This window comes from Aedes aegypti, chromosome 3 (assembly GCF_002204515.2).
Source record: "Aedes aegypti strain LVP_AGWG chromosome 3, AaegL5.0 Primary Assembly, whole genome shotgun sequence".
In the NCBI taxonomy this organism is placed as follows: domain Eukaryota; kingdom Metazoa; phylum Arthropoda; class Insecta; order Diptera; family Culicidae; genus Aedes; species Aedes aegypti.
This window is the reverse complement of record NC_035109.1, coordinates 137467460-137591880: the sequence shown is the minus strand read 5'-3', so window position 1 is coordinate 137591880 and position 124421 is coordinate 137467460. Positions and strand designations below refer to the sequence as shown.

Here is a 124421-nt window from a genome sequence, read left to right as displayed (position 1 = left end):
TTCGCATGCTGCGGCCAAAATTTTCAATTAGGATTTTCAAATTAAGACTGTCTGTGGGTGTTACACGTATAACTACGATGGGACGACTGTCATGCAATGTAGCTAAAACAGCTTTACTGTATTATGGCGAGACCCCTTGGTTGGGCTCGAAAGGGGCACCCCCTAAGGGTCCTCTTCTATTTTTAAGAGACACCGTTCCGGTGACCTCTCCTGACGAGTGTTGAACTAGCTGTAAGTTAAAAAACACTAAAATAAAGAAAAAAAAAAAAAAAAATCAATACATACACACTGCACCGTTGTCAACTATCGAAATCGCACCTTCGGGCAAACGCGCGTGGCTTTTCGTTTACCCCGAACGCCCCGAACACAATAAGAACCCTTACAGTACAGGGTTGTTCAAAAATATTTTAATTTTATTCAACATGCTTAAACTTCGCTATTCTTGTTTCGCTATTATTATATCGCAATTACCACAAAACCATTATCTACTACATGTGCCATAAAATTTAGGGCAACTGCAAGGAACATGGAATTCTTTATTTCATCTTTGAAATAACCACCGGAACCCTAAAGAGCGATTCACCACAATCTCCACTGCTCCTTTTTTTATCGATTTGTAGGTATATAACTTTGATCAAATTGACAGCCCGCTAGTTGATATCGACTCATGGACTTTTGACTATAATTTAGGGACAATTTGAAGTACATCATGACTGTTTTTAAATTCAACTCTCCATAACTCGATATTGAAAGAACCATTGAGATAGGGAGGTATCGTTTTATAAAACACAAAACCATTGCAAATGCGATCCAAGGGACCATCGTGCTAGCTATGTATGCCAACTTTTACTATGGTTCTCTAACTAGGCATCGAGATATGAAATATCGTAAGGGAAAGTTGATTCCAATTTTTTCAATTTTCTGCACGTGTTTCCAACTGAGATACATGCACTCATTTGCTACTCACCACATAATAAAGCACATGCGCTAGTGTCTAAGCACAAAAAATCGCTAAGAAAGACTTGGTCTTGTTGGCCGTATGCTTCGGGTCGTTGTTCTGCTGAAATATGAATTTCTCTTCAAGGCCTGTCTGGATCGGCGAAACCTTCAAATTTTCCCGCAAGATGTTGATGTAGGAATCTGCCGTCATTATTCTGTCGATTTTCACGAGGCTTCCAACTCCACCCCATAAAAAACACCTCCAGACCTGGGAGGGAGAAACCGATACAAAATTTTTCTACGTCAAAGTGAGCCGAGATTCACGGACTGTCACTGTGAGCCAAGATCTTAAACAATGGACAAACAGTGCAACTTTAAAAGAATATCAAAAATAAAATATCAATAAAGATTTAAGTGTGTTAGCTTTAATTTGAACCAAATCAATGAGAGAAATTCAAAAACTGGTAAGGTGGGCACTTTATTTTGCCTATCAGTGTAAGATGCCTTTCCACATACAAAAAAAAAAACATTGAACCTCTGCTGATGAACTGTTAGCAAAAGCAAATTACTAATCGCCATTGCTGAGAAATGTTCATTAAGTTTTTCAAAACAAAATGTCAAACAAAGTTTTTTTTTTGTACAAGGTCAAAGTAATGTTCATGAAAATTTATCATTCTCTAATTCACTGAGTACCTATTTCTCTAATTTTGAACTAAAAAAACTAATTTTTTAATGTTTGATGATTCCAGATGACTGATAATGAGTTCTTGAGTCTTGAACATGTACAGTCATGAACAAACTGAGTTGTAGGATAGAAAATGTTTTTTAAACAGATCGTTACGCGCACATAATTTTACAATTTACAGCAAAATTAAATGAAAATTGTATCCAGCTTTTTAAAACCGCTAATGGCTGCCGAAAGCAGGCTCGCTTTCTGGTAGGGATCGGTCAATTTAACGTTTGGCTTGGGTCGTTTATATGGAACGAACCCAAGCCAAACGTCATATCATTTGATCCCTACCAGAAAGCGAACCTTTTTATGGCAGCCATTAGCGCTCATAAAAAGCTGGATAAGCGTAACGGTCTGTCTAATTTACTTCAAATACCTTAATATCTTCAGGACTACAATTTATCATAACACCGTAGCTTGAAAATTTCGAACAAGCTTCACTGTCTGGCAGGGATTCTGCTCGAACTTCCTTTGACACAACAAACTGTCTGTCAGTGACACATGACAGATTTCTCTCGTTACTTCAAAAACAAATTCTCTCTCGCATTAATGGATGCGTTACCACCTAACGGCGCGTTTGAAGGAAAATATAATTCAATTTGATCTTACATTATAATTAAGGCACAAAAATGTTGGAGTTAGGCACATTATACAGGTGCTGCGCTAGTTTAACGATCAACGCTCCATCATCGTAATCATCGTAATCATCGTCATCATCGAAACTTACAAAGCAGTTTTTCTGTTCAAAACTAAAAATTATACGATGCAAATGTGTTCACTGTGTTTCGGTTGGAGAACAGAATACAGTGAACACATTTTCCTGTACATTTTCTTGGTTCTGAACGAAAAAACTGCTTTTGAAAATTCCGAAATCAATGACGGACCCTGCCCCTCAAGAAAATGAAAAACCAGTTTTTTCGTTCAAATTTAAATAACTCCTTATGAAAATCTAAAATTTAATTACATACATGAAATACAACGCAATGATAGATTTTGCTTAGAGCAAAAAAAAAAAAACTGGTTTCGCAAATTTGTAAATCGATGATGGCTACTACAAGCATTGTTTTTTTTTTTCAATTAGGTAGGTCGTAGTCGTATTTTATATTTTTTCCTTTGATAAAAAATTTTGTTAAATCTCAAATCTTTGCACATTTAAGATGCATAGAATCTGAAAAACTTGGTCCTCAAGTTTAAACTACCACAATTTTCAGCTTCGGCGGTGGCGCGTGCCGCAGAGAGAGCGGTCTATTTTTTGCCGATTCTGTCTTGGCCGCGAGCTTCGTCCGTTGCGCTCTGTACTTGTGTCTGTGCCGTCGGTCCCAACGGACGTATCTTGGGACGTATTCTATCCATTTCGTCGTCGGTTTAGTGTTTCATTCCCTATCTGTATCTTTACTGAACTCTGGTGTGTTGGGTTGTTTTACCTCGTCTGGTCTGTCAGTTTGTTCGTGCTGCTTTGTATGCGCCGCGTTTTGATTCTTGTCCATTTTTGATTCCGCTAGCTCTGGGCTGGATTCTTTTTTGTGCAACAACCTAGCCCTGATACCTGACAGTGTTTGTAGACTGTGAATCGATGTGGTGTTCTGAAATGTTGTGTTAAAAATTAATGTCTCACAGTGTGCTGATCTTGTTCATGAGAATTTATAATTGAAAAGTGGGTTGCTTTCTGTGAGGAAAGAGGCTCAAGTGTCCGGAAAAGTGATATGACCATCGTTTGAAGGTAGTGCAAAAAAAACAGCATGAAGCGAAAATGAGCTGTCAAAGGGGAAATTTCTTTTATCAACATAGCAGTCATTGCTTGCGTCGTCATGAAGCCCAAAAATGAATACCAACAACAGCAACAGCATCATCAGGTGTAAATTTCGATTCTAATTTGAACTGCCAGTGTTCTTACTAATCCATTGGAAATAAGTGAAGTCATCGTCCGGAAATTGGAAATTAGTTTGATATTTTTACGGCCGTCAACGTTGAAGATAAAACAAGGTAAATGTTCTTCTTCTTCATATTCCTATAATTTTCAGGGCTGGTAGCGGTCGAATAGCAAAATAATAGTGAATAAAATACCCGGATAAAAACGCACTATTAAGTGAATGGAATAAACCATTAATGTGCAATATAACGTATTGGATTACTGCGTATAGTAATTGAATGTCAAAGCAAAATTTTTCTTGTTTGATTATACAATTCAATTGTTAATAATTGACTTGTATTATTTTTATACCTTATAATTTTGGCAAAATTTGTATTAACGTGTAAAACAACTGTTGTTTCTATTTGTTTTACAGTGTAGCTTGACTGACAGAAGTAAACAAAATAAGTTCAGAAAGCAAAAAAATATTGTGTGAAAAATATTTAAAACGTAGAAATAAGTCTAGAAAGATTCGCGAACTAGGCGAAACTGACAAAATGTACACAATTCAAGAAAATATAGCGTTGAAATTGTAGCTTGGTTGTCTATTCACTGCACTTGAACTTTTCCCCTATCAATAATTTGATTATTCAAAAAACGCAAATTTGTAGAAGACGCAACTTTACCTCGTACAAAACCACACACTTTGTTGATTACGTCTGTGTTTTTGTTTATCAAAGTGATGGGCGCATCTGAAATCGAAATCAAAACACGGCGAGAGTAAACGGCGACACTGCAAACAAAAAATAAACAAGGCGTACATGGCGGGCTTAATTGAAACCAGAATAGACTTATCCACGGTCTTCTTTTATTGTCGATTTTCTTTGTCTTTTCCGCTCTAAATGCGGTGTTTACATAAAACGACATCCGGACCAACATCCAGTGAAGCAATGTTCACCGAATGAACATGAAGTGGATGAATGTGTAGCGAAATCGTTCATTTTCTGTAAACACGCAGTAAAGGTTTTCTTCCCGCTGTAAGTTGCAGCGTGACGTCATCGTAGATTAGTTCATGTAAACACGGCGCAAAAGTAATAGGCGACACTGAAAATAATATCGATTACAGGCTCATAACATTGGGCGATACTGGCATTCTCAAATACGTTTTTGGCGAAACCTTGTAATATTTTGTTAGTTCAAAATAGCTAGAGGAACTGTAGGAGATGTGTGTAATATTGATGAGCATTTTAAAACTAGGTTTATGATATGTGTATTAAAGTGATAAGGTCAAAGTTTGAGTGTATTTTCTCCAGTTGGGATTATGACTTCACATGAGCATTTCATTGATTATTTTCTCATTGTTATTGATTTGTCAGATAGGCCCTTATCGCGAATCCCTCTCGAAGTAGTTTTGTTAAAGGCTTCTTTATGGGTTAAAACTCTGTTGTTACTGTTAGCACCAATATTAGGTAAGTTAGGGGACAATCCTTACAAAATACAAATTCTTTTCTTTTCACCACCAATTGAAATACTGTTCGTTGAATTGTTTATGCATTGTACAACAATACACAAATTGTCTAACGATACTTAACAACACGGTGCTCCCCTGACCGTTATTATCAGAAAAAAATCTCCATCAAATCTGTGCTCACCAGTCGTTTTCTATAGCTATGGTGCATGACTGGGCAAAATTTCAAAAAAATCGTAGGGCCCGTTTTGAAATTACGCCCTTTTGATTGTATAAGTCCACAAATTCAAAGGATATTTGAGATATTTCAACGGGTTTTTATCAGCCGTGATAATCAGAAGTAATAAACTGTCAAAATTTGATTCAAAGTAAATGTTTTTAGTTAATTGTAACCTCTGGGTAAAGTTTTGAATGAGAAAATCGTCGAATTTTTGAGTTACGCCCTTTTTGAAGTGTATCTAAATATTAAAATCACCAATTTTGAATAGATAAATTAGGCATTCTAATTCTGGTAAGCATGTTCAAATGTTCTCAATGACACATTGCACTTACATGGCGTCAAAGTCTTTCACAATGGACTGATTTTTCATAGGCTCAAGCGATATAAGGCATTACGGAGCCAATTTTATAATGTAACCAAATTAGTTTCTATTCAACAATATTCTGGATAGTTGAGCAATGAACTCACGATTCAGATTATTTAACATGTAATTCATGTTGTACATCGAAGCGCAATTTGACGTCAAAAAATACTTTCGGACTTGAGTTTTCGGTTATGAGTAGCAGGGTATGGAATTAAATTAAATCAACGATGTAGAGGCAACGATACAAAATGAAAAAAAAATGCAAAGTACAGAATATCCTTTATTATAATGGAATTTATTGAAATATAATGGAATTCAAAATCGTAGTACTTACAGAGCTTAATTTTAGATGTTTGTCTTTGTCATCTATGAAAGGTTTGTTTAGCAAAGTATGATTTGTTTTCGTTTGTCTTCACTTATTATAGCAGCGCGTGAGTCTTTAATTCACAGGCACAGTTTGCGATGGAAATAATGGAAGTTTACAGATAAATCATCAATTTGTGTAGAATTATGGTAGATAGATTAGCAGGTAATCAACTCGGCCACAGAATAATAAAAGATTTTCCGGTAACAAAAACTGGAGGTTAAGTATTCTTTAAATTATACCTTTCTCAATTCCATTACCCCGAATATCATGAACCTGAAGAGCATAACCTCGAGTTCCAGTTCCTAGAATGGCTTTACTTCGAATTCCATTATCACGACAATAGCATTCAGCATACTGGTGCGCTTATGGTGATGATTTTCGAGTAAATGACATTCGGGGAAATGAAACTCGGGGTGATGGGGTGGAGTCTTTTCAAGAGAGGTTTGATTTGAGTATTGATTTTTACGGAAGACATGTGAAATTAAGCTCTGCAAGCGTTATGATTTTAAAATCAATGAATCCAAACAATACCGAATATTTCTTACTCTTCTTAAACGTATTTCAAGTATTGATGCTTACTCTTTACGATTTGGCTTGAGAATGGGTTGATTGATTTAATCAATTCTTTCACTATTGAATTCTAGAATCCAGGACCCTTACGTGTTTGTGAGATCGAAAAGACCGGGTATTTATAGATTTGTGAAAAATCTAAATCTTACAATGTATGCTATAAATGATTACAAAAGTATTGATAGTGGACTAGAGTGCCATAATTTGGCCAATAGTGCATAACTCAGCAATTGAGTGGATGTATGCATAGTTTCCACAGAGTGGATACGAGTAACTGACACTGAAGAAGACTGCAAGTGGTAGTCGAAATACGCGTATCTGTCAAAGATAAGCATTTAGGAGCGGAATTAAAAGGTACACGGTACTCCATCTACTTTTAAGTTTCTCCAATATCAAATAGATTAATTAGGCATTCTAATACCGGTAAGCATGCAATTCAATGCTACATTGCACTTACATGCCGTCAAAATCTTTTACATTTGCCGATTTTTCATAGGCTCAAGCGATATAAAGCACTATGGAGCCTATTTTATATTGTTATTAATAGTCATAAAATATTGTTATAACCCAAATAGCTGCCCCGGCTGTACTAGCTAACTTCGTACCGCCCCAGAACTTAAACCTCAATTGCTGAGTTATGCACTATTGGCCAAATTATGGCACTCTAGTCCACTATCAATACTTTTGTAATCATTTATAGCATACATTGTAAGATTTAGATTTTTCACAAATCTATAAATACCCGGTCTTTCCGATCTCACAAACACGTAAGGGTCCTGGATTCTAGAATTCAATAGTGAAAGAATTGATTAAATCAATCAACCCATTCTCAAGCCAAATCGTAAAGAGTAAGCATCAATACTTGAAATACGTTTAAGAAGAGTAAGAAATATTCGGAATTGTTTGGATTCATTGATTATAAAATCATAACGCTTGCAGAGCTTAATTTCACATGTCTTCCGTAAAAATCAATACTCAAATCAAACCTCTCTTGAAAAGACTCCACCCCATCACCCCGAGTTTCATTTCCCCGAATGTCATTTACTCGAAAATCATCACCATAAGCGCACCAGTATGCTGAATGCTATTGTCGTGATAATGGAATTCGAAGTAAAGCCATTCTAGGAACTGGAACTCGAAGTTATGCTCTTCAGGTTCATGATATTCGGGGTAATGGAATTGAGAAAGGTATAATTTAAAGAATACTTAACCTCCAGTTTTTGTTACCGGAAAATCTTTTATTATTCTGTGGCCGAGTTGATTACCTGCTAATCTATCTACCATAATTCTACACAAATTGATGATTTATCTGTAAAATTCCATTATTTCCATCGCAAACTGTGCCTGTGAAGTAAAGACTCACGCGCTGCTATAATAAGTGAAGACAAACGAAAACAAATCATACTTTGCTAAACAAACCTTTCATAGATGACAAAGACAAACATCTAAAATTAAGCTCTGTAAGTACTACGATTTTGAATTCCATTATATTTCAATAAATTCCATTATAATAACGGATATTCTGTAATTTGCATTTTTTTTTTCATTTTGTATCGTTGCCTCTACATCGTTGATTTAATTTAATTCCATACCCTGCTACTCATAACCGAAAACCCAAGTCCGAAAGTATTTTTTGACGTCAAATTACGCTTCGATATACAACATGAATTACATGTTAAATAATCTGAATCGTGAGTTCATTGCTCAACTATCCAGAATATTGTTGAATAGAAACTAATTTGGTTACATTATAAAATTGGCTCCGTAATGCCTTATATCGCTTGAGCCTATGAAAAATCAGTCCATTGTGAAAGACTTTGACGCCATGTAAGTGCAATGTGTCATTGAGAACATTTGAATATGCTTACCAGAATTAGAATGCCTAATTTATCTATTCAAAATTGGTGATTTTAATATTTAGATACACTTCAAAAAGGGCGTAACTCAAAAATTCGACGATTTTCTCATTCAAAACTTTACCCAGAGGTTACAAGTAACTGAAAACATTTACTTTGAACCAAATTTTGACAGTTTATTACTTCTGATTATCACGGCTGATAAAAACCCGTTGAAATATCTCAAATATCCTTTGAATTTGTGGACTTATACAATCAAAAGGGCGTAACTTCAAAACGGGCCCTACGATTTTTTTGAAATTTTGCCCAGACATGCACCATAGCTATAGAAAACGACTGGTGAGCACAGATTTGATGGAGATTTTTTTCTGATAATAACGGTCAGGGGAGCACCGTGAACAAGCTATATATTTTAAAACCCACCATACAGTGAACTATTCAAAACAATATAGTGCACCGTAATTGTATTTTATGTTACAATAAACTGTGTTGTTTTGTCAATGTTTTGAATACTACTGTTACAATACGTTATATTGTTTTTGTGTGTTTTTTTTTCTATCCGGATAGTCAAAATATAGTGAACAAATCTCGAAAATTTATTCAAACAGTCATGTCAGAAAAGTAAACAAATTTACTTCATCAATCCTACGTGTTCGGCAGACGAAATTCTACACGTTCCGCTCTAAACCAACTCGAGTTTTCACTTTTAGAACGTTTTCCGGATTTACAAAACGGTGTAAATAAGATTCTCAACTTCCGCAACCTAACCATTACTTTCACCGCTCCGTTGTTTGGAGAGAAAAAATGGTTTAACCGTGAATCAAAACAAAACAGTACTTGAGTCGACTTTTTCACTGGTTGTACGTCGTAAAGTACTGAATAAAACGGCTCATGATTTTTCATACAATTATTGTGAGAAATAATAAAAACTATCTAGTGTTTGAATGTGAGCTGATAGTATGCAAAATTTAGGCGATGAACGCGGCTGGAAAATGTGTTTCAAGTTGATTATTTTAAATAGTTTTAAGGACAGGTTGTGATTCTTCTAAATTAGTTTTCTCAAACCAATATGAAAATTGCTTACGTCGATTTGAAAAAGTAATCGAGAAATAATGAATTAATAGTGACTTCAAAACCACAAATATTTCATAAAAAAAATTCACTGTGGAACATATTTTTTGTCACAAGTATCAAAATTCCGCTCGATTTGGGGTTGCTCAAACCATGGGGCTTTGCGCAAAAAACTTTCTCGCTTTTTCATGACTTCATGAAATTTGTAAACAACAAGGCCAGTAGAAGTAAAAATCCCACACAAAATCTAAACAATGCCATTACGCATTGCCGTTTTCATTCAACTTCCATGTCAAAAGTTATTTTTTGATGCTTTAGACAAGTATTGTATCTTGCCATTTAAAAGAAACGTCGAATTTTGTATGGAGACTGCACTACCGTGAATCGCAAGGCAGTCCCATCAGTAAAAAGTAGGCATTAAAAATGGGCTATGAAGTTAGCGAATTCCATCCATTTGTTGGGACGACTGACAACTGGTGAAAATGCTCTAGGCTCGCGCATCTGAAGAGCAAATCGTTACGAAATGCATATATACAGCTTAGTGACATTTGAACACACGTAGACTAGCATACGCTCGTCATACACAGTTTGTTTTTGTTTTCCTCAAAGCAACTTGCACACGTTTTCCAGACTCATCAAAATGCATATGGAAATATTACCCAATTTGAAAAATTTATACCCGGATTCTGGGTGTTTTTCGAGACAGAGTGCATATTGTTTTCCTCTAAGGTTCACAACTACATCTACACTAGGGCACCCATACCATTGGACGTGATAACCACTATTGAGCCATAAATGCGACAGTGCTCAGACGTCAAAGTCAGTTTGACATCTATTCATGACACTCGAGTGTCTTTTAGTGGAATATTTTCCAGCCAGATAATATTCACATGGATCGTAGTCTATCTATGTTATGCTATGCTTGGATCTGAAGTGAATCTCAAGCACTGCCTTTCATTAAAGTTTTTCAGGAATTCTCGAAAACTTATTCAAACAGGCTCAAGTTAAAAAAGTATACAAACTTACTTTTTCGATTCTACGTGTTTCGCAGACAAAATTCTACAGGTTTCGCTCTGAACCAACTTGATTTTTCACTTTTGGAACGTTTAATTTCCGGATTTACAAAACGACGAAAGTAAGATTTTCAACTTCTGCAACCTAACCACTACTTTCGCCGCTCCGCTGCGTGGAAAGACAAAGTGACTTAACCACGAATCAAAACAAAACACTACTTGAGTCGATTTTACACTGGTACAAAAACGTCGCAAGTAACTGGATAAAACGGCTTATCATTTTGTCATGATTTTTTTGTGGAAATTAATAGGAACTCCCTCATGGGGTAAGACACTCATTAATATTGGTATTAATATCCGTTAATACGGATTAATATATATATATTATTTTTGTGATATCTACGAGATAGCCACGATTTTCCTAAAGACATCTGACAGAAGTATCTTGAATTTAAGTCAATGTAGGGGGCGGATCTGACATACCGGAGACAAATTGTATCAGATTCGAGTTGCGGAATGGCCCGGAAATCGTAGAAAGATGTGGGGCAATGATGACAATGAAGCTTCACCGAATGTGATGCATCGTACAAGGTGCCAGTCTCTTTCTAGCCAGAAAAACAGTGTGGTCTATGTTGCATTTCTCATATATTTTGCTCAATATAGAGAATGGAGGTGAGGATATTCTAATCACTGAATTTATTAGTGGTAGTATGGGGATTATGCCGGTCAGATAAAGATTCTGATATTACTCTAACACATATTATGCTTCAGGGGCATCTTTTCTTTTCTCAATCTTCCTCTTATTGTCGAACATTTCCGTTGAACATTTACTCTTGTGAATTAAGCCCTACCTATCGCTATAATTAGTGCACTTGGGTCAATGTTCATCCGTTTTGGCTATTTTTACTAAGAATACAAAGCTTCCATTTGGTTATGCATGATTTCAATGAATACGGAATTTGTTTGAGTGGAGAAAATCAATGCGGGCTTCTTACGGCGGTATCTAGATTTAGTTAGTATGTACATGAAACTCCCATAACATATTGAACATATTTTGGCTGAAAGGTAATTCTGATCCAATCACTCAAATGGATCTGAGACAAACTGACAATAAACACAACATGTTTTTTTTTATAAAAATAATCAATTTGCCTTGGCAACTCCAGCAACAGGCAAACAGCAAAACTCCATGCATACTTTATAATCTTCTCAATATCAATATTAATATCATTAATAAATATTAACATTTTAATACTGGATCTAGTGTCCTGCCCCATGAACTCCCTAGTTTTTGAACACAAGCTTATTGTGCGCAAAATTTGAACAATGTACACCGCGAAAAAATGTTAAAAAGGTGATTCATTTTAAAACAGTTTTAGAAGACAGGTTGTGATAGTTCTGAATTAATTTTCTCAAAACCGTATGGAAGTTTCTTACGTCGATTTGAAAAAGTAATCGAGAATTGTTAAAACATTATAGGAGATGCAAGCTTGAACCATTTAATAGTTTATTTTCGTGTTTTCGATTTAGTATTTCTAATTTAATGCCTTTCACTCCCGCAGCTTGGTTCAACTATTGGACTAATGCAAAATGACATTTTTAAAAAAAGGCGTGAACAAAATCTGTTGCGAATATTTCAAAACCACTTCAATAATTTTAAGCTGAAAATATTCAGTTGATTGTATAATAGCTTAATAATGTTATTATAGACAATATTGGTCGCTTATTTCTAAATTTAGTGAGATTTATGAGAGTATAAATACTTTCTAAATATTATTATGCTAATCCAACCAATTTTTTTTCAGCATTTATTTCTTAAATATTTGGATCTTCTGTTTTAGTGGACACGGTCTGGTTTCCTAGAAAGATTATTTTATTTGCTCGGCAATTGTCAATGATAACCAGAAAAGAGTACAGTTGAGCCCATTTAGCAAAAAGGGTACATAAATTTATAAGGCAATAAAGAGTATGTACTCTAAAAAGAGTACGTCTGGCATCCCTAAATATATTATACACGAAAGTAAGATAAGATCGTTATAAAATAAAAAAAACATACGTAAACATTAATGAAACTAGTATTTTATACAGCTTTGTCGTCATGAAGTTCGACACTGTGACGTGCTGGAACATTCCTGAAAGTGGCGGCGGATATAGCATCGGATTCAGCAACCCAAATATACTAGAGACGCATGATTTGCTCCTAGAGACACGCAAAAATATATTTTTTGTTACGCTGTATTGTCAAATAAACGGTGTCCTAACCAAGTAAAGAATCTCAGTTGATTGACAAAAAAACGATTATCAACATAAATCAACAAAGAAAGTGTTAAAACAGAAACATCAACAATGTGAGACGAAAACAAAAATAGAATTTAAAGAAGACAAATAGGTAAGAAAGAGAGCAGGAGGGCGGGAAGAGAGAGAGAGAGATATTTTTTTGCTTTACGTTACGATCTAGAAGTTATCATTTTTGACAGCCGGATACGAAATTTCTGAAGGCCTAGCAATTCAGCAGCCGTATATCGGGCCAAAACCTGCATTTTGCTAGCATTTAAGGCGCATATACGGCTTGCTAGCATTTAACTACCTGCAGTAAAGGTACTGCTAAATAAATGCTTTATTAAGTGCTTACTGGTTACCTGGGTTGTAAAAAAATATAAACCTTAGAGGCTTTAGAATTTCCGATTGAAAATGGTTAATAATTTACTGAGAAAAACAAAGAAACAAATCTCGCAAGCTATTTCCCGTTAGAAAGAAACAACAATCGTTGGTAAAAATCAAGGTACAGTACTGTTGTACAGAATAAAGTAGGCAGTTTCAGTTTCACTCAAGTTTGCAAGCATTATCGAATGCAATGAGACAGTTTACATTAATTATCGTTGAATGTTCAGTTGCAACTCGTTTTACATGATTATAAGAAAAAATTACGTGCCATGTAAATTTGAGAATTTTTTGCTGTGTAGCATTCACTACAAAGCATTTTAATCCGTGACACCTACCGTACAGCACAGTGTGGTTCAATCAAGTTTGTTTCTAGTCTGCCTAGTGAGCGAAGTGCAGGATTGGTAATTCAAACATATCGAGGTTGATTCCGACATTCTGACATAGAATCTTTTCATGTTGGGAAATTTCTCGACTTCCTGGGAATAACAACAAACTTCATATAAATGCTACAACAGCATAAATAATTACTTTGCAATAATAAAAACAAAACATAGTGGAAAACAGGACCTTCCAAAGCCTTCGTTAGTAGGCGGCTACAAAGCAAATCCATGCTGAAGGTGTCTGAGTTCGGTTCAGGATATTTTCGTAATGTTTCGTAATTTTCGTAATTTTTCTTTGATTTCCTTGTTCATGAAGTATCATCGTGCCTGCTACCCGGTATACGACTGTAAAAATGGCAACTTATGTAAAGAATCCTTTTAGTTCATGACTGTTGAAGTGCTCTTTGAAAATTAAGCTGAGCGTCCCAGTGTGGACGTAATGCCAAGAAGAAGCCAGTGGCAATAGACAGGATAAGTACCAGTAAAGATGAAAAGTGAGAAAAACAATAAGTACTTGATTAATCTATCGAAAACCTGTACTTCAATGAATGGGAGCGAAGATTAGATCATGGGTGGGGCGAAGATTGAATTTGGGGGTACGAATATTAAAGCACACCAATAATTCAAAAATTATACATTTTTCAATGGTAAAACTTCATTTTGGATAACTCTGCAGCTTGATCATCGTAAAATAATAGATGAATAGTTGCATAAACCCAATAACATTATTTGATATTGGTTAATAGAGTCAGAAATAAACTATTTCTGCAATTACATGGTTTAGGGGGGCGAAATCTAGTGCTTCTACCCTATCTGTCACTTATCGCTCTCTTGTAACAATCATGATCCGCAACACATCATAAGAGTGTGTTAATCGTCTACTGCTTCAACTCTGATTATATCGATTATCGGTTTTATTATATGATTAAATTATGTGAGAACGACTTACGGATTGTATTGCAGAAAACGGTTTAGATGGAGTTCCTGACAAAATCCAGAAACCCTCGTTAACCTTCCAGTCGTCGCGCGGTTTGCCACCGTCAAAACCCCCACGCTGCTGTTGTGAACGAAAAGCGAGGTTTTTTCAACAGTGTTGTACAAAATACAACAGCGCGACGACTGAAGTGTTAAAGTTTAAGTAAGTAATGTTCAACGTGTATTGATGAATACCTTTCAGAGTATCCTTCAGTGGTGATATCTCTAAGTGACTTTAGTGACAATTTTTTCTCAGTTACCAAATCGAAAATAGTGACTAAGCCACTAAAAGGTGACTCGCTACCAGCCCTGCGAGTTTTTTTTTCTTTTTCAATGAGTGGGGGAGTACAATGCTCGCAAACTATGCGGCATGGGCGGGGACGTCAGGTGGAAGTAGATTCAAATCAATCTTCGATGCATATAATAATATTCAAACGCCGAATAAGGCGAAATAGCCGTACCGAAGTCTGTTATAATTGATTCAACAGTTCCAGGCAGTCACGGCAACGATGACGACGGCAAACGGTTTAAGGTGCGAGCGATCGATCGACCAGGTCGTGTGCACGAGAACTCAGAACTTTGATTCTGTTAGCTGGATTGCTTTTTTTTCGAGCTTAGTTTGGTTGGAAGCTGTGGAGGTCGACCACTTCCGATCGCTCGCCTCTCGGCGACTTCGTTATAGGTACTGGAATTATTGAGCTGATCGCTCTCAGCCCGAGACATCAAATTCGAGCTGTTTTTTCCTAATTTTTCCGAACAAATCATATTATCTCATTAAGGCAACTGAAAGAGCATTGGAAGATATGTTAAAAACTGAACTCAACTCAATTTTGACGAAAATGCGGATGGGACTGACTTGAGATTCACGGCAGCTTAGGTATGCTAAAAACTTCAGCATTCCAGCGAAAAATAAAAATCTGAGTGAGGTACTCTCTCTCTCTCGGATTTGGACCTTGACGAATCAATCCTTTGGAAATTGATACAGGGATTGTTTCAGAATTAAAAAAAATAATAAGTAATTTTTCTAGGCATTCATTGGAGAATTTTCCCATGGATTTCCCTAGAAATTACAATAAGGATTAAATTAAATTTTCCTTTGCTCCAGAGAAATCTCAAAAAAATTGTCTGGGAATTCTTTCATGAAATCCTTCGAAGATTTATTAAGAAATCTTACCAGGGATACTATCACGTATAACTTTAGGGCTTTTTCAAGGGAAATTTTCTTGGAGTTCTACCGCGAATTCACTTATTTATTTCTCAAGAAATTTCTGCAGGGTTTCTTCCAAGAATGCCCATTATAGATTTCTTCAGGGATGCTCCTCTAGATATAAGGAATATAAAAAAATTCCTTCGAGGATTTTTTCAAAGAATTCATCCGAAGATTTCCTCCAGAAATTACTCTGGAGATTTGCAACAGGAGTTTCCTTCAAGGAATTCTCCGGGATTTTCAAGGATTCCTCCGGATATATTCCTCAAGAACTCGTTCGGGGATTTTGTCCACAAATTCTTCTGGGGATTTCGTCCAGAAATTAAACCGTGGCTTTCTTCTAGGAGTTGCTCCTGTGATTTTCTCCAGAAATTCTTCTGGTGATTTGGTTGAAAAAATCCTCCACAAACTCCTCTGGCAATTTGCTCCAGAGATTTTTTCCGGGATTTTTTTCCAGAAATTTCAGGAACTGGGTATTTTATCCAGAATTTCTTCCAGGCTTTCCTCCAGAAATTGCTCGGGAATTTCCTCTGAAATCCCTCCAGGAATTCCTTTCGTCTAGAAATTGTTTTGGAGTTACTCTAGCAATTCATCCAGCAATTCCTCGGAAGTTCCTCCGGAGGTCCATCGGAAATCTCTCCGAAGTTCTTCCGGAGTTCTCCTCTAATAATCGCTCCGGACCACCAGAGTTTCTCTAGGATTTTTTTAAATTCTTTCGGAGTTACCCCAGAATTTATTTCTCCAGAAGTTCCTCTAGAAATTCCTCCAGGAATTCTTTCAAAATTTTTGCCTGGAATTCCTTTGAATTTTCTCCATGGAACTTCTTTCGGAGATCCTCCAAAAATTCTCCAGAGTTCCTTCGGAATTTCCTCCAAAATTCCTGTAGGAATTTTTCCGGATTTTCTCTAAAAAAAAGGCCGCAGTTCCTCCTACAAATCCTTAAAGTTCTTCCAGGAATTCATTTGGAGTTCCTTCAGAGTTCCTCCGGAAGTCCTTCGGAGCTTCACCTTCAGATTTTCTTCATGATTCTTCCAGCAATTCTTTGGGAGTTCCTCCAAGAATTCTTCCGGGGTTCCTTCAGGAGTTTCTCTGATAATTCCTTCAGATTTCCTCCGGGAAATCTTCTATAATTGATCTGGGAGTTCCTCCAGGAATTCCCTCGCAGTTCCCCCAGCAATTCCTCCGAAGATCCTCTGGAGGTCCACCGGAAATTTGTCAGCAGTTCTTCCCGGAAAGTCTCTGGAGCTCCGCCGCTAATTCCTTTGAAATTCATCCAGGTACTTCTTCGGAGTTGTTTCTTGCCATAAACTAAACGATTCTGTTGGTTCTTTCCACTATTTCTTTGTTTTATCGATCACATTCGACATGGATTGAAAAAAAATACAGCAACGGTTGCAAGCGCGAGCGCTTTGGTCTACTTTTACTGGTCTATTTAATTTTGACAGGTCCATTTTTGGCACAAATTTGGACCAAAATCGTTAATATCATGTCTACCTGTCTCAAGTGATATTCTATCTTATGACTCTGGTACCTTTTACTTGCTTGTACCTACGGGATTTCTGAGCTATAAATACTGGCTGCTGTAGGCGCAGAGGTTGCTTTTTTAGGAGTTATTAGAAAGTTTCTTCCCGAACTGTGGACGGATTAACATATTATTTTATTTTTATTTGCAGGATATAAAAGTTAACAACTGTTGTGTTGTGGACGAAACATATTGAAACTCAATAGTGTTGATGTAAAACATAGAAAACGCAAAATTTATCCGTATTAAACATTTTCACGCAATTATTAATCTATTTATCCGGAAAACTTCAGCGCTCTGCTAGAAGGTAAGCGATGCTCTAGAAAAAAAGAGCAATTATTGAATGTCAATTTGTTTTTGGTAGAATACTATTTTTCCACTAGCAGGGGTTGAATTCAGAGAAATGGACCGATACACGAGTTCACTATCTGACGTTTGAGCGGTGCCGCGTTATTTACGTGACCATGGCAACGAGTGAATTCGGCACCGCTCAAACGTCAAATTCGTGAACTCGTGCATCGGTCCATTGAGAATTGAAAGTATCTCTCACTTATCGCTCTCTGTAACAATCATGATCCGCAACACATCACTGCTACAGCTCTGATTGTATGGGGAGATCACAGTGCATAAGCTCCAAACCTAGGAGGCACTATGGACCAATGCATGAGTTCTCGAATTTAACGCTTGAGCTGTGCCGAATTCACTCGTTGCTATGGTTACATAAATAACACGGCACCGCTCAAGCGTCAAATAATGAACTCGTGCCAAGACTCGTGCATCCGTCCATTGTTATTGAATTTCGGGGATTGATTATAATGCCAGTAGGATAGAGCACTCACCCCCAATGGTAAATAAGTGAGAAAAATGAGTTTTATCATCGCTCTCTCTTTGGGGCTCTCTATTGCTGCTGTTATTTATCAAGCTTGTTACAACTTGCAATCAGCATTAAAACCTTTGAAATCAATTGAGAACGAATTATCCAATGGCTGTCCACTATTTAGTGGGCTTATGTTTTGTCGACCTTTTCTGCAAAACTTTTCATGTTCATGCTTTCCTGCTAAGTATTTTTGCTTTTGTTAGGGTAATTACGGTTTAGTGAGTAAGTTAAAACCTGGGAGGGAGGCACCGATACTACACACGAAATTTGACACAAAGTTTTTTCAAACTGCAAGAAAACTCCAGCTTTCCAACGACAATCAAGGCAGACTCGATGAAAATCGCTCGTTTTCTTTTATTGTGTACCTTCGATCTATACGGTCATACATAAGAAAAGGGCCAAAATTTTATATGCTTTTCATTTCCGTTTTTATTGGAAAAAGTAAAATTACGCGTATTTGAATACTTTATATTCAATCAGAATAGAAGGTGCTATCGTGACATTACTTTTGAATGAGCATGACTAGCTTCTTGATCGATTTTTAGTCACATTTGATAAAATGCAAAAATACGGTTTGATCAATTACGCGCTGATATGATGTTAGTCCATTGTTTAAGATCTGGGCTCACGGTGACAGTTCGTGACAGCATAATCTCGGCTCACTATGACGTACATAAATTTCGTGTTGGTTTCTCCCTCCCAGATTAAAACCAGGAGAAACCAATAGCGGAATTTGGGGCAAGTGAGCCACCTTAAGCAAATTGATCTCTAACTTTGTCTAAAACTTATAAAATCCACCAATTTAGCCTCATGATGTTAGTTTCACATCTTTTCATAACCACTATGCCATTTAAAAAGAAAATTATTTCAAAAAGTATTAGTTTTGGAGCTTCTCAAATATCATCCAAAATAACCTATTTTTCGACACTATGGGGCAAGTGTGCCACCCATATGGGGCAAGACGGCCACCGAATGAACATCGCATATAATTCTATATGTAATGAAATTGTCTTTATTTTTTTATTAATATTACTTACAAAGCAGACGCTAATCGATAGTTTAAAAAATAATTTTAAGTTTACCGTAATAAGGGGATGCTTTATAACAAGGTTCAAAACATGCGTAACTCCCGATTACTCAATTCGAATAATTAAAATGGTTATTTTTGTATCCATTTAATACAATATATGTTTTACCATAATATTACGGCGAACATGTATAATATTAAACTAGATCAGCACTAAATATCGGTAAAATATCAATGAAGTTATGTAAAACGGTACTTAATAAGCCGAAAAACATGTTATTATTGAATATTTTGAGAATAAATCACTTTAGGGGCTAAAATGTCAGTTTCCCCTACTTTACTTCAGAAACTACTACTGATGCCTCATTTTGGTTTATTATTATGACATTTACATTTTTATAAATTTCACTCCAACAATTTTTGCTTACCAAATAGGTGGCACACTTGCCCCAATAAGTATATATTTCAACCAAACTGGATTTCGTATGTAATACCAAATAATTTTTTCGTTCAAATGCCACAATAACTTACACATTTGAATAGTTTCACGATGTACAGAACGTTAGAAAAATCTGGTAATTATTTACCCTCCACCATGCTATTTTGAAACAACGAAATCTTATAAAAATTCACTCAAATTTGGTTGTCTATGGACAAGTCGATGTAAATACGTGAAAAATAGAGCAATTTTCATCATATTTTTATCATTGTATTGTGAACTATAAGGGAACATATTGTTAAGCTCAAAGAGAAAATAAATATTATAGTTTTTATAAAAAGCAGGGGTGGCACACTTGCCCCTATGGCACACTTTCCCCAAAGTCCGCTACAAAATTTCTGTACGTCATAGTGAGCCGAGATTCCGCTGTCACGAACTGTCACTGTGAGCCCAGATCTCAAACATTGGAGTAACATGAAAAAAGCGCGTAACTGATTAAAACACATTTTCGTATTTCTTCAAAAGTGATAAAAATCGAATGAAAATCAATTTATGCACATAATGCAAGTACTGTCACGTAAGCACCATTTAATCCAATTGAACATAAAGCATTGAAAAACGCATCGTTCTACTTTTTCCAATGAAAATGAATATTTAGTGCATAGAAAACTGCGGCCCTTTTTTCATGTTTGTCAGGAAAGTAGAAGCATTAACCTAAGAATGCTAATGTCGCTGCTGTTCGTGTTACCAACATCTAGTTTGTCACGAACTGACAGCTTGAGTACCGGGCCTCAAAGTGTCAGATTAATTTCAGAAACCAAAATAACGACATGGTATTGAACAAACAAAGGAAATCTATAATTTAAGGTAATAATAATTGAAGTCAGTTTTGTGACTACAACGCCATTAGCGTTCTACTATTAATATTTCTATTGTCAGGAAAGATCGAAGGTGCACTACAAAAGGAAACTACCGATTTTCTCGAAGCCTGCCTTGATTGTTGTTGGCAAGCTGGAGTTATCTTGCAGTTCAAAATAACGTTGTCTTATATTTCGTGTGTAGTATCGGTGCCTCCCTCCCAGGTTGAAACCATGAAGTAGAACCCTAAGACGAAAGGTGATCGTGCCGAACGAAATCTCCCAGTATCTTTCTAAAGCACTTATCTTTTACATACCACGGAAACCACCTAATGCAAGTAGTAGAAGCTTCCAAGAAGCAAGTCATTCACGTGATATTGACGAAGTTTTCACTATACGAAAACGTTTCGATACTTATACCGTGATGTATCATTACCCGGACACTTACGCAACACCAAAAGTTCGAACGCTACTTTAAATATGTCTCTGCCAGACCTAGTATAAGTGTTATTATTATTCACATAGATACACGTCTAAACTTTGAATCATGGACAAAAAATATAATTAAAAATGCAAGTTTAACACGAAAAACGTTAAATTAATGAAGCATGTCGTGTTCTTAAATCCGGACACATGCACCAAAATGCCGGACGCTTTTGAATCGAAATCCGGACAGAAGCGTTTGGGTAGACAATACATATGAAAAACTAATAAAAGACACATAACTTAAACCTACAATCTTCAATATAATAGAATTTGATGTATTCGTATGCTTGAACATACATGGAAGGCCAAAACGTTGAGTAAATTACTATTGTTTTACCTGCACTCCATGCCAACAGCCTGCATTTTGGGTTCACTGAAATGATCCTCAATATTTATACTTTTCCTGCGTAAATCTTTTGTCTGGTAATTAGTTACACTTTTTGTTCTGTTATTATACAGTTTTGTTTCAAGTCACAATAAAATGTTTTCCAAAAGCTCGATAAAAATAAGGTTTTTACGAAACGTCCGGGTTTATGATCACTGGCCTATAAATCCGGACAGCGTTCGAGGCAGCCTATTTTCACATCACAAATGCTTTTTTGCACAAATGTTCCCACTTTTTCGTGCACTACATATTAAAACTATTATTCCGAACACTTTTCAGACACGGACAATATTAAAATTATATGATTGATTAGCTTTAACGTCAGTCGAGAGTAGCTAACGTTCTTGTCGAAAACTCTTCACTAATGGATTCGATGCTCTGGAGAAACGACGTTCAACTGGTGCTGCTTATTTGTTTTTATTTTTGAAATTTAATTGCAAAGGATTACTAGATGGAACAATGAATTAAAATGAAGAGCAATATTGAAAGCTATGGATGTAAATTACAAGCCTACATTTATTGTTTGATTTCATATTTAATTTGATAAATACAATCAGAGTGACCGGATATTGGTACCGTCCGGATTTTGATTCACCACGGTACCAACGACAACACGAACACGTCGATGTAAGCTCAGAGCAGTAGTGAGTAGACGTGGACGTGATGTGGGTGGTGACGGGCGGGAAGCTTTCTTCACGATTTACAACCTTTTCCCGTTTCATTCATAGAAACTACACTAAAACGTGCCCAAACTCGACATCGCATTGCACGAGGGGCCTGTGTCAAATTGAATAACACTAATTAGCCGTTTTTTTTCGCTGAGGATGAATACGTTCGTCATCAAAGGTAAGCATCATATTACATACAAAAGCAGCTTTGAAACAACTGCTATCCGTAGGGAATCGGATGTCAATTGCTACCATGTTTCTGGAACCAGAAGAGAGAAATATACGTATTGTGTAGGCTTCCGTGTTGAACCCCTCTATTGACAACGGATTTTTAATCCTTTAACTTTTTTATTTGGTAATTCTAAAGAAAAAAGGAGCCCTAACAGCCGTAGCAGTAAACATGCAGCTATTTATCAAGACCATGTTGAGGGTTGCAAGTTCGAATCTTGCCGGTCTATGAACTTTTCGTAATGGAAATTTGCATAAAAACGATCAATTGGCGAGGAAAACTTTCAGTTTGTTACCGTAAGTGCTCATAAGAAAACTGACAAGCAGGCACTGCACAAGTTGGGAAGTAACGCCAGAAAGATGAAGAACAAATCACATGGTGGAGTATTTTACTTAGTAGTTTAAGATTACAAAATCTATAACATCTTTTTAATGTGTTTACCGTGATGTCAACATGAGTAGTCATAGCTGAAAGTTTGTTAGCGTGCAAGTATCTGAAAAGACAAAGAGCAACGTTGACATATGTTCAATTCTGGGGATCATATAACGAAATCCGAACCAGTATGCTCGCATACTACGCTCTATTTGGGTTGTAATTGTCGGATTAATTCACTGTCAGATCCCGGTAACGGTACTATTCTTAGCCAGGCCGTAAACTTTGCGCCGCGCAGTCAAATAAAATTAAATAGCCATCATAAGCCCAAACCCAACCCGGAGTCGCGAATGGTGATGCACAGTGAAGTCAACCCGGATAACAAACAAATGACAAATTTTGATATTAATTTGTTTAATTGAAAAAAGAGTTAAAATAACAAAAAAAATAATAGCTCAGTTTGTATGGCACAAAAATTTAAGAATGACTTCTTTTCCATTACAATGACAAACCAATAACAAAAATTTAGACTAAAGGACACAACAGAATAGGATATCATTGAGATATCGATGACAAAATAAAAAAATAAGTTCTTCATGTATGGAGCTAGACAGGAGGGTAGTGTAAGCAGTAAAATATCTCATTCTTCATAATTTTGTTATTCACCTTTACCCGGGAGGTGACTAACAACGAAAGGAACAAAAGAAGCGGTTTCATAGTGGGCTTACAGTTACCGACAACGGTTACCGGCGTTGAAGGCCGTTTCGTCTTTCTTCAATTTCTTTCATACACCTCAACTCTAGCAGTTGTCCCATGTGCTGGTGCTGGTTGAATGAACTGCATCAGGAACGCTTCCTGCTTCCTCAATCGAGCAGCTCACTTCTAAATGTGCATCTCAGCCCGCACATCTCGGCACGAGCATGATCTATTGTCACGACTTGAAACTCCTCTCGAGTCTCGGAGTCTTGAGAATCTTTATTTTTAAACCCATTTCAAATGACACAGTTTGCATCGCCACCGCCACCGACTGCGAATGGATAAAGACGGGTGGCCCCAAAGGCAGCGTGGGTAATTCCGGAGGAAGGCTCGGTAGGTAAGCTCCGGCCCGCTGCGCTCCTCCCAAATTCATTGGCCAAATACTTGCGTCTTGGGTCGTTACGGTACTGCACCAGCCAGGCAACAAAAACACACGGTGCTTCTCAGACCGTTATTATCATCCTAAAAATTCTTTGAAAATATGGTATAATATTGGCCCCAAAATGCTGCCTTGAGGAACACTAGCTCTTACAGAAAGTCTTTCCGAATAGGAGCTCTGAGAATTAACCTGATGTGTACGATTTGACAGATAAATTTGGATTATTCTAACAATGTATGTTGGAAAATTAAAGCATTTTAATTTTACAATCAAGTCTTCATGCCAAACGCTGTTGAATGCTTTTTCTATGTCTAGAAAAGCAAGACCAGTAGAATAGCCTTCTGATTTGTTGGAACGGATCAAATTTGTTACACGTAAAAGTTGATGAGTGGTCGAATGTCCATGGCGGAATCCGAACTGTTCATAGCATAGCATAGCATAGCATAGACTGACTGTACATGTCAATGGTTGCTACTCCGTGATTGATCGGAACTGGTAAGAATTGCACTACGATCCAAATGAATAAGGGATGGGAGTTTCCGCTTACTCTCGAAGTGCAATTTTAGCAGATCTAATATTATTGATCAATAACGGCGCCGGCCAAGTCCTTACAGTCAGTTGGGATGGGGAAGGTATGTTAGGGTGTAATGATTGTTGCTTCTAGAGACCGAGAATACCTCTGCATCTCCACAATCACCACGGGAAGGGTGTTTATTAGTGAGGGAGGAAAAGATCTGGGGGTCACCTCTGGTCGGTGATGCGATCCATGGACAAGGGGGAAATATACAACTTATATTTAAAACTAGTTTTGTATTTTTGTCTCGAGAAGTTTTTGGGAGAAGCTTAAAAAATACGTCAACATCTATAATGTCGAACAATTCAAAAGACGTTTTTATTAATGACGAAAACTGAAAATTACATGTATATATTTTAAATTATATGAAACAGGAATAATGCCGACACTTGTAGTGACGAACGTTTGTTTGAAAATGACATATGAGTATTACTGTGCATTTTGTCTCGATATGGTAGAAGTTTTAAAAAATACGTCAACATTCACAATGTCGAACAATTCAAAAGATAATTTTTAATAATGTCAAAAAGAGAAAAATATATGTATATTGAAATTGTATAAGAAAAAAGCATAATGCCGACACTTATAGTGACGAACCATACAAAGTTTGTTTCAATATTACATAAAAGTTACGCTTTCAAGAAAAAATGTGTTATCATAAGCATGAAACGAACTCACCAGTTGGTAATCCATTCTCGACTGAACACAAAACTGACACTGGCAGCACAACTTCTTGGAAAACAAACCGTCTTGCTTGGGCCTTCCCAATCCATTCTCGACTGAACACAAAACTGACACTGGCAGCAAAACTTCTTGGAAAACAAACCGTCTTGCTTGGGCCTTCCCAAATACCTACCCAGCAAGACGCTCCAAAACAGGAAAAAAAATAAAATAAAATCTCCGGCGCCGAAAACACGCGCGGAACCGTGAGCAAAATCTATCGGACGACGCAAAACCGAACTGTCCTGCTTGGGCTTCACGAAGCACTACCCAGCAAGACGCTCCAAAACAGGGAAAACAAATTCTCCGGCGACGAAAACGCGCGAAATCGCGAGCAAAATCTATCGGACGACGCAAAGCCGAACTGTCCTGCTTGGGCTTCACGAAGCACTGTTCACCATGGCGGAATCCGAACTGTTCATGGGCAAAAATTGAATTTTCGTTGATGTGGGCCATCATTCTGTTCAAAAAAACCTTTTCAAGTTTACTGATGGAGGAAAGCAAACTGATTAGATGCTTCTGCATCCTTAGCATTTTTTCATTTGTCAGGAAAATATGCTAATTGAAAACATCTGTTAAATATATCAACTAAGAATGATAAGCTACTTTCGGGAAGTTTCTTGATGAAGATGTAGAAAATGCCATCTTCGCCAGGAGCTTTCATATTTTTGAATTTTTTTATAATAGTTCTCACTTCTTCCAAATCAGTCTCACAGGAATTTTCGAAAACGTTCTCTTGATTGATATTAATTTCGAAGTCCTGAGTAACTTGATTTTCAATTGGTAAGTGCGAACTTTCAAACTGCATAGCAAGTTTTTGAGCTTTTTCGCAATTAGTAAATAATAAATTGTTTTCCTCTTTTAATGCCGGTATTGGCTTCTGAGGTTTTTTCAAAATTTTAGATAATTTCCAAACGGGCTTAGAGCCAGGGTCCAACTGAGAAATCTTATTTTCAAAATTTTTGTTTTTTAATTGTGCAAAACGTTTCTTGATTTCTTTCTGCAAATCTTGCCATATAATTTTCATAGCAGGATCGCGAGTGCGTTGAAATTGCATTCTCCTCACGTTTTTAAGCCGGATCAAGAGTTTAAGATCATCTTCTATAATCACGGATTCGAATTTTACTTCACATTTTGGAATTGCAATGCTCCTGGCTTCAACAATGGACTTTGTTAAAGTTTCAAGAGCATTGTCAATATCAAGTTCCCTGGCCACGATCACAGGGTTTGACGGTGCCAAAGTAGAAGGTGCACCATAATAATACCCGTCTGTGAAACATATCACCTTCCCAATACTTTGGCACACCTCCAACGGTTCATGATTTATCATGAAACGGCTGCATTCAGGCGGAGGATCTGTTAATATGTTTCGGCATATTATCAGGTCCTCTTCGAACGAAGGGACCGCCAGGGCTCATTAGTTACTTATAAACCAGTGCTGGTTGTTTGATGTTTCAATTCATTTACACGAGCTGTAGCATCCTTTGTACTAATCAGCAATGGTGGTTAAGTTTCGAAGCCAACGTGTGATCAATTGTTTTATAATGCAACATAAGAATGGGTGTTTGGTGGACCTGTGCGTTACACTCGTCGTTATTAAATTTAGTGATTGTGAAGGTGCTAATAGTGATTTTATAATTAAATCTATAGTGATGAAAATTTGAAAATTAAGGTGGAAGTGATTCTGATAGTTTTGTTAAAAATATAATAATAATGATGTGAACTCTACTAATTTAATAATGGCCATAATACATTGTGCAATCATTTTTCTGAATATAAACTTTATTGCGTAGTTCTTCAAACGTGCATGATAAAAGTGTTAATACATAATAACAGTGAGTGCAGAAGAATGGATCGAAGTGATTTTTTTTAATGTAACTTTCTTGATCATAGTGCTAAATCGTAGTTTGAATAGTAATGACTCTACAGCAACAAAAATAATGATACATTTAAATTGAATATTTTTAAATTACTTAGTAATGCTACCAGATGGTAATGCTAACAGATTTATATGAAAATGGTGTGATGTGAAAAGTGATATAATAGAAAGTATATCTGAAGTGTATTACGAAAGTTGATGAGTGATAATCGGTGATATACGTGATAGTGTTGAAAATAAAAGTGACGATAGTGAGTGATGAAATGAAATGGGGAATGAGGACCTTTTAATAAAACTATTTCGTTCTTCACTTTAACCACTCTAGTAGCATTTCAGGCCTTATCATAGTTTGATAGTAGTCGGAACTAATAGACTGCAAAACTACAGCAAGGGCTGATTGCTGCTAGCGTACACAGTGACCATTTGAGCAACATTGCTTAGGAACGTCTGTGTGATGAACGCAATAGAGGTTTATAAAAGCAAATGCTGGGAAGGAGCTTAGGGCAGATTAAGAGTGCCAGTACTACACCTATCGCTACCGAAAAAAAAAAAAAAAAAAAGAGCATTGTCAATATCAAGTTTTGTTTGTAAAGAAATATTAACATCAAGATTAGAGTCAATATATGTTTCATATATATTCCAGTCGGCTCGAAAATAATTGAAAATGGAGCTGATAGGATTGAGAATCGCTTCATGGGATATTTGAAACGTTACAGGGACATGATCAGAATCAAAATCAGCACGAGTAACTAATTGGTTACAAAGATGACTAGAGTCGATTAAGACCAAATCAATCGTGGATGGATTTCTAGAAGTGGAAAAACATGTAGGGCTTTCAGGATATTGAATTGAGAAATATCCTGAAGAGCACTCATCAAATAAAATTCTGCCGTTGGAATTACTTTGAGAATGATGATTGTTGACCGATGATCGATGTTTGGCATTAAAGGCACCAATGACAAAACATTTTGATTTATTGCGAGTCAATTTTCGCAATTCAGTTTGGAGCAAATTGACTTACTGTCGAGAGCATTGAAAAGGCAAATAGGCAGCTATGAAAGTATATTTACCAAGCTGTGTTTAAACTGAAACACCTAAAGTTTCAAAAACTTTAGTTTCAAATGACGAAAACAGTTGATGTTCTATACGCCTATGAATGATGATTGCAACTACACCACATGCCCCATCAAGTCGATCATTACGAAAATCAAAAAAGTTAGGATCTCTTTTGAGTTTAGATCCAGGTTTTAAATACGTTTCGGTAATAACTGCTTTATGCACGTTATTAGCTGTAAGAAAATAAAACAGATCGTCCTCTTTACCATTCCAGGAACAAGCATTCCAATTTAAAATATTTAAATTATTATTTATTGGATCCATAAGAAAAACGTAATACAATAACAATTTGATTTGTAAATTTTACACCAACTTGGACTGCTTCAGTCATAGTAGTGGCTTTGAACATTGCATCAATCATTAGATTCAATTGTTCAGTTAGAAAATTAAAATCAGAGGCAGACATATCTCTTGAAGTGGGTACATTATCTGATGATTTTCCGTTAGAATTGTCGGTAGACGAAGAAGCGGAGTAGAAGTTTCCTGTGGCGGCAAGGTTTTTTTTCCATTTGATTTTAAACAATTGGCATGGTTACTCAAAGTATGCTAAGGGAAGTAGTTCAAATTACCTGCTACAATATCGGCAATGGATTTTCCTTGGGTAGATACATTCGAAATTACAAGATTGGAATGACGCGAAGGGCAAGCCCAAAAATTTAACTTATGATTAGCCCCCGCAATTTGCGCATATGAACTTATCGGTATCATCCTTCGCTGAACAGATGTCCTTAGCGTGAGAAGCATCCATGCGGCAATTTTTTGTTCCATGACCCCACTTTTGGCACCGACGGCACTGAATGGGGGTTTGGAAATTTCCTCCAGGTTTCTGGAAATGTTTTTTCTTAAGCTTTAATATTATTTAGATCTGTTTTGTTAACCTTCCAGTCGTCGCGTGGTTGACCACCGTCAGAAGCACCACGCTGAAGTTGTGACCAAAAAGCGAGGTTTTTTCACCAGTGTTGTACAAAATACAACAGCGCGATGACTGAAGTGTTAAAGTGAACTAAATAATATTCTTGAGAAACAATGCCAGATTTGGTTTTCGTTTTTATAATGATTACTTGGACTGGCGAAAATCCAAGTAAATCATTTATTCCACTTTTGATCTCTTCAGATGACCTATAGTCACTTGAGAGACCTTTCAAGACGACCTTGAACAAACGTTCAGTTTTGTCGTCATAAGTAAAAAAAATGTGCTTCTCCTCTTCAAGATGTTTGAGAAGAAGTTCGCGATCTTTAAGGCGAAGTAGGCCGCCATTGAAATTTGTACGCGTTCTTGATGATTGTTGCTAATTCATGTCACGATTTCGAATCAAACAAAATCAGTTGGTTTTGCACTGACACAACTGAAAAAGTATCAGCATACTTTATGCACGTTAGCGCGTACAGTGATATTTTTTCAAGTCAATATAAACTATCAAGACTGAGTTTTATCACTTTGAAATGCAAGCTGAAAAGTCATCATTGTAGCTAAAACGAATGACGGGCTATTTAGCCTTAAGAGTTTCCGGCAAAACGCGACAGTCTCCTTTCTTTGCGATTTGGAAGGAAACCTTGATTCCGAAATCGGAACAACTGACCACGATAGGCGGCATTCTTTGCTTCCTCACTTGAATCAAACAGCCTGGGCTAGAGACTGCTTCGATTTTATATTTGATGTTCAGAAAATTTGTCTAGAGTATCAAACTGATTGCTCATTTCGATGCAATTATCAACATTATCCATTTCACCCTTGGAAGAAAGTTCGCATTCCGGAGAAACGTCCTTTCTTCCATTCTTGCCACGTTTAGTGACGGTTTTAAATCCCACTTTTTTGGAAGGAAGTTGAGAATTTGGAGATTCACCCTTCCTTTTGTTTGTTGTTGCAACCATGTTTAGTGAATGAACGAAAGAAGACGTGACCTTCGAGAGGTTTCTACCCGAGACGGTGTCCAAGAAGGATTTCCACCGCTAGCTTTCGCCAAAGGGTCCAACGAAAAATTGAAGGCACAGGTCCAAACAAGGATCGTAAAGGGATCAATAGTAGAAAAAATAGTAACTGAAAAGTACCGTTTTTAATTTTAGCATTGAAAAGTACTGTTTTTGTAGCACTGAAAAGTGCAGAGAAAATTACGAAGGTACGATGCGCACTGTGCTGCCAAGTGCATTGAAAAAGCAAATAGGCTGCTATGAAAGTATATTTACCAAGCTATGAATGATGATAGCATGCTTCATCCAGTCGATAATTACGTTAAAAAAAAGTTTGGAACTATTTTGACTTGAGATTCAGGTTTCAAATGAGTTTCAGTTATAACTGCTATATGTAATACCACACACAGCTGTTAGAAAATCAGACAGCTCGTCCTCTTTACCTTTCAAAGTACGAGCATTCCAGTTCAAAATATATAAAACATTATTCAGATCCATTAGAGAAACGTAATCCAATAACAATTTTATTAGTAAGTTTTACACCAGCTTGGACTGCTTCAGCCATAGTGGTGGTTTTGAACATTGCATCAATCATTAGATTCAATTGTTCAGTTAAAAAAACAAAATCAGAGGCAGACATATCACTAGAAGTAAGTACATCTTCTGATTATTTTCTATTGGATTTTTTCCGTTGATAGAGAGAAAGAATAGAAGTAACACGTATCTTCAAAACGTGTTCCTTTTTTTCAGAATCGAAGCTACTGGGGAGCACCGTGCCAACAACTATAGCAACCGCCACATGACAAAGACGAAGACAACAAGAACGGTTGAAATTACGCATGGGAAGGTCGTTCGTTTGTTGGCTCCACTATTTCATTTTATCGTCACCATCATTGTCGAGTCGCACCTCACGGCTGCGTAGAGCTCTATCAATCATGCACATCCAAATGAGTAGGTAATCGTGCGTCGTCTCCGCCGCAGAAAAAGACACTGCGAAACTGGTGGTCTCTGTCGTCGTACCGTTTAGCAAATTGTGCAAAACCGCTTTCGGGAGATTACTGGTGTAGAACTTGTAAACGAGCGCAAACAAATGATGTCACTTCGTTTTAAGTGTATTCCGATGGTTTGGACCGGGTCCGATTTACTGAGGAATGTGAATTTTAGCATACAATGTTACATATGAAATTGGCCAATCCGGAGGAACAGCGTTTCGGTTTGTAGATTGAACCGATGACGCCCACGGTATCCCACAATTCTCGCCTAACTTTTCAAAAGGAGCTAACATTGAGAGGCTCTCTTTGTTTACTTTTTCTTTAATCAATAACTGAGCCACATTAACCACCAGTTGCATTTTTATAAGAAACGCTAGCCTATAGTAAAAAACTTCCCAGAAGCAGTATTGCACTGTTATAATCGAAAGAGTGTAAGAAAACAGAGAAGCTCTCATTGGTACTATGTACTTTGGTAAAATTCAGCTAGAAATATTGTTTGGTGTGATTAACCCCTACAGAACAAAACATTTTGAACCATTTTTTGGCATGGAACTTTTTTTAATTGAAAACAAACATAACATTTCAACAATCAATTTGTCCTGATCAGCGCTCTAAATGTAGATTCTGTTTTATTTTTCAGAGAGACGCACTCAGCTCCTGGATAAAGTGGCGTCCTGTACACCTCGGTAAGTTGTTAAATGGATTCCAAAGAAGTTTTGTTGAAAAAAATCAATGTCATGCTGCAGATAAAAAGACAAAGTTATTAGATTTCACACTTCTCACCATTAGGGGCGCGTATCGTTTTCATTACCATCTGCAGTTTGTGTTGCACGTACGCGTATTTCGTGAATTATAGTTACATAAAAAGAGAAACCTCAAAGTTTGAGCCAAAAATATTGAGGTGGCGCAAGTGACTTGATAGCGAATTTCCAAGTTATAAATTATGACTTTCAGTGAAATCTTCATACCTTTGCTATTTTCCAAACAGTTTACAGTGACCACTTTTGGGACCACCGGAATTTCCCGGAGGAACCTGTCATTGGGGTCATTTCTGTTTTTTCACCAAAACATATCATGCGACGGCTCTTTCTTCATGCCTTGTCGTAAATAAAGTAACTGTAGACTCAAAATAGGAATTTCATTGAATTGGCCACTTTTGGGACCACCGGGTGTCCCCTAGAGAACCTATGATTGGGGACAATTGGAATTGAGCTCCAATACTCATCGTGCAACGGCTCATTCTTCATGTCTAGTCATGAATAGGTCAACTTTAGACCGAAAATGGATATTTAACTAGAATGGCCACTCTGGGGACCTCCTATAGTTCCCTAAGGAACCTATCATTGGGGACATTTCGATTTTTACACCAAAACATATCATGCGACAGTTCGTTCTTCATGTCTTGTCGTAAATAGGGCAACTGTAGACTCAATGTGTATATTTGAATATTGTGACCACATTTGAGACCACCGGATGTTCCAGAGGGAACCTGTAATTAGGGACAATTCAAATTGAACTCCAATACATATCGTGCGATGGTTCATTTTTTTATGTCTCGTGCTAAATAGGGCTATTGTAGACCTTAAGTGGATATTTGAGTACAGTGGTCACTTTTGGGACCACCGGAATTTCCCGCAGGTATCTGTCATTGGGGACATCACAGCCTCCCTCAGGGATATCCGGTGGTCACAAAAATGGCCACTGTAGTCAAATATCTACTTAAGGTCTACAATAGCCCTATTTAGCACGAGACATGAAAAATGAACCGTCGCACGATATGTATTGGAGTTCAATTTCAATTGTGCCTAATTACAGGTTCCCTCTGGAACATCGGGTGGTCCCGAAAGTAGTCACTGTAGTCAACTATCCATTTTGAGTCCACAGTTGCCCTATTTACGACAAGACATGAAGAATGAGCCGTCGCATAATATGCTTTGGTGTCAAAATCGAAATGTCCCCTATGCAAGGTTCCCCCGGGGCACTTGGCGGCGCCATGAGTGGCCAAATCTGTACAAGACTCATTTTCAACTTATAATAGGGTATTTTATTATAAGCTAGGGAGAAAACAATATTGCGCGACATATTTTGAGTGAAAAAATTGTTTGATCCCGATTCGGATCCACTACCGGCACCGATTCCGGAGAAATGGCTATATCTTGGTTGTTTCTGCACCGATCTTAATACTTGGCGCACCAATCGCTTCAGAATTTGATCTTCTATCTTCATGTGTAGTAAAATTTCGATTTTTTAGCCGAGACTTTTGCTAAAAACACGTCATAATTTTACTGCATAAGACATGCTTCCGGAAATCCGGATTATCACCGGTATCCGGTGGTCATAGTTCATCTCCGTAGATGCACCTCAAAACAAGATTAGTTGACCCGTCCATTACTTCTTAAATAATTGAAATCGGTCAATTTTTGTCAAAGTTACAGCATTCCAAAGTTGGCCCAATTTTTGCAAGTCTCAGTTATTTTGACAACCCCCTGTATATCAAATATTCCATCATTTGCGATACTTTAAAAATGGGGAAGGTACAAAAAAAGGGGGAGGGCTCCATGCAAATCTTATTACAACTCTTCATATTGTATTTAAAGTTGAAAACATTATATGGCACATGAATTCCGCTGTCCTGAATATAAAACACTGTGACGGTTTATTGATTAGATTAGATTTTTAAATAAAAAATGCAAAAAGTTCAAGTGTATTTTAAAAATGACCTGGGGCAGAGACGAACATTCTGAAAACGCCATTATTTTTGTTTATTTTTATACTTTCAAGCCCGGGGTGTCCGGTCTCTGTGCATTCAGATCGACTTTTTTTGTCGAACAGTGTAAGTGTGTAGTCTCGTTGGATTTCCAACAGTGAAATAACGAGTAACGTTTTTAGTTATTCCTCTAAATCGCTGAATGAATTTCTTCTTGGTATTACGTCCTCACTGCGACAGAGCCTGCTTCTCAGCTTAGTGTTCAATGAGCACTTAAACAGTTATTACTTGAGAGCTTTCTTTGCCAAGGTTGCCATTTTCGCATTCGTATATCATGTTGCAGGTACGATGATATTCTATGCCCAGGGAAGTCAAGGAAATTTCCATTACGAAAAGATCCTGGACCGACCGGAAATCGAACCCAGACACCTTCAGCATGGCTTTGCTTTATAGACGCAAACTATAATGACTCGGATAAAGAATGCGCATCACGGTGTGTTTCGTAGAACAAGTTTATTACAAAAAAATAGATAAGTCTGAAACTTCTCCACAATAAAGTCTAGGTTTCTCGCGTTCATTCGCTGCTAAAACCAAAATAATCGGTCGGGGGGTCCAGAGTAATTTTTTTTGTTTGATTTCGAGAGACTTGCACATATGTTTGAATTAGCCTATCTATGTGTTTATGTACATTAGGGCGGTTCACAATTAAAAAATGTTTGAGAATTCAATCTCACATATGTTCCTTACTATCCTTACTATAAAAATAGTGTTTTGTGAAATTCGCAGCTTTCTAGGTGGTGATTTAAGGTGGCCCAAAGACAATGTAGGTTTATATGGAAATTACTATGAAGAAATTTTAAGGTATGTTCCAAACACGCTTGTACTGTAATGTAAGTACAAACTTATTATCCCATTGTAAAAGCTCATTCTTCAAACCATAATAAAGAAATTTGCTGAAGAGAGAAATTCAATTCGACAGATAGCAGAAGAGATATTCATGAGTTTGTTTGCTATTATTTAGCTTAACCCCTCTACCGGCAGCTTCATTTCAAATATATTTGAATCGCGATAACTTTTTTGTTTCTCTATATTTTTCCACCATTTTTTCACAACTTCTCAAAAAACTCTTCTACTTTTGGAATCTATGTCGGTATTGACCATTGGTCAACTGGTTTTAAAAATATTTCGGTGTTCCTTGGGGGACCGGCACTTCCCATATAAAATTTCAGTATGATGTTTTAAGAAGTTTTCAAGATCTCGTTACGGCTAGAGTGGTACCAAAAACATAAAAGCTCATTGCTCAACAACAGTTACAACGATTTGTTTAATTTCTTCACAATAGACTTTCATCAAAGTTTAGTTTTGAAAAGTGAATAATTGAATATGAGAAAAAATCTGTAGCCAGAGATAATTACGAAAGTTATGGCTATGCGTCGGTCCCCCAAGGAATTTTGGAATATTTCCGAATATAGAAGATCAATGTTCAAAACCGATACAGATTCTGAAAATAAGAGAGTTTTTTGAGAAGTTGTGGAAATTTTTTTCAAAAATATTGAGAAACAAAAAAGTTATCGCGATTTGAATATTTTGAAAAAATGAAGCTGCCGGTAGAGGGGTTAATATGGGGTTATAGTACTGCAAACAAGTACAAAAATCCCAAACCCATTTTAGCCTTATGATGTTAGTTTCTGATCTTTTCATAAGCACTGTGCCATTAAGAAAATTACATAAAAAATATAAGATTTGATACTTCTCAAATACCATCAAAATTAGCGTATTTTTCAGCACCATGGGGCAATATATTACATGCCTTATAACAAGGTTTATCACATGCGAAGCCCTCTACTAGTTAATTCGAATAACTGAAATTGTGTTGTTTGAAAGGCGGATAAGTCACTTTTGTATCTAGGGGTCATGCACAAATTACGTCACACTCCAAGGGGGGGGGGGGGGTTTAGCCATGCGTGGCGAGCCTTACAATATTATCGGAGGACTCATACAGAAAGTGTGACAAAGAGGGGGAGGGGGTCGAAAAAAATGAAATTTAGCGTGACATAATTTGTGTACCATCCCCTACGAGTAAAAAGAGAAATCTCGCATAATTTATGATTTCGTCCTAAAAGCCATAGCTTGTTATTACTGAGCAAACGAATGGATTTACACTTTATTTCACAATGCTACGACGAAGAGAAGATCCTCCTCTGTCTCCCAGCGGTGACAGTTTTTATTTTGGTCCGTTTATGTGCTTAAGGTAAAACTCCGTTGAATCCACAAATTTCTGTATACAAGTAGTTTTTTTTTTTTTTTTTTTTTAATATCTTTATTAGTATCATTCCAAACATTACATTCATTTCTTATATCTAGGTGTTCTGTGTTATTAGACAACACTATCATCCTAATTTGGTAAAACAAATTTAAGATTTCATTAACATTTTGTTAACAACATATTACATTTCATTTGCCGTAGCAGTTCAGTTTTTTTTACAGGTGAGTTGATTTCACCTGCTTATAAGAGAAAAAAAAAAACGTTTTTAATATACTTAACCTAACTTAACCTAAACATATAACTCATTAATCGTGGCAATAGAAGATTGTAACGATTTTTGCCTGAAATTATTTATTATTTTATTTGACATTTGTTCCAATGTTTCAGCATTGGATATTCTATGTAACTCATTGGTACTATACCAGGGAGGAAGCCTCAGAATCATTTTCAAAATTTTATTTTGAATTCTCTGCAGAGCTTTCTTCCTGGTATTACAACAGCTAGTCCATATTGGTACAGCATACAACATAGCTGGCCTGAAAATTTGTTTGAATACCAAAAGCTTGTTCTTAAGACAAAGTTTTGATTTTCTATTAATAAGGGGATAGAGACATTTTACATATTTATTACATTTGGCTTGAATGCCCTCAATGTGATTTTTGAAAGTTAAATTCTTATCTAGCATGAGCCCTAGATACTTAACTTCATCTGACCAATTTATTGGAACCCCTCTCATCGTGACGACATGTCTACTTGAAGGTTTCAAATAAAGAGCTTTTGGTTTATGTGGGAATATTATTAGTTGAGTTTTGGAAGCATTAGGAGAAATCTTCCATTTTTGCAAGTATGAAGAAAAAATATCCAAACTTTTTTGCAATCGACTACAGATGACACGCAGGCTTCGACCTTTGGCGGAGAGGCCTGTGTCATCCGCAAACAAAGATTTTTGACATCCCTGAGGTAGCTCAGGTAAGTCAGATGTGAAAATATTGTATAATATTGGTCCCAAAATGCTGCCTTGGGGAACACCAGCTCTTACAGGAAGTTTTTCAGATCTGGAGTTCTGATAATTAACCTGAAGTGTACGATTTGACAGATAACTTTGAATTATTCTAACAATGTATGTTGGAAAATTAAAGTTTTTCAATTTTACAATCAAACCTTCATGCCAAACACTGTCGAATGCTTTTTCTATGTCTAGAAGAGCAAGACCAGTAGAGTAGCCTTCAGATTTGTTGGAACGGATCAAATTTGTGACACGTAAAAGTTGATGAGTGGTCGAATGTCCATGGCGGAATCCGAACTGTTCATTGGCAAAAATTGAATTTTCGTTGATGTGAGCCATCATTCTGTTCAAAATAACCTTTTCAAAAAGTTTACTGATGGAGGAAAGCAAACTGATTGGACGATAGCTAGAAGCTTCTGCAGGATTTTTGTCTGGTTTTAAAATTGGAACAACCTTAGCATTTTTCCATTTGTCAGGAAAATATGCTAATTGAAAACATTTGTTAAATATATCAACTAAAAATGATAAGCTACTTTCTGGAAGTTTCTTGATGAGGATGTAGAAAATTCCATCATCGCCAGGAGCTTTCATATTTTTGAATTTTTTAATAATAGTTCTCACTTCTTCCAAATCAGTCTCCCAGGCATTTTCGAAAACGTTCTCTTGATTGAGAATATTTTCGAACTCCTGAGTAACTTCATTTTCAATTGGACTAGTAAGTCCTGAATTAAAATTGTGCGCACTTTCAAACTGCATAGCAAGTTTTTGAGCTTTTCCGCAATTAGTTAGTAATAATTTGTTTTCCTCTTTCAATGCCGGTATTGGCTTCTGAGGTTTTTTCAAGATTTTAGATAATTTCCAAAAGGGCTTAGAGCCAGGGTCCAATTGAGAAATCTTATTTTCAAAATTTTTGTTTCTTAATTGAGCAAAACGTTTCTTGATTTCTTTCTGCAAATCCTGCCATATAATTTTCATAGCAGGATCGCGAGTGCGTTGAAATTGCCTTCTCCTCACGTTTTTAAGACGGATCAAAAGTTTAAGATCATCGTCTATAATCACGGATTCAAATTTTACTTCACATTTTGGAATTGCAATGCTCCGGGCTTCAACAATGGAATTTGTTAAAGTTTCAAGAGCATTGTCAATATCAAGTTTAGTTTCTAAAGAAATGTTAACATCAAGATTAGAGTCAACATACGTTGTATATATATTCCAGTCAGCTCGTAAATAATTGAAAGTGGAGCTGATAGGATTGAGAATCGCTTCTTGGGATATTTGAAATGTAACAGGGACATGATCAGAATCAAAATCAGCATGAGTAATCAGTTGGCTACAAAGATGACTAGAGTCGGTTAAGACCAAATCAATCGTAGATGGATTTCTAGAAGAGGAAAAACATGTAGGGCTATCAGGGTATTGAATTGAGAAATATCCTGAAGAGCACTCATCAAATAAAATTCTGCCGTTGGAATTACTTTGAGAATTATTCCATGACCGATGTTTGGCATTAAAGTCACCAATGACAAAAAATTTTGACTTATTGCGAGTCAATTTACGCAGGTCAGTTTGGAGCAAATTAACTTGCTGCCCAGAGCATTGAAAAGGCAAATAGGCAGCTATGAAAGTATATTTACCAAACTGTGTTTCAACAGAAACACCTAAAGTTTCAAAAACTTTAGTTTCAAATGATGAAAACAGTTGATGTTTGATACGCCTATGAATGATGATTGCAACTCCCCCACATGCCCCATCAAGTCGATCATTACGATAAACAAAAAAGTTAGGATCTCTTTTGAGTTTAGATCCAGGTTTTAAATACGTTTCGGTAATAACTGCTATATGCACGTTATTAATCGTAAGAAAATTAAACAGCTCGTCCTCTTTACCATTCAGAGAACGAGCATTCCAATTTAAAATATTTAAATTATTATTTGGATCCATTAGAAAAACGTAATCCAATAACAATTTGATTTGTAAATTTTACACCTACTTGGACTGCTTCAGTCATAGTGGTGGCTTTGAACATTGCATCAATCATTAGATTCAATTGTTCAGTTAGAAAATTAAAATCAGAGGCAGACATGTCATGTGATTTCCCATTGGAATTTCCGGTAGACGAAGAAGCGGAGTTACCTGTGGCGGTAGGGTTTTTTCCATTTGATTTGAAACAAGTAGAATGGGTACCCATGGATCGAACAGGGGAAGAGTTCGAATTTCCTGCTACGACATCGGCAAAGGATTTACCGTGGGTAGATACATTCGAAATTGAAAGATTCGAACGGCTACCCGACGGATTAAAATTAGTTTGTGAATGAGCATGATTATGATCTTCCTGATGGGTATGATTCATGATCAAGCGATCGTTAACTGAAAAATGAGCATTGTTCGATACTCTACCAGGCAAATTCCGGAAACGACCGTTATCGTAACGGATATTATCTTTCATCTGCCTGGCACGAGCCTCAATGACCCTTTTGCGTGAAGGGCAATTCCAAAAATTGGACTTATGGTTAGCCCCGCAATTACAGCATATGAATTTGGTGGTGTCTTCCTTCACTGGACAGACGTCTTTGGCGTGAGAAGAACCTCCGCAAATCATGCATTTAGCATCCATGCGACAATTTTTTGTACCATGACCCCACTTTTGGCACCGACGGCACTGAGTGGGGTTCTGGTAATTTCCTCCAGGTTTCTGGAAATGTTCCCATGTCACACGGACATCAAACAAAAGTTTTGCTTTTTCTAAAGCTTTAATATTATTTAGTTCTTTTTTGTTAAAGTGAACTAAATAAAATTCTTGAGAAAGCCCTTTCCGAACAATGCCAGATTGGGTTCTCTTTTTCATAATGATTACTTGGACTGGGGAAAATCCAAGTAAATCATATATTCCATTTTTGATCTCTTCAGGTGACTTATAGTCACTTGAGAGACCTTTCAAGACAACTTTGAACAAACGTTCAGTTTTGTCGTCATAAGTAAAAAATTTGTGCTTCTTCTCTTCAAGATGTTTGAGAAGAAGTTCACGATCTTTAAGAGTTTCCGGCAAAACGCGACAGTCTCCTTTCTTTGCGATTTGGAAGGAAACCTTGATTCCCCTAATGGAGCTCAAGATCTCCTGCCTAAATCCCGCAAATTCGGAACAACTGACCACGATAGGCGGCACTCTTTGCTTCCTCACTTGAATCAAAGAGCCCGGGCTAGAGGCTGCTTCGATTTGGTGTTCGGAAAATTTGTCTAGAGCATCGAACTGATTGCTCATTTCGATACAATTATTCATTTCACCCTTGGAAGAAAGTTCGCATTCCGGAGAAACGTCCTTTCTTCCATTCTTGCCACGTGTAGTGACAGTTTTAAAACCCACTTTTTTGGAAGGAAGTAGTGAATTCAGAGATTCACCCTTCCTTTTGTTTGTTGTTGATACCATGTTTAGTTAATAAAAGAAAGAAGACGTGACCTTCGAAAGGTTTTTTCCCTAGACGGTGTCCAAGAAGGATTACCACCGCTAGCTTTCGCCAACGGGTCCAACGAAAAATCGAAGGCACGGGTCCAAACAAGGATCGTAAAGGGATCAATAGTAGAAAAAATAGTACTGAAAAGTACTGTTTTAGTAGCACTGAAAAGTACCGTTTTTAATTTTAGCACTGAAAAGTACTGTTTTTGTAGCACTGAAAAGTACTGTTTTATTGCTTTAGGTAGTTTTTAAGAAAACTTCCAAGAGCAGAGAGAATTCGTGTACGCACAGCACGAAGGTACGATGCGCACTGTATACAAGTAGTTGTACACATCAAATAATCTCATATTTCGTGGTAATAGTGAAAATATTATAAACAAGACATCGTTGTCAGTAATCATTGCACCAACTTGAGTCTTTGTCACGCCAGTTGAAAAATGTTGGTTGATGTCGTACGCAACCTTCAACACTTCTGACAGCACTGCAAACGAGCGGCTGACTTGAAATTAGAAAAAAAAAGCGAAAACTGGTAATCGGGTGATCGTTTTAAGCACGGTTTTGTCAAGTTTTAAGTTGTTACCAGCAGACATCAACTAGAAGATGTTTTTCAATGAACATGTAGTGGAGGTAAATTGTGTTGGAAGTTCTGCGTGTAGCGGAAATGATGTAATTAGACGAAAAGTGTTCTTCGTTCGCGGGTGAATACATGTAGGCAAACATAGGCTAGTTTGTCGTTCGTTTTGAATATTAGCACGGTTTGTGAAGTTTTGACTAGCTACTAGCTATCGAACTATGGAAATGTGAAGTCAATAGTGTTCTGATGTCCTGTTAGCAATTTGGGAGTGATTACTTCTAGGTAAGTGCAATATTTTGATAAATAATGTGAACCGCCAGCAAAAGTGTATGTATGTGTGAGGAAGCCATCTTCACTGCCATGACAGGGATTCCATCCTATATGTCCTTAATAATAATGAGCTACACACTCGGTTATCAATGGTTTAGAGGGTGAATATACATAGAAGCCAAACCTCGAGTTTTCAAAAGCACAAGTCTAGAGAAGCAGACAACCGGTAACTCACTGGTCACTCGCTGGTGGCGACTAATCAATAAAATGTTCAACGCAAAAGGTTGTCAGGTTCTCAAGATACAACTCTACAAACAACCCAAGTAACCATGGAGCATTATATCATTGCATATATAATGCAGCTGCATTGCCGTAAGCCTACCATTAAAGTAGTTTAAAAGTGGAAAAGGGCACTTTTACAGTTAAATCAATGCAAGAAGGACGATGAAGCAATGAAGCAACTTATAAAGTAATATTAATGCACCAGTACAATTTATAAGGTGATGTTAGTGCATTGATACATTTGTAATGTAGGGTTAATGCTTTATTGCTTGACAGCTCTTGAAATTTGTTGAATAAAAGCAATGTTGCATCAATGTTGTTGATATGCAGTAGAATACGTGCAATGTTATAATGCTTGTGGTTACTTGGGAAGCTCTTAAAAATTCTAGGTTTGATATCGATGCATCTTCACCTATTAAAAATATTTCCTAATAACTTCTTACATCATTATGACCAATTTAAGTACGATTTTCAAGGTTTTTCGTGGACAATAACTAAAATGACGTTTGAGACAGTTTTGCAATTCTGCGTATATCATATGTAATATATCCTTATTACAGCTCTTTTGAGCAAGAACAACTTTACCTTCCAAGCCAAGGTGTTCAAATGGTTTGATCTTGCAGTTTGTCCCGCAATGTGTGTCGGTAAAAAAAAAATATCCATGAATACTTCACACAAAATAAAAAAAATTGTTCTGGACCCCCCGACCGATTATTTTGATTTTGGTCGCAAATGAAAGAGCAAAGTCTAATTGTTTTCATGTTCGAAATTTCAGACTTACCTATTTTTTTGTAATAAAGTTACTCCACAAAGACACCGTGGCATATTTATCGAGGAATCTGAAAAGGAATACCTGGAGTCTCTGAAGGATTCTCTGGAATCTCTAGAATCATCTATAATCACTGGAATCCACTGCAAGGAGAAAGAAGAATAATGAGTTTAGACATCATTTTGCTTAAAAATGAGACTTTGAAGACCTTCGATTTAAAATAGACCTTTTAGAGACTTCCATTAAAATAGACAACAAGTCTCTAGAAACAGATTTGCTACCAGCCCTCTATGTAGAATTGATGGCGAACTGAAAAAAAACGATGAGACGCCATGAAAGGACAATCAACTCTAAACCGATTTAAAAATTTCAAAGCCATTGAATAATCACGGAATAAAACGAATCAAAACAGAACGAAATTTGGAACTTGTTCCAGTTCTGTGACATTTAATATTCAATGTGTGTCTCCAAATTAATTATTGAAATCAGGTGATAATGATATTACCATTCAGGAAAACCCACGTGATCATCCTTCAGTGGCAAAATCTGCACTCCCCCCATGAAGCCCCACCGTAATTAATTCCCAGAGAGCAGCACCGGTAAACTAATTAAATCGCTCACTCAATCCAGCCGGTCCGAAACTCAAAACAATTACCGTCAGTCACCAAAGCTAGTTGCCGCCATTCGGATCGGTCCCGATATGGATGAACAAATAGTCTGAAGAAAAAAAAAACACGAAATCCGTTACACAGTAATGACCGTTCGAAACACAATTCGGGTTCCATGGGGTTACCAAAACAAAACTAAGCTAGACTCAAAAAAATAAAAATCTACAAAGGCGGAGATCCGTTCCGGATCCTTCAATTTGGGGTAATTTCACGTTCAAGTTTTTTTTTGTCTGCTACTTGGCATGCTAAATGAACCCACACGCGTCTCCCTGGCGTCTGTTGGGGCCTCAGTTAGGTCGGCTTACATGGGCGTAGCCAAGGGGGAACAGGGGGGTCACTATACCGCTGTATTTAAAAAATATCATTATAGCCACGAATTGATACGTTTTTAAAACGTATTAAATCAAAAAAATATTTTGCCTCTGAAAAAAAATCAAGCAGACTTTGTAAATCAAATCAAATTTATGAAATTTATTTGATAGCATCTAAACTTCATGCGCTACACTCAGGCAAATGGACTATCGATAAACACAGGAACCCCTTATGAAAATTCGCCACAAGGAATCGGGTTGAAATTCATAAATTTGCCTTATGAAACCGAAATTTGAAAACAAAAATAGCTTTCGCGGCAACCTGGAATCGAACCAAGGACCTTGCGATCGATAGGCTCGTGCGTACACCCCGCGCCTATCGACGCCTTGGTTTGGAGTGATGCTAAAACGATACAAAAAGCGTTTATATTGCGATAATCGTTCCATCTTTCATAAGTCAAAATGTATGAATTTCGATAGTCCAGTTCGCTGCGTGTAAGGACTGTTCATTTTATAAAGTGGACACCTTGTGCATGCTGTATCTATCTAATTAATCAATGAAATTTCAATCGGTTTTTTGCACATCGTTCGGCTAGTATTGTACAATGTTGTAATAATAAAAATTCTCCAAAATAATGAAATTTCACACGAATATGGAACAACGATTAGAACGGTCGATTTTTGGAGGTTATCAAAATCAATGATTGTTAGAAATTGGCTGAAAAATTCGATAATTTATATTTTTTATTTTAAAAAAAGGCTTGTTCTTCGAAAGCATCATCAATCAGAAGCCTGATGGAAAAAAGCAAGTTATTTTTGGAGCAACAATTTTACATATATAATAAAATCAATTTTCCCGTGTATTTTTAAATAATTTTTTTTAAATTTGAAGGGAATTGATAGGAGTAGAATTTTTTGATTAAAAGTACGTCCTGACGGAAGTGCTAATATAGTATTAACATGAAAAATAACTTACGCCTTCATAGAGTTACTTAGTAAGTCCCCACGTCACATTTGAATCACAATAGAAACACAATTGCTTTATACTTAGAAGACCTATCAAAGTACATCGACAATCATCAAAATTGGCAACACTGCTGTAATAAAATCGATTTTATTTTCCACATATTATTTTCAAAGTATGTTATTCTGAGATTACCAATTGAAAAATTCGGAGAAAACCGTTTACAATTTGCTATAGATCGATAAATATGCGTACATGATTTTAAAAGTATGAGACTTTTTAGTTAAACTATCATAAACAGTAAAATTTATACTTAAGACTGTGATTTAAACTCATGGTTTGGCTCTCGTTTATACTAATATAGTTTCTTTAGTAATCCAAGCTAGTTTTGAACTCGCTTTTTACTTTTCTCTTTTGCTGGAAGTGAAAGGATGGTGTATCAGCAAATTTGACCATAAATGGATAAATCACTAAAGTTACTTAATGCCAGAGAATGGTGGAATATAATTGTTTTTTTTAAAGCTATACCTTTAGTAGAATAGTAAAGGATACAAACATACAATTTGTTCATAAAAATTAGGATTTTTGTTTTGCGAAAAATAATGTTAAACTTTGACGGACAGCTTTTTTTAGGAGTCTTTGGAAAAACTATCTAGCTCTTCAACCAAAAGCATGTTCTATGATTTTATATTTTCATAGCATTGTAGAATAATAGTTAAACGATACACAGAAAACCGATTACGATTTTATCAATAAATAAAAAAGATATAGCATAAACAAAGTGTCCACTTTATAAAATGAACAGTCCTTAATTCAAAAGTTAAAGGGATACAATAGGGCGATGTGTATCCATCGTATTAGGCTTTTATCAGTGAGAACCTGCAATTTTCCCAGTATTACGATGACTGATGCTGATACAAACCGATGCCAAACAATTCTTTCGCCATGACGGCTTTCGCGTTGTGCGATAAGATTTTGATAAATCTGGATCGTTTATTGAAAATAATACAATGAAATTATTACTTACCGTTGCCTCTATTCGTCGTATCCATTCTCATTTCGGTCGCAAGCAGTTTTCGGATTCGTCTCGCAACTAACGACTCACTGTGATATAGTAAGGGGTCAGAAAATATCACTTCAATGATATTATAAAATGTTTAAGAATAATATTAAGATCTACGGGCATCCCCATCCATTCCTACAGCATGATGAAATATGTTGATTTCCCTTAAAATTCATTGGTCCCATTAAAATACAACCCAAACGTATAGGGTGATGTGCTAGTATCCATCGTATTAAGCATTGGTCAGTGAGAACTGCAATTTTCCCAGTATTGCAGTGAATGATGCTGATACAAACCGATGCCAAACAATTCTTTCTCAAACCGGTTTTAGCATTGTTCAATAACATTTTGATAAATCTTGATCTCTTTTTGGAAATAATGCAAAAAAAATGCATCTTACCGTATTCTCAGTCCGTCGTATCGTTTTCAACTCCGTCGCAATTAGTTTCCAGATTCGTCTCACAGCATACGGCTCACTGTGTGTATTGAATGGTTAAAACACAACATATCAACGCTATAATAAAATGATTTACTAGAATATATAGATCTACGGGCATATCCCTCTTTTCCTTCAGCATGATGGAATATACTAATTTCCTTTAAAATTAATTGTTCGTCATCAAAATTCAGTCCAAACATATGAACACAATTCCTTTTGACCATACAATATTGGCATTTGCTCACAGTACAGCGAAAACAACACAATCAAAGGAACCGTATTTTTACATCGAGCGTCGCGCACAAGCTTTTTTTCTCAATACGACGGATTGAACTTTGTTTTCGTTCTCAATTATACGCGGCGGTTGAGGAAATTTCGTAAAATTTGGTGATTTGTTGAAGTTTGACGGTGTGTGATTGGAATGAAATCCTTCAGTAAAGAAGTACGAAGGTTTTCCATAGTGAAAATAAGTGCCCGGCGAAGAAGTCACCCACGGGGGCGGGAAGAAACTTGTGTGGTGTGGCTCAGTCGATCGCTAAGCATTTCTCTCAAATCGTGTTCGTCCATGCGATTTCGGTGAAAAAGTGCAAAGTGGATAATTGAACTGAAGTTATTTACCGAAATACAGTAGTTTTATTGCATTTTTGGTGTACTAATGTACAAACCATAACAGCTTTTACAAAATTACACTTAGATAATGAATCTATGTTACAGGTAAGTTTGAATATCCGCCGTAGTGGAACATTTAAAGTTTGATACGACGAATAGTAGCGCATACGACGAAGTAAAACAAAACCCTAAGCACAACTCCTTTTGATCGTTTCTCACAGTGCAGCGAAAACAATATTTCACACCACAATCAAAGGAACCGTTTTACGCCGAACATCACGCACACATTGAAGCGCACAAATATTTTACTCTCAATCCGGACGATTCTTTGTTTGCGTTCTCATTCATCTGCGATCGTTGGGAGATTTTTTTTTTAATTTCATGAATGAACGTGCCATAAATCTTTTGACTTTTACTGTGCGCCGTGTGTTGGTGCTGTCTTGCTCTCTCTCACGGGCAACTTGAAAACAGCGCGCACAGTAAAAGTCAGACGTTTTATAGCATGCATTTTATAGAAGTTTGACGGCGTGGGATTCGAATAAAATCCTTCAGTGAAGATGTACGAAGTTTACGATATAGTGTAAATAAGTATCCGGTGAAGCAAGTCACACAGAGGGGCGGGAAGAAATATGAATCGTAATGTGGCATGGCTCAGTCGATCACCGATCAGATTTCGATGAAAACGACGAAAAAGTACAAAGTGGATTATTGAACTGAAGTTGTTTATCGAAATACGGTAGTTTTATTGCATTTTTGTTAAACATACTTAATACTTAACGCTACGCAAATCCTTAGTACCGAAAATAGCCGAATTTCTTTCTGAAAAATAAAAGATAAAAATTGGTCATAGATTTCTTGACGGATTCGCACCCAAATTTCTGCATGAATTGCTCTATAAATTCTTCAGTAATGATTAGTACAGAAATGGCTCCAAGGATACCTATCGAAATTGCTCATAGAATATTCTTAAAATTGGTGTTCAGATTTCTTGATAAATTCAACCATGTATTTCAACATTTATTTCTTTTTGAGTACCTACAAATTTTTCTGAGTCGATTACTACGATTCATACAGACAATTCTTAAAAGATTTTTTTTTAAATTTATTTCAAAATTTCATCATTTTTTTTTCTAGTGAAATATTAAATCTTGGGTGGATCGAGAAATTACCAAAAAAAATGACTTCAAAATTTAACCCTACAATTAATTTCTTTGAAAGCTCTATAAAACATTCTAAAAGAGTAAATGAATACAATAGGATTAAAGAATTCTTTAGATTCTAGATCAATCTATGGAAAAAAATATGGAAAAACTTTCAAAATAATTTAATAAATGTGTAGAGACATATTTCAAAAAAAAATCTGAGTTGCTCAAAAATAATAAGCACAAGATTATCTTAAGGTGAAGATGAATCACCAACTTAATCGATTGGTCACTAGCTGGTACTGACCAATCGATTAAGTTTTCAGCTCAAACGGGTGTTCGGTTCTCCAGATTTGTGCTCTTGAAAATTTCAATTTTGGCTTCGATTCATCTTCACCTTAAGTATGCCCCTAAAAATGACTTAAGAAATTACTATTTTTAAATATCTTCTAGACGAATCCTTCAGGAAATCTTCGGAAAAAATTTGGTTTGTTAATTCAAATTATTTCTAAAGAATTTCTGTAGGAACCCTTAGAGGTTTAAATTTAACAAAGGAAATTATAAAAATAATCCTGTAGCAAAAATTCTAAGAATATGTAGTTTTTTACAGGAGAGAAATGTTTACGGGTATTCTAAAACAAACAAACTAAAAAACATAGAGAAATAGTAGAGTGCGACTTATTTTTCAAAAGATCTTAAAACCAAAAATGCGAGTGCACTTATGAACTCAAATCACACAAAAAGACAAACCTCAAAGTTTGAGCTAAATATTTTAAAATTTAGTGCGCTACCTCTTGAAAATAATTTTCAAGTTATAAAAAATGACTATCATTGAAGTCACCACCATTCTCTTCAATATTTTATTTATGAAAACTTTATTGAACATCAAATTTGTCTAACATCAAAACTAGTCTCATTTAAAAATAATTTTCCTAAAATGTTTGATCATTTTACTGGAAAAAACCTCTTTGTTTTATCATAGCTTTTTGAATACTCAACCGATTCCTAATCATTTAACACTATTTTAGAGCTATAATTTAGTTGTTTTCAAACAATGTACAACTTATTTCAGTAAATCAGGGTTTGGACTTTGCTTTTCAACAAAAACTACCCAAAAAAAATGATTTATTTTAAACATTCATTTTTTTTTGGATGATTTAAGTTTTTCTATCGGAAATTGGATTTTTACTATGAAGGTAAAGTTTTTCATGCAACTTGTGTTAATCACGAGCCCAATAGTGCATATATTTTAAACACATGCAAAATTTCGTTTGTCACAAAATTATTTAAAAATTGTAGCAAAGACCTTCCCAAAGGTTAAACAAATGAGAATAACTAAAACTGGTTTAGAGATTAGATTCAACTGCCAACAATTTGAAAAAAAAACTTTATCGCTAAAAACTATCATGTTTTTGTACAGTCTTGGTCAAAACAATTTTCAATTGAAATGTTTTGTATGTACAGTTTAAATACAGCTAAATTAGCATTCAAAGTGCGTATAAAATTCGGTTGAGTATTCATGAAGTTATGGTAAAACATAGATGATATTTTTAGTAAAATGAGAAAAAATTGTTGTACTTTATTTTTAACTTAGATAAGTTTGATTTAAAACAAACTTGATGTTCTACAAAGTTTTCATAAATTAAATTTTGAAGAGAATGATGCTAAAATTTTACAAATTGATTGAAAAGAAAACAATGGTATGTATACTTCACCGAAGGTCATTTTTTAAAACTTAAAAATTCACCTTCAAGTCGCTTGTGTTGTTAATATTTTTGGCTCAAATTTTGAAGTTCCACTTTTTATGTGATTTGAATTCAGAAGAGTGCATGAATTTTAAATTTTCAGAACTTTTGAAAAATAAGTCGAACTCTATGGAATAGATATAACTACAATTAGGATAATATCTGGAGAAATTTTATGTAATATTGTACAGAATAATTCCATAAGGAACTTTTGAAGAATTGTCTGACTGATTTTAAGAAGAATTAGGAAAAATCCAGGAGAAATGCCTTCATGAGTATCTTTAATCATAATTGAAGAAAATTTCTTGTGAGATTTCCAGCAGAACATCTATAAGAAACCTCTTTAAATAAACTTAAAGAAACTCCTCAAGAAATAGCTGGAGAAGTTTCAGACATTCAGAATGTTCAGTGATTTTTGAAGAATCCTTCATAAAAATCAATTTAATCATGAAAGAAGGAATTATTGGATAATAAACGGGTCTAGTACACGACACTGAAGACGGCCTTACAGTTGAGGTCAAAATACGCATATCTGTCCTAAATTCGGTATTCATTGATTTTTGGATAATATGGAGTATTTCTACTTCAGCAATTTTTCTCGGAATCATTAGAGAGATACATTAAGTTATTCCTTTGGTATTCGATATAACTGATCAATAGTCCTGTTCCAATCAAGTAATCTGCGGACGCGCCTCCGTTACCAACGACCCCACAAAGACTCGTCGTCTCTGGCTCAGCTAAGCGTAACCGAAAGAGCGGAGAAACGTCATCTACATGATATCAAAACCCAGACAAAAACAAACAAATAAAGAGCTGTTTAAGGACATATAGGAAGGAATCCCTGTCATGGCAGTGAAAATGGCTTCCTCACATATACAAACACATTTCTGGAAGTCCACATTATTTCTCAAAATATTTCACTTACCTACACTAAGTTCACTCCCAAATTGCTAACGAGACATCAGAACACTATTGCCTCACGATTTCCGTAGTTTTAACACTAGTAGCTGGTGGAAATTTCATGAACCGTGCTAATTTCCAACGCGGACGTTTAATTTTGCTACTATTGTTTACACTTATCCGCCTGCGAACGAAGAACACTTTTCGCCGAATTTTACCACTTTCACTAAACGTAGAACCTCCAACACAGTTTACTTTTACTACCTGTTAATTGAAGAACAATTACTGGTGGACTTCTGATGAAAACAACTTAAAATTTCACCAAACCGTGCTAAAAACAATCACTTGATCACAGCATTTCGCTTTTTTTATTTTTCTAATTTTAAGCCGGCTGCTCGCTTGCAGGGCTGTCAGATACGTTGATGGTTACGTACGACATCAAGCAATCTTATTTAGTCGAAGGGGAAAAGACTCAAATTGAGGTCGCGATTACTGGCAACAACATCTTATCAATTATAATTTCACTATCACCAACAAATAGGAGAATATTTTTTGTGTACCACTACTTTTGTACAGTTATTAGTGGATTCAAAGGAGTTTCACCTTAAAAAGATTGTCTCAAATCTAAATTTCATAGTGATTACTAAGTTGTGTTCCACTGTACTTAAGACCCGAACTAAATTAGTAAGAAGTGCGGCCAGTGAATACTATAAGCAAAAATGAATTCAGAAGCATGAATTCTTAAAAAAACGTCTTAAAAAACACGGAAAAATTTTCGCAAAACAAACCAAGAATTAAGCCGAAAGTACATAAGTGTTGCATTTTGATTTTATTCAGGAATAAATTTACCTGAACCATCTCGTATTGATTTCTCCGCGAATTGTTCCTGTAATTTCCCAATGAAGTTTCTTCTTCTTGGAATCACGTCCCTACTGGGAAAGAGCCAGTTCCTCAGCTTAGTGTTCTAAGAGCACTTCAACAGCTATTAACTGAGAGTTTTGTTTGCCAAGGTTGCCATTTTTGCATCCGTATATCCGAGACCGTGTTCTACGGAAAACTATTTACAGCTTGAAACTAAAAGCCCAAAAGCATATAATTGATTTGAAGCATACTTTGCACGATTATTCTATCATCGAGTTACAATGCGGTCTTTCGGCATGTTTTGTTAATAATTCCAGAAACTAACATGTAATCTGTGAATACTTTATGAATTCAAAGTTTTATTTTGATTAATTCCCGTCGATTTGGGCCTAAATGATATGATTTTAATACCAAATATATTCAGAAAACTGTGATTTAGGTACTTCAAAAAATAAATCTTGATCGAACAATGTTCAAACTTACTTAAATGTCTTTAGTGTGTTCGACCAACTTTTGTAGAATAAAATAAGCTTTTTCAAATGCTCTAATAGCCGGATACTTTGATTTTTCGTATGATAGTTATTTCCAAACCCTTAAATAAGTCTAAAACACATTATTACCTTGAAGCACATTGTAATTTCTATTAAATGAGCTTCCTTAGCCGAGTGGTTAGAGACCGCGGCTACAAAGCAAAGCCATACTGAAGGCGTCTGGGTTCGATTCCCGGTCGGTCCAGGATCTTCCCTTTTTTTTTTTTTTTTATATAGTGGGGTATCAAAAAAGTTTCAAAAACCTGGCCTGTTAATTTATTGGCACTGTGTGGTATTCACTTGCGTGCCTATCCACTAAAACCTAGTCCTCACTTTCGGCGGTAGCCTGGATCCCCCCGGATTCCACTAGATGCGACTTCTTCGGGGGGGGGCTGTGCATCAGCACGTCTCTTACGTTCTTGACGTTTTCCCGCTCTGTGCTCTTGCACTCCGCGCAGTCTGCCAGTGGTTTGCTCTTGCATGTTGAGCAGACTGCCGTTCCATCTTCTTCCGCTTTTCTGCCTCCTCTCATCGTTCATCTCTTCTCGCTTCCTTCTCCTTCTGACTTCCCCCGGCGTCGGAGGTTGTCACCAGTACCGGTTGGGGAGACGTCCGCACTGATGGTGCCCCGACTACCGGCGGCTATCGCAGGGGAGATCTTCGGCTTCTTTCTTCGTCAGGCTGACTCGAGTGCCGAGGTCGGTCAAACGATTCCGGTTGGGGGTTGACTTCCGGTTCATTAGCGCCCCGACGACCCGATGCCAGGCACTGCTCTCTGCCTCTCGCTTCGCTGTTCTTCCCGCCAGTTTCTCTGCAAGATAGATGTTATCTCCACCACCATTTTTTCCACCAGATTCCAAAGATTAGCATCGCCTATCATTTTGCTTACAATTCTGTCTGCATTGAAGTACTGTCCAAAAGCAGCCACCGCCGCGCTTCGTTCCATGTTGAACCTCGGGCAGTCGAAAACAACATGTTCCGGCGTTTCCTCTCTTTCACTACACACAGGACAGAACGGTGACGGCGCGTGGCCGAACCGATGTAAATACTGTTTGAAGCAACCGTGACCCGACAGGAACTGTGTCAGGTGGAAGTTTACTTCGCCATGCTTCCTGTTTACCCAAGTCGACACATTCGGGATGAGTCTGTGGGTCCATCTACCTTTCTCAGAGGTATTCCATTCTTGCTGCCACTTGTCCAGCGAGCCGATCCTCGCCGATTTCCTCACCTGTCTAGTGCCTCTCCGCTGATAACACTCGATGTCTTCTCCCAGGGTGATGCAAATCGGAGTCATCCCGGTGATCACAAATACCGCCTCCGACGATATTGTTCTGTATGCGCTTGCTACTCTCATAGCCATGAGCCGGAACGTGCTGTTGAGCTTGTCCCGATTGCGCTTGGTTTGCAGTGCTGCACCCCAGGCCGGAATTCCGTATCTCAGTATCGACGATAATACGCTAGCCTAAAGACGCCTCCTACTGCTTCTCGGACCATGAGCGTTCAGCATGATCCTTGTGAGTGCGTTGGTCGCCCTTGCCGCCTTCTCACATGCATATTCGACGTGGCTGTTGAAATTTAGCCGATCGTCTATCATCACGCCCAGGTGTCTGAGTGACCGCTGTGATGCTATGACATGTCCCCCGACGGTAATCTCAGCGTGTTGAACCACTTTGCGATTACTGACTAGTAGCACCTCCGTTTTGTGGTGGGCTATTTTCAGCTTGACTGCGTTCATCCAGTTCTCAACCGTACCCATTGCCTCCGTGGTTAGCACTTCCACTTCTTCCAGCGTTTCGCCTATTACAGTTAGGACGACGTCATCAGCGAAGCCGACGATCTCGACGCCCATGGGTAACTCCAATGATAGGACCCCGTCGTACATCCCATTCCACAGCGTCGGACCCAGTATGGACCCTTGCGGAACTCCCGCCGTTACTCTTAACTCCTTTCGGCCGGCTTCGGTTGCATACACCAACACCCGATTCTCGAAGTAACTCTGCAGAATTCGGCACAGATAGTCAGGAACCCGCATTCTATGCAGCGCTGTGGCGATGGCCTCCCAACTGGCACTATTGAACGCGTTCTTAACGTCTATCGTAACTACGGCGCAGTAACGATTTCCTCTTCGCTTTTGCTTCGATGCCTTCTCGGCCCTCTCCAGGACCGTCCGAATTGCGTCTACCGTCGATTTTCCCTTCCGGAATCCGAACTGCCTTTCTGATAGTCCGTTCGCGCTCTCCGTACATTTAGCCACCCTGTTTAGGATGACCCGTTCCAAGAGTTTGCCCAGTGTATCCAGCAAGCATATAGGCCTGTATGATGAAGGATCACCGGGTGGTTTTCCTGGCTTCGGTAGCAGCACCAGCTTCTGGATCTTCCATATATCTGGGAAAACACCTTCGTCCAGGCATTTCTGCATCACTTTCCGGAACATATCCGGGTACGCTAGGATCGCCGCTTTAAGTGCCACATTCGGTATTCCATCCGGTCCAGGGGCCTTTTTCACCTTCAATGCTTTTGCCGCTGTTACAAGCTCGTTATTGGAAACCTGGCGATCTTCAGTGATTGCTTCTTCCTCGTCGACATACGGCGTGGGTGGCCACGGTGTCGGATCATGCGTAGGGAAGAGACCCTCGACAATAACCCTCAGCTTTTCAGCACACGATTCAACCGGAATTGATGGACCCTTGACTTTTGCCATGACCACTCGATAAGCGTCCCCCCATGGGTTGGCGTCAGCTTCTCGGCACAGCTGCTTGTAGCACTCAGACTTGCTCAGTGTTATCTCGCGTTTGAAAGCAGCTCTGGCTGCTTGGAAAACGACCTTTCGCTCTTCTTTGATTTCTACGTTCGTTGCTCTCTGGTAACGCCTCCTGGCTTTAAGGCAAGCAGCTCGGAGTTCGTTGAGTGCCTCGTTCCATCAGTACGCGGGACGTCGATCGTTGCGGGGCTGCCGTTTCCGTGGCATCGTTGTATCACATGCCCTTGCCATCGCTGTTGTCAGCCCTACCGCATCCAAGTTCAGGGCATCGCTGTCGGTGCGAAGTGCCTCAACAAAGAGATCTTTGTCGAAAGCCTTAGTCTTCCACTGCCGGTCGCCAATTGTGTTCCTCTGCACTGCCGCAGTGTTCCGCCGGCCAATACTGTAGCGTATCGCCAGGTGATCGCTATGGGTGTACTCTTCGCTTACCCTCCAGTTCATGTTGCCCGCCAGTGATGGGCTACAAAATGTTAGATCAATGATCGACTCCCGTCCGTCTTTCCGAAATGTGCTAACGGTGCCTTCGTTGCACAATACTACGTCTTGGTTTGCTAAGGCCTCCAGTAGGTTGTAACCTCTGGCATTGGTTACCCTGCTACCCCACTCCACGGCCCATGCATTGAAGTCACCTCCAATCAGCACTGGTTTTCGACCAGCTAGCTCGTCGGTCAACTCCTCCAACATATGACCAAATTCTTCGAGCGGCCATCTTGGAGGAGCGTAGCAGCTGCAAAAGTAGATTCCGTTGATTTTGGCGATCACGAACCCCGCGTTTGAGCTGCCAACCACTTCCTGGATAGGAAACCTACCCGTCAGGGGCCGTTCATAAATGACGTAGCATTTTTTCGATGATTTTTTACACCCCCCTCCCCCCTCGTAGCATTTCGTCACAAATGCTGGTACTCCCCCCTGGAAAATACGTAGCATATCGAGCACCCCCCCCCCCCCCCTATATTTTTTTATTTGTTTTTCTTAGCGACTGGGTTAAAACAAAAAAATGGAATTGAGAAGTTCAATACAAAGTTTGATATTAATTACTGACTGAAATGAAAGGATAATCTATTCTAACAGTTTGATATACAGTAGCGCTCAAAAGTAATTTGGAAAAGTTTTAAATAAACATTTTCCTTGGTTTTGGTGTCCAGTTTCTTATAGACTAAATTATATTACTATTGCTGTTCTTACCATAAAAAACAAGTTTACTATAAAAAATGTGAAAAAAAAATTGATTGAATTGATGAAGCTCGTTACTGTCGAGTTAGGGTCCATATATTGAACAAAAATTTCGTTATATTAGAGGATTGTTTTTTTTTAATATTCGTTGTTAAGAAATAGATTTCAGTAAAGATGATCAAGAAAATATATTTATTTGAAATAAATCATCGTTAATATTATAAAATTTCAAATCATTTTAGCAAGCAGTGGCCAGATACATTAAAGATTACAGTTGAAATATTTGGAATGTTTAGAAAATTTTAGCGATTATTATACAAATACAATAATCTCTATTAATATTTCAATTGATTTTCATTATCGTTTCCATACTGAAATAATCTTACACAGCCTATAATGAAACCGTTAAATAATCAAAATTCTTCAAATTACCTAGTTATTAGCAAAATTTAATGATAGGGCCATTTTGTTAACACCCGAATCTATTATCCTCATCAATATTCAGGCTATTCCATCAAGAGCATTAATATATCAAAAAAAATGATGAGTTGATTGGGTGGAGATCTCCTGCAACATTGGAGGCATAATTCACGGAATAAATATCTTGCTTTAAATGTAATATTTGCCAAGAAGAGCATATTGTATTTTCTTGAAGAAATAAAGCCCCAACACAAAATATGGATAAAACTAAAACGTCTGACTTTATGTCATGTAAACAAATGACAAAAAAATGTACTCCAAGTAGATAGAGCATTGATTTTTAATCAATTCATTAAACTTATTTTGTTTATTTATAAATGTATCAATTTGGACACGAATATAATATAATATTCACATAATTATTTAAAGCTTCAAAACATCTGTTTGATTGCATTTATCAAGAAAATCTAAAGTTTCATAGATATTTTTTCAATCTTGTCATATGAATGTTTTCAATAACCTAAGTTTATAGGTAAAAAAAAAGTTTCATAAATAATAATTGTATGCAATTTTTTTCAGCGCCTTTTTTACGGACTTGGTTCAAAATGCTACGTCCACTAGCTAGGACCCCTCCCTCCCCCTCGTCACACTTCGTCACAAATTCGTGAAGACCCCCCTCCCCCCTAAAAAGCTACGTCATTTATGGACGACCCCTCACTTGTATCGCCGCAGCGCCTGTACTATCCGCCACCCAATTGGCGTTATTGAGTGGTACTCGATACGGTTCAGCTATTATCGCTACGTCGCACTTAGTTTCTGTTGTCGACTGCCAAAACAGTTGCTGTGCGGTGTCGCAGTGATTCAGGTTGATCTGCGTTACCTCCGTTACTGTTGGGCTGCGATCGCCTTTTGGTACGCGCGGCAATTGAAGCTACCCGTCGAATGGGTGTTTCCTTCCTCTGATGAGCAGAGCAAACACCTTGGTCGATTCTTGCAGTCTTTCCCAAAGTGACCTCTATCACCACATTTCCTGCACAGTTCGGTTCTGTCTGGGCCTTTACAGCTCGCCGCCGGGTGTCCGAAGTCCATGCACTTGAACGCATCGGTGGCCTATCTGATCGCGTGACAAGTCTCAGTGGGCATATCGACCAGCCAATTCTTATCTTGCCTTTCTCCACCAGTTTGTTCGCCGTGTCAACTGGTAGCCGAATTGTCGCTGACAGTGTGCCGTCGTACGACTTCCTCAGACGGATTGCCATGGCCTCCTCACCAAGGCTGCATTGCTTACGCAGCTCCTCACTCACTTCGTCCACAGTTGTAATCTCGTCCAGGTATCTGCACTCAACAACAGCTTCCCGAGTAAGTGCTCTAACGGCCGCCTCGTTCGCCAAAGATTTCGCGACTAGCTCCTGATAGGCCGAGCTCTTGATCGCTGGGTCACTCTTCAGCTCAAACAGCATTTCCCCTTTCTGGGTGCGCCGCGTCCTAACCACGTTTTCTCCGAGGTCCTTCAAGTTCGGATCGTCCTTAACTTTTCGAAGGATATCTGCGTACGTTGTTTGGTCGTTTGCCTTAACAAGTATGGCATCCCCTTTCGACCACTGCGGACGTCGCTTCGCTTTTTTCTTCCCGTCCTTTTTCTTCTCCACCTTCTCATTCTGTTTCCTTTTATTATCTTTGGCGTTTACGACGGTTTGCCATCCATCACCATTCCCGTCTTTTTTCGGCACATTTTTTCCTTGATCGTTGCGCTGCTTTTTTGGGTCTTCCTCTTCTCCTGGTGACTCTCTATCTCGCTTCTTCGTAGGCTTGTCACTACGTACCTTTGGGGTCCTAAGCTTGTCAGCCGCTGCTTGCTCCGTAACCTTCTTCAGTGTTTTTTCGGCAGACTCTGCCCTCATCATCAACGCTTCCTGCTCCTTCATGGCAGCGTTGACAGCGGATTTGATGCTCGTCAGCTTGCTCTTGATCACAGTATGCACATTGTGCCGGTCCTTAACGAACTGGATGAGTTCATCGACCTTATTCTTTACCTCAGTCAACCTCAAGTTTTCAGGTAGTTGGCCTCCTTGAGTGTTATTGCTCGATTTCGGTGTGAACACTGGACTCTGAATCCCTAATCCTCCTTGTGGTCCTTGTGTTTCACATTGCTTCGAGCTACTGCTGGCCGTCGGTATATTCTCCGAGGTATGCACCGGCGAACGCGGCACCTTTCCGCTTTTCTGAAACGCGCTAGCGTTCTCGACTCCTGCTGCATTAAACTCCATTGTTTCGGCATTGTTTTGGAAATTCTCCGTTTTAGTGGGTCCCCCCTCTAAGCCGCTATCCTCGCCCGTCGTAAGTAGTCGCCTTCGTGATCCCATGGTGATGTTTGCCAGCAGTGACGCCATGCTAGGGTTGACCCGGCCCCTTATGGGGTGCCAAGTTCAGAGCCAGATCGGCGCAAGTCAGGAAAGGTTCAACTGAGCCTACTTCCACCAGCTAAGGTGGCGGGTTTGGAACGTACTTGGAGGCCTGCCAAGGTTTTAACGGAACGGGGGCAACCGTACCATTAACCCACTCGCCGTTTCAGGGAGGTGTCATCCATCCTTACTAAGGGTGTAGAATAGTACGACTGTCAGCTCTGTAGCGTAGTTCCTATGCGTGGTCCATAGTCGTGTCCATGTTCTTATGCTGCCAGTCTTCCATAATCAGGATCTCGCTGGCCTGGATCCTAATGCGCCGGGTGGCGCTCCTGGTGATGGGCTAAAGTACTTTGAAAGCGGTACGGGTCGCTTGTATGGAGGTGTGATTGCGGACCTGTGGGTTTTTGTAGGAGTTCAACAGAGCCCTGCATTGAACCCCCGCCACGCCCTAGACAACCTCCCCTTGGGCTGACTGGAAACCGGTAAACCGGAACCAGGGCCCGGTCAAGCCAACTGGTGGTTTTTCATTGGCGCTAGGGAACAAGTCCCTAGCTCCCACCGCAGGATCTTCCCTGTGGAAGTGCACATTGAACACTAAGCTGAGAAGTAGGTTCTATCCCAGTGAGGGCGTAATGCCAAGAAGAAAAAGAACTGGAAAGTTCATCAGACATTGTTCTTAGCATGAGAATAATGAGTATTGCTTAACAAGGACATTTCTATACTTGTTTTCAAATATGAACTGGTTTACAGCAGAGGTTGTGTATGATGATTGTTTTTGCGTGAAATTCGGGATCGTACGCCCCCCATGATGGAAAAATTGGCTACGCCCATGTAGGCTTATATGTAGCCATTAAAAGTTCCTGTGCAAAAAAAAGCAGTGAAAAATTTCTATGCGTCATCTCTTGAACGGGAACGAAACGGAAAGGTGACTCAAAAACTTTAAATATTTATATGGTCACAATTAGTATCTACTAAAACAAGAGGTTCGAATCAAATTGCAATCCGACACAAATGATTCCTTCGAACAGATATATTCGCTGATTGTCGGAACTTTTTGATCGAAACGGATTTATGATATACTTGTCCATATACATTCATATGACAAAATCACAATGACTAATGTTTGTTTATTATTATTACTATTTATTATTGAAGCATTGAACTAAACCGGGCTGCCTCATATAAATAGTTCATATAAACTAATGATAAATTTTTAAAAAATGTTCAAAAATTCAACTCACAAATTCTGCGAGATTTTTTTTAAAGCGATTTATTATAAGTATTCAATGTTTGAACCATTTAAAACTACTTTCGAAGGAACATTAGAAGTAATCCATAACATGTAAGAATGTATTGTAATTATTGCATGTAGTCTACCTATGCTTGACGAAAGAAATGAAAATTAAATAAGCACAAATTATCATTTTCAACATATTCAGATCCATACTTATTAGTCAGAGAATCGGCCGATACCACATCATAACGCTTACAATGATCTTTAAAAATGATTTGAAAAAAAAAACAGAAATCTGCGTAGGAGAGTACGAACTCTAATGACCGCCAAGCTCGGCTTTGTCAACCGGTGCGTACCTGCCGATTGAATTTCAATGAGCTTGACATAGAGGTGAGACGTTGGTTGTGTCGCAGTGAGGGAAGATGTTAATCGCGTCGATGATGGAAGGAAAATTACAACTACGACGTGCAATTTTTTTCTGCTCTGAAAATGACAAGTTTGTGAAACAAGATGGATACTCTAAAGAACTACAGTATGGCCCATGAAAAATGCATAAATCGTCATACCATGTTTTATGGTAGTTTGTTTTCCATGGAAAATGAAAACAAAACAAAACTTTTTTTAATATTCGTATTGTTTGGTCTAATTAGGCTCTGTTTTAAGCCTTGGACATTATTTGTAACTGTTACTTTTTCCTCACTAAAGAGAAATTGGAAGCATAAAGACGGGGTTGGTGGTCTAATGGCTAGCGCTTCTGCTTCATAAGCAGAAAGTCATTGGTTCAATCCCAGGCCCATCCCTTTTCTCGTACTTTGTAGCTGTATCTTTCACTTTCTTCTATCTTGTACTCTCAATCTATTACAGTTGATCTATTCGTTCATAGCATGTGCTAGAACCAGAGACAGACAAAAAGAACCGTTTCCCCTCGCCTTTTTTCCATAATTATAGCACGCCTTTCCTTATGCCTGATACATAGCAAACAACAAGCTTCTCTGCCATAAAATTACTTTTCCCCTATACCTTTCCGCATTAACTGGCGAAAATGCAGGGGTATATCCGGTCTACCGTGGGCCAGTTTTAAATGCATCATCAATTTCTCCCCCTTTCTCTTATTGAACTGCATTTTGACGTGGCAGGCGCCATTGTTGTCTAAAAATTGAAGATCATCAGCACTTATACACTGAGGGTGTCTGTTAGTGCCAAGCTGTCATCTGGTTGGTTCCTTGTGTAAGTGCAGCTAATCTGGCGATACTGGAGTAGCAACTACGGCCGGCCAATCAAGCTCATTCACTTACAGATAGTCCACGAGCAAGGTTAAAGATTCATTATCCGATTTGGGGTAAATAATGTTTTATGATCAATCCCTTATCGGAATCAGGGATTTATTTCATTTATTTAGTTAACATCTATACAGATACCACTGAATAAACAATTTCACGCCACAATACTCGATTCGTGGCCGCATCTCTCCATCCCCGGTTCTGCCCTAAGTTCGCCAAATCGATACGACTTGATCCGCCCCCTAGCTCGCTGCGCTCCTCGCATTCTTGTACCAACCGAATCCGATGCGAACATCATTTTTTCAGGTTTGCTGTCCATTATTCTTGCAACATACCCTGCCCATCGTAGCCTTCCAGCTTCGGCCACCTTCTACACGGATACTGGGTTCGCACACCACAAAAGATCGTCCTAAGCACCCGATGATCGAAGACTCTAAGTGCTTGTAAGTCCTCCTCGAGCATCGTCCACGTTTCATGCCCGTAGAGGACTACCAACCTTATGAGCGTTTTGTACATGGTACATATGGTGCGGCTGTGAATCTTTTTTGACCGCAGCCTCTTGTGGACGCCTTCTTCTTCTTCTTCTTCTTGGCATTAACGTCCCTACTGGGACAGAGCCGGCTTCTCAGCTTAGTGTTCTTATAATCACTTCCACAGTTATTAACTGAGAGCTTTCTTTGCCAAAGTTGCCATTTTCGCATTCGTATATCATGTGGCAGGCACGATGATACTCAATGCCCAGGGAAGTCAATGAAATTTTCTTTACGAAAAGATCCTGGACCGACCGGGAATTGAACCCAGACACATTCAGCATGGCTTTGCTTTGTAGCCGCGGACTCTAACCACTCGGCTAAGGAGGCCATAGTAGGCCCGATTTTAACTGATGATGCGCTTCCGTATTTCACGGCAAACGTTATTGTGATGGTAGAAGAACTCGTCGACCACCTCGAACGTATCCGCGTCTATCGTAACATTTCTGCCTAGGCGAGCCCTGTCGCGCTCGGCTCCACCTAATAGCATGTTCTTTGTCTTGGTCGCATTCACCACCAGTCCAACTTTCGCTGCCTCGCGTTTCAGGTGGGTGTACTGGTCTGCCACCGTTTCAAATGTTCGACCGACAATGTTAATATTATCCGCGAAGAAAACAAAATGACTGGATCTCGTAAAAGTCGTGCCCAGCCTGTTAAGCCTGGTTCTTCGCATAACGCCTTCTAGCGCAATATTGAACAACAGGCTCGAAAACTCATCATCTTATCGTATTCCCGGCAAGATCCAAACGAACTGGAATGTTCGCCTGAAACCTTGCACATCGTTTTCAGAGGCGTCTGGTCAGCCTGTTCAACCTGTTCATTGAACAGGTAGACCATTTGAATCAAATTCGTACAACTAATTTAAAAAAGTAAATCAAATTCAACAAATTTTAAAATAGCATGAGTGTGGGTTCATACGTACTACATAGAAAGTAGCATAACAATTGTCCCAAGGCACCAAGAACGATCGCGTAGTGTGCTGAGTTCACGCACCATGTAAAAAGCTCGCTTGACATCCACAGCACAAGCGTGGTATTTCACCAAAGACAGCAGCGCAAAAGTTGAAGAGAAACTTCTGTGCCTGTTCAACTGCTGCTGTTGAACCAAATCCCATATAACTAAGGTCCCACATACATTCACAGCTTAGTAATCTGTACACGCTCAAAAACATACATGTGTGGAAACAATCCGTTCAACAAAAGAAGTTGAACAGGTTTTACTTTTTCTCCTTCCGAAATATTGGTGCACGCTAAGCAGTTTCCTAATAGAATGCATTTTGTTCGGAATAGATCGGATGTCCAATGTCCATCCAGACATATTTACATCAACTTAGAAGGATATCCACATTATAAAATGAGAGGTTTTAATAATTAAAATCAAATTTATAACAATTCGAATGCATACCAAGCATACGTAAATTCGATTAATCCAATGTTAAACTAATCATTTCTGGTCTTTGGTGAAGTTAGCGCAGTCAATATGGAAACAGAGTGTTCTTAGAGTGCAAATTGCATGCTTTACGGTGCTAACTTTCATGCAATACGAAATCGGTTTCTCTCGACAGGTTCAACCAGCCGATTTGAACAAGCTGAAGAAGATGATAAAAACTTAACCCTCTAATACCCAAATTTTTGTTTTCGATCTAAATATTATTTTTCGTTATCTAAAATCGTTCTAAACACGGTTTGGGCAATGATTTATTTTTCTTCGCAAATTTATGAATTTTGGTTTTTGATTTTTATTATTTTTATTTTTGAACATCCCTATCCTTTTAATTTTTTCCTTGAAGCCTCTTCTGGATACTGATTTTTGACAATAATAAAAATTTGAGTTTTTACTATACTTTTGAAAATATGATTTTTTAAATATTTTTCTGGAACATTTTTTATTTTCCGTGTAAATAACGGAAAAACAGATTTGAAATCATTTCAATATCATCAGGCTCTTCTTCTGTGATAGGTTGATCGTAGAAAAATATAAAAGGTACGATTTTTTATAATACACGTTAAATGAATCCCAGGCATTTGTAGGTTATATAAGAATACAATTTTTCAAACAATTTTTAATAATACAAATAAGTTTTAAAAATCATAAAAAACTTTTCTTATATGCGTGTTATGAGTTAAGGTTTAAGCCAAAAATAAAATCATTTTAATTTCCGAGCTATGAAAAAATACACAAAATTCCAAAGTGTACCCCGTCTAAAGGCGGGGTTGGGTATTAGAGGGTTAAGAAGAATGTATTATCAATGGAATTAGCGCATTTATTTTTGCTCTGTAGACTGCTCCAATTTCCATATTTTAATAATAGATGATTCCATATCTGTTTTCTCTATAGTTTATTGTTGTTTTTAAAGTTTTTAAAGAAGGATTAACCTTTCTAACGGGATTTTCGGCTCGCCACCGAAGCGGACAGCGTACAAATCATTCGCGATGTGTTCTTACGCTGCATTCATACAATTCAAGTACCGCCGTGTGGGGTGACATTGGTCCTAGGGGGTGACTTTGACCGCCCTTTTCGATGCATCTCTTGAATTGCACGGGAGGCAAAAAACTAATCCATGACCATCTAGTGGCTATTTATAACGTATTCTCGAAGCTTGCCACATTGTTTTCATTATTCTGGTTATAGTTTGCTGTAAAAATCTTGGCCCAAAGTCACCCTTATGGACCAAAGACGACGGTATTGCTCATTTTAAATCCACATCCAGCGGCGGCGATAACGCGCAGATATGCGCGCAACGTCAACATTCAAGTATGTTTGAATTTTTTCGTTCTTCAAGTACGCGAATGTTTGTAATTATCTAAATCTGAAACATTTGGTGATTTTTATTATCACTGCGACGATATATCACCATTTTCTGTTAATCGCATTCCGTGGATTTTTTTGCAGAGCACAATACGCACATATTCACATATTAGTTGTAATGCCTAAGGGACCAAGAAAATTATTTAAAAAAATAGTGTTTTTTTTTTTCTATATTTCTGCCGGATACACGAGAATCATATGCAGATGAAAACATTTGCAAATCAAGTAAAACGTACCAATAAATCGTAAAAAAAATGCACACTGCAGTTATTTTACTAAATGCAAGAATATATACAAATACGCGCACATTGATACATTTTGTTGTTTCTGATATGTTTTGTAACTGAAACGTGCAAAATCCAGTTAATCACCGGTTTACCGTTTACATAGGCGTTATTTACCCAATTAAAAAAATATATTTTCCTTGTTGTTGCACAGGTGGCTAATTTGAGCACGCGACGCCTCTGATCGTTTTATTTATCAGTCTCGTGAGCTTTCCGGGAAAGCTGTTCTTGTCCATGATTTTCCATAGCTCTGCGCGGTCGATACTATCGTATGCCGTCTTAAAATCGATGAAAAGGTGATGTGTTGGGACCTGGTGTTCACGTCATTTTTTTGAGAATTTGTCGTACAGTAAAGATCTGGTCCGTTGTCGATCGGCCGTCAACGAAGCCGGTTTGATACTTTCCACGAACTCGTTTACTACAGATGACAGACGACGGTAGATGATCTGGGATAACACTTTGTAGGCCGCATTTAGAATGGTGATCGCTCGAAAGTTCTCACAATCTAACTTGTCGCCTTTCTTGTAGATGGGGAATATTACCCCTTCCTTCCACTCCTCCGGTAGCTGTTCTGTCTCCAAGATTGTGCCTTTCAGCTGGTGCAGACAAATGATCAGCCTCTCTGGGCCCATCTTTATGAGTTCAGCTCCGATACCATTCTTCCCAGCAGCTTTATTGTTCTTGAGCTGGTGAGTGAATCCTTAACCTCCCTCAAAGTGGGGCTGGTTGATTTCCATCGCCCGCAGTACTGACGAAGGCATTTCCTCCGTTGTCCCGTCCTTCATTTCAGTGCTCCCAGCGCCATTCAGGTGTCCGTCGAAGTAGTACTTCCATCCTTCGATCACCACCGCTCGTCCGTCAAAATGCTCCCATCCTTATCCCTGCACATCTCGGCTCGCGGCACGAAGCCGTTACGGGATGCGTTGAGCTTCTAATAGAACTTACGTGTTTCTTGCGACTGGCACAGCTGTTCAATCTCCTCGCACTCCGTCTCCTCCAGGCGGCGTTATCATCCGAAAGTGGCGGGTCTGCTGTTGCCGTTGCCGTCTATAACGTTCCACGTTCTGTCGGATCCCTTCCTCGTCGAACCAATCGTTCCGTCGACTCCGTCCCACGTACCCGACGTGGCTCTCAGCTGCATTGTTAATGGCTGCTTTTACTGGTCTCTAGCAGTTCGCAAGAGCGGCTTCATCCAGCTCACCCTCTTCCAGTAATGCAGCCTCGAGGTGCTGCGCGTTTGCAGCTGCGACATCCGGTTGCTTAAGCCGCTCAAGGTCATATCGGGGCGACCGTCGGTACCGTACGTTATTAACGACGGAGAGTTTTGGGCGCAGTTTAACCATCACCAGAGTCGATGTGTGCTCCACGATAAATCCTGATGTCGATAATGTCGGAGAAGTGCCGTCCATCATTCAGAACGTGGTCGATTTGTGATTCTATCTGCTGTGGTGATCTCCAGTTGTATTGGTATGGAAGGCTGTGCTGGAAGTAGGTGCTAAGAATGGCCATATTCTTGGAGGCGGCGAAATCAATTAGTCGTAGCAATGGTACGCCATGGCCAGTCATGCTTCGATAAATTGTCTGGACAAATAACTGAAAGAAATCATTGAGTCAATATTCATCCTAAAAAATCGATCAAGCTGAAAACTTCGAACCGTTGTCTTGTTCCCTAGGTTTGTAATCTTGAAGATCTGGTATATATTTGTATGGCTTACATTCATTACCGTTGCCAATTCAACTTTATTACACATCTAAAGACGGGAATGATTGGTTCATTTTCGTCACTGCTATCCAATCTAATATCGCATTCAAATTATTCTTTGACTGGTTGCATCTCGCAAAGATTGTGAAACCAAACAGACTCCACCTTTATTGTTCGCATACCTACCTATTTTGTAATTACTCATCACCAGGTTAGCCACATCGGCAAACCAGCAGCACCTTCTCAGCGTGACGATGGAAGAAGAGGTGGTTCTGTGTTCTCATTTGACGAAACAAATAAATCACTGCAACCTTTGTTTGCTGCCGAGCGATTCGTTTTCTTCTGGGTGTATAGGGGTAGAAAGGGCAAGATGAGCACTGAGATTGATGCAAATTTTGAAGTTTAGGCTCTCCTATGCTTAAACGATGTCAATTGTGATAAATATCACACTTGCAACATTCATTGTTAGATAATCCTAAGTTATCGGTCAAATCATACACATCAGGTCAAGTATCAGAAGTCCAAGTCTGATAGACTTCCTGTACGAGCTGGTGTTCCTCAAGACAGCACTTTGGGACCAATATTATACAATATTTTCACATGTAAGCTACCTGAGTTACATCAGGGATGTCAAAAATCTTTGGATCTACGGATGACACATGCCTCTCCGCCAAAGGACGAAGCCTGGGTGTCATCTGTACTGTTCATAACTGCATATTTGTAACATTCCAAAAATGTAGGCATAGAGTAAATGGAATACCAAGTGTGCATTTTATGGCAGTATGAGAAAGAAGTAAAATTTCTAAAAAGAACTCAAAAACTCTTATTGGAATGAAATGGATGAAATTTTGTACAGTTCATATCGCAAAATAATTCTGAGAGAAATTTCATTGCTACTACATGTATAATCCCAATGTGACTATTATGCGGTTACAATTACCATATTTTGAACAACGAGTGCACACTTACATATTGATTTATTGATCGGTAAAGGGTGATCATCTTGCCCCGGGTGGCCATCTGGCTCCGCCTACCCCTACGTTTAGTCCGAGAAAACCCTTCACCGACGATTATAACCCTCTGGTCGTGTGCTAGATCGCCCTGAAAGTGTGCTCATCGCGGGCAGCCCTCTCTTCCTCGTAAAATGTTGAAAATGTCCGAAACAATTCAATCCACTTCCCGTCGTCCACGAGCGCCTATCTATTCTTTGCTCTCTCGCAATTTGCGGGATGTACAGTACTGAACAGAATTAAGTACGCATTAGCCGGGTGGCATACAAAATGGTCTTGGCGATCTGGAGCTTGGCTTCTAGCGGTCCAAATGGTCTGAAATTAATACTGAAATAAACTGAAAAATCACAATATTGGAAACACAAACTGTAAAATAATTGAAAAGCTTTCATTTTGAAAAAAATGAATTATTTTGTTTTGGAAATATTCCGAAAACAATCAGTTTTACTGAAAAATGTTATTCTACAAGCTCGCGTGTCTTATCAAATTAAACAATTTTGTAGAAAATCTTGTTGCTCTAAGGATTTCTATTTCAAAATTATTCATAATTGAAAATTTTATCATTATTATCAAATTGTTAGACCATTTAGTATGGAAAAACGGCCAACGCGTACTTTATTCTGTCTAATACTGTAGGTACTAAGATTCAACAACGACTAGCCCAGTTCGATTCGTGTCTGCCGGCGACTACCAACTGCAACGAAATCGAAACACAAAAGAAGAAAAATAAGTGCAGTTATACTTCGATTGTCTCGCGGGTGTACCTTCATAGCCGTTAGAAGTGGATCTCAAGAAGAACAGCGGCGATCAATAAGAAGATTTTACTTACCCAGAGAAAAGCTTTGTGAAATCAACAATATTTGCAAAACAGATCTCATGTTGTTTCAACAATACAGGATAGCTGTTTTATAAAAAGAATTTATAAATTGAACAAAACATATTTTTGAAAATATATCTTTACAAACATTCGAGAAGGGCACTAAAAGTCTTGAGCCCACAAACGCAAAATAACACCACAATTTTGAATAGTTGAATTGGGCTCGGCTGCGCCTTGCAAAGCCATTGTTTCCCAATGTCGATATGCCCTTTTCAAATGTAAATGCAATACGAGTTGTCACAGTGCTCTCAATTTTGACAGCTTGATAATTTCCCGCGTAACTTTTCAAAATGAGCTTTCTAACATTGAGAGACAATCAAATTAATTAACTCATTACGCGTGGTAAAGATGGATAAAGGGATAAATTATGGGTGAAATTATGAAAAAAAACACATGCTCGGCTTCGAACCCAGGACTCTTGAATGTTAGACGAGCGCTTTATCAACTAAGCTACCACTAAGCCACTTGGTGACCTAATAACTCAAATGGTTACAAGTTTCAAATTCAAATCCCCACAGATCACGCAGACTCTTTTCGCGCTCGTCTAGCATACAAGAGTTCTGGGTTTTTTATCCCAGCCGAGTACAGTTTTTTTTCAAAATTTGACACACAATTTATCCATCTTTACCACGCGTAATGAGTTAATTAATTTAACAACCATGCGGATTGGATTACCGAACATCTCAATATACGTTTCAATATAACATTGAGAGGTTCCGCCATAAATGACTTCAAAGATTCTTTAACAAAATTCTCAATCAATGTTTTCAGTGTTTTCAAGTACATAATTTAGGGGCCTTCCGCGGGTTAGAGTCCGCGGCTACAAAGCAAAGTCATGCTGAAGGTGTCTGGGTTCGAATCCCGGTCGGTCCAGGATCTTTCCGTAATGGAAATTTCCTTGACTTCCCTGGGCATTGAGTATCATCGTACCTGCCACACGATATACGAATGCGAAATGGCAACTTTGTCAAAGAAAGCTTTCGGTTAATAACTGTGGAAGTAAGAACACTAAGCTGAGAAGCAGGCTCTGTCCCAGTGAGGACGTTAATGCCAAGAAGAAGAAGAAGAAGTAGCACTGAAAAATACTGTTTTTGTAGCACTGAGATGTACTGTTTTATGTTTGATTTATATCATCAAAGAGAATGCCTAATTGTTATTAAATTAACTTATCGACAAAGTTCTTAAAACTATAACATTTCAAATATCGAAATTATTTTTTAATATTAAACGAAATTATGATTGTTGTTGCAATGCGAACCGTTTTCTGTCCGTGCAGGTCATTCCAATCTACTTTAAGTAGTACATAACCGAGCCTACCGGAAGCCGAAGGAACGGCGTTGCCACCTTTCACAGGCGGAGATATTCAAGTAATTGGGTCCATATGTGCTGGCTGACCCTGCTTTACGTCAGCATCCAAAAAGTCTGACTTAGTCTTCAATCAGTTTGCCTAGTCGCTTCTTTATTTGCCCATTGTTTCTAGACATCGTGCGGTACCTACAAATTTGCATCACGCCCATCTGAATCCAATTGTTTCGTTTCATCGTTCGCCTTTCTCATTTCACGATCGGTCTTGGCTTCCTAAAACTATGCCGGTGGCATTAACCGGATGACTGTGCAGTAAGGTGGCCCAGTTTATGGGGAAAATATTAACTCGTGAAAATCTTAAATTTGTTCATTTGGACCCCTGGTAGCTACTGTGAATAATTTGAGCGGAATCCTGCAACTACAAGGGAGACTTAATGAGCTTGAAATTTGTATGAAAAAGAATGACCAAATATATGGGAAAAAATACATCAATGTCTATTTTCGAACATAGGTAGCGCTTCGTCAATGGATTACTTACATAACTGATTTGAAAATTCTTCACTCGTTAGAGAGGAGACTGGAACAAACCGGATTCCAATCATTCTGTTTAGGAACGAAAAAAGTTATACCAGGGGAAACTACATATAATTTCGGTTTCCCCCTTAAAGTATAGCTCCAAATTTCGCAGTTGCTTCTGGGGTCCAAATGAACACAATAGGGCAGTGTAACTTAAGATTTTTTTGTAGTTTGACCATTATGGGCCATCCTACTGTGCAGTTTGCCTTGCAACCTATCTCAGACATCCCAAAAGTGCTCCACTGCAGAAACCAAAAGTCGATCTTAATCTATCACGACATTTGCGAACGGCGGCAGTGGGAAAGGCTAAGCCTCCACACTATACCGTGATGAATCATGCGTTTCATGCCAGACAGAAACATCATCATCGTCCATTATAATAACCGCTGTTCGCCGACAGTGAGTCTTGGGAAACTACTATAATCATGAGCAACGAACAAAAGTTCACACGTACTGAAATTTGCTCTCGGTGACGAGTCACGTGATAACACCTGGTGGTCGGCTACAATTCACGCGAGCTTTTGTTGCTCCACTAATTGACTGAACAGAAATGGGATTTGTACCTGAATGGCGAAAACAAAGCGACATCTTACACAATTTTCACCCCGAAGAGAAATCCGCTGCCAACTACAAAAGTTCCTCAATTACGAATCTAATGTTTACCGTAGAAACATGTTTGTCCTATTCAAAGACCTACAAAGACAACTTTCGGCAGCAAGCTGCACTTTTGGAGTACCGTCGATAGGGGTAACAATGGGTCTAGGGAGTGATATTGGGTCAAAACGGAAAATTATGATTTATGAAATATTTCAGGCAATAACGCTGATATCACTAGAATTAATAATTCATATGTGAAGGAAGATATTGTTACTTGTATTCAGCTGCGTTACCTGCACTGTGACTTTTCGTTTATGGCTCGTTTGAAGGTCGGGCACCTTGAGCCTCCCGTTGGATGCTTGTTGTTCACGGACTTGCCGGAACAAATCAAGCACTTGGGAGGGTTCTTGCAGCCTAGTGCCTTATGACCTTCCTCACCACAACGCCTAAACAACTTGGTCCTATCAGGGCCTATACAGCCCCAGGACTTGTGTCCTGGTTCCCTACACCTAAAGCAGATCACCGGTTGCTCGTGTATGGTCAATGAACATACTAACCAACCCACCTTGATCTTACCTACCTTAGCGGACTTATTTGCGTCCGCCACAGGTAGCTGTACTAAGGCCACCTGAGTTCCTACCGGACTTTTCCGTAGCCGGACGGCAGCGGTGGGCACCTGTATCTCGCACTGTTGCCGCAGTGCCGTGACGAGCTCTTCTGCGTCGGTGATCTCGTCAAGATTCATCACCTTCAGAGTCACTGCCTGCGTTAGAGCCCTCACCTCGACACCCTCGCCAAGGACCTCTTCCGCCAAACTTTTGTAGGCGGCGCCCTTGCGCTCCTTGTCGCGCTTAAGCTCGAGGATCATTTCACCTGTACACACTAAGATTAAAAAACTGGGTTCGGTAAAATTTTACTGGGTTTTGGAACTACCGAAAAAGTCAGTAAAATGGAAACTGTCGCCACGCGTAATTGAAAAGCAAATTTCACCATGTTTTATTTTTTATCGATATATGATATAAAAAGAGAGCTCTCTGCAAAATTTCAGTGAAAAATCTCTGTTTTCGATTTCTGACATTTATTTTTAGTTTACTGAATTTTTCGGTAGTTCCAAAACCCAGTTATTTTTACCGAACAGATTGAGTGTGTGCGAGTGCGTCTGACACTGCGTACGTCGGCTTCTAGATCTGCGAGCTTCGCGTCGCTGCACATCGCCTTCAAGACTTCCGAGTACTTGGACTCTTCCGTCTTAATGATGATCGCATCACCCTTTTCGCGCTTGGCACCTACCCTCCTACCTTTCTTTGGCCTGGTATCCCTGCACTCCTGCACTTCATGCTTCTTTTTCCTCTGAGCGTCCCCCCTGATCCGCCCTAACCTGCGGTGATTGAGGACCTCTCAATGGTCGCAACCCCCTGTTCTCATCAATCCGTGAGGGGCCAGCCTTTTTGGGCCGACCCTTCTCGGCTTTCCGGGACGCCTGGCTGGGGTCCGATTTTCCGGCACTTCTGCCGACTTTCGGTGTTAATATTCGCCTGGCCTTGCGAGCGCCGCCGGGTAGCTCCTCCCCTGACGGCTGCCTCGCACGCTTCTGCGATTGCTTGTTGTAAGCATGCGCTTCCGCACTTTTGGGGCTACCCGCAAAAACGAAGGGCTCCATCTGAGTAAACTTCGGCAACTTCAATTCCACGGGTTCTGCCGCTGCCACAGTCGCCATGGGTTCAGCATAGTTCTGCTAGGCCACCAACATCGACTTACGAAGTCTGAACAGGGCCTGCTTGAGGTCCTTGCTGATGTTAGACTTCGAGGACGCAAAGTCAATAATGGAGTCAAGCTGCTGTGCAGTCACTTCCATCGCAGAGAGCCCATCTCTACTTTTATTGATGGCCCTCATCAACCACGCTCCATCCATAACCTCATCCGATACGTTCGCCGGGGATGAAATATGGTGTCCTACGTGCACTGCTGCCTCCTCCTGCTTCCGCTCTCCTCAACGGAGACCTAACTAACCCACTTCTTGCGAAGGGGTTCGCTTCCCTACTACTGCTACCTGCGCTACTACTGCTATTTTGATTACAATTTGTACTCATTACCCAATGTTTTCTTTTATAACAATCTAACTAATTTGCTATTAGCAGATGGGTCCATCTACCCTTATCTGAGTTATCCCATTCCTGCTGCCATCTTCTGAGCGTTGCGAACTCCTTTGGTACCTCTTTGTTTGAAGCATTCAACATCTTCCTTGATGATGAGCCCGATGGGCGTCATCCCAGCTATGATACACACGGTCTCTTTAGATACCGTTCGGTATGCACTTGCTACTCTTAAGCACATGATCCTGTACGCGCTTTCCAGGCGCTTTAGGGTTCTGCTCGTTCTACACGCTTGTGATCAGATTGGTCCTCCGCTATAGCCGTAGATGCCCTTTTACAGGCATATTCAGCGTGGCTAGCGAAGCTGAGCTTGTCATCGATCATTACCCCAAGATGCCTATGGGATCGCTTGGACTCTATGGTGCAATCACCTACCGAGATAAGCGCCCGTTGCTGGGACTTGCGGTTGTTCACCACCACCACCTCGGCCTTGTGACGGGCCAGTCCTAATTTCATAGACTTCATCCATCCCTCAACTATGGAAATAGAGTGCGCTGCTGTCAACTACGCCAGTACGTCATCGTACATCGCTTTCCATAACAGCGGGCCCAGGATTGAACCTTGAGGTACACCCGCGCTAATTCAAACGCTTCTCTGCCCCTCCTCTGTGTCATACAGTAGAATCCTACCATCAAAATAACTTTCTAGAAGCTTACACAACTGCACCGGTACTTTGAGGCGGTAAAGCGCGTGTGGTATTGCTTCCCAGCTTACGCTGTTGAACGCTTTCTTTAAATCCAGAGTGACAACCGCACAGTAACGGATGCCGCTCCTTTTATGCTCGATAGCCACCTCAGCTTTCTGAACGTCCGACTGGATAGCGTCCAGAGTAGATTTACCTTTCCTGAATCCAAACTGGTTGTTGGACAGGCCGTCCGCACTCTCCGTATACGGTATAGCATGTTGAGAATCAACCTCTCCAATAACTTGCCCGTCGTATCTAGTAGACAGATAGGTCTATACGCCGACGGGTCACCTGGTGGTTTCCCCGCCTTTGGTAGTAGCACCAATTTCTGTCGCTTCCATACATCCGGGAAGATTCCTTGATCAATGCAGCATTGCATCGTGGTTCTGAACATGTCCGGATGTGCCTTCTCTGCCGCTTTTAAGGCAACATTCGGGATACCATCGGGTCCCGATGCCTTGTTTGACGCGAATGATTTCACGACTTCTGCCAGCTCTTCGTTCGTCACTCTCACCACTTCTTCTCCTTCATCTGCCGCATACGGCGCTGGGGGCCATGGGCTTATGGGATGTACGGGAAGCGTACATCGATTATCGATCGCAGCAATTCGGGCGACTTCTCTTGGGGCGTTGTAGACGTCACTCCATGGACTCGAATGGACCGATGCACGAGTTCATCATTTGACATTTGAGCGGTGCTGTGTTATTTACGTGACCATGGCAACGAGTGATTTCGGCACCGCTCAAACGTCATATTAGTAAACTAGTGCATTGGTCCATTGGTACTCTCGCATAGACTACCAAAGCATGCTCGTTTTCGTCTCTGGATTTCCTTTTTGAGAGCCAAGTTTGCCTCTCTGAATGCTGCACCGCGTTCTTCTCTTTGTGCTTCTGTGTGTGCGCGTTGCATTCTTCGTCTAGCCCGAAGGTAGATTGCTCGAAGATTTGCAATTGATTCGCACCACCAGTACCAGGGTTGCCACATATACAGATTTATCTGTATTTTACAGATTTTCCCGAATATTTTATGACCAAGAATCTGTACATACAGATTACAGATATTTTGCAAAAATACAGATACACAGATTCTGTATACAGAATTTTGCCAAAAATTATACAGATTAGTACAGGTTTTTGAGCAAATATGAAAATAAATATTTTTGAAAATCTTAAAATTCAAGCTAAGTTGTTACATGTTGTGAATATTCTTCATTTAAGTTACAAATGATTAGTATTTTCTTGAATTTCTTATTAAATCTCATGAATATATCAATTTTTAGGTGTACAGATTAAAAATACAGATATTTTTCTCCAGGATACCGAAATACAGATATTCCAAGGAAAAAATACAGATTTTAATGTGGCAACCCTGAGTACACTGGCGGCCCGTTTCTCTAGGAGGGGCTTTTCTCGGCATGGAAGCATTACACGCTCGTGATATCGCAGCAACTAGTTCTTCACCGTTTAGGTTCAGAGTATTTCGTTCGCACCTCAGGGCTTCAGTGAATACTTCGCCGATGAAACGCGTTGTTTTCCAACGTCGGACTTGGGTCGAGTTACATCGCGCTGCCTTCCGCCCGCCTGGTATTATACTATAGCGAATCAATTGATGATCGCTATGGATACCCAAGTAATCAAATAGCACTTTAAGGCTAAGTAGCCCGTCATTCGTTTTGGCAACAATGATGACTTTCCAGCATGCATTTCAAAGTGATAAAACTCAGTCTTGATAGTTTATATTGACTTGAAAAAGAATCACTGTACGCGCTAACATGCATAAAGTATGCTGATACTTTTTCAGCTATGTCAGTGCAAAACCAACTGATTTTCTTTGATTCGAAATCGTGAGATGAATTAGCAAGAATCATTAACGACGCGTACAAATTTCAATGACGGCCTACTTCGCCTTAATTCGCCCTGCGTGCTAATATAGTGCTATTATACAGCTGACATGTCCTATACTAGCCGTATAATAGCCCTATAGATCCAAAAAGGCGAATTAGCGGGCTAGTGGTTACTTGGGTATAACCGTCATCAACGCGCCAGTTCATGGTACCTAAAAACACAGACAAACAGACGTAACACTCGAATTATTTTCTTCGTACATCAGAATAGTGCTCAATGCTAATACTTGGTGGTTGGCCGACGGGCCACTTGTGGCGGTCGCATCTCTTTTGTTCAAGTTTGACGTTTAATGGTTTGACACCTAGTTAATGGTTGGCCAAACACAGTGGTTTTAGCATTGGGCGTTAATTTTCGCGAGACTATGTTTTTAATTAATAATTGTTCTAGCAGTTACGTCTGTTTGTCTGTGCTAAATGTTAGGACTACAAAACGTCACGTCCATAATCGATTCTGTACCATTTCTGCGGAAGGTACTCACTGTACCCACATTTGCCAGCTCTACATTTAATGCGGCCAGGGATTCCAACAATAGCTGGCACCTTTGGTTGGTGCAGCGGCTACCCCACTCCACTGCCCATGCATTAAAGTCGCCAGCTATCACTACTGGCTGCCGATTAGCTAGTTCAGCTATCATCCTGTCGACCATGTGGGAAAATTCCTCAAACAACCACCTTGATGGCGCGTAACAAGTGCAATAGAACACGCCGTTGATGTTTGCTATCGCAAAACCATCATTTGAGATGAAGACTACTTCTTGGATTGGGTATCGTCCTGTCGTCCCTATAGCTGCTAGCTGTTGAGACCTATTCGCCACCCAGTTCCCGTTGTTGGCTGGTATGCGGTATGGGTCCGATAATAACACCACGTCAGTCTTGGTTTCCGAGACTGACTGCCAAAGCAGCTGCTGGGCTGCATCACAGTGGTTTAAATTTAACTGTGTTACTTCCGTTTTGGCTGCTTTGATACTCCGCTTGTGCCCGGACATTTGGGTCCGCCCGTTAAGTGTCCGTTGTCTGCTCTGTCGACACATATTAGGCACTTAGCGATTTGCTTACAATCGCTTGCCATATGGCCTTCGGTGTCGCATTTTCTGCACATCTTACTTCTTTGTCGGGACCAATGCAGTTCCACGACTTATGGCCCTTCCCGAAATACTTGACGCAAACTTCAGGAGCCTGTTGTATGCTCAGCCGGCAAACCGACCAGCCTACTTTGAGTATGCTCAAGTTCTTCGCTTTGTTGGCCTCTGCGACCGGCAGCCTCACTGCCGCCACCTGGGTGCCCTGTGGATCCTTTCTAAGGTGGATGGCCTTACTGGCTAAGTCGATGTCACACTGCTCTTTGAGGGCAGCCGAGATCTCCGCTGCATCGGTGACCTCATCCAGATTTTTACACTGGAGAGTCGCATCAGCAGTAAGGGAGCTTACATCAACCTCGTCGCCAAGTACTTCTTGTGCCAGTTGCTTATAGACTGCACCCTTTTCCTTGGCGTCCTTCTTTAAGACAAGGATCATTTCACTAATCCTAGTCTGCCTTATGCTCCGCACATCTGCGCCCAATGGCGATAACTTCTCCGTGTTTCGAATCGCCTTCAGAACCTCGGCGCTTCCTCCGTTTTGATAACGAGGGCCTCGCCTAAATTTCGCTGTTTTCGGTTTAGCACTCTCCTTGGGCTCCGTTTTCGGTTTGCTCTATTTTTACTTATTTCCAATTCGTATCCGTGGATTTCTGTTACCTTGCGCCCGTGGTTCCTGTAGATACACTTCTTTGGTGTTGGTCTCTCCACTGTTGCCATGTCCTCTTGATCGTGCAGCTTGGCACGATCCAGCTTTTCCGCTCTGAAGGACGGCCGCGTAAGTCACTTTTTCCTTAGCAACTGTTGGCGCGGTTACACAGAGTGTTTCGTAGGGCCCAAGCAAGACGCTTTGTTTTCGGGACGCCGGGAGATTGTTTTTCGTTTCGCGAGTTTTGCTGGGCAGTGTTTCGGAGGGCCCAAGCAGGACGCTTTGTTTTCGGGACGCCGGGAGATTGTTTTTCGTTTCGCGAGTTTTGCTGGGCAGTGTTTCGTAGGGCCCAAGCAAGACGCTTTGTTTTCGGGACGCCGGGAGATTGTTTTTCGTTTCGCGAGTTTTGCTGGGCAGTGTTTCGTAGGGCCCAAGCAAGACGCTTTGTTTTCGGGACGCCGGGAGATTGTTTTTCGTTTCGCGAGTTTTGCTGGGCAGTGTTTCGGAGGGCCCAAGCAGGACGCTTTGTTTTCGGGACGCCGGGAGATTGTTTTTCGTTCCGCGAGTTTTGCTGGGCAGTGTTTCGGAGGGCCCAAGCAGGACGCTTTGTTTTCGGGACGCCGGGAGATTGTTTTTCGTTTCGCGAGTTTTGCTGGGCAGTGTTTCGTAGGGCCCAAGCAGGACGCTTTGTTTTCGGGACGCCGGGAGATTGTTTTTCGTTTCGCGAGTTTTGCTGGGCAGTGTTTCGTAGGGCCCAAGCAGAGTTCTGTTTGATCCTTCGACCTTGGGCAGTGCGTCAAGAAAGCCCGAACAGTTTTTTTTTTTTTATTCTTTTTGGGTCGCACGCTTATTTTTTTTTTTCCTGAGTGCTTTTTTATAGCCGAGCAAACGAGTGAAGCCGAAAGTGGATTGTGGCTGCTCAGTCAAGGATAACGGATCAATTGGTGAGCTCGTTTCATGCTACTATTTCTAATCTATAAAATATGTATGACTGCACATTCAATCGTTACAATGGTGGGATGTAAATATGATTTTTCAACAAACTATGGATGGTTCGTCACTGTGAGTGTCGACACAAACTCTGATTCATGATTTATTTATGTTTAACATTTTTTTTCAGAACACCTCTTATATACCTTTATTTTTGTAATTAAAAAAAACTTTGAATGTTTCGACACTACAAGTGTAGACTTGCGAAAGGTTCACTTTATTCAACAACTTTGGATGGTTCGCCACTGTAAGTGTCGGCATAAGAATAAAAGTGTTCTATGATGTCCCAACCAATCGAGTTTTTTGTTTTTCTTTTCAAATGAGTAAAATATAATAACACATGCTTTCGTCCTGACAGCTGTAGGAATGTTACATTTAGGTATTTGTTCAACAAACTTTGAATGGTTCGTCACCTCAAGTGTCGGCATAATTTCCCTCTACATAGAAATTTTTCATATCAAATGAAAAGATTATATTTACGTATAAGCATGTATATATCTCACAAATCATTGTTTATCATGGTCTAATCACTTATCAAAGTGAATCCTATGACCCAACGATCCTCCCCATTAACAAACATCCCTCCCAGTAACCTTTGTGGAGATGCAGAGGCAAACACGGTCTCCAAAAAGCAAAGGTTACACACTAACATTCCTTCCCCCAATCCCACCTGACTGCAAGGACGTGGCCGGCGCCGTTATTGACCCTGTATAAATAGAGGCACTGAATTATGCACACTGAAGAAGATTATGGCCAATCCCAGCCGAACTTCTAGTTGATTCTTTGTGCATTTTCACTGACTTCGGTCAATCACGGAATAGCAACCATTGATATGTGTAGTCAGTCTAAGCTAAGCTAAGCTAAGCTAAGCAACTGTTGGCGCGGTTACACAACTGGTAACCCTATCGTTTGATCACGTCAAAACAAAAGAATAGAAAGGCAGTTTGTAGTGAAATATTGCACTGGAAGTGTCGAGATTTACGATAGTTTGAAGGCTAAAGTTTATTGCGGAAGAAAACTGTAAATTGTGAGTAACTATTGTATTATTTAGGTAGATATAAGTTATATGAAATAAATGAAGGAGTCTATTTTATAAGTCGAGTCGATCAAAATGACTCGACTGGAGTCACTGTCGACCGAAAAGTTTGCTCGACTCAGCACTGTCACTCGAGTTTTTCGACAGTTATCACTCTATGTGACTGGATTACTATGGGAGTCGACGGGTGACATCTGAAATATGCATGCTTGCTTTGATCGACAATGAATATAGACGAGTCACATGAATCTGCTCGATTTACAAAATCAGCCCCGAAATTTCAGTTTAAGCTGATCGACCGTAAACGGATTTGCATCTGCTGTGAAAATTAGTTCCGCGATTGAATCACCGCAACAGCAACCATACGCCTTTTCGCCACGTATTCATCCTCGTAAGGTCCCCTCTTTTGCATCGCGTATCGAATAACATCATCCGATATGTTCGCGTTGCCTGTGAAGGAAAACACTTCGGTGTGACACGACTTCGTGTCTCTTTGCCTTCTACCTTGCCAAGTTGTGCTTTGGTTTAATCGTAGTCCTGCTTTGCAGCTAGGACTGATTGTCGCAATGTCAGTAGACTTATATTAAAATCTTTGCTGATATTGCTTTTGCTCTTAATAAACTCGATGATGACATTCAGTTGCTCAGCAGCTACCTGCATTTTAGGGAGGTACTCCCTATTGCGATCCATGGCCTCGATTAGTCCCAGGCCATCGGTCACCTCACATGTTGCACTGGAGCGACCAGTGCCTGCCGTCGTCACAGTATCTAGGCTTTTGCCCACACTGTTTTCACGATCAACGCTCCGTCATCGTAATCATCGTCATCATCAAAACTTCAAAAGCAGTAACCAGGCGACGGATTTGGAACGTACTCTAAGGCCTGCCACGGTTTTTCGGGATGGGGGCAACCTGCGCCATTAACCCATTCGCCGTTTCGGGCCAGTGTCACCCGACCCTACTAAGGGAGTAGAATGTCGCCACTGTCAGCCTCAAAGCATATTATCCAGTACACATTCGGATTTTTGTGGTTTTTATGAAGGTTTATCAGACCCCCTGGCCAACTTCTCAACTTGCAGAGGTCCTGGGGGGAGGGGTCCGTTAATCCCCTGGATTTTCGCCCCTGCTGCCCCGGTAGATCTTACCTAGTAACATGGTGCGTTACTACCATATATTACATTTTATTTGCCGTAGCAGTTCAGATTTTTCACAGGTGAGTTGATTTCATCTGCTTATAAGAGAAAAAAACGCTTTCAATTTACTTAACTTAAATATATAACGTATTAATCTTGGCAATAGAAGATTGCAACGATTTTTGTTTCAAATTATTTTTAAATATATTCGACATTTGTTCCAATGTTTCAAAATTGGATATTCTATGTAACTCATTAGTTCTATACCAGGGAGGGCTTCAGAATCGTTTTCAATTTTTTTTATTTTGATTCCTCTGCAGAGTTTTCTTTCTGGTAAAGTACAGCGGGGTAAGTGGATGATTTGGCCATATTAAGCACAAATACTTGAACATTTTAAATGTTTTCGCACCATCGATTCGATTAAGGTTATATTCATACGTCCACTCTGATACTACTGCAAAACTGGTACTACTTGTGTACAAACACAGTCAAAAATGTTAGCAGCAACAATCAATTAATTTAAAAATTGTTTTCTGTCAATCAAAAATCAATTGTATCTCTGCCTTAAATTCAATAGTATTAGTTTTTTAAACGCATGGTAAACATTTCAGTTCAAATTGAATGTTGTCTTCCTGGTAAAAACAACAAATAAAACAAAAATTCAAAATTCAAACAAAACTTTTCGTGGTTTATGTAAGCTGAATTGCAAAAGAGCAAAATATACAAGTTCTTCAATTGAATATCGTAATATCGTAAATAATATCGTAATCGTAATATTCCAAGTGTAATTTTGTGAAAGCTGCCATGGTTCTGCAAGAAAAAGCCACGTTATGCGATTATCTTAAAATGTCTATATAGGGAAGGTGTACCGGTATTCGCCATGTACCAGTTATTCCCCACCCCAGATTATATACCGTTTTACGACATATATGGTTGCAAATTGTTTAGTGTTCGCTAAATTGATTTAAAATGATACGGAGACATTCTTGGAAACCGCAAAATTTTCTCAGAAAATAATAGAAAAAAATCATTTTCCTTAAAATTTTTGCTCCTTTGCACCTATTTTTCGCCACCTGTTCCTGATTCGCCACCCTCCATAAGAAATCAAAGTAAGTGGCGAATTCAGGAACCGAAATTAAAATCGTGACGAATACTGGTGCAAGTGGTCCAGTATTCGCCACCACTATTTTTAATACAAAAACAAAGTTTCTGATTAGTTTTTATATTTTCCCTGCTGAGCATGGATTGAAAGCTTTCGGGTCCGATAGATTTGACTCATGGTTTCGCGCGTGTTTTCGTCGCTGGAGATTTTTTTTTTCTGTTTCGGAGCGTCTTGCTGGGTAGTGCTTCGTGAAGCCCAAGCAGGACAGTTCGGTTTTGCGTCGTCCGATAGATTTGACTCATGGTTTCGCGCGTGTATTCGTCGCCGGAGATTTTTTTTTTCCTGTTTTGGAGCGTCTTGCTGGGTAGTGCTTCGTGAGGCCCAGGCGGGACAGTTCGGTTTTGCGTCGTCCGATAGATTTGACTCATGGTTTCGCGCGTGTTTTCGTCGCTGGAGATTTTTTTTTTTCTGTTTCGGAGCGTCTTGCTGGGTAGTGCTTCGTGAAGCCCAAGCAGGACAGTTCGGTTTTGCGTCGTCCGATAGATTTGGCTCACGGTTTCGCGCGTGTTTTCGTCGCTGGAGATTTTTTTTTTTCTGTTTTGGAGCGTCTTGCTGGGTAGGTATTTGGAAGGCACAAGCAAGACGGTTTGTTTTCGGGACGCCAAGAAATTTTGCTGTCAGTGTCAGTTTTGTGTTCAGTCGAGGATGGATTACCAACTGGTGAGTTCGTTTCATGCTTGTGATAACACATATTTTCTTGAAAGCGTAACTTTTAAGTAATTTTAAAACAAACTTTGTATGGTTCGTCACTATAAGTGTCGGCATTATGCTTTTTTCTTATACAATTTCAATATACATATATTTGTCTCTTTTTGACATTATTAAAAATTATCTTTTGAATTGTTCGACATTGTGAATGTTGACGTATTTTTTAAAACTTCTACCATATCGAGACAAAATGCACAGTAATACTCATATGTCATTTTCAAACAAACTATGTATAGTTCGTCACTACAAGTGTCGGCATTATTCCTGTTTCATATAATTTAAAATATATACATGTAATTTTCAGTTTTCGTCACTAATAAAAACATCTTTTGAATTGTTCGACATTATAGATGTTGATGTATTTTTTTAAGCTTCTACCAAAAACTTCTCGGGACAAAAATACAACACTAGCTTTAAATATAAGTCGCATATTTCCCCCTTGTCCATGGATCGCATCATCGACCAGAGGTGACTCCCAGATCTTTTCCTCCCTCACTAATAAACACCCTTCCCGTGATGATTGTGGAGATGCAGAGGTATTCTCGGTCTCTAGAAGCAACAATCATTACACCCTAACATTCCTTCCCCATCCCAACTGACTGTAAGGACTTGGCCGGCGCCGTTATTGATCAATAATATTAGATCTGCTAAAATTGCACTTCGAGAGTAAGCGGAAACTCCCATCCCTTATTCATTTGGATCGTAGTGCAATTCTTACCAGTTCCGATCAATCACGGAGTAGCAACCATTGACATGTACAGTCAGTCTATGCTATGCTATGCTATGCTATGCTGAGCATGGATTGAAAGCTTTCGTTTGATGTATTGACAGTAACCAAAGATCGTTTGATTTATGTATAAACAATATGTTTCCTTAGGGTGGCCAAAACTGGTACACCTACCCCACCGTCGCAGTGATTATAAAAATCATCGAATGTTTCAGATTTAGCAAATTTGGAACATTCGTGTCCTTGAAGAATGAAAAAATCCAAGCCTACTTGAAATATGACGTTGCGTTTGAATTGCGCGCATATTATCTGCGCGTTACCGCCGCCGCTGGATGTGGATTTGAAATGAGCGTCGCAATACTGTATATCGATAAATAACTTCAGTTCAATTATCCACTTTACACTTTCTTCACGCCTCCCTATGTGACTTACATCACCGGGCACTTATTTTCACTATGGAAACCATTCGTACACAGACCGCGTAAAATTGAGAATGTAAGCAAAGTTCAATCCGTCGTACTGAGAAAAAAAACTTGTGCGCGATGCTCGACGTAAAAATACGGTTCCTTTGATTGTGTTGTTTTCGCTGCACTGTGAGCAAATGCCATAATTGTACGGTCAAAAGGAATTGTGTTTATATGTTTGGGCTGAATTTTGATGGTGAAAAATGAACTGTAAAGAAAAAAAGTATACTCCAACATGCTGAAGGAATGGAGGGAGATGCCCGTAGATCTATATATTCTAGTAAAACATTTTATTATAGTGTTGATATGTTGTGTTTTGACCACTCACTATATCACAGTTAACCGTAAGTTGTGCGACGAATCTGGAAACTGATTGCGACATAAGGAAAGATACATTTTTTTTGCAAAAGAAAGATATATTTTTTTTGCATTATTTCCAAAAATATATCAAGATTAATCAACGTTAAATATCTAATTTTTCCTAATATTTTTATAAAATAAAGATTTTTTTATTTTAAAACTACTGTATGCACTTATAACAAGAATAAGAGTAATATCATTCTTACTATACATAATTACATCACATTTGTTTTGAGAATATATTATTTTTTATTGGTGATCCACTAACCTCACCATGGTGAGGCAAGTGGATCATTTGGTGCAAATTTTCAAGTCCCTCATACTTAATACATAACAGTCAGAAAAATCGAAACAAATAACTATTTGAAGTATATTAGTCTCTCATTTGTTATCCACATTAAAAAGTTTGAATAACAATATTCAGGTGAGCTGTACATAACAATGAAGTTGACTATTGATTTTACAGTATTCAATCCACTTACCCCCCGGTGCCTTATTACAACTGCGAGTCCATTTTGGTACAGCATACAACATGGGTGTCCTGAAAAAATGTTTGAAGATCAAAAGCGTGTTCTAAAGATAAAGTTTTGATTTTCTGTTAAAAGTGGATAAAGACATTTTATATTTTTGTTACATTGGCTTGAAGGCCCCCCCTGTGAATTTTAAAAGTTAAATTGTTATCCAGCGTAAGCCCTAGATACTAAACATCATCTAATTAATTTATTGGAACCCCTGTTTTTGTGACAGAATTATTGAAGTGTTCATCAACTTCCCACGGTCAGCAACGCCCCATCCCGTCCCCTATCTATTTAGCTTTTGAAAGAAATCGCACATTCCAAAGAGGAAACCTTATTTCAATTTTGACCACGTCTAGACACAGTTTTAAAATCCATTTGTTTAGAAGGAAGCTGTAAATTCTGAGATTCACTTTTCCTCTTGGTCTTGGTAGTTACGTCTCAGACAGTATTGTACACTTCAAGAATTATACACTACATATTATGGTGGATGCTGCCAACAAACTGGTGGCGTTAGGCACGATCAAAGTTGGTTGGTCGGTGTGCCCGCTGAGATTGGTACCTAGAGTCGCCAAGCAAATGGAGAGATGCTTCAAATGCAGGGGATTCGGCCATCAGTCGAGAAACTGTAAAGGCCCGGACAGGTCCGACCTATGCTGGAATTGCGGCGGAAATGGTCACGTTGCTCGGGACTGTACAAAGCGGACTAGGTGCCTGCTATGCATGCCGGAGGACGGAAACGATCATCCGACGGGAGGCTTCAAATGCCCGGCGTATAAAAAAGCGAAGGCGTGCCAATAAGGATGGAGATCACGCAAGTGAATCTCAATCATTGCAACACTGCACAGCAACTGTTGTGGCAGTTCACGACAGAAACCAAGTGCGATGTAGCAATAATTGCGGAGCCATATCGGGTTCCCCTCGAAAACGGTAATTGGGTGGCTGATAGAGCAGGTATGGTGGCAATACAGGTGATGGGCAGGTTCCCCATTCAAGAAGTAGTCGATAGCTCACACGACGGCTTTGTTATTGCCAAAGTCAACGGAGTCTTCGTATGCAGCTGTTATGCGCCTCCGAGATGGACAGACGAAGAGTACAATAGTATGTTGGATTTGCTCACAGATACGCTGGTGGGAAGAACGCCGGTAGTCATAGGAGGAGATTTCAACGCCTGGGCCGTAGAGTGGGGCAGCAGATTGACCAACGCCAGGGGGTACAGCTTACTCGAAGCTCTGGCGAAGCTAGATGTGAGGCTGTGCAACGAAGGGGCTGTCAGTACATTCCGTAAAGACGGCCGGGAGTCCATCATCGATGTTACGTTCTGTAGCCCATTGTTGTTGGATGACATGAATTGGAGGGTGAGCGAGGAATATTCCCACAGTGATCATCAGGCGATTCTCTACAGCATCGGCCGGAGAATCTCCCCAGCGCCGATGAGAATGAGGACATACGAGCGGAAGTGGAAGACAAAGGACTTCGACAAGGAGGTGTTTATTGAGGCGCTTCGAACATACAGCAGGGCGAACCTTGACGCAGAAGAGTTGACAGAAGTGGTAGCAACGGCTTGTGATGCATCGATGCCGAGAAAGTTGGAGCCTAGGAACCGAAGGCGCCCAGCGTACTGGTGGAATGAGACGCTTAGTACCCTCCGTGCTGCATGCTTCCGAGCCAGAAGACGCGTCCAGAGAGCAAGAACCGAAGTAGAGAGAGAGGAACGGAGAATCGCTTTCCGTGAAGCTAGAGCTGCTTTCAAACAAGAGATTAAGCGGAGCAAGTCCAGCTGTTACAAGGAGCTATGTCGAGAAGCCGAAGAAAACCCTTGGGGCAACGCCTACCGTATTGTGATGGCGAAGTTTAAGGGTCCGGCGACACCAGTCGAAACATGTCCAGACAAGTTGAGGATTATCGTGGAAGGTCTGTTTCCGCATCATGACCCAACAGAGTGGCCGCCTACGCCATACGAAGACGAAGAAGAAGAACCCGGAGGTGTGCGAATCTCTAATGAAGAGCTACTAGCAGTGGCGAAGGGTCTGAAGGTGAAGAAAGCTCCTGGTCCTGATGGGATCCCCAATGTAGCACTAAAAACCGCGATATTGGCGTTCCCGGATTTGTTCAGGACGACGCTGCAGAAACTCTTGGATGAAGGCTGTTTTCCAGACAGTTGGAAGGTTCAGAAGCTGGTGTTGGTGCCAAAACCAGGGAAGCCACCAGGGGACCCAGCATCGTATAGACCTATATGTTTGCTGGACACACTTGGTAAGCTCCTGGAAAGGATCATCCTTAACAGGCTGACACAATGCACAGAGAGCGAGAGTGGCTTATCGAAGAGACAATTCGGATTCCGGAAAGGGGTCTCGACGGTGGATGCAATCCGGACAGTTGTACAGAATGCGGAGAAGGCATCCAAACAGAAGAGGAGAGGCAATCGGTTCTGCGCCGTAGTGACGATTGACGTCAAAAATGCTTTCAACAGCGCCAGCTGGGAGGCTATAGCCTTAGCACTGCATAGAATGCGAGTTCCTGGCTACTTGTGCAGTATGCTAAAAAGCTATTTCCAAAACAGAGTCCTGGTATATGAAACGGAGTTGGGTCAAAAGTCGATCAGGATCACGGCAGGAGTGCCACAAGGCTCAATCCTTGGTCCAACGCTTTGGAACGCGATGTACGATGGAGTATTAATGCTGGTGCTACCTAACGGAGTGGAAATTGTTGGATTCGCAGATGATGTCGTTCTAACGGTGACTGGTGAGACGTTGGAAGAGGTCAAAATGCTGACGACGGAAGCGATTGACACGGTTGAAGCGTGGATGACTGGAGCAAAACTGCAGCTGGCTCATCATAAGACGGAGCTAGTGCTGGTTAGCAACCTCAAAGCTGTTCAGAGGGTTGAAATCAACATCGGTTGGCAAGATATTTCATCAAAACGTGCTTTGAAGCATCTGGGGGTGATGGTAGATGACCGTCTAAACTTCAACGCTCACGTGGACTACGCCTGCGAAAAGGCGTCGAAGGCGGTCAACACGATAGCGAGGATCATGCCGAACGTCGGAGGACCGAGAAGTAGTAAGAGGCGTCTCCTAGCGAGTGTAGCGGTCTCTATTCTCAGGTATGGAGTCCCAGTCTGGGCCGCAGCGGTAAGGACCAAGCGTAATCGGAGGATGTTGAACAGCACATTCCGACTCATGGCCATACGAGTAGCGAGCGCCTATAGGACGATTTCATCGGAGGCAGTATGCGTTATCGCTGGCATGATGCCCATCTGCATCACCCTGGCCGAGGACGTGGAGTGTTATGAGCGAAGAGGCACCAGAAATGTGAGAAGGATCGTTAGAACGGACTCGTTGGCTAAGTGGCAGCAACGCGGAGAAGGGAAGGTGGACTTACCGTCTAAATCCAAATGTGTCACTGTGGGTTAATAGGAAGCGTGGAGAAGTGAACTTCCATCTGACGCAGTTTCTGTCCGGATACGGCTGTTTCCGGAAGTATCTGCATCGGTTCGGACATGCTTCTTCACCTTGTTGCCCGGACTGCGAGAATGTGGAGGAAACACCGGAGCACGTAGTCTTCGAATGTCCTAGGTTCGAAGAAGTGAGGAGGGACATGCGAGGAGTCACTGTCGATAACGTTGTCGAAGAGATGTGCCGAGAAGAAAGCACTTGGAACGCTGTCGATAGCACGGTATCGAGAATAATGTCCGAGCTTCAGAGGAAGTGGCGTAGCGACCAACGATCTGCTAGCTAGAGTGAACGCACGAAAGGGAAGAATGGCTGCTCGGTTCCGGGAGATATTCCTTTGCCGGGGAACTCTCCGCCGGAGTAGGCTAGATCCACCGCCGGGGACTAGCTGAGTAGACGCGACGTAGCACCGGTCCCGGGTCGTAGGAGCACCAGTGAACCGGAAGTTAGCCTCCACCGGAGGCCTCCACTGGACTGACTCCGGCACCCTTCCGGTCGGCTCGAAACATAGAAAAAGAAGAATCGGTCTCGGGAGAATTTTCACCGCCGGGGAATTCTTCGTCGGTGTAGACTAGGTCCACCGTCGGGGACTAGTCGAGTAGAGTGCGTCGGGACGCTGGTAATGGGTAGTCGAGGCGCCTACGAACCGGAAGTTATGCTCAACCGGAATCGTTGGACCGACCTCGGCATCCTACCAGCTGAACAAAGAAAAGGAGAAGGTCGTCGTAACTGTGTGAGTACGCGCTCTGAATGAGTGCAGAGTAGTGTACAAACTGGAGCCGAAGGGCTCAGAATGTTGCATGTAGGTACTAACAAATTGACGGGTCGCCAATGGGCGAAAATAGGTACTAACAAATTACTAACGTGAGGAGCCGAAGGGCTCAGCATGAGGCACAACGTTGAACGGTTTTAAAACTGCTAACAGGAGCCGAAGGGCTCAGCATGTAGAATAACAAATTGAAGAGGTGCGCTCAGCACGTTAGCCTCCCCTCCGAAGTAATACCGGAAGGTGGTTCCGGAGGGTTATGGTACTAAACCTAGGAGAGTGTTTTTAGTGGGGAAAGCACTTTGTGGATCCCACACCGCGCCAAAAATTACACTGGCATGAGCATGAACATATACAGGCCAGTCTATGAAGATTTTTAAACTCCTAGTTGCATGAAAAAAAAAAAAAAAAAAAAAAAAAAAGACACTACATATTATGATCAACTTAAAGTTTTTCTAGAAAATCTTAAAGAGCACTATGATAGATAATTATGATAATTTTCTAAGAGGGGTTTTGACTTGTATTCATCATATTTTAGAAATATGTGTGTAATAAGCAGGAACTTTCTTCATAAAGTCAGATCATCTACCGAAAAAAAAAGTTCAGCTATCGATATGACATCCACGAGCAACAGCCGCGACCTTCCAGTTTCAAACCTACGCAATAATCGATTCGTCAATAAACACGACGATCAAAAGTCACCCACCTGATGATAGTCTCTAGAATCCGGACAGAAACTTCAAAGTCAAGATCGAACGAGCGTCTGATCAATTAGCATATACCCTCTATACTAAATCTGTCTTCGTCAGCATCGCAAAAATGGCAAGAAACGTTTGAACCTGAACTGCGCCCGTGAGATGAAACTTGACAGTCTTCTTGATCATCTTGCGGCGATCACCTCTGGCTCTGGTGGCGAGTGCGCAATGTGACGATCTATTGACGCGACAACAGATTTACGACGGAAAACACTCGCAACCCGTTAGTCGTCTCGTAAAGCAACATTACAAAAACAACAGGTTTCGTTTCGAAGCAATTAGAGTGCGTTTCGTTTCCTCGCTTTTTTTATTGCATTCGTATTGCCACTTGATCAAGTGCTTTTCAATTTTTTTTTTTTTTGTTGCTTCCTTTACCACTCTCGGACGTAATTACCCTAGGTAAGAAGTCATATGGTTTCGTCGAGTGGATCACTTGATTTCTTTCTATCCTGGGGAGGATGGTGTCACCGGCAGGTATGAAATGAGATATAGAAGGAGGCTTGAAGCTGAAGAGTTGGATTTCCGAGTATAGCATAGATGGATGCGTAACTGGATTGTGCTTTTGAATGTGTTTCGTAACAGATGACGCTGTCTCGTTGCAGGATTTGAACGTTAAACCTTGTTTTCATGTGTGATTTTCAGATCAGGAGTAACTCGTTAAAAGCAGGTCGTTATCTACTAGTGTGGAACAAAATTTAGATTCCACACAATGTATTGTATTTTTTGGTTAAATCCAGAATGCGATCGCAGCTCTGTTTACACAGTGAGAGAAAATTGCTCAGAACAAAGTCTAAAAACTCTCTTGATTTCTAACACCACATGCAGCAACATAAATGAGACTTCACAAAGATTATCAATACTCCTTGCCAAATTAGAGTAATGTACATCATAATTGATCAAAATAAAACAGTTTTCAGTGAAATGTCGACGTCAGAAATATTAATTTCACAAGCTGCATAACATTTCATTGAAGTTCGTCAATAATGACTTAGTGTGTAAGAGTCAATTTAGCCGCTTATTTACATCTGTGGAAGCCGCCCGAAGTCGTCACAGCCGCCGTCCCATTGTTTCGACTTTGACATTAGCTTCGCATCTAGAAAACTTCGCATCACATGAGCAGGTGCGATTACGGTTTAGTGCTGCGAAGTCAATAGTCCACTTTTTGGATTGCATTTAGCTGTGTCAAATTCATCTTGATTGCTGAAACTATCTTTTAGCGCCAGCTGTTCAAAGTTTGTATGGGATTTACTATAGAAAAACTTACTTTTGCAAAGAAAAATCGCCCATTAACCTCTAAAAAATCTAAACACAGAACTCGATAGGTTCTGCTTCTTCTTGGCATTGACGTCCCCACTGGGACAGAGTCGGCTACTTAGCGTAGTGTTCTAAGAGCACTTCCACAGTTATTAACTGAGAGCTTTCTTTGTCAAACTTGCCGTTTTCGCATTCGAATCGAACCCAGACTCCTTCAACATGGCTTTGCTTTGTAGCCGCGGACTCTAACCACTCGGCTAAGGAAAGTCCCTCGATAGGTATTTTTACGATGAAGAATAATGCCGAAGACCGCGAAACAATCCGACGCTTGTGGAAAAACTTATTCAATGAAAACATGTTGGCAAAGCGAAGTTCTTTAAAACGTAAAGGAAAAACAATAACAAAATTGGGCAAAATTTCCGAATTATGCTTAATAACTATTTTCACAAGCATCAGATTGCTTTGCGGTCATCGATTTTTTTATTTAACTAGTTTGTTTATTTGAGGCTCAATCGCGTTTGACGCTTTACGAAATTCATGTTTGTGTTATTTACAATCTATTGACTTTTTCAGTAAAATTAGTACGGGATGGAGCCAGGGTACTCGTGGTTACTCGAGGTTGGTGGAACAATGGCGAGGATCCTCAATCCAACACAAAGGGGACAACACACACAAAACTGGGGAAGAAAACACAAGAGAATTAAACTTTTATACCAGACAAGCAGAGAAAATCGTAAATTGCGACCATATACATGAAATCACATCTCTAAAGTTGTGCTCTGGAGGCGTCCATATTGGGGCCCAGATAGCCGTAGCGGTAAACGCGCAGCTATTCAGCATGACCATGCTGAGGGTCGAGGGTTCGAATCCCGCTGGTTGGGGTTCTTTTCGTAAAGGAAATTTTCTCGATTCCCAGAGCATAGAGTATCTTCGTACCTGCCACACGATATACACATGCAAAAATGGTCAAGCGGCAAAGAAAGCTCTCAGTTAATAACTGTGGAAGTGCTCATAAGAACACTAATCTGAGAAGCAGGCTTTGTCCCAGTTGGGACGTAACGCCAGAATGAAGAAGGCGTCCATATTCGGGCACTGCCAAACTACGTGATCGATGTCATCAGAACCGGAACCACACCTTTCACAAGTATTGCAGGAATGTAACCTCCTTCCCAGTTGGCCAATCGCTTTGCCAACCGTGACGAGAATTTTGACGTACTAAATGAAAAAAACTCATTGTGTGAAATTCTTCTATCATAAATTTCACCTTCCTCAGCGCTCACCTTTGCGAAAGAGTCCGCCTTCTCATTGCCATTAATTAGGCATGAATTAGGCATGGAACTGAGACTATCCGAGAAGATGAAGAAGTGGTCTGCGGGCATGTTTGAGATCCTCCCCAAAGCGAAGTTGATTGCCGCCAGCTCAGCAACATAAACCCCTTGCACGGAAACGTGGGCATTCCTGAAGTTTTCGAAGCCAGTGGATCCTTTAATACGGGACCCGTCAGTGAAATATGTCCTGTAGGAATAGACATTTTGGTACTTTGCGTTGAAAACACGTGGGATAGTTATACATCGAAGTTGATCTGGAATTCCATGAATAGCTTGTTTTATGGACAGATCGTATTCAACAGGGGAACTGTCATTGGTGAAGCGTACACGTGGAGGCTTATAACATGGAAGATTTATATCAGATGACATGTAATAGAGATAAACTCTCATGAATTTTGACTGAGTATTCAGTTTGAGCAATAGAAATATAAGAAATTAGAACGCTAATGTCGCTGCAAACCTTGTGATCAACATCTAGTGGACATAATTTAAGGGTGGTACTCTAAGTGTCAAAACTCTTTGATTTAATCATAGTAACATGTTTTTGAAATCAAAATAACAGTTCTTGGCAACGCACATGCGTGTTGTGCTTCATTGAAACAATTTGATTTTCGTATGAAAAACAAGAAAACTAATTAACTGAGAGCTTTCTTTGCCTCAGTTGCCATTTTCGCATTCGTATATCGTGTGGCAGGAACGATGATACTCTATGCCCAGGGAAGTCAAGGAAATTTCCATAACGAAAAGATCCTGGACCGACCGGGAATCGAACCCAGACACCTTCAGCATGGCTTTGCTTTGTAGCCGCGGACTCTAACCACTCAGCTAAGGAAGGCCCCTCCTTAGATTTACATAGATTGAATTCTTTAACCAATGGCAAGACGGATGGCGACTATCTCTTTGCTCCCGGTACTTTTCAACCTGCTGCAACTCGACTCTGTATGGTGTAACTTTGGAGACATGTGCGAGGAAAACGCAAGGATCAAATAGGACAATTGCAGTTATTTAAGATGAAGATGAATCGAAGCCAAACTTAAAATCTAAAGAACTGTACACCTGTTTGAGTAGAAACCTTAATCGATTGGTCACCACCAGCTAATGACTAATCGATTAAGTTCTCAGCTCTAATGTTTGATTCTTCAGATTAGAGCTTTTGAAAATTGGAGATTTGGCTTCGATTCATCTTCAACTTCATTATTCAGTAGCTTCTCATTCCCATAGCATCTATCTTCCACCATTAGTCAAAATTCTTAAATAATTTTAGTAATATAATATGACGGACCAAAAGTTGAAGATAAAGCAAATAAACGTTGTTTTATTTCAATGAAAAATTAAGTACAAATAATTATACATATTACGCATACGTGTATCCGAGCGAATTCTGAGTGTCCATTTCAGATTCGTCCTGCCGTTAGCACCGACTCGGTATGGAAGTTTTTATCCATCTCTCTTGTATCAACGATTATAATCCTCGACAAAAAAAATTTTTTGGATGGATCAGGGATGCGTCTATATAGGTCTTGAAGTGCAAGAAAAGTGTAGAAAGAAGCCGTTTTCAAATGATTTGCAGCACCCTTGGATTATGTTTTGACAAAGTTTGAAAATTTGGTATTTTTAATCACAAAAAGGGTAATAAGCAAAATATCAATATCTTTTTGAATTCAATTATTCAACCATTGAATTTGTCAAATCAATATGTTTTAGCACTAGATGACTTCATGGAAACGTGCACAATTTCAGAAGAATGTTAGCATCAATTTTATATATGAATTTGGAATGTTAACGATCATTAAACAAGTATGTGAGGATGTGCACCATATAAATACTACATTTTATTTCTATTTCACACATCTGGTTCATTATATAATAATTATTATAGGTTCAAGAAGCGACTTGATTATTATTTGATTCTTTGCTCTATTAGATAAAACAATAGGCAATGCAATCCAGTAACATTTGATTTGAACAAGGATTCGACTACGGAAAATTTATGTGTCTGTTATGTTTATATAGGCTGGTTGCTTCAATAAACCCTCAGCAGTAATACAAAATTAGGTTGGACACTGACATGTAAGTGGTCTTACATGAGCTAGTAGGTTTATCAGGAGACGATGACGAAGTCTGTGAATAATGAGAGAATATTGTTATCTGCGATTTCTAAATATTTTGATAGGTACTCATTAAGAATAGATTACCTATCGTGAGATCCATTCTTTATCAGAATATCCCTCGAAATTACAGACTAATGTAAAATAGCAACCAATAATCCAGTAATCAACATTTTCACATTTTTTGCGGCACCACTTTACAGCCGCTCAGGCAGGCATGAGCTCTTTTTGATTCAGTTTGTGCACAATACTAATCATTTGTGAAAATTGGTTTAGTGGTAACATGCATGCTTCTTACTTTTAAGATGAAACAATTTCTGGTTAAACCATTTCCGATATATTTTTTTAGTTTTTGGTACTACATTTCACATTTTTTCGGCAATTTTAGTCATTTTTTTCTAATGGAGCGTTAGTTTCTTAGGATGTTTTCTTCAATGGGTTTAGTTGTAAGCATATTAGAAACATAAAGAAGTCGACCATCAAGGTTAATTTTAAACTCGTTTCCCATATGAGGCCAAACGTGTCCCTTTATGAACTTCCATTCCCATATCCTCTAAACAAGTAAAAGTGCTTTTCGATTAAGTGAAGGAACAATTTATCCATCCATTTATGATAAACAATTTTTCGAAACTTCACATAATGTCTGTTTTTCTTTCTTTAAGCAGGAAGGCATAGAAAAACAAGTGTTTTACTCATTTAAATTATATTGCAATTATTTGTGCAATTTAACCTAAGTCCCAAAACTGAAAGTTTGATTAAAATTGCCGAAAAATATGTGAAATCGGAAATGGTTTAATTAGAAATTGTTTCATCTTAAAAGTAAGAAGTAGGCATGTTACCTCTAAACCAGTTTTCTTAAATGATTAGTGCACAAACTGAATCAAAAAGTACTCATGTCTACCTGCCGGCTTTCGCAAAAAAAATGTGACAATGCTGATTATTGAATTATTTGTTGTTATTTTATGTTATTCTGTAATTTTTCTGAGGATATTCTGATAAAAAATAATCTCACTATAAGTAATCTATTCTCAATGAGTACCTGTAGTAATGTTATCATAATTTTTTACAGACATCGACTCTTGATAAACCAGCTTGCGCTTATATGTCAGTGTACAACCTACATACATTTTGTATTTCTGCTGAGAATTTATTAGACCAACCAGCTCATTTAAACATAACAGACACATCAATTTTCCGTAGTCGAATCCTTGTTCAAATCAAATGTTACGGGATTGCATTGCCAATTGCTTCATCTAATTGAGCAAAGAATCAATTCCTAATCAAGCGTCTTCTTAAACCTATAATAATTATTATATAATGAACCAGATGTGTGAAATAGAAAAAAAAAGTAGTATTTATATGGTGCACATCCCCACATGCTTGTTCAATGATCGTTAACATTCCAAATTCATATATAAAATTGATACCAATATTCTTCTGAAATGGTGCACGTTTCCCTGAAGTCATCCAGTGCTAAAATATATTGATTTGACAAATTCAATGGTTGAATAATTGAATTTAAAAAAATATTGATATTTTGCTTATTACCATTTTTGTGATTAAAAATACCAAATTTTCAAACTTTGTCAAAAAATAATCCAAGGGTGCTGCAAATCATTTGAAAATGGCCTCTTTCTACACTTTTCTTACACTTCAAGACCCATATAGACGCGTCCCTGATCCATCCAAAAATTGTATTTTGTTGAACAGTGTTAGGATTTAGGGGGGCAACGTGGCGTAGTTGGCTACACGTTCGCTTCATAAGCGGATCGTCATGGGTTTCTTTCCCAGCTCCCCAACAAAAAACTCTTCGTCAATCCGCTTGAAAACTACACGAGCTCCACCCGTCCAACACCATGGCCGTCTGAAAGCGGACTGACAACTGACCCTCTTCTGAGCGAACATGCTCTTATGTACCTGGATAACATGACGATCGACGGCAAGGAATAATGAACTTCTCTCTGAACTCTCTCTGGAAAATCCACAAATGGACCGATGCACGAGTTCACTATCTGACGTTTGAGCGGTGCCGTGTTATTTACGTGACCATGGCAACGAGTGAATTCGGCACCGCTCAAACGTCAAATTAGTGAACTCGTGCATTGATCCATAGATTTAATCGATAAAGCAGAAGAAAAAAAAAACTGTCCGATTTGAATTTGCTTTGGTGATGCCCAAGCTGGCGAATAAGAGCTCAAGAAGTTAAGTAAATAGAGAATAAAAAAAAGATTAGGATTTGGCTTCACTTACATCCCGCATTTTACTTTCCTTTTCACTTCAGGATACGAAAGGAAGTACAAAACAATCGTTTTGACACTTTGAGTCGGTAGATTGCGCCAAAGGACCGATGCACGAGTTCACGAATTAGACGTTTGAGCGGTGCCGAATTCACTGGTTTCATGGTCACATAAATAACACAGCACCGCTAAAATGTCAAATAAAAAACTCGTGCATGGATCTATAGAAAATCAAGGCTACTATGGTTCATTCATTTCCATCACAACCATCGTATGGAAGGAACAGCGCCTCTAGCGTTCTAAATCTAAAATTTTTTCTGTGAAATCTACTATTTTAGCAACAAAATCCGTGAAAACTAACAATTTTACTGTCATCTTGTAAAATACTAACGTGACAGCATTATTTTTACCAAACTTCTGTGAAAACATTTTAAAGCCGCTCTGGTAGGCATGAGCTCCTTTTTTTCCACTTATAATCATTGAAAGCCGGCGTAGCGGTAACACGCCTACTTTCTGATCGGTAGGTCGAAATATCAATTCACAGTCAAACCATTTTTTGAGTTTTTTCTTTATGCGTTTGTTCAACAATTTCACAGATTGGCAAGTTATTTTTCACCAAACGTTCAGCTGTTGAGATCGAATTTTTATTTGAAATCGCTGTTTTCTGCTTTCGGAAATTTAGAAGTGGTTTTAATTCATCTTCGCCTTATGCTTTCGACGTTATGGTGGATGACGGAACACAGTTTTTATGAGTCTCAAACACACAGTGCCAAAATCTCTACCATTATTGAACTTTCATTTACCTCCGTTATTTTTTACGAAAACGATTAGTATTTAGGCTGAACATTGTAGCTGAAAGGTTAAAAATATTCTGTCGATGAAAGTTTCCCATACATTTAATATGGGACGGTTTAATCGGGTTTTCTTGAACATAGAATGGAAAACAATAATTGAAGTTGAAGAATTCCAATTTTCTCCAAAGAATTATTTGAATCTTTCTGTGTGTAAAAGTTTTGTTGGGATCAACACATCGTCGAAAAAATCTGAGGCACACGACACTTCGATTATAATCGAAATTTTGACACCATAATACAAAATCAGGAATATTTCAAGATTTTCACCAAAACTATGAATATTTCCGATAGTGCTGAATATGCGGTTAAACCCATTCAGATACATTAATAAAGCTTAAAAAAGAAATATTTCCCAACAGAAACTCGCTTAGTTGTTCTAACCAACAATAAAAGTCGGAAAACTTCTCAACTAAAGTGATTCTGCCGTTATGAAATATTTGACGAAATCACTTTAATTTGCCTAATTGTCGCAGGACATCACTCAAATTAAGAAGTTTGCTAAATCAAATAAAACAAATCTGTTTAGGTTACAATTGTAACACGCCAGCCTGTGCGTTTCGGGGTTTAAAGTAAGGTGGCTTACGCGCCACTCCTTTCGGAGACCACCTACCAGTTTAGGGCTTGCCCGGTCGTAGAGACCCCTAGGGATTGGGTCAAATTACTCCCGATCGGAGATATTTACGAGTCGGCAGACGTCCAACTTTGCGAAGAACAATTAAAGGGGAAAGGGACAGGATGACAAATTACGTGAAACATACGAACGAAACGACAACGTATAACTAACTCGCTAGGTTCTCATCACCGGCCGACCTGACCAATCATCGAACTAGCACGAGGAAAAATAAGGAACATCAATGGTTGTTTCGGGGAACCGCCCCAGTAAAGTAAAATAAATTACAAACAAAAAAAAACTACGACCGAATTAACATACAAAATCTTTATGCAACCATTTATTGACGACTCTTCACTAACAAATTAACAACGACATAACTTTTTCCATAAATTCCGCCTACATTTATTCTTCCCACGTTACTCTACAACATATATACAGCATAACATAAATTCATTTGCTCATTTTATTCTCTCTTCGCATCTTCATTACACTAGCCTAGGCCTACTCTTTGCTTTCCCTTCTATCTACCTTTCTCTTGTCGTCGTTATTTGGATAATGTGTTCATGTGCAGTTGTTCATTCAGGGGTGTGCGTGTGTGCGTGCTCTGAGTAGCCACGGAAATCGTTTTATAGCCACGCTACCGACTCATAGGCTACGGTAGCGGGTCAAAATAGAGCCATGCTCACGGTTTGATCTAACTCTTGGAGGGTCGCTTACGGGTACCGCAGACGCCCGTTCATTCGTCAGTGAACGCACCGCTGGGCGAAACTAGCGTCGATGGGTGTTGGTGATGACGCTCTCCGATTCTCTCTCTCTCTCTCTCTGGCTGTGGGTTTATGCGACGGGGACGGCCGACGCGACGCCGGCGGTGAACTCTTCTCCACTTGGCGCAATTCGTTGGTGAATACTGGGTGCCTGCTACCTATCGCCTGGGGCGCGAATAACGTGCGCAAGCCCCCTTCCGGTTTCCGTAGCTCCGGGATAAGCCTCGTAGCTGACGGTGGGGTCAGAAGCAATCTGGACGGAATGGTGTGACGTGTATGGCACACAAGACGGCCACAAACCTAATGGGAACACGTGGTGTCGTTCGACAAACGGATTAGCACACACATTTAGCACACTTATTTTACACCTTATTACCTGCACAAATAGACTCGCACACAAATCTCCTTCTCTGCACCAACTTTGCACTGATTGCCAATGGAAAGCAACTAACTAAAGGGAAAGACTTATTAGGATTACCTAAAGACAAAGCATGTTAATTTTAACAATCACCTTCTAATACACGTCACGGCGTAACAATTTAATTAGATTACTCCTGCCTCTTCCACTAGCCAGAACGAAGTGATCGGTTAAAATCAGATATGTCGCGAGATGCATATTATCTTCGCTATCTAATCTGAAATATTTCCCGAGAGATATATCTGAGATTTCCTCATTCCCATGTTCGCGAAACATTTATGGTCAAGGGGAGGGGGTTTTTCACCGAAAGTCTTTCGTCAAAACGGCTCGTCTCTATCACCGATCTAAAGAGAGACGAACCATTCGGGTAAGTTCAACATTCTTTGAATGATAATAAATCTTCGAGCTGTTTAGTAGAATACCTAAAAGTAGATGAAAAAACCGAATTTAGTACTATACCATTTAATTCCACTAGAGTTTGTATCCTTTGACAGATACGCGTATTTCGACCTCAACTGCAAGGCCGTCTTCAGTGTCGTGTAGTAGACTCGACTTCTCGTCTAGTACACGACACTGAAGACGGCCTTACAGTTGAGGTCGAAATACGCGTATCTGTCAAAGGATACAAACTCTAGTGGAATTAAATGGTACAGTACTAAATTCGGTTTTTTTCATCTACTTATCCTTTGAATGCTTTCCTTAGGGGGTCAATGTTCAGAGGCACGCGCGATATTTTGGCTACAGCGCTATCCCTTTTGCCTTTTGGGCGGCACATAACATGTGCGAATTGCTTCAGTCGGAACTCATTTATTGGGTGATATGAATAAAAAACTTTGAACTTTACTACATGTAGCATCTACTCAAAAACAAAATCCACAAAGTTTACTACACTTTTGGAATGAATAAAAAACTTTTCACGGTGCTCCCCTGACCGTTATTATCAGAAAAAAATCTCCATCAAATCTGTGCTCACCAGTTATTTTCTATAGCTAAGCTGCATGTCTGGGCAAAATTTCAAAAAAATCGTAGGGCCCGTTTTGCAGTTACGCCCTTTTTATTGTAAAAGTCTACTAATTCAAAGGAAATCTGAGATATTTGAACGGATTTTCATTGGCCAGAAGAAATATACCATCAAAATTTGGTTCATAGTTGGTTTGTTTAGTTATATGTAACCTCTTGGTGGAATTTTGAATGAGAAAATAGGCGAAATTTGAAGTTACGCCCTTTTTGAGGTGTAACCATTGAAAACACTAATTTCAAAAAAAAAATTAGGCATTCTGATACTGTTGAGCATGTTGTGCACTCACATGCCACAAAAGTCTTTCACTATCAACTGATTTTCCATAGGCTCAAATGCTTGAAGGCATTACGGAGCTGATTTCATCATGTAACCAAATTAGTTCTTGTAGCACAATATTCTGGATTGGTTGGTGAACCAATGTACTCACGATTCAGATTATTTTAAACGCTACTGAGTGCTACATGTTGTATATCAAATTCGAAGCATACGTCAAGAAGTACTTAAAGAGTTAAGTTTTTCGTAATGGGTAGCAGCAAAGATGGTTGAAACAAAAAAGAAGATCGACTCTTTATTTTGCCATATATTTTGCCGACGACACGCTATTCAAGTAACACTACTGCCATCTGGTGAGTTAAAAGCGCGTAAACATTATATTCAGCTCAATTTAAATTATCGTGTAATCAAAAAACGAAAAGTGGAAGAAATCAAAACAACCACGCTTCAAAAATGTTACACAGAAGTTAGTACGACTCACATAACACAAGGCTTTTCTGGACCAACACAATGTTTGAGTAATTTTTATGCATACCAAAATAATATTTATGTGCTGGTTTTTCTGCTTTTTCTCACATTTTATGCCATTTAAAGACGTTTAACAATATCGGACATCCCCGTTTGAGTTGTGTACCCTTTTTCAAGCGTGAATGTGATAAACGGACACTCCAACATCTGGTGGTCACTAGGAGAACGTTACATATTAGTTGGCTTTTGACTCACCAGAGCGGCGCTATTCATGTCGCCTAAAAAAGATGGGAGTCGGTTATCTTTTTCCTTCTAACCATCTTTGGTAGCAGTGTATGGAATAAAATAAAATTAACTACGTAGAAAGCAGTGATTCAAAATGGAAGAATATAATGCAAAGTTTAGAACATCCGTTATTATTTTGTTTAATGGATTGCAAAATCGTAGCATTTACAGATTTTAATATGGACCTTTTGTCTTTGTCAGTTTGATAAACTTTATGTAGCTCCCAAAATATGATTTTTTTTTTTTCGTTTGTCATAGCAGGGTCATAGCAGCTGGTGTGTTATTACTTCACAAGCACAGCTAGCAATAGAAAAAAATTAAGTTTACATATAAATCTTCAGTTTGTGTAGGATTCAAACCATATTATGGTAGGTAGACCAGCAGGTAATCAACAGGGCCACAGAACAATTTACAATTTTCCGATAAGCAAAACTAGAATCCATGAACATCTATATGTTTATCATATTTAATTTTTTTTTTTTTCAATATACCCCTTAACTTTGAGATCCATTAGCCCGAATACCTGAAGACCATCACCGTGAGTTCCAGTTCCAAGAATAGCATTACTTCGAATTTCATTATCATGGGATAATATCGTTCAAGGATGTATTCGGGACAATAGCATTCACCGTAACAGTGCGTTCAGTGTGATGAAACTTGGGATAAATAAATTCCGGGAAATGAAACTCGAGGTTAAGGTTTAGAATATTGTAAAGAGAGTTTTGATACATAAGGAAGATATGTAACATTAAGCTCTGCAAGTGTTATGATTTTGAAATCAATGAAACCAAATAATAACACATGTTTCTTACTTCTCTTGAGCGTATTTCAAGTACTGATGCTTTCTCTTCGCAAGTTAGCCTGAGAATGAGTAAATTGATGTTTACATTTCTTTCACTATTGTATTTATCCTGGGCTCTTATCGGTTTGTGTAATCGAAAAGACCGGGAAACCGTGCAAAATCTAAATGTAGTAATGTATGCTACAAATGATCACAAAAGTATTGACATTGGTCTAGAGTTCCTTATTTTACCCAATAGTCCATTTTAAAGCGATTGAAGTTCAAGTTCTAGCGCAGTACAATGTTAGCCGGAACAGCCAAAGGGGTGGCTAGTTAGGCTATAACAATATTTTTGGACTAATAATAATGTCACAAAAATTGCTCCGTAATGCCTTACAGCGCTTGAGCCTATGAAAAATTGATCAATTGTGAAATACTTTGGCGACATGTAGTTGCAATATGTCATTGAAATTATTTGAAAATGCTTATCGGTATTAAAATGCCTAATTAATCTATTTGAAATTAGTGTTTTCAATGGTCACACCTCAAAAAGGGCGTAACTTCAAATTTCGCCTATTTTCTCATTCAAAACTCCACCAAGAGGTTACAAATAACTAAACAAACCAACTATGAACCAAATTTTAATGGTATATTTCTTCTGGTAATCACGGCCAATGAAAATCCGTTCAAATATCTCAGATTTCCTTTGAATTAGTAGACTTATACAATAAAAAGGGCGTAACTGCAAAACGGGTCCTACGATTGTTTTTAAATTTTGCCCAGACATGCAGCTTAGCTATAGAAAACGACTGGTGAGCACAGATTTGATGGAGATTTTTTTCTGATAATAACGGTCAGGGGAGCACCGTGCTTTTCGAACATGTAGTACATACTACTTTCGAACATGAGCAGTGACTGAAGCTGCACGTTAAGAAATTTCCATTCAGAGTGCAGAGTGATTCTGCACGTAAAGAATAATCTATTCAGAGTGACGCTTAAAATTAATACAATCATGCATATGAAGAAAATGCATGGAATCTAATCGATTACGCGACAATTTGCACAAATCATGAAGGTGCTGTTATTTGACAAGATTTGTAGTGTAATTTTGCGATTAGTCTGGTACTTACTTACTTATTTGGCGATTAGTCTGGTATTCTCTCTATGTCTATGATTTTATGATGATGGTACATCAAAGAATTTTCTGGGTGGTTTTCGGCCTTCGCCAACGCCGATGATTTTTAAATACTAGCTTAACATTTATGAAGAGATCTTGAGATTACAGCTATCAAATTTGGAACCACATATTTTCTAGCACCAGTACTGAGATTCTGGTGAAATTGCGGTAGAATTTTGATGCTCCCCGTGTGTTTTCTTAACAGTGTTTTCTTCTAAGTGTTTCTGTGATATTCTCGTTATTTTGGTGGGGTTTCTGATAGTATCCTTGGAATGTCTAGAACTTATAATGTAGAGATTTTTATGAGAATTGTAGTGATTCCATTGGTAGTCGTTAAAATTCAATGAGGATCTCCCCTAAAACACCATGGTTCCCCTTTGAAATTATTAAAATTCTTAACGATTCCACAAAAAATCCCATTGAAATCTATAAAATATTTACCGACATTCAAAACGTTTATACTAAAGCTTTACTTTGAAATTCCAACGGAACTGGAGATCAACGGAATCTTAAAGGTTTTTACAATAATTACAAAGATTGATTTTCGGAATTACAAATATTCACATAATATTTCGCAGGAATCCCACCGCAATCTCATAGATTCTTACAGAAATACCGTCTCAAAGATACCCACAGAATTCCAAGAGATTAATATTCGGAATCCCATTCCCACCCCAATTCTAGAGTTTTTACCAGATTCCTAATATTTCCGCAATATTCCTAGAATGGTATTAAAATTTTCAGAATTATCATAAAAAATCCGACATCCCTATCGGAATCTCAAAGTTCCTACAGGAATTCCCGAATTCAAAAGGAAATCTGAGATGTTAGAATTTACACGTAAAATTCAGAATTACTTTAGCAATATCTGAATTCCTACCGACATCCTAAAATTCCTAGAAAATAACATAATTATCGTAATGCCAGAATTCACACGGATATTACAAATTGCTACTGCCGGTAATCTTACCGGAATCTCAGAATTGGCGGAGCGAAAGTTTTCGTAACCTCAGAATTCCTTTGCAAAACTCAAAATACCTTCCGATATATCAAAACTCATATCGTTTTCCCATGATTTTTACTCAAAAGTAAATTATTCCATTCAATTCCGCAAACTCAAAGCATGTGTAGCAACCTCTGAAGCTAACTACCAGTAGCTTTGTAGTAAATGCTACCTCTATTCATAGCAATGCGTTGTTTGTAGTATGTTCGAAAGGTGTAGAAAGGAAAATGACACAAACATGTTCCACTCGTGTTCCACATATAGCGTTTACTACCGAGAATGTAGTAAACTCAACTTTACTACATTTTATTCATACGGCCCAATGTGGTTTGAAGGATGCTACCTCATGAACTTAGAAGCATGTTCATGCAGGGACTGAATTTGTTTACCTTAGACTGGTTCAATATATTTAACTATCTAAATGGACTAATGTTTTGAAGCATACGAAAAACATTGAACTAAACATAAATTAATCCTATGGTCGTTACACAATAAAATCAAAATTAATAGAAGATCGACCAGCATAAATCTAACTTCAAGATATCCGTTGAAATTATAGGGTCGATTTAGCGTTTGAAAATAAAAATTGGGATATCAAACAAAGTAACGATGAAGAACAGGTGCTCCGCGCAGCAATTTTATTTCAAAAAGTGCTCCGCAATCCATAAAGGCTGAAACCCCCTGGGATAGATTATCGAGGGAATTTTGCAATGATCTTTGCAAGATTTCGGCTCGTGGACCCTTCATAGAGACCACAGCATCATCTGCAAGTTGTCGCAGCGTGCATGGTTCTTCCAAACAGTTGTCAATATATTTGACATAAAAATTATAAAGCAAGGGACTTAGACATGAGCCTTGGGGTAGGCCCATGTAGCTAATTCTGGAAGTTGTCAGTTGTCCGGGCCTTCCTTAGCCGAGTGGTTAGAGTCCGCGGCTACGAAGCAAAGCCCTGCTGAAGGTGTATGGGTTCAATTCCCGGTCGGTCCAGGATCTTTTCGTAATGGAAATTTCCTTGACTATGCCCAGGGACATAGAGTATGATCGTACCTGCCACACGATATACGAATGCGAAAATGGCAACTTTGGCATAGAAAGCTCTCAGTTAATAATTGTGGAAGTGCACTAAGCTGAGACGCAGGCTCTGTCCCAGTGGGGACGTTAATGCCAAGACGAAGAAGTTGGCCGAGAGTGAAGCTCATGTGCTTTTCTAACAACAAATTGCACAAGGAATTATTTATTATTCCAGGTAGTCCACTATCGTGCAGGCTTTCTGACAATATGTCTATGGAAACTGAATCAAAAGCGCCCTTAATGTCCAGAAAAACTGAAGCAGTGGCGTAGCTAGAGTCTTTGGGGCCCGGTGCGGAGCCAGATTTAGGGGCCCCTCCGAAGGAGGTTTGCAAAATTATTTTATTACCGAACTCACACGTACTTTTTTTTAAACATTCAATATATTAATTAATTAACTCATTACGCGTGGTAAAGATGGATGAATTATGAGTGACATCATAAAAAAATCACGAGCTCAGGTTAGATTCGAACCCACGACTCTTGTATGCCAGACGAGTGCTTTACCAACTAAGCTACCGAGCCACTTGGCGATTCAATACCTCGGACGGTTACAAGTTTCAAATTTAAACCTAATATTTGTAAAAAAAAATCGTGATTAAATGGTCAAAATAATCTCTGCTTGTAAAAAATCACCCATACCAGGGCGTTATTAGAATTTCGTCCAGGAAATAGTTTTTGTTGCTACGTCTTGTGGATTTAAAAAATATATATTGTTACGACGCGTTAGTGGGAGGTGGCCGTGATATGGTGGATCATATCAATAAGATAAAAACGCGTTCGTAAGCGAACAAACAATTTTAATAAAGGACTCAACGTGTTAAAAGTATACACTCGAATGAATGATACGAGGCACAGTACAATAGAGCATGACAACTATGATTTGCGGTATCCGGTTTATGCTTCTGACGTCTATCGTGTGGCAGCATGTAGCTGTCACCGATGAGCCCAGCTGGAAAGCGATGGTGAATCTGTGCGCTGAGGCAGTGTTCCCAACGCTTCTGTTCCGTTGTCTCAACATCTCCCCTTTTAGAACCGTTGGTATAGGTTGAACCTCGCTGGCGGTCTTCTCGGTCTGGAAGAGCGACGAAGTAATCTTGGCTGTACTGTCGGCGTGCTAGCGGCAGCCGACTCGAAGCTGGAAGATGTGGTGCTTGAGGACGAGGACGTCAGGTCTGAATTCATGACCGGACAAGGTGGTGATAACGATGGAATCCGAATCGTGTCGCTGATGTTCGAAGTTGTAGCTGTTGTTTCGCTGCTTGAACCTTTCGTGGATGACGGATTCCAAGCATCGAGAAGGACGTTCAATGGAGGTTGTTTCTGTCTTGACGGCTTGTTGACTTCGGGACCATTATCGAGACCGGATGATGCTCGACTTCTCAGCTGATTCAGATGCGACCGGACCAAGCGACCAGTTTCGGTGAGAACGTTGAACATGACTTGTCCAACTTTTTCAACAATTTTGCCGGGAATCCAGTTCCAGGCGTTCTTGGCGTAGATCTTGACGTAGACAAGGTCGTTGGCAATGAAGGACCTCATATTTAGCTTCTTCTGGTCAACCGGTGGTGGTACCGGTGGAGGACGCTCGGCTGGCGGACGTAGCAGTTCGAGACAGGTGCGTATGCGACGTCCGAACATGATTTCCGACGGCGAGAGACCATCGGGTGCTGATGGGTTTGGAGTACTACGGTAGGCCAGCAGGAACGTTTCCAATACTTCATCGGTTGAACTTCTCCCTTCTTCGAGTTTTTTAATCGCACGCTTGAAGGTATCGACGAACCGTTCCGCCTGCCCATTGGATTGTGGGTGGAATGGCGCAGTGGTTACGTGGTCGATCCCATTTGTTGAGCAGAATTGAGCGAATTCCACACTGCTAAATTGGGTGCCGTTGTCGGACACAAGCGTTTCTGGCATCCCTAGGCGAGCGAAAATGCTGCGAAGGATGTTGATCGTTGCTGACGCCGTGATACGGCGTGTGCGGATGACTTCCGGCCATTTCGAGTAGGAATCTACGGCGAGCAGAAAATAGTCACCGTCGATGGGGCCGGCGTAGTCAACATGCACTCGTTGCCAGGGACGGATTGGCTTAGGCCACGGTATGGGTGTGGCTGCTGCGGGTGACTTCGCTGTCAATGCACAAGGAGAACAGGCCTTCACGTAATCGGCCACTTCGTTGTCGAGCGATGGCCAATAAACGTAGCTGCGCGAAAGTGCCTTCATCCGCTGTATTCCGGGGTGCCCTCGGTGGAGTTCTTCGAGGCATCGCTTGCGCAGAGGAGTTGGAATCACTAGCCTTTCACCGTGCAGCCTTGCACCGTGGAGAGAGATTCACGGCGGTTGTTGAAACGGACAAGTTCTCGATCGGCGTTACTGGCTAGGGACTTTGGCCAGCCTTCTTGGATGTACTGGTAGACCTTCTTGAGCACCGGATCCGACTTGGTGCTTTGTTGTACTGCTTTAAAACTCAAAGGAAACACGTTAAAACTATCACATACTACTGACCTCATATCACACTCCAGCGTGACGGATGCGATTACGAAGTCTTCTTCGGGTTTCGCATGGTGGTTGATGAGGCGAGAAAGGATATCAGCGTCGCCGAATTTTTCGGTTGCCACGTACTTGATGGTGAAGTCATAGGAGAGTAGCGTTAGGGCCCAGCGCTGCAATCGGTTGGCTGTATATACCGGGATGCCCTTTTTGCTACCGAAGATGCGCAGTAGTGGCTGGTGGTCAGTTTGAAGCAGGAACTTACGACCAAAAATCATACGGTGGAATTTGGTTACCGCATAAATGATGGCTAACCCTTCTCTGTCGGTTTGGCTGTAGTTGCGCTCTGCAGGTGCCAAAGCTCTTGAGGCGTGCTGGACGACTTTTATTGACCCATCCGGGAAGCGATGACTGATGGTCGCTCCCAAGCCGACTGATGACGCATCGGCTGACACGATTATGTCAAGGTTGGGGTTGTAATGGGTCAAAAGCAGATCCGACGAAAGAATGGTTTTGAATCCGTCGAAGGCTTGCTGACACTGTGACGTCCACACAAATTTCGCATCGTTCTTCAATAGTTCATCCAACGGAAATCGTAGAGCTCGCATTTTCGGTACAAATTTCCCGTAATAGTTTACGGCTCCGAGAAACGACCGAACTTCCGACACGTCCTTGGGCGCCGGCATTTGCTTGATGGCCTCTACTTTCGCCGGATCGGGACGAATTCCGTGCTGGTCGAGCATGTGTGCCAGATATTTTATCTGCTCGCGCCCAAATGAACACTTCTCCAAGCGAATCGTAAACCCAAACTCTTGCAGGCGCTGAAAGAGCGCATTCAGGTTCTGCCAATGTTCCTCCTCATTTTCTCCACCGACGATTACGTCATCGATATAACCGCAAGTGTGCTTGAGTCCCGCCAGCATGGTGTCGACGAGTTGCTGAAAAGCTCCTGGGGCAGCTTTCACTCCGGGCGCCAGGCGATTCACCTTGTAGAGACCCCGGTGAGTGTTGATAGTGAGGAGCGTACTCGTTGGTTCATCGACGGCGACTTGGAGGTATGATTCCGACATGTCGATAATGCTGAACACCTTGCAATTGGCGAGCTTGACGAAGATGTCTTGCGGTAGTGGTAGCGGGTATTGATGAGGCTGAATGGCGTCATTTAGGCCGGTTGAATAATCACCGCAAATTCTAATCGCTCCGCTTGCTTTCCGTACCACTACAATCGGTGTGGCCCAGTCAGAGTAGTCGGTGGGAGTGATGATCTTCAAGCGCTCTAGACGGTCCAATTCCTCATCGACGGCTTGATACATGGCGTAGGCCACGGGGCGCTTTGGTCGAAACACTGGACGCTGGTCTGGCTTGAGGTCTAGCTTCACTGTTGTTTTGGTACACCGACCAAGACTGGTGCTGAAAACTTGCGGAAAAGCGGTCTTGAGCCGCTCGACCATGGAGGAAGAGGAATCGTTCACCTGGCGACAGAAAACGTTCATCGGCACGGCATCAAGCTTGAACTTCTCCACCAAATCCAGGCCTAATATGTGCAGCTCCTGCGGAACGACGTAGATAGTACCTACTTGAGTTACGTCGTTCATGGTGATCGAGCAATCGAACTCCGATAGCAGGTTCAAAGGATCGCCCGATGCTGTCTTCGCATTCACTGATGGTGGTCTGGTTGGAGGTTGTCCGAGCTGCTTCCAGGTCCCACTGGAGACAACGGTGATGTCCGACGCAGAGTCGAACTGTAATCGAACCGCGACACCGTTCAGAAAGACCGGAACGAATTTTCTTCTTTCTCGCACATTATTCACTGACACTTGAACAGTCTTTGTCTCTACTGTGACATTTCTTGATCGTCTTTTCACCCTCTTCTTAGGGGTCTTTTTGTCACTGTCACAATAACCTTCTTTGTGTCCACACTGGTTACACACTGAACACTTATGGTCTTTAAATCTGCAATCGCGCACGTAGTGCATCGATCCGCATTTCCAGCAAGGGCTGGGTGGCAATTTCTTCTTGCCTTCGCTGGACGAAGTCGACGATGATGGACTGGAGGAATGTTTCCAGGGTCGGGAATGTTTGTGGAATCGCTGTTTGATGGCATTCACTGTGCTGTTGGAAGCCTCGATCATGGCGGTATCGTGCCGAAGATTCAGCATACGCTGACATTCAGCGGACAACTGTTCGAGAGTAACGTCGTTCTTTTCCTCGATTCGTGCCAGCAACCGAGTCCGGATTTCGGCATCCGCTTCCGACGTCAAACCACAGATGAAAATCAGCACTTTAAATTGCTCCTCCGAGAGATTTACTAACTCAAATTCGACGCACGTCTTGTTGATTCGACACGTGTACGTCACGAAATCCTCGGCGGAATTTTTAGCGATTTGGAGGCAACGATAACGTTTGCTTATCAGCGATTCCGAAGCTCCAAAAAGTCCCTTCAGCTTGGTTACAGTTTCGGCAAAGGTGAAATCCTTCGAAGTCCTTGGCAGGATGAAACTGCAATAGCGCTCGTGCTCGGAGATGCCGAGCTTTCGCATGAGCAACCTAACCTTAGCCTGATCGTCAAGCCGTGCAGCGTCGTTGGCGAACAACTCTTCGTACCGCGAAAACCACGATGAAAAGGTGATGCTGTTCTCGGTGTCATACCGGAACTCTTTTACGTTCGATGCCAACGAGTCGAGAATCGATTCAGGATTCGCAGGAACTTGGACCTGAATGTTCCGAAGGGTGTTCTCCTGCTGCTGGATGAACACGCGCTGCTGCTCGTTGGATTGCTGCTGGTTGCGAAGGAGCTCGTTCGTCACAAGCTGCTGCTGCTGAAGCTGGTTAAGCACCTGGAGGATGAGTGCATCCATGGCCAACGGTGCTCCTTGTTGGGCGTCTCCGTTCGACATCTCGGAATCGTCCTCTGAAGGCGATGGAAGCTTGCGCTTTTTCCGCGTGGGAGGCGCGATTTTGGATTTTCACTTTTAACTTCGCGAAAACGAAACAAAACTCGCGCACCCGAGTCGCCACTGTTACGACGCGTTAGTGGGAGGTGGCCGTGATATGGTGGATCATATCAATAAGATAAAAACGCGTTCGTAAGCGAACAAACAATTTTAATAAAGGACTCAATTTAACGTGTTAAAAGTATACACTCGAATGAATGATACGAGGCACAGTACAATAGAGCATGACAACTATGATTTGCGGTATCCGGTTTATGCTTCTGACGTCTATCGTGTGGCAGCATGTAGCTGTCACCGATGAGCCCAGCTGGAAAGCGATGGTGAATCTGTGCGCTGAGGCAGTGTTCCCAACGCTTCTGTTCCGTTGTCTCAACATATATGTAAAGCGTTTGCCTCAGAAGTTTCTATATGTTTCGATTTAAAAGGATCTTTAGAGATATTCTTGAATAACTTTTGGGGGACGGACCTGGTGTAGTGGTTAGAACCTGAGACGAGACGAAGACGGTCTTCCTTTTCTGTGATTGCTGAGTTTTTTTCTTATTCCACTCTTATTTCCACATTGTGCATACCAATTATGCGCATGCTGTTCAAATCCTCACATGAACCTCTCAGCAAAAAATGATTAAGTTTGCATCACATCGAATCATAAATAGCCATTTAAGTGAAATTTCATGCCAGCAAACGTAGCAGACATTAGAAATAATTAATCTTCTGCTTAGATTTATCAGCAACTTTGGAAAAAACTGCTCCGCCGACTGAGGTTTTTAATAACAGTTTACTTTGAACACAATACTTTTCACTTTTTCAGCCATAAAAACGGTGGGCTGCATTTGACGTTTCGTGAGAGGGGAATCTGGGCTGCATATGACGTTGATATTTTTCCTCTTCGCGAGTCTCTCTCAGGTTAGAACCAGTGCTGGGAATGGTAAAAGTAGTAGGCTTGAATTTTCGCGAAAATCACGTGGCTCTCCAGTACAGTAGTTCAAAAACGTGAATCTCATCAAGTAGCCTATGTTGGGTGCAGGAATTTTCTAAATCATGAGTGTCATTGAAGGCTCTAAATGCGGGAAATGCAGCGGAAAATTGAACATTTTTCTACAGTAATTTTGGGTTGCCCTTAGCAACGGGTGTTTTGCTATTTTCAAGGCTTTTGCCTACAGCAGCGATGGGCGTGAGTTTCACTGGCTTCACTGACTGTGATTGGCTTTGCTTGGCTACTGTAGAGTGAATTTCAAGACTTTTCCCACTGACAAAAAAGTTTTAGTGACGACTTCCTTCGGAAGGGAAGTAAAGCCGTTGGTCCTGAGATGAACTAGCCCAGGGCTAAAAATCTCGTTAATAAAGATAAAAAAAAATGAATAACTTTCTGTACACACGTAAAACAAATCGCAGTATCCTGTGAAATGAATCACCGAATTTGAACTGTAAACAATAAAAACACAGATTTTCCTGTAAAATCTACTATTTTACTGACAAGATCCGTGAAATCAGCTATTTTACCGGAGAAAATCGGTGAAATCAACTATTTTACCGGAAAAAAAATCCGTGAAACAAACCATTTTAATGTAACCCTGTGAAATACTAACGAACAGTTCGGTAAAAGCATTTTTTTACCGAATTTCTGCGACAGCCGCTTGATCTTCCTTTTGTTTCAGTTTTTGCACACCACTAACAAGTAGTGAAAGCTAGCTTAGTGGTAGCAAGGAATTCCTGATCGGTAGGTCAGGAGTTTGATTCCCGGTCGAACCATTTTCTTGTTTTTCATGATTTTGTTCAACGATTTTACAGATTGTTCGGTGATTTTTCACCGAACCTTCAGCTGTTGAGATTACGGTGAAATTTCAGCGTAATCTGTAATTTTTTTTCAGTGTGTACATTGTACGGTATTAAGTAGTATGCTTAGGATTATTCCTAGTTGAACTTCTTGAGCTCTCGTGAAAAATTCTTGGAACATATTTACTATATATCAGATGAAATTGCTGGACAAATTTCAGATATTCTTGTATTGTGCTAATTACTGATAAATTAATTAGCAGGCTATGTTATGTTATTTTATGAGGAATTCCCAGCGAAACTTATAGAGTTGTCCCTAGAGAAATTTTTTCAATGCTTTGTAAAATAAAACATGCACAGATTTTTCTGCAGTAAAAATCTGGAACTTATTGAACTCTGTCGAAACTCCTTAAATTCTTGGCTTTTTTCGGAACTTTTTGTAAACGAAATCTTAGAAGAAATTTTGCTAGAATATTTAAAAGAATGCTTAAAAAACTAGTACTTGTAGTTATAAATAAGGGCTCACTGAAAAAAATTGAAGGGCAAATCCCAAACGATTGCCATTCCATTTATCTGAGGAATTCTCGCAAATTTATAAGATAAATACCATAAAAAAATCTCAGATAAATCTCAAGGGGTATATTTCAAATACGTGAAATAATTCGTAGAAGAATTCTTGGAGTTAATTGTTAAGAAATACTTGCGAAAATCAAAGGTACGCCAAGAAATCCCTTCAATGGTTTTCAGGGGAAAATGCTCAAAGGTCGCCTTAGTGAAATTATTGGTTGAAACCTTGATAAATTCCTAGAATGATTCATGTAGGCAGTCTTGAAGAATCCTTCAAAAAGACCAAAGTGACCTATTCGGAATCCTTAAGGCAATTTGTTTAAGTCCCGTAATGAATTGACCACCATATAGGCTTATATTATGAAATCATTACTAGCTTTATCATAGTGATTTTAAGCCCGAATCAATTCTTCAAAAAATAATATAAAAATTCCTGATAGCATTACTCAAAACATTCTGTAGAGTTTTTACATGAAAGCACTGGAAAAAGTTCCCTAGATTTATGGTTAATCTTAATTCTGTAGAAATCCAGTTAGGATTTCTACAAACATTCATGAAACGAATTCTTAGAAGAATTTACTCGTTTAACGAAATCTCTCGAAACTTTTAACAAAAAATAAATGTTGGTAAAATTCATGGCAAAATTGCGTATAAATTACAAGGAGAAATTTTTAAAGAAATATCCTTATGAATTGTTTTAATTGGTGTTCTAAAATGATTAAAAAAATAATACCTGAAAAAATTTCGATTAACAATAAATGTCTTGAAGCAGTCATTGGGGTTCTATAGTGTAAGTGATTATTGTAAGAATAATCAAAATACTTTTTTAAACAATTTCAACAAGACATTGGCATACTTTATAGCAGACACCATGGAGAAACATCTGTAGTTATTTCAAAAGGTTTGATTTTGAGATAAGGCTGATACATTTTTTTCTTTCGCCACCACGTTCTTCAAAAAATCGAAAATTTGGAAGACGGGACCAAAAAAGATGCATTGCTCTGTTCAACCCCTTTCAGGGTATTAACGTTTTTAATTTCAAATAACCCCATGGAACAACGACCCCAAGGACAACCTTGAAACACAAAAAGCGTATTGTTCTGTTACATTTCAAGAAAAAAAAATATTAAAATTACCCTTTTTATGTATTTTATTTGTTTGCACCCCAGTTTGTACCCTGAATATTTTTCCCCGCCTTGAGCCTTCCAAGTGGTCTCGAACATAAAAAAAAACTAGTATTTGCACCAGTCTTTATATTTTAATAAAAACCAAAATACACATATTACAAAATTTATTATTTTGAAAATATTTTGAAATCTAAAAACTGTACACTCATTTATCATATTGAGAAGGTATCTGTATCATTTCTGAAATGAAAAACAATGATAATGGTTAAGATCGTAGGAAAATGTGTACAAGCTCAAAGCTCACCAATGCTCTAGATTTTTGGAGCTCATCAAAATTAGGTAGATTTGATTTGAAATAAGAATTCATGTTCATTGTTGTAGATTTACTTCAGCCTAGTTCTGGTACTGAGCCTAAACACGGACGCTCAGGGAGGCCTCAACACACACCTGAGACCCTACATATCGAACCCATTAACACACGGGCCGGGACCAACGGCTTTACTTCCCTTCCGAATTTATGCCTTAGAAATTCCTGACGGCGTCGACGGGAATTGATACCCAATCGACTGGGGTGAGAGGCCATCACGCTTACCACTACGCCACCGACGCCGCTTATCGAAGTCTCAGTTTTCTCATGAGTGCAATCGATTGAACAATATCAAGGAAAACAATTTAAAAAACAAATATTTGTGTAGGCCCCTAAACTGTGGGGGCCCAATGCCATGGTCCCTCGAGCCCCTCGACCCATTCTGAACCTAGCTCTGAAGTATTAAAAATAATGGATAATGAAGGGGCCCCTGTACATCGCTGATCCTCCAAAAATTATGCTTGTCATGTTCATTATCTTTTTGGGATCTTTCAAATTATGAATTTCCAACAAGCTATGTCGAACTGTTTATATTATGAGAAATCCGCCCTGCGATTTTGGGGCCCCCAGGAGCTCGGGGCCCGGTGCGGACCGCACCCACCGCACCCCCCTAGCTACGCTACTGAACTGAAGCCAGTTGCTCCTTCTCCGCAGAGGCTAGTTGACTACACTGCGGAACACATTTTTATCTCAAGCACCAAAATAGCGCTATTTACTAAATTAAGGGTTTCTGAGTCTATTGCCGTTTTCAGAAATATCATGGCCAGTGAATAAATTGTTACCCAACACGCAGCAACAAAGACATTGTCACCTCCTATTCTTGTTGCAACAATTTAATTCTGCAACATGAGTTTATCATCACTTGAACAGAATATGACAAAGATCGATCACCACGTGCGCAGCGATTTTCTGGGCTTCGCATTGCAATTTTCGAGAACTTTCTCCGTGTTGGTAAACATTGACACATTATCGAACAGCATCCATAAAACAAATTCGGTTCTGTGTTTTAAATAACTGATTAATAGCGAGTTGAAAAGGTTGCAACAATGTTGCGCTCTGTGATTGTCATGACAATTTTGCTTTTGATTGTGTCCTTATCCGCAACAGTTGCGACAAACGGTTGTGAGCGAGCTAGCATTGTTGTTTGTTTTTCGTCTATTTTGATGATAATTTGATTCACTGATCAGTGATCATGGCACGTCTAGTTTACGAATATTGGCTGTTGAAAATCCAAAATTTGACTGTTTCAGCCAACTTGCATGCAAGTTTGCCAGCTTGTACGGCAATTTATTTGCTTAATTTGTCACAGAATTCAAACTTCATGCATAAAACAATAATTATCAATAAAATTCGTAATATTTTTGATGGTAAAATGTTATTTTTTGGTGGTTCGACGAATTTTATATGAAGGCTGCAAGCATGTTGAAAAAATCTATTTAAACTAATTTTTGTCGTGAAATTTCAACTAAATTGTTTCTAAATTAACAGTTAAAGTCCTATTTAACATGTATGGTAAAAGTTTGATAAATCATATTTTAAAGTTCATGTAAACATCAATAACACCAGTGCTTTATACAACTTTGGCGACCCGCAGATAAAAATTGTGACGTGCAGGAACATTTCTGAGAACAGCATCAGCTTCAGCGACCCAAAATCTACATATAATTTGATCCTTGAGACAGGCAAAAATGTAATTTTTGTCACACTGTGCTATCTGATAAAATCAACACTAGACAATCGTTTGTTCCTTTACCCTTGCGAAAGCCAAATTGAGTACTGAAAAGCATATTGTTTGATTCGACTCATTGATCGAGTCACAATGGGATCATTTTCTTTCAACAATTTGCACTGGCCCTGCCCGAAGAAATACCGTAAGGTGGTTCCGATGAGTGAAGTCTACAGAATGGGATCTAAAGAAAGGGAAATGGTATACAGAATACATAGATACCCCTTACAGTGCACGGACTAATTTGAGAGGGCCACCGGTGGGGCGGCATCCCCACACTTCCTGAGTTACCTTTTTTTTTCAAAACCCCTCTCGATTACACTTAGCTATTGGTTTTAATCTGAACGTAATACCAGGACAGATCCAGATTGTCTCTTTCCAGTGGCATGTTTCGAAGCTCTGACCAGAAACATTGCTTGGTTTCTAAACTCTGCGTTCGATGGCTATAAAACAGATATCGCACAAACGCACAAACGTTCCGATTACTCACCAGCTTTATCTTTTTTTTACGATTCTTTTCCTCAGATAACACCATTTGTACCCAACTGGCGTCATACAACACAGCGTTTTGCCGTTACACACAATCCGCATCCTTCAAGGAATGACCATCGAAATGGCCGGCCTTACGACGTCGGAGATCTGCGAAAATACCAAATTGGCACGAGAGATGGCCGTTATGGGAAACTACGATTCGGCCGGCATCTACTACGAAGGAGTGCTACAAATGTTGCGGAAGCTGCTGATGGGTATATCCGAACCGATTCGGAAAGGCAAATGGACCATGGTAGGTACACAATATGTACCTAATCTGTGCGGTTTTATTAACTTCTTTCTTTTTCGCCGTAGATCCAGCAAGAAATTAACAAGGAGTACTCCCAGATGAAGCAGATTCAGAAGAGTTTGACCGAAATTACTATGGACCTACAGAATGCACCCCTCCAGGCTCGAATCCGCACGCCATTACACGAAACGGCCAACCGAGATCCGGCCGCGTGGTTCCGAGCGGATCCCGATGTTTGGGTGCCGCCGAACCCGAACCGAGATCCAGACGTTTGGGGACCTCCGCCCGATATGAACACATCCCGCTCGATTGCCTCCCGTAACCAAAGCCGATCGAGCACCACTTTGAATCGCAAGGCAGAAGTCAACAGGAAAAACGCCGTTACAAAATCGGCCACCTCAACGGCCATTTCCGGCAGAAAGACGGCGAGCTCCAATTCAAGGACGAGTAACGGAAGAACTGGAACACTACCCAGGAGCAAAGCGAAACAAAACTCAATCGATACCGGTCCTGAGGGAAGCAAAGGAGAGAAGATCGACAAGGAGAAAAATGATGACGACAAAGAGGAACAGGAAAACCAAGAGGAGCCCGAACGGAAATTTGAACCGGCCAGTCATTCTGATGTGGATCTAGTCGATATGCTGGAGAGAGATATTTTGCAGAAGAATCCAAACATACACTGGGACGATATAGCGGATCTGCATGAGGCCAAACGCCTGCTGGAGGAAGCCGTCGTGCTTCCCATGTGGATGCCAGACTATTTCAAGGGCATCCGAAGACCTTGGAAGGGAGTACTGATGGTGGGACCACCAGGAACCGGTAAAACAATGCTAGCCAAAGCGGTAGCAACCGAGTGCGGCACCACATTCTTTAATGTGTCTTCATCTACGCTTACGTCCAAATACCGGGGCGAATCGGAAAAATTAGTTAGGTTACTTTTCGAAATGGCACGATTCTATGCCCCTAGCACCATATTTATCGATGAAATCGATTCGCTCTGCTCAAGGAGAGGATCCGAATCGGAGCACGAGGCCTCTCGTCGGGTCAAATCCGAACTGCTAGTACAAATGGACGGAGTTAGCAACGACGAGGCCACCAAAATTGTCATGGTCCTAGCGGCAACCAACTTCCCGTGGGATATTGATGAGGCCCTTCGGCGACGTCTTGAAAAGCGTATCTACATCCCACTGCCAAACAAGGAAGGTCGAGAGGCACTGCTCAAAATCAATCTACGCGAGGTGAAGGTTGACGAATCTGTAGACCTGACCACGATCGCGACTCGCCTCGACGGCTACTCAGGGGCAGACATAACGAACGTCTGCCGGGATGCCAGTATGATGTCTATGCGGCGGAAAATTGCCGGGCTCAAACCGGAACAGATTCGCCAGCTGGCCAAGGAGGAACTGGACCTGCCGGTTTCAACCCAAGATTTTACCGAGGCGATGGCCAAATGCAACAAGTCCGTCTCGAAGGACGATCTCATGAAGTACCAACAATGGATGCGAGAGTTCGGTTCGTCGTGATCCCATCGGTGTGTTCCTCCGGGAATGTCCGGACGAGAGAATCGTGCAATAGTGATCGCTTGTGTCGTTCGCGTCGCCATCAAAACTCAGTTTTAAACAAATGTTTCATTTTGTGCGTTTTATTTTGTCTTTTTAAAAACGAAATGTTTTATTTTGTTTTTCTGTGAACATAGTCGTTAAAATTGTTCCAATTTTGTATTCTAACATTCACACCTTAAATGCATGACTGATATCTGGATTGTTTAAATATGTTTTAAAATTTTCGTTAAGCGCGTTACTTTACGCTCATTATAATTTTGCGACGGCACTAACACACACTCACTTTAACAATCGAATTTGTGATTGAATAAAAATCGGTCTGTACGTTTATTGCTACTTTTCTCACAATATGCTTGGTCAATAAAAAAGGATGAAGATGTTTAAGGATAAACAATATTTAAAACCTTCCTAGAAAACTACAAAATATCACTAGAATTACTAAAATATTTGATAAGATTAATTTTATTAATAAATTTTAAATTGTAATATGTGTATGCCACTTTTATTAAAGATATATCTAAAAGCCATATCAAAGAGTTGTTTCTGCTCCATTGCACAATGGAAATAAACGGACCCATAACCACAACTTTTAAAAACCGCTCTTATAAGCAGGTGAGTTGATGAGAGCAAAAAAAAAACATGTTTTCAATATACTTAACCTAACTTAACCTAAATATATAACGCATTAATCGTGGCAATAGAAGATTGTAACGATTTTTGACTGAAATTATTAAATATTTTATTTGACATTTGTTCCAATGTTTCAACATTGGATATTCTATGTAACTCATTGGTACGTTGGTACTATACCAGGGAGGAAGCTTCAGAATCATTTTCAAAATTTTATTTTGAATTCTCTGCAGAGCTTTCTTCCCGGTACAGCTAGTCTATATTGGTACAGCATACAACATGGCTGGCCTGAAAATTTGTTTGAATATCAGAAGCTTGTTCTTAAGACAAAGTTTTGATTTTCTATTAATAAGAGGATAGAGACATTTTACATATTTGTTACATTTGGCTTGAATTTCCTCAATGTGATTTTTGAAAGTTTAATTCTTATCTAGCATGAGCCCTGGAAATTTAACTTCATCTGACCAATTTATTGGAAACCCTCTCATCGTGACAACATGTCTACTTGAATGAAGGTTTCAAATTTCAAATAAAGAGCTTTTGGTTTATGTGGGAATATTATTAGTTGAGTTATGGAAGCATAAGGAGAAATCTTCCATATTTGCAAGTATGAAGAAAAAATATCCAAACTTTTTTGCAATCGACTACAGATTGTTGAAGAGCTAGTCCGCTAAAACCACACAGATCCTAGCGAGGCTAGCCCTTCCACATCCGATTGCAAATCATAAAGAAATACAATACAGTAGATGTCTCCTTCAACTGGGCAGCTAACTGACTGATACCTCAATCAGCAGCTGCAACTCTCTTTATTCAATCCAGGTATCTATTTTTACAATTCAACGACACTACCTCGATTCCAACACAGATGACACGCAGGCTTCGTCCTTTTGGCGGAGAGACCTGTGTCATCCGCAAACAAGGATTTTTGACATCCCTGAGGTAACTCAGGTAAGTCAGATGTGAAAACATTGTATAATAATGGTCCCAAAATGCTGCCTTGAGGAACACCAGCTCTTACAGGAAGTCTTTCAGACCTGGAGTTCTGATAATTAACCTGAAGTGTACGATTTGACAAATAACTTTGAATTATTCTAGCATTGTATATTGGACTCTGTGCTCGTGGCCACTATTGAAAAAAGGACTTTATTTGCTTGTATCTCAGTCCAGTTATGATATACAAAATTGGTGTTTTCGACAAAGTTAAACAACTAAATGATACGTTTTCGTATAAAATTTTGAAAATTCGGACGAAACACTTTATTTGCCTATATCTTAGTCTAGTTATGAGATACAAAATTGATGTCTTCGATAAAGTTGAACAACTAAATGAGACCTATTCGCCTTAAATTATACTAGTTATTAACACTTACAAGATGGCGCTAGTGGTCAAATATTTTAATTGTTTATATCTCAGTTCAGTGATGAGATACAACGTTGGTGTCTTCTACAAGTGTGTTTAGCTGAATGAGATCTATTCGCCCTAAAACTTATTAGTTCGGAAAACATTCACTAGACGGCGCTGGTGGACAAAGATTTTATTTGCTTGCATCTGAGTCCAGTTATGAAAAAAAAAAGTGGTGACAAAATTCAACAACTAAATGATTCTTATTCACATAAAACGTTGGTGTTTTCGATAAAACTTGTTTAGTTCGGAAAACACTCACAGGATGGCGGTTAGTGGTCAAACATTTTATTTTTTCATATCAGTCCAGTGTCTTCGAAAAAGTGTTCAACTAAATGGGATCTATTCGCCCAGGAACATAGTAGTTTGGAAAACTCTCACAAGTTGGCGCTAGTGGACAAACATATTATTTGCTTATATCTTTGTATTTGACAAAGTTGAAGAACTAAATGACACCTATTCGCCTGGAAACTTATTATTATGTATCCGGTAGAAATCAAGACCAACATTTATTTATAATTATTGTTTTCTCGGGCCCCGTGCGTCACAGCTAATATGTGAATAGTTCGCTGTGTTCATAAAAATCGTAAGAATGCAGCGCCACACTAAAAAACTGATTTCAAAATCGCGCGAGTTGAGGCGCGTCGCGAGTCTCACTGGCGCGATCCGGTTTGGTGGCGGTGCGACAATACTTCGACAATCACCTAAATGGCACTAGTGAGCACACATTTTATTCGCTTATAGAGGTCCCCAAGCAAACTGCCACGAACACCAACGCACAATGAATCTTACACAAGTCGATTTCCTCAGAATGAAAACGTATCGATGTTTGTTTGACGTTATTGAGCTTTCGGTCAACAGCAGGCCAACAAGGAAGTGGTTGTTTTGCAGCAATTCTGTTTATATTTGGATTCTCACAGCAAACAAAAGCAATGTTGTGACAGTTCTCACAGCAAACAAAGAAAATTTTGTCAACATTGCACTACTACGCAGGCAACTGGATTGGTCTATATATCAGTCCACTGATCAAATCGAAAGAAAGCGATTCGCCTAAAAACTTCTTAGTTCAAAAGTCATTCTCATGATGGCGCTTGTCGGCAAATTTTCGCCTGTATTGAAGTCCAGTGATGAGCAATAAATATGGTATCTTCGAAAAAGATGATTAACTAATGGATTTATTTTCGCCAACAAAAACTTATTAGCTGGGAATTGCTTTTATGTGCGAAACTTCAAGAAAACAACCAATAAGAAATTGGTCTGCCTAGACCAAAATAATGGAAACTTACTATCGAGTCGAGCAACAATCCAGGTTTTTAAAAGCGCTAATGGCTGCCGCAAACAGGCTCGCTTTCTGGTAGGGACATGTCGATTTGACGTTTGGCTTGGGTCGTTTTCTATAGGCCTATTCACGTGACGTTCAAAAACAGCTGATCGGGAAGCTCTTTGACAGTTCTTCTATGAAAATGACAGCCTCGTGTATGCACCGGTCCTCCACCGTTGTAAACAAATGCATAGACGGACCTGCCACATGAAAAGGCCTATTGAACGAACCCAAGCTAAACGTCAAATCGACATGTCCCTACCAGAAAGGGAGCCTGTTTGCGGCAGCCATAGGCCTTTTCATGTGACAGATCCGTCTATGCCATTGTTTACATCGGTGGAGGACCGGTGCATACACGAGGCTGTCATTTTCATAGAAGAACTGTCAAAGAGCTTCCCGATCAGCTGTTTTGGAATGTCATGTGAATAGGCCTATTAGCGCTCGTAAAAAGCTGGATAGCTTACTTTGGATGCAATGCTCCTTACATTTTTAGATAAACCTTGACACCATTTATTGAAAGCTAAAGAAGATGATCTTTTGAAGGGAGTGAAGAACAGGAAAACCGACATATTGACTTATCCACTGGCCAGGTTTCTGGCCCCGCGTGGATTCGGTTCTATCGGTGGAAAAGATCATATACATCAGTGATGCAGTAACTTCAACGTCATAGACGAATAATGTTGACTTCAAATATTCACGTCTGTGAAGCATGTAATAGTTGGAGTCCAATATTTACTGTCATTGGGCTGAAGGACAAATTTTTGATTAGCACTAACGTAATTATGATACAGGTATGCTCCGTTTTTATCAACACGATCGGCAATTTTCAGTTGACAAAAACGAAACCGTGACAAAAACGGAATAATTTTCTTAGACAAAATATTTTACAAATTTCTAAATAAAATTGCAGTTTTTCCAGGATAATACACAATTTCATCATATTAATTGACAGTATTGATGTTCAGGAGCTTTGATTAGCATTAAGATTGTTCATTCGTATAAGTTCGTAAATTAGGTGGATTGCAGACTCTAATCAATCAATATGATATTTCAATGCAATATATCATTAATAGTTTAAGTTTTCTTGGTTAGAATTTAAATGTATGAAATATGGAAGAATAAAACGATAATCATATATATGTGCTTTACATCATGAGATAGGTCATATTTGTAAAAATAACTACAAGGAAGTGGATCACGATGATCATTGTTTTTTTTTTCAAGAAAGATTTAACAAGAAACATTTTTTTTTCTTTTCTTTACCATCATCCATCTGCTTCTTCTTCTTCATCTTTATGATATTACATCCCAACTGAGGAAGAGCCTTTTCCTCAGCTTACTGTTCTTATAAACACTTCCGCAGTTATCAACTGAGAGTTTTTTTTTGCCAAGGTACATTTTTTTGCATTTTTGACACCCGATTAGCGTTTAAATGTGGGGTTAAGTTTGTAAGAGTTTTGCAAGCTTAAATGAATATTTACGGTTTCCTGTGCTTCGGATTGTCAAAATCTATTCTGTAAAATGATTGTGGTGATTTTTATTCTAATTTTATCACTACCAACTTTGACTGGGATGTACTAATCGCCATTCTAGAACTGCTACCTTCACCTTTTAGCTCTGCGTTAGATCACGAATAGGCTAGCACTAAACTAAACTAAAGTTCTAGTGTTTTGTTTAGTAAAACAATATCGAATAAGTTCATCAAAAACACAGAAGTGTACAAACTCCAGAATAAGCATAACCAAATCAGAACTTTTTGGATAGAATTTCTTTTGTTAAGTTTTATGAATAAGCGAATGGCAGTTGGTATAAGCCCTTTAGGGTAGGTGTACCAATTATGGATGCAATATGTCAACAGTATGGATAAAAATCAAATTTTAACCGCGTTTCTAAAACGTAAGCATGACTTGTTGATGTTAATTACTAGTTTGAAGCCTTGCGAAACAGTTGAATTAAACAGTTTTAGTACTAAATTAACTTAAAGCATCTAAAAATTGGTTTTAAAAAGCGTTGTCTTTGTACCAATTATGGCAATAGCGTTCCTATCATTCGACATAAAAGTGTACCAATTATGGACTATCGAATATTTGCACGAAATGAAGTCAAACAACATCCAGAGCGAATGATAATGCAACGCTAATAAGTAATGAAGTGATTACTCATTGATGTTTCCAAAAAAATTGTGTTAAATTGATGTTAAATCTATTTATTGCAATGGGTCCATGAGAGGAAATGAATTTTCGAAAAGGAGTCAAAATGTAGTGAAAATGAAAAATATGATACAAAACAGCATTAATGAACTCACATTATCTTTCCAGCGCCTAATTTTAACGAAAAAAGAGCGAAAATTCAAAAATCGAGTATCGCTGAAAACTCCTGTCTACCATGAAATTAGCATCTTCCGCTTGTGAACGTTTTCGAACGTGTGATTGAAAAATCTAGGTAATTGAGTACAGATCATGAAGATAATGCCTTATCGAACCGTCCCGTCGTGGAAGTCACCCGTAAAATAGATTTATTTCTTTTATTTTACTGATCAAAAAATGTAAACAAACCGCCTCCAGAGTATCGCCATAATTGGGCTCTCATACACTCTTTGTACCAGTTATCGACATAGTGGAAATAACACGATTTCCAACTTAAAATATTAGATTTAGTTGCTCACCATCTAAATTTCTTCATTTGTTCTCACTAGGCAACATATATTTATCGGTTGAAGTAGTTTTACCGGATGAAAACATAAAATTCGTGACGGGTGTTCCTTAGCGAACTGCTAAGAATGTGACATATGTGTGAGGAAAATTTTTCAAATGTTCATTTCTCAAAGCTTATTGCACGAATGTTCTTATCAAGGCTTAGTTATCATCAAAAACAAATAGGTTTATCGTTCCTGTGAATATTAGCCGTTATATTCTATTAAAACAATAAGAAAAATCTCTTCATGTTCCCACTATTGCCATATTTGGTACTATAGCCATAATTGGTACTTCTACCCTAATTAAACTTTTGGGCTCCGCGTGAAGAAGAGGTGCTTGTCTGCTCAAAGATCAAGATCCCAACAAATTTGCGATAGGAAAGTGCATGATGTGGGACCATCCAGTATCAACAGTTTCCCAAAATTTTTGTCCATTTCAGACCTTTTTCCTCTTCCTTGAT

The 124421-nt window shown here is 39.5% G+C and overlaps 1 protein-coding gene across 1 annotated transcript; it reads left to right on the top strand.

Annotated features, from left to right (window-relative positions):
* The first annotated feature begins 2955 nt into the window (after positions 1-2955).
* LOC5569434 (katanin p60 ATPase-containing subunit A-like 1) lies at positions 2956-118398 on the top strand. The gene is made up of 4 exons (XM_021851836.1): positions 2956-3652; positions 31500-31545; positions 116095-116353; positions 116416-118398. Exons 3-4 carry the CDS (start codon positions 116171-116173, stop codon positions 117871-117873), a joined length of 1641 nt encoding a protein of 546 aa, XP_021707528.1. The 5' UTR covers positions 2956-3652; positions 31500-31545; positions 116095-116170; the 3' UTR covers positions 117874-118398.
* Positions 118399-124421: the final 6023 nt, after the last annotated feature.

Excerpts from the sequence above, each read along its gene's own strand:
- LOC5569434 (XM_021851836.1), top strand. The coding sequence starts at position 116,171 with ATGACCATCGAAATGGCCGGCCTTACGACGTCGGAGATCTGCGAAAAT. Across the intron at positions 116,354-116,415 it reads GGAAAGGCAAATGGACCATG|ATCCAGCAAGAAATTAACAA; the intron begins GTAGGTACACAA and ends TTTTCGCCGTAG.